The sequence below is a fragment of the Rhinopithecus roxellana genome, chromosome 2, assembly GCF_007565055.1.
Source record: "Rhinopithecus roxellana isolate Shanxi Qingling chromosome 2, ASM756505v1, whole genome shotgun sequence".
NCBI classification, from domain to species: Eukaryota; Metazoa; Chordata; class Mammalia; order Primates; family Cercopithecidae; genus Rhinopithecus; species Rhinopithecus roxellana.
The window spans coordinates 103,833,010-103,977,188 of NC_044550.1; the positions used below are offsets into that span (position 1 = coordinate 103,833,010).

Here is a 144,179-nt window from a genome sequence, read left to right on the forward strand (position 1 = left end):
CATGTACCCATAAGATCTTGTTTGGAACATTGATATAACACTAGAAAAGAATTTTTCAAAATAGCTGCAATGTTCAACTGTGACTGTGAGTCTGTGAAGACCAGGCATTCTGAATCATTGCCCTGTGCTGTGTGGCAGTGCAGTTTTACAGAATGCACTACAATAATTAATTAAATTCTCTAGTGGGAAAATTTTGATGAATAGGTATTTACACTATAAATATTTATATTATTAATATATTGGTGCTATTATTTCACAAAATAAAAAAGCTGTAATACAGACTTTAAAAGCAAATAATAGCCTTACATTTCTAAATAAAGAAAAAATATAAATTTTGTGAAATATGGTTAAGAATAATTGATAAAATAAAAATTGGGGCATAAATTATATTATAGTTTGGGTAGAGGTTGAAAAAAGTGGATGAAAATTTTAATGAGCCCTTTTTGCCTGCACTAAACTTAATCTTATAGGTGAACATTATAATATATAGAGGGTACCTACTACTATCTGATTTACTTTTTACATAATGTATAAATCCTAGCCTATTGTCTTAATGTCTGAACCTAAAATAACACACAAACATACAAGAGAACAAAATAAGGAAGAAATAGATGGAGACAGTGACATTATCAAGATGGTGGAATGGGGGTCCCTACTTTTATATTCCCCTGCAGGAATAAAAACTAGTCAGCCATCCATCAACCAAAGCAACTTTATGAGAGAGTCAGGCACAGTGGCTCATGACAGTATCTCCTCCATTCAGGAGCCTGAGGCAGGAGAACTGCTATGAATCATATTTCTTACGCCAGACACAAAAATTGACTTAAAATAAAGATTTAAACATAATACATAAATCCTTAAGAGAAAATCTTTAAAAAAGCATATGAAAAGCCTCCATGATACCGGCCTTGGCAATGGTTTTTTAAAATATGATATCAAAATTATAGCAATAAAAGCGAACACAAAGTTGTAGTGTATCAAACTATCGTGCATGGCAAAAAATAAGAAAACCTTTAAGATGGGATAAAATATTTGCAAACCATATATGATAAGAGGTTAGTATTCAAAATATAGCAGAAAGTTACACAAATCAGAAACAAAACAATAATAATTATAATACCCAACTAAAAAATAGGCAAAAGACTAAAGATTTTTTTTTCTTAATCGATATGTTTATTAAAAACATAGACTAATGATCCTATGCTTAAAAGTCATTGTGGTTGTGTGTTGATTTCCACAAAACATAACTATTAAGAGACTCTTCACAAATACACTCTGGGCAGAAAAGGTAAACAGAAATGACTGACAAGACAGTGCCATTTCAGACACAGCTCCCTCAATACTTGCTAGAAAATGGAGTTTGACATTATTTACAATTATACCAGTATTGTCAGAGGCAAAATGTCACAGGGATAAGGGTACACCAGATCATGATATCGTTTCATACTTCCCAAATAGTTTTAAATTTTAGCTTTGAACGTCAGTTACCAGAGCCAAACTTGTTCTTAACAAGCAGAATTTTATGTCCATTCAAAGAGTCTCTTACACCTTTCTGGGCCTATTCACTTGCAGAGAGGAGTCGAAACTGTAACCAGGCTCTTCATATCGTGCATTCATATGAGATGTCCAGTCTTCATATGCTGTCCAATTCTTTAAGATAAATGGAGTGACTCGCAGCAGGGCCACGTAGATGAGAAAGTTCCATATGGAGGAGATCACATCCTCGCGCATCTTCCGTTTCATCTCCTCCGGGTCCAGCTTCGGCGCGAGGCCCTCAATCCGGAACATCGCGGCTCTGACTTTGCGGTTTCCAGACGCCGCGCTCTCCTCTTCCCAGTGGCCGCCTCGCGCCCCAAGACTAAAGATTTTTAACAAACATGTTCAAATGGCCAACAGGTGTGTGGAAAGCTGCTAAACGTTACCATTCATCAGTAAATTGCAAATCAAAATCACAATGAGATAGCACTTTACAGCAGTTAGAGTGGCTAATACCAAAAAGAAGAAATATGACAAGTGTTAGCAAGGATGTGACAAAATATGTCTGTACAGTCTTAATAAGTTGTAACCTGGAAGAGTCATTGTGAAAATTAGCAGGAAAATGTGGTATAAATAGACAACCAAATATTATTCACCCATAAACAAGAATGAAATTCTGCTCTTTCAACATGAATGGACCTGGGTACATTATACTAAGCAAAATAAGCCAGGTGACAATCGCTGTGTGTTCTCACTTAAATGGAGAATCTCAAAAGGCTGAACTCATAGAAGCAGAGAGTACAGTGGTAATGACTAGGTCTGGAGGTAGAAAAAATGATAGGGTGTTTAAAGAGTACAAACTTCCAGTTTGTTCATCAACTTAATTGTATTAAACATTTTACAATATCTACCTATCAAATTATTATAATGTACACAATACACAATTATGCAATTTTTATTGGTCAAAAAATTAATACTATGTACACATGCATATAAACACATAAGTGTGTATATACAGTTACATAAAACATATACATATGTATCAATGACATATGTTGTTATGTATATTCTTGTGTGTGTATATATGTATACACTCACATATATCAATGACACAGTCCTAGTAAGCTTCAAACTAAACAAGAGAAAATTATAAAATGATAACTATTTAAAAATCAGGAAACAAATGGGAATTTAATACATGCTCAGCAATGTTCTAAGTTCCTCAAAGGCAAAGTACATGTTTTAAATGTAGAAAGTAGATACATTAAACCGTATTACAGTTTAGGAATCAGTTTAGGAATGGCATACCAAAAACTTAAAATGTTGAAGTAAAATAACATTAGGTTTTATTATATGGGGCAGATGCTTAGTGTTCTGATAAAATTTTTGAGCAGGAATTTCTGTAGAATCACATTTGAAACCTCCATAGGATGTGAAATTGTAAAGCAGAAAACACGACACCTGGATGTGGTGTTTCCGGGATTTCTAAACCAAATCCCAGTATCTCCACTACTCTCACACATTTTAGACAAGACTCAAAACGGAAATTAGAAAACGTTTAACATAGAGTTCCTCAAAAATCACAGACGGCCCCATGTCCTCAAAAGCAATAAAAGAGCGAGCAGCCAGGTCCTCCAGTCCCTTGTAAGCCATGCAAAGGGCTTTGATTTTGTTTGTAACCTGGAAGAATGATCGCCGAAGGGGAAGCCCAGTCCTAGAGAATTGAAGAGCCTGGGGCAGAAGATGTCTGTCTCTGTATAAGAGCAAGAGAAAGAAACCAGGGCTTCTCAGAAACGATTTCCATTGGAGCACAGCTTCGCAAACCACACTTCAAGATCTGGCTTTCTCCTTGACTTTGGACATCTCATCTGTGTCATCTGCTTTATTCACTCCCACCTATTTGGATGTTTGGCTACTATCTCCTGTCTCCTCACACTCGGGGGCTTTTTCTTCTTCTCAAGGTAGGTGATCAGGTTTAGCTTAGAGAACAGCCAAGAACTCTGTATTAGAAAAAGTAATATGACTTCCGCTGTGGTTTTCCAATTGCTACTTAGTACTGTGCTCAGTGGAAAAAACAGAACATTATAAGAGAGTCTAAAAATTTAATACCAAATTCTGTTTCCTCACAGAAACGCTATGATATTTAAAAACCTTTCTAAATTTGTGGGTCCTTAGCTCCACGACCCAGTGCTGCTGAATCAAGACTTGGTGGTGGTTGGCTGGGCGTGGTGGCTCACACCTCTGATCCCAGCACGTTGAGAGGCCAAGACAGGCAAATCACTTAAGCCCGGGAGTCTGAGGCCAGCCTGGGCCACGGGGCTAGACCTATTGGGGGACGGCGCGGGGGCGGGGGGGAGGGAAGGCAACCATATTTTGTGCCTCTAAATTTCTGGAGTTACCACTAATCTAAAATTAAGGATACAGATCAGCTGAAGAAAGAAAAAGGTTTATGTCGAGATGAAGCCTCCTCGTGGGGGTCCGCAGCTGCAGCACCGCCAGGCAGCAGCATCCCACCTCCTCCGACCCCCGCAGCCCCACCAGGAGCCCGGCTCCAACCCGGGCGGGAGGGGACCGACCCCGAAGGCGCAGGTGTGGGTTCCCCGAGGTCCCGGGTGTCCTCTCGCTCCCCGGACGCCCGGGCAATTCAGTTCATTCATCCAGCGCCGCCGCCACCGTCCAAGCCGGGGGAAGGGGCAGCGGGTCCCACAGACGCCGGCCAAGACTTGCGCTCCAGAACCCGTGGGCTGCTTTCCCGGGGGAAGAACATTGTCTTCGCCACGAGGAAATCCATCCCTGTGCACCCGGTTTCCCATTGCCACCGACTTCGTGTAAGCTGCAGTCCCGAGGACACGAGAGACACCCAGGCCTCGCGCCGTGGACACGCTCGGCGCCACGGCTCCCGCCAGACGGACCGGCGCACGCTACAAAGCTCAGAGCCCACCGCAGCAAGAGGACAGGGAGAAGCCAACAAAGGAAGGGCTCTGTGAAACGCACCCCCAAAGCAGCCACCGAATCCAAGAAAAAGCACGTCTCAGGGCTCCGCCTCTTTTCCCGCGTGGGGGGCCCTGCCCCCCGTTCCAGCCCGGCCCAAGCACCCTCCACGCTCCCCTGCCTGCTCAAAGGGACGGTGTCTACCTGAGCAGAGCCTCCCTCTCCAAGGCTCTGTCGCCGTCGCGCTCCGGCTCCCTCACCCGCTCCCTTTCTCTCCTTCCGCCTCCACCTCGCGCTCTGCTGTCACCTTCTGTCTTGCTCACCCCTCCATCTCTCTCTCCGTTCCTATCTCTCCATCCCCGTCTCCCGTGCTCTCTTTCAAGCTGTGTCTGTGTCTTTGTCTGTATGTCCGTGTGTCCGTGTGTCCGTGCGTGTCTTTGTGTGTCCGTGCGTGTGTGCCCGCGCGTGCGCCCGTGTGTGTCGGGGTGTGTCGGGGTGGGTTTGCTCGTGGTGGTGGGTGTGTCTGGGTGTCCCCTCAGCCCCTCTTTCCCGGGATCAGGCTGCCGGGGCTCTAGTGCCAGCGCGGGCAAAGCAGAGCCTTCCCGCCCCGTCGGCCACGGCCGGGTCCTCGTCGGGAGAAGCTGCAACGGTGCGGGCTTTGGGAGAAAAAGGGCCCGCGGCGCTGGGCCGGCTGTTCGGCCCTGGGCAGCCCTGGAGGCTCTGGGTGTGTGGGGCAGGAGGGGGCCTTGCAGGAGGGGCGGCGAGGGAACAAAAACAACGTTTCCGCGGCAAGGCGGAGGACCGGAGGGGATCCCAGGACCGTGGGCCCTGAACCCTGACGCCGCGGAGCACACCCGGTCCTGAGCCGGCCCGACGTGGTGGAAGCTCGGGAGCTGGAGAGCCGGGGAAGGCCTGGAGCGTCTGCGAAAGGGAGGCCGCCCGGAGAGCCCGGAGCCTGGGCCGGGGATGGAGGCGTCCCGGCCTGACGACGGATTCCTGTTTCCTGCAACATGGGGAGTCTCCACTGTGGCCGGTTTGGAAACTGGGAAGGAGAGCACTGACACGGTGCTGCTTGTCCACGCTTCCCTGGAGGTTTCTGGGTCCCCACAGAGCTCGGGAAACAAACAGTCAACATGATCACGCTTTTGGGGGCCAGAGATGCGTGAGCGACAGGCCCCCTTGCAGAGGGCAAAGGAACGTGGGACCCGAAACCACGAAACCACGAAACCAGGCTTCAGTCGGCCTGAGTGCGACTCCTGTGTGGACGGGATTTTCTACCTCGCGCTCTGTTGCAAGCCCAATCTGGGGCTGTGTCATCTGTGAACCATGTGGATGGAAAACGGACAATCACCGGAGTCTCGGCTCATTGCTCCTGGGCAATTCGCTCATTCCTTGGGAGACGGAATTCGTCTGAATTGCTCCAGGATGAAGTGACCCGGGCTGGCCATCCGGAGGGCCGGTGAGTGCCCCGCAGGCCTACGCGGCTGTGAGCCGAGCACTCAGCCCGCACTGAGCATCCATCATTTTCCCGGAGTGCGAGGTCCTGCAGGTCCTGGAGCCAGAAGACGGCTTTTCTCTCTGCCTTCCTCTCTCTGTCTCTTGCTCCCTCCCTCCGTGTTTCCCTCCGTCCCTCGCTCAGTTCCTCCCTTCCTCCCTCCGTCCCTCTATCCCTCCGTCCCGTCTAAGGTCCCTCCGTCCATCCGTTCTTTCCTCCCTCCATCGCTCCCTCCCTGTCTCCGTTCCTCTTCCCATCTCTGCCTGCGTTCCCTCCCGCATAGAAAGGGCAGCACTCCGGTTTGCGCGGGGTCTTGGGTCTGCGTTTAGCTGTCAGGCTCTCCAAGGTGATGCACAGGTAGGCGAGTGACGGTGGCCGGAGGAGGCAGAGGTGGCGAGATGCGGAAAGGAGAGCAGGCCTGGTGGCTGTCCGGGCCAGTGTTTCCTGGGATGGAGGTCTCCGCCCAACCCACTGAAGAACGCAGGGCGGGGGAGATGGGATGAGAGCTCCGCCTGGGCGGGTCCCAAAGCCTAGCCTGCAGCCTGCAAACCCGCGCATGCACGGTAGACAGTCCACCTCCCGGTACCTGGCGGGCTCTGGGATCCCCGGGATGCTCAGGGAAGAATGACAGCCCTGCTCGGAGTAGAGTCTCTCGCCGGACCTGGAACTCAGGGATCCTAGACAGGTCAGCTGGAAGGGAAGAGACGCCTCTCCATACCCAGCCAGAGGTTCACCGCCAAGGAGAGGCCGCCGCCCTGCCCCCACCCCGTCCCAACCCTGCGTCCTAAAGCTTCTCCAGCAGAGCTCGGTGTTCCTCCTGGTTGAGGAGTGGTTCCAGCGGAGCGGGCTCTTCCACGTCCTTCAGCTCCCCCAGTGGCGCCGGATCTAGGAAAGGTTGTGCCTTTTGCTGAAACTCTAGGGCCAGGAGCTCATCTAACAGGCTGGAGGGGAGTGCAGACTAGCGCTGAGGCTCCTGGAGCGGTTGGGAGGGCGCCCGGATGGCTTGCATCTGTGCTTGACACGCGGAGGCCTCCGGGGTCCCGGGCTCCGGAGGTGGAGCTGCCCTGTCTTCGGGTTCCCACGCCGGCCTGTCGACCTGGGGCTCCAGCCCCACCAGCGACTCCGCTGGGACGTGGGTGGCGCAAGCACACCTTGGTGCTGTGACTCAGCTCTAGCGGGCCCAGGCTGTCCCACCGAGCACGCGCCCAGCAGGCTGCTGTGCTGCGGGTCCTGGTCTTCCTGTCATTTGTTGGGGTGCGGAGGCCACCGAGGAGTCGGAGGGTGGGAGAACCCCACTTCCACAGCAGCCAGGGCAGCATACACAAAATCCCCGCGTGCCGGGGCAAGTTGGAAGATTCCTTCTGCCTGCGCAGCGTGGCTGGGCTGGAGCAGGGCGAGGGCCCCTGCTCACTGGCTCACGAAAGCCCCCTGTGGGAGAGCCCCGGGCGCGCAGGGCTTGTGGAAGCCGGAAGCCGCGTTCCCCACGCCCCGGTGTGGGTGAACTCGATAGAGGAGGGAGGGTGACACCTGCTGGGGTGTCAATTAATAACCAGTGGCCTCAAAGAGCTCAAATGAAAGGAAGAATTGCACTTCTCTCACTTTAAGTCCAGAGCTAGAATTGATGAAGCTTAGTGAAGATGTAGAATTTTCATCGCTAGAGAGAAGTCAACGCTTGGCTTCAAAACTTCAAAGGATGGGCCGGGCGCACGGTTCACGCCTGTGATCCCAGCACTTCGGGAGGCCGAGGCGGGCGATCACGAGGTCAGGAGATGGAGACCATCCTGGCTAACACGGTGAAACCCCGTCTCTACTAAAAATATTTAAAAAAATTAGCCGGGCGTGGTGGCGGCGCCTATAGTCCCAGCTACTCTGGACGCTGAGGCAGAAGAATGGCATGAACCCTGGAAGCGGAGTTTGCAGTTGAGCCGAGATCGCGCCACTGCACTCCAGCCTGGGCGACAGTGAAACTAAGAACAAAAAAAAAAAAAAAAAAAAAAAAGGAAAAGAAAAGAAAAAAGGAAAAAAAGATTGCTGCTTATTGACAATTCACCTAGCTATCCAGAAGCTTAGATGGAGATGTACTTGGAAATTAATGTTATTTTCATGGCTGCTAATACAATATCTATCCTTCAGCCTGTGGATCAAGGAGTGGTTTTGACTTTCAGGTCTTATTATTAAATAGTAAATGCATTTTGTAAAGGTATAGCTGTCACAGACAGTGATTTCTTTGATGAATCTGGATAAACTTAATTGAAAACCTTTTGGAAAGGATTCACCGTTAATCCTTTCATGATATTTCAACCTCCTCCCGTGAATCACAAATGTCCTTAATAGCAATCCTTAAATGCCATTAAGGACATTTGTGATTGATGGGAGGAGGTTGAAATATCAACATTAACAGGAGTTTGGAAGAAGTTGATTCCAGCCCTCCTGGATGACTTTGAGGGCTCAGGATGTCAGTGGAGGAAGTCCCTGCAGATGCGGTAGAAATTGCAAGACTAGAATTAGAATTAGAACCTTAAGATGAGATGAAATTGCCGTAAACTCATGATAAAACTTGAACAAATGGGGAGTTGCTTCTTATGGATGAGGAGATGGAATCTACTTCAGGTGGAGATGCTATGAACATTGCTGAAATGACAGCAAAGGATTTAGGATATTCCATAAACCTGGTTGAGAAAGCAGCCGCAGGGTTTGACAGGGTTGACTCCAGTTCTACTGTGGATGAAATGCTGTCAAACAGCATCATATGCTACAGGGAAATCTTTTGTAAAAGGAACAAACTTCATTGTTTTATTTTAAGAAATTGACATGGGCACCCAACCTTCAGCAACTCCCACGCTGGTCAGTCAGCAGCCGTCAATACAGAGGCAAGATCCCCACCAGCAAAAACATTATGACTTGGTATAAGGCTCAGATATTCATTAGCATTTTTTAGCAATTAGGTATTTTAAGTTATGTGCATACTTTTTAGACATAATGCTAGTAATTACCAATTAATAATTAATTATTAGTCATTAGATGACAATATAGTTTAAGCATAACTTTTATAAGCACTGAGAAACAAAATGTTTGTGCAACTAACTTGATTGTAAGATTTGCCTTATTGCAGTGGTCTAGAACCAAACCCACACTATCTCTGAGGGGTGCTTGTAGGTTTTTGGTTGTTCTTTGAGATGGGGTTTTGCTCTGTCGCCCAGGCCAGAGTGCAGTGGCATGATCATAACTCACTGCAGCCTCAAACTGCTGGGTCAAGTGATTTTTCTACCGCAGCCTCTGGAGTAGCTGGGACTACACGCATGCAGCACTATGCCTGGCAGTTTTTTTTAATATTTTTTTTTTTTTTAGAGATGGGGTCTCACTGTGTTGCCCTGCTGGTCTTGAACTCCTGGGCTCAAGCAATCCAGTCACTTCAACCTCCCAAAGTGCAGCCGTTACAGGCTTCAGCCACTGCACCCAGCTTGTCTGCAGTTTTTAAAACAAAAACGGCTGGGTGCGGTGGCTCACGCCTGTAATCCCAGCACTTTGGGAGGCTAAGGCAGATGGATCATGAGGTCAGGAGTTCGAGACCAGCCTGGTCAAGATGGTGAACCCAGTCTCTACTAAAAATACAAAAATTAGCCGGGCACAGTGGTGGGCACCTGTAGATCCAGCTACTCGGGAAGCTGAGGCAGGAGAATCGCTTGAACCCAGGAGGCAAATGTCGCAGTGAGCTGAGATCGTGCCACTGCACTCCAGCCTGGCAACAGACCAAGACTCCATCAGAAAAACAAAAAAACAACAACAAAAAAACACCGTAATTTAAAAGATTAAAAGTTAAGGTAGATTTTTACAAATGTGTATGTCTACCATTATAGTATCATACAGAATGGTTTTACTGCCGTGAAGATTCTCTGTGCTCTGTGTATCCATCTCTTCCTTCCCCTTGGTTCATGGCAACCACTGATGTTTCTACTGTTCCCACAGTTTCACCGTTTCCGGAACGTCATACAATTGGAATCGAACAGTATGTAGACTTTTCGGATTGGCTCCTTCTCTTAGCAACATGCATTTAAGTTTCCTCCTTGTATAGTTTTGTGGCTTGACAGACATCTCCTGTTAGCAGTGATATCCCATCACCATGATACTTTTGTCAAGACTCAGAACGTACAACATGAAGAGGAAATGTGAATGTGCACTGCAAGCTTTGAGCGACAATGAAGGGTCAAGGTAGGTCCTGGTTGTCACAGGTGCGCTCCTGTGAGGCAGGAAGCTGTCCTGGGGAGGCTGTGTGTGGGGAAAGGGGCATATGGGAAGTCTGTACTCTCTGCTCTGTTTAGCTGTGAACCTGCACTTCTCCAAAAAATAAAATTAGTTAAAATTAAAAGCAAAAAATTAGAAAAATTAAAACATTACAATGTGTCATATAGTTTTCAAGTCGCAAGACAGAAAAAGACATAATAAAATAAAGTATAGAAAACAACAAGGATAGGAATAAAACATCAGTGACAGAAGGCAGAAGACAGAAACGTGGAGCCAAACACATTAATTTATTTTAATCACTAGTTATATTCATTTATACTAATTTATATTAAACATATTCAAAGAAAAAGGCAACCAATGTGGACTGACCTCAAGATGACCCAGATGTTGGAATTATTGTGGATTTTTAAAGTAGTTATTATAATTCTTACTAAAATCAAAACCCCAAAAACCCTTATAATAAATGGATAGGAAATCATAGCAGAGAAGAAAAACTACAACAAAGGCTTAAGTGGAAATTCTAGAAGTGAAAGTTTTCCAAGTTAAAAAATAATAATCAGTTGTCTTCAGGAGCAGCTTGGAGGTGGTGAAGAGTCAATGAACCTAAAATACAATTGAAATTATTCAATCTGAAAAATGTGAGCAGTCACAGGTTGGGGTGTGGGAGCTTTTCCTTTGGTTAGTGCTTTTAGGTAATCTTGGTTTTGATATGATTACTAGGCTGACCTGTCAGGGGCTAAGCCAGAGTATCTTGGTTTCAGCAGTGCTTTAAACAAAACTCATGATATCCTTGTGTTCAAGATGGAAGAAGAGTGGACCAGATGACAATATTTAGATGCAGTGATTCTTTTTTTTTTGAGACGGAGTCTCGCTCTGTCGCCCAGGCTGGAGTGCAGTGGCCGGATCTCAGCTCACTGCAAGCTCCGCCTCCCGGGTTTACGCCATTCTCCTGCCTCAGCCTCCCGAGTAGCTGGGACCACAGGCGCCCGCCACCTCGCCCGGCTAGTTTTTTTTTTGTATTTTTTAGTAGAGACGGGGTTTCACCGTGTTAGCCAGGATGGTCTCCATCTCCTGACCTCGTGATCCGCCCATCTCAGCCTCCCAAAGTGCTGGGATTACAGGCTTGAGCCACCGCGCCCGGCCAGATGCAGTGATTCTTAACCTCTGTTGCTCTCCCAGTGGTCTAGCTGGGGTTTGTATAAAGCGGAATGGGAGAAACAGGGATGGAGACCCCACCTACCCTCTCCATTTGTCCCCTTGTCCTCCTTCACTAGTGGATAAAGTCGGCAGGAATAGGCAATGTATTATTTTAAATCTGTATCTTCTGTTGTCAAGATCTGTAATTAGTTCTGCTCGCTGGACTGGGGTCAGGAACCCAGGGAACATGAGGGTGAATGAGGTGACATGGAGTCCAAGAACACACCGTACCTACATGCAGAATGTTTGTGCCAGGAAAACCAGTCAGCAGGCAGATGGTCTCAGATACCAAGTGGGAGGCAAGATTCAGTCTCGTGAAGGCGGTGATCCTCAATGTGTGCTTTGTATCGCTTGCTTCCCAATGACCCAGAGTACTTGTTCACATGCAAATGTGGAGCCCAGTCCTAGATCTGCTAAGCCTGCGTCTCCACGGATGGGTCTCAGCAGTCGACACTGAAGACCTGCTAAGCCTGCGTCTCCACGGATGGGTCTCAGCAGTCGACATTGGAAACGTGCAGGTCCCTTGGAGACGCTTATACAGATAAATTTGAACTGTTGTGTTTCAGGGTTAGGGAGCTGGCAAAAGCAAGAAATAGACCAAGCCCTTGGGTGGGAAGGTTGCACAACTTTGGCACTATTAGGTTCTGGGTGGAACAGGATTTTGCCACATGCTTCGCAGCATCCCTAGCCTCTACCCTCTAACACCGTATCCCAAATGTGAAAACCAAAAATGTCCCCTGGGAGGCAAAATAGTCACCAGTTGGGAGCAGGAACCACCACTTTGCGGGATCATAGTAGTTACTTTGTTCCCAATCCAAGGATCAGAACCCAAGATGAGACAAAGTGCAGCTATCGGAACTGAAGGGCCAAGCTGGAGCTAGACCTACAACAAACGCTCCAAAAGCTCCTTTCTAGGCCTGATCCCGTGCCTCAGCTACCGAGCTTGTACAGATGCCATGTAACTCTAGATTTGGTGACTGATGGAACTGAAAGGCTAGAACCAGATAGGGTCTTTCAGGTTAGGCCAGCACACAACGTGGACTTTTGACAACATCCAGATGCTTGAATCAACCTCAGTCCTGAGGCAGAATTTCCCGTGACATCTGATCCACAGCCTGGATGTGGAGCACTCACTGGGATTAGATGCCACAGGAATATTGTGTTTAGGAACTCTGAAAGAGACAGGCTTCAACAAAGCAGACCTAAGCAACACTTAGCGTCTGAACTTCTTCAGCTTTCATTCCAGCCCACAAGGACAAAAGCATCCCATACATACCCACTGTGGCTGACCCGTCCTCAGTAGGGAGTTTCCCCAGCACTACTCTCCCCTCTGTTCTGAGCCTACTTGCTTTTCTGTAATGTTTCCACTTTCGGTCCCACTCCCTAACAGATGATTTGTCCTCTCCGCCCAGCGCCCTAGTTCTGATACTTGGGCTGTCTGTAATCTGGGTAGTACTTCGGAGGCAGAATCAAAGCCTTGTTGATTGGATTGGGAATTTCTAACTTCCTATTAAAGGCACTGATCAAGCATCTATCGTATAAAGTAAAGTAAGATTATGATCCAGTAAGACAGATTCCACAAGCAATGCAGGAAGAGTTGGTTTCTAGTACACTGCATGCTTCAGGACAGGAAATCCAGAAAAAAATTCTGTGGTACATTGTGTACTGTAGGTTTCATTTCCATGTGAAAAATTGTAGTTAGCTAAAAAGTACATCCATGAAGAATCTTGATTAAGCTTGTTTAATCCTGGTTAAACTAGTTACTAAACAATAATTTCACAACAACTCAAGAACTCTGTCAAAGCATTTCCTCTGAATATTTTATTCAGAAAAAAACACAAAAAGATAAAGCAGAAACAAAAATCCCAGTCATTTGCAGTATCTGTCAGCTTTCAATTTGGCTCTCCTGTTTAAGCAAAGAAAAGTAATAAAATTAATCTGTGTAAAACATGCCATATATATTCAACTGCTACTAAATATAAAAAGCTTTAAAACTGTGTGGTCAATTTTGGTTATTATATTACCACAACACTTATATTAAAATATGTATACTTTTAAATTTGGTTTCTACAAAAAATGAATTCTAATCTTATAATAGTTATTTCCTAACCGTCAATAAACATTGCCTAAGGGCTTTTTCAATCCACAATAGCAATTTTTAATTATTCTGGAATTTAAGGGTGCTCCAAATTTCCATTCAATAGGGTAAGAATGCTGTATTATTAGAAGTGACGGCCAGGCGCGGTGGCTCAAGCCTGTAATCCCAGCACTTTGGGAGGCCGAGACGGGCGGATCACGAGGTCAGGAGATTGAGACCATCCTGGCTAACACGGTGAAACCCTGTCTCTACTAAAAATACAAAAACTAGCCGGGCGAGGTGGCGGGCGCCTGTAGTCCCAGCTACTCGGGAGGCTGAGGCAGGAGAATGGCGTAAACCCGGGAGGCGGAGCTTGCAGTGAGCTGAGATCTGGCCACTGCACTCCAGTCCGGGCGATAGAGCGAGACTCCGCCTCAAAAAAAAAAAAAAAAAAAAAAAAAAAGAAGTGATAAAAGTTACAGGACATAGAGCTTATTCCGTTTTAGAGTCTACATCCTGATTATATTTTATATCCTCTTCTTGGTTTCTTCCAACTAGATACATACTCATTTGCTTGGCTGGAAAAAATTCTTAACATTATGTACCGACTTTAGGTATGAAGTCTACCAGCTAGTTAACAGGAAATATGTAATTAAACATTGCCTTATCAAGAAATGTAAAAAAAGGGTAAGAGTAACTTTGCAACATAGGACTTGAATGAGCGGCTGGTGATTATCAAAATCTGGCACTTAATTGATTTATACTTGGACACTCAGAGCTAAACATCTCTGCCTGTTTTCCTATGTTGTAAATCTAGGACATTACTTATCCACATAGGAAGAGTAATAAATATTAATAGTGTGCTATGATAAACATCCTGCACTCTTCCAAATCTTAGAGTAAAACTGCTTCAATTTCACTTGTGTAGCTTTTAGATTTTTAGCTGATCTATTCTTATTTTAAGGAACCTGAACTACTCTAACAGAATCCACATAATTTTTATATTAGTCAAACTGCTTCTTTCTAACTCTGGTTCCAACAGTTATAAAAAGATAATGATAAATTTATAAAGTAGACACAGTCAAACCTGAATTTCTTAAAGTATATACTTCGAATTGGTTATAATTTCTAGATATTCTTGACAGTCTTTTCCCAAACTTATGTTGTCCTCTCTAAGTAATATTGCCACATTCATCAATTAGAAATTAAAGACAAAAATGTGAAAACTACAGTAATTTAAGAGAACATAGGTTTTCTACACACCATTTCTATTCGCTACTGAAAACAGTGGAAGTAAGTAAATAAATAGCTACCTGTCCAGAAGCGTCTCATGCAAAAATCCATCTTTCCGAGCCTTTTTAAGAATTTTACTGTCTTCTTTACTTATTTTAAGTTTGTGGTCTTGGAAGCTCTGAAATTTCTTTCTGCAAAGAAAATGTCTTCATTGAAAAATACCTCAAACTCTGATTATACATATTTACTATTAAATTTATAAACACTGTTAATTCCTTTTTCACTTATAAAAAACTCTAATTATAGGCCGGGGCAGTGGCTCATGCCTGCAATCCCAGCACTTCGGGAGGCCAAGGCAGGCAGATCACTTGAGGTCAGGAGTTTGATAACAGCCTGTTCAACATGGTGAAATCCTATCTCTACTAAAAATATTAAAATTAGCTGAGCATAGTGGCGTGTGCCTGTAGTCCCAGTGACTCAGGAGGCTGAGGCAGGAGAATCACATGCATCTGGGAGGCGAAGGCTGCAATGAGCCGAGATCACGCCACTGCACTCCAGTCTGGGCGACAGAGCGAGACTCCGTTTTGGGGAAGGGGAAAGAAAAAAAGTCTAATTGTATTTTTTTAATAAGCTGGAGCTTTTCAGCCACAAAGATGACCTCCATGACCCCTCAAAAGGAGGGCCACTCATTGACTGGGAAGAACCACAAGGCCCCACTTCTATCAGGGCATGCCGGCTGGAGTCCCCCGTGTCCTGGCCATAGCACAGCCTTTGACTGGCATCACACCCATTCTGTGAATGAACAGGGAGACGGACTAACCCGCAGGACGTTAGCTTTGAGAGCTGGTATGATGATTTGGAAAACTGAAGCCTTGAGAACAGCATTGAGCTCAGGGCTCTGTCCCAGAGGCTACATTGTGTTGCCTCTTCTTGTCCATCAGTTTTAATTTAATTTTGTCAGGGTCTTGTCCCGTCACCCAGGCTGGAATGCAGTGGTTATCAGAGCTCACTGCAGCCTTGGACTCCTGGGCTCAAACAATCCTCCTGTCTCAGCCTCCCGAGTAGCTTGGCCTACAGGCATGCACCACCATCCCCAACTAATTAGGTAATTTATTTTGAAAGCACTTTGAGAAGCACTTCACTGTCAAATCTGTAGGTCTAAAAGGAAAAGAATACATACACATAATTGATTTCACATTGTTTTACATTTCCCTTGTCCTCTTCTGGAATGTCATCTTTTTTCTTGGTTTCTCTTTCAGCACAGGATCTAATCTAGATATTGGAAAAGAGAATCCAATGGGTTATATGTTTATCTTCCACCTTCCCCACTTTACGTATCACATAAGAACATTCGAGCTGATTTCTTATGCAGAAGAAAAAATTAACTGATCAACTATATTCAGAAAAAGACGGGTTTTGGCTATGTGTTTTTACTTCACATATATAATCTATATGAGTAACTGCTACCACAAGCTTCCTCCGCAGCCCTTGGGTCAGAAACACTACAGACAAAATTATTTCAAAAATATTTTACACATCAGATCCTGCTAGGCAATAAAGCAATCATTAACTAATTTAATTTTGTCCTCCAAGTGAATACACTAGGATCAAATTATCCCTAGTAGACAAGTGTTCATTTTATCAGACTGAAAGTTTAAGATCACTATTTTATGTCGCACAGACTATTACCAAATGTATTAAAACTTTTAACATTACACAACTTGTTTTTAATTAATTGGAACCCACCTCTTTTACTAACTTCTTATATCCTCCAAAGTTTGGATATTTACTATCACATGTCATAAGTTAATTGATCTGCATTCAACAATTAGGATCGCCCACAGAACAGGCAATTGGCAGTGACAAACAACGTGTTTGTGCCAATGACATCTTTGTGACAGTTTTGATTAGAGAGGTCCTAGAAGACCTGAAAACATTCCCTGCTAGGGGCTGTAACACAATGCTACCTCTAGTAAGAGGGATCTGTGTTCTGGTAGATAAGGCAAGGTCATAAAGGTGAATAGCTGACAGAGATTAGGAGAGCCTGCAATTAAATGGTAAAGGAGAAGAGTCCTGAATAATCACTGTTCAGAGCTTCCAGGTACTTGACTAACCAGAGACCCAGAAAACTTTGCATTTCATCTGAAAACTGCTTTAAATAGTGAAACACACAATCTTTGTATAAGTATCTTTGTCTCTTTGTATAAGTGCAAAGCACTGCACATGTATTTGCAATTGTTGCCTTCAATAACACTTGTGATGATATCCAGATGAAAAATAAACATGATACAATAAAATATAAATAAATAAAATTAAAGGTAAGCCACAAACCCATCTGCATTTCTCCAGTGACCTGCTTCCTGAGAAGCAATGCGCTATGAAATATTGAGTGGCTTAGGAGTCAGCTGGGCCTGGGTACACATCCTGTCTTTACCACACCCTGAAATCACTATGTGATTTCCATGAACTGACTGACAAAAACCACGAGGATGTAAGGAGGGTCAGAGGCTGTCTTCCTGTCTGTAAGGCTGAGCTCACATCCACCTCAGAGGAGCATTATGGAGATTCGAGACTACAACGCATGTGCCGGGTACATGCAACGAAAAAATATAACTAACATTTCACTTCTCTAACAATAATACCTACATTTTAGATTGAAATTGATTGAGCTTTAGATTTGAAATTATTTGAAATCAAGACTATTATAAAAAGAAATCAAACATATGACCAGAAATCTAACATGAAGCACGCACAGACATTTGACAGATGCTTTTAAATTACACTGGTAGTAGAGAAAAATGTAACATAAATTTTTATGCCTAATTTTAAGAACGAAGGGCATTTTAGAAAAGGTATTTCCTCCATCTCTTAGAGCCTTCCACTCCGGCCCCTACAAAGCCTCACAGAGCAAATCTGGGACAGACTAGAGGCAACCTGTGATTCCCGACAGAGACAAACAAAGCAAGGTTCAGGATGCTCACTACCGGGAAGGTATGCGAAGGAACAGAAAAACCATGTGTCAAAAAGGAGGGAGTTATTCTTTAGATACATATATGTTTATCATTAAAGATCACTGGCTTTTGCTGAGTCTAAAAAATTAAGCCTTAAATGTTTTCATCAAATTCCAGCTAACTACCTGATTTATCTAGGTTATATTAACAGTATTATTCAGAATTTCACCTTGATATGAAGATGTCTGTGTAACTTTTACAATGATATAAAACAAAGAGTAGGATTAGGGAGGAAACAGGCCAGTGCCTGGTGCAATGGATAACGCATCTGACTACGGATGAGGGAATTTAGCCTGGAATAAGGCACTTTTATTTCCAGCTTAGTGACACACACAAATGGTAAAAATAAAATAAAAATCATGTTTTATGTGATTCATGTTTTTCCTAATGTAGAGAAGACTGGTACTATTAATAAAAATATTATTAAAATGTGAGGGCTAAAGCCCCAGAAGTTCTGCTATGATTTTTTATGTTTCATAGAGTGATTTTCATCACAGAAGCTCAAGCATTATGTAAATACAAATGCATATACCCCTGATCTGGTAATTCTGCTTCTGGAAATTTATCTTCAGGTCCACCCGCACATCTACAAATGGATGCATATTCAATGTTTTGTACTGCAGCACTGTGTATATGAGCAAAAGACTGGAAACAGCCTAAATTTCTATCTATAAGAGACTAAACAAATTAAGGTACATCCCCAAAATGACTATTATGTGGCTGTTAAAAAAGAGAGAGAAAGAAAGGAAAAGCAAGAAAAAGAGAAAACTTTCTACGTTCAAACGAATAGTAGAAAACTCTCCAAGATACAATTTTAAGGAAAAAAAAATCAAAGTCTAGAAGACTATAGAGGAGGCAATCTTTAGTGTAAAACAGTTGAAAATTATAAACATATTCATGTGTTCATAAAGAAATTTTGGAGGCTATAAAAAAACAAAACAAAGGGAAAGAGGAACAGGAGCTGGGACACAGGTGAGTAAGACGTATGGCAGGCAGATGTCTTTATACGCTTTTATTTAAAAATGTTGAACCACATGTACATAGTATCTATTTTAAAAATTAGATTTTAAAATACAAGCAAGAAAACAAGAAAACGAAAGCCTAAAAAGATCATGTAGAACTACTCAAAAAAAGATACTAATCCATGGAGATAACGGCAAGGTAGCTCCTAGATGCACTGATTTCTCTATCACAGTGTATAAACAAGCCACCAATTATGGGATTTATAATAAAAAACGAGTCCATTTGAAACACCACATTATAAAAAACTATTAACTAAATCTTTAAAGTGACGGTAAATGACGATTTAACATTTTAAAGAGATAGTCACATTACATGTGTGAATGCAGTCATCTGTATAAAATGTCATAATTACCTTGATCATTTCTTCTTCTCCTGCTGTCTTACTTTTTGCTTCTATGTCCCCAGCTTCATTGCATCTAATAAAGCAGCTATTTGAAGCCAATAAAGCCATTTTCCCCTAAGTGAAACAAAGTAACAAAAGAGTCATGAGGATACTTCTTGTAGAAGAAACGTTGTGTTTAGACTGAATTAATTTTTCCTCCCTGATTTAAAAATCACAGAAAAGAACTCAGAGAAAACCTGAAAAATATAATACAAGAACATGCAGAAAAGGAAACCAAAATCACCTATTTTACTATTCAAATATTACCACAATAAACATTCCTAGTGTATTTTCCTAGTAGGACTAAATTCTGATTAGATGAAGTAGGATTGCTTCCTTCCTAAAACATCTACGGTGATATAACTGGTTTAGTTCGGTTTGAAAAAATTAAAGACAAGAACATAATTATGAATGCACACTTTATTCAAATATTAGCATTTTTAGTCAAATTTATTTTCCTCACAATTAGAAAACACGAAAAGGCATATACAATGCCTTTGGTGTTTTGAATTTAAGAATCAATGTCTGAGGGACTTTCGTGTGTGAAAATAAATATTCATATGGTTTTTTAGTTGTCTAATGTTTGATGTATTACACTGCTTTCTATTAAACAAAACTTTAAAAACTGATCTTCTTGTGTATCTAAATCTGGGTTATAAATTTGGTTAGCTTGATTCCCTTAACAAATATAATGTTTATTTATAACTTGTATTTGGTTGATTCTTTTGGAAAACTTGGAATACCATAACATTTAGACAAAATATTTACAAATACAATGATTATAAAATATGTATATATTTAATATAAATATGTATATATAAAATGTCTAAAATATGTGATATAACTTATATCACATCCAGTTAAAAAGTGCTGATAACATGGATTTAATTTCTTGGTCAAGGTCACAAGGGTTGGTGGTCTCTCATCTGGATGGCGCCTGCTGAGCCCTGGAACATGCTGCTGTGGTCCAAGGCGATTTAAACCTGTGCCCCAGATTCTTCAGCTGAGTCTTTTTGCAATAGAATTTTAAGACCCTCTTTCATTTAAATTTTTGAAACTTAGTGTCCTTCCTAAAAATAAAATGAAATGAACTTTCCTCAAGTGCTGTATTATTAGAACTATCTAGCTCATCATCCTGGCCTTACGATATATTGCCCTTTTCTAGTGGCGTAACTTTTATTAGACGTATCTCATCGTAAGTAGTAGGATCATCTCAAAGGGGTTGCAACACATTAGTGGGTCATGAAATCAATGTAGTGGTTCCTGAATGGTACTGGGGGAAAAAGAAAAGGGAATACACACAGACACACAGAGGAACGGGTAAAAGAGAGTAAGAAATATCAAGCCGCATAACACATGAACAAGTAAGTATTGTTAAGTGCAACTCTTGCTTCAGTTATACATGTGTGTGTGCTGGGCTGCAATGTAAAAATGCATTTCTCAATGGGTTGGGTCAAAACAGTTTTCAAGTCACTGACTTAAGATTTTATCCCAGGGGATGAGGAAATTAGTCTAAGTGATTACCTCTTTCTGGGGGGATGTCTGTTTAATTTGTCATCTTAGAAAACACTGCTGAGTTCCCATTTTCAGTTCCTGATTGTATACCACCAAAGCGCTACTCAAAGGCTGAGCTTATCTTCTACTTGCTTGTGCCCACTGGTCCTTACCATTTTTGATATAGTTACCTACTTTTTAAAGACTGTTTAGCACTCACATACTTTTGTTCAATGTTTACTTCTCACACAAACAGAGAAAGGAAATTATGTATTCTGTACCAACAAAGAGTTAACAAAACATCCATATACTACAACTGTCTACTTACCAAAATTAAGAATATTATCTTTTTTCTTCTTTTATATTAAAACTATCTTTTCATACACTATTTGAAGCTTATGAACTGAAAGTCCCTTAGAGATAATTTACTTCAATGAACTATTATTTATTTTATGCACAAATTGTCACAACTTGGTCTTAGTTTGCTCCACTGTTCGCTTACAGTCTCTAATGTTTCTGAAAGCATCCATGATTTCTCCTACGAAGAAGATACTTAGGAACTATTCTGTTCTCCTACTCTGAGACCTAAAATTGACTGGTTCTTTAACGGAAATAAGATCCATATCTAGGCACTAGGGTATAGAGAAATAATTGTGGGCAAAAGTACTAATGCTATTTTTGTTGCACTATATTTTGAGATCTCTTTAAGGCTCTATGTTCTTATTGATTGATTCCAATTTAATGTATCATACTATTGCATCCTACTTTTTCTATTTAAATATATTATGATTGTTACAGACTTTCTGTTACACTGACAGGAAGTTTTTATAAACAATAACAGCACTTACATTTTGAAAGACTGGTTCCCATTGTTCTCTTGGTCCAATTGCATCTGAACGCCCAACAACAAGCCCATCTGAATTGATACCAAGATACTTTCCATAGCCAGATTTCAGGGCAATTCTGCACATTAATAAGATAGATAAAAGTTAAAAACTGAGAGGAAATTAATTATAGAACATTAAAACAGGACATGTGTATGTTTGTGGGTGTGTAGATATCTAAACTTTCAGGCTGGACACATTCCAAGTGTTCAAAAGCTGCATGTGGCTGAGTGGTGACTCACTCCTGTAATCTCTGTGCTTTGGGAAGACAATGGGAGAATTGCTTGAGGCAAGAAGTTCAAGATCAGCCTGGACAACACAGTGAGACTCCATCTCTACAAAAAATTTAAAAAATTAGCTGGGCACGCTGGCGTGCACATGTGATACCAGCTACTGGGGAGGCTGACACAGGAGGGTTGCTTGAGTCCAGAAATTTGAGGTTATAGTGAGCTATGATCACACCACTGCACTCTAATCTGGGTGACAGAGTGAGACTCTGTGCCTTAAAAAAAAAAAAAAAAGCTACATGTGACTAGTTGCTGCCATATTGGACAGGGCAGTTTTAAATTTACAGTTTTGTATTTTGTTTTTTAATATAAACATTGTACTTATATATTACATAACAAATATTTTCCAAATTCATCATTCTTCAATTATACTTCTTTAGTTATAAAGTTCAATAATAAATTATTAAAACTTACTTTTTCTGTTATTATAAATAGTTCTATTTACATCTATTCTGTACATAAAACTGATTTATCCTCAGAAAAAATTCCTAGAAATAACTGGATCGAAGAGTATAAACTATAAAGTTCTTATGTCATCAAACTGTTTTCCAGAAAATGCTGTTTCAATTTACATTCTGACTTCAAATTAAAAAAGTATGTTTTGTATCACGGATTTTTTTTTTAAACATTATGACTTTAAAAAAATACTTGAAAACCTGATATGGAAAAAACAGTATCCTGTTAATTTGCATTTTAGTATTTAACTAGAATAACAATTGCTTTTCTTTTCCTTTCCTTTTTAGTGTTTAGATTATCTGGTTATGTCCCTTGTCCATTTTTCCACTGAGATCTGATTGTTTGCAGTTTTTCTACTGGGGTCATCAGGGCTAGGAATTCTGTACAAGATACATATGAAGAGTAAGAGGCCACTATTAAGATTGTTGCAAATATTCTCCTCATTTGTCAGTTAATTTTCTTTACAATCCTTTTTTGTTTATAATTGTAACGCAGTTTAAAACTATTGAATTTTTTCTTTCTCTGCTTTTATTCTTTGTCTTTCCCATACTTACCAGACTTTCAAAGAAAGTATAAAAATAATCACCTTAATGTGATTTTTTAAAATTCTGATTTCTAATCTTTCACCTTACCGAGAATCTCCTGGGATGCCAGAATTGACTTTTACTCCTTTATACGTTAATGATTCTATAACAGGAATCATTATCATATTGATTTAACCAATTACTAAAATATGCAAATTTACTTTCAGTATCTTCTACCCAAAGAATCATTCTATACTTTTGCACAAGGTGAGAATAACAAAGGTTACTTTATAAAATGACTGTAAAAATACTGAGTAAAAATATTCTTCTGGTCATTATGACTCTGTAACACTCTCTGCTGGTTTCAACAATACTCCTTTTTCTAGTCTTCCTGTTTGTCTTTGGACTTCCCCACAGTGAGTTTAACTATCGTAGTAACAGTGAACCAGGTTTTGTACTGTTTGATTTCTTTTTTAATCTATCTTATTTGGTGTGTGAAATTATTAATCTTGACTTTTTACATATTTTTTTTTCCAGCCTAGCATTATATATGACAGGAAATCCACTAGAAGTAGATCACAAAATCTACCTTTCAAAAAAGCTATTTTGTTTTTTATATCAAAATTACTCTGTGGGCTTAAGACAGACACTAACATTTTTAATGAATACAATTAAATTTTTTAAATAACTGGTTACTAATTATATTACAACATAAGCTCACCTGGAATCAGATAGTTTGACAGCCGTCAACTGCTCTGGGGGACTAGGGCCCTCATCAACTATTGGAGAAAAAAACATTTGAAAATAAATTTGACATTTGCTATAAAGATATCATTTTGCTTTAAAAAATGTGGCTATTTTCTTCTGCAATTAAATGTAAGAATATTCAGATATGCTGATGTCACTGTAATACTGTATCTTTGGAATCAAGATCTATTTTACCTTCTTTTAACTACAGCGCTAATTTTACATATTGAGTAGGACAGGCTAACATAATGCTTATTTAATAACTTCTGAGATATCTTCTCATTATGTTTTAAAATACAGTCATAAATAAGCACTTATTTAAAAAACTAAATGCTTTCATTTATTCAAGGGATGGCCTTGTTGACCAAATGATACTGCTTTTTATCTTCTAATTACTTCGTATCTCACTAGTGCTTCCTCTAACGGGCTAAAGAAAATGAGGAAACTTCAAATTGTTACCCACACCCAGGTTAGTTTTGGCAATAGGTCTGAATAAAAAAGAAATTCAAACATTTTGACTCAAGTAGGTTTTCTTTTTTCTTTACACTTACTACTTTAATTACTCATGTTGTTTTGATTTCCAAAGATACTTTTCTGGAACTACACAGAACATTTTCAAATGCTTGTATTAGAAAGAGGGACTTGCTAATGGCTGGTAAACATTAAGGAAGAAAAAAGCGGAAGAGTCAAATGCAATGGAAAATTTGGAAAATTTTGGAAAGATTTCCTTTGGAAAATGTCTGAAACTAGTTAGAGTTTGGCCTAAGCGAATGAATGTCCTAAAACCTACACTTGTGGCAGCCTCTTCCCTTCCAGACACAAACCTTCTTTGTGTGGAGCTCCCAGGGTAAAAAGGCCATTGTCGAGTGCGTGTATATAGGTTCCTTTATCCATTTCAATGGCTATGGTTCCTGAAATTTCACCAAAGTTTGTTACTGTCCACCAGATTCCTAAAAAATAAAATCAATATTTAAACTTTGTATCTTAGTTTTGACACAGAGTTCTTTTTGTGTTATGATAACTTAGTTTTAAAAACTTTTTATTTTGCAGTTGTAAGAAATAATACAAAGATCTCACATATCCCTTACTCACTTTGTCTCAATGATGACACCTTGCATAAGTATCATACACTGTCAGAATCAGGAAATTGACATTGGTATAATCCATGAACCTTATTCAGATTTCACCAGTTTTACATGTACATGTATGTGCACAGATTCATGCGACTACCAGTACAGTCAGGAATAGGTTTTTAAAATACAAAATAGCAACATACAGCCAGGCATGGGGGTGCATGCCTATAATCCCAGCTACTCGGGGAGCTGGGGAAAGAGGATCCCTTGAGCACAGGAGTTCAAGGTTACAGTGAGCTATGATCTCGCCACTGCACTCTAGCTTGAGTGACACAGCAAGGTCCTGTCTCAAAAAAAGACCAAAACAAAACAAAAGGCAACATGTGAAGGTACAAAGTGACACACAGAGAACGGTCTCTCTCATGATAGACCCCAGCCATCTATTCATGCCTGCTTTCCAGAGGCAATGCCCATCATAACATTTCTTAGAAATGTCCCTACAGGAAGACTTTCTAGCATAGTAATCTTTTTTTTTTTTTTTTTTTTGAGACGGAGTCTTGCTCTGTCGCCCAGGCTGGAGTGCAGTGGCACAATCTCGGCTCACTGCGACCTCCGCCTCCCAGGTTCAAACAATTCTCTGCTTCAGCTTCCCGAGTAGCTGGGGCTATAGGTACCCGCCACCACGCCTGGATAATTTTTTTGTATTTTTAGTAGAGACGGGGTTTCCCCATCTCGGCCAGGCTGGTCTTGAACTTCTGACCTTGTGATCCACCTGCCTCGGCCTCCCAAAGTGCTGGGATTACTGTGCCTGGCCAGTAATCTTAACTATGATTTTAGATTGAAAGCAAAATGAGCAGAATCTATGTCTATATATACTAATTTCCAATTTGCCAAGAGAAATGTTAGACCCTAGGAACAATCAGTTAAGCAGTTGTTATAAAAGTTTATATCTTAATGTTAAAAAATATCCTCAAACCCCCTCCTAAATTGTACTTTAGCTAGAGCAGAAATAAGTCAATCATTAACTGGATATGACATATTAAGGAATTCTCGTTCATTTTACATGGTCTGATAATGACATAGTATAATGTATAAAAGAACAAAACAGATGATGAGAGAAAGACATACCATGTTAAGAAATGCACATTTACATACTTATGGGTAAAATGACATATCATCTGTGATTTTACTTAAAATTTCTAGGAAAAAATGTGTGTGTGGGTGTGTGTGTAAATGAAATGAGATTGGCAAAATACTGACAATTAATCCCGGGCCCTGGACACATGGGGGACTCATATTCTTCTATGTATGGATTAGTTTGGATATTTCCATAATAAAAAGGTTTTAAAGATTCAGTTAATTCCACTGCACAAAATTTTCTATTCAACTAAACATTTCATGCTTTTCATAATAAATTTTAAAATACATAAAATTTTAGCTAAAATGAAGTTGGACCAAATACAAAAAGTAACTTAAAATAGACCAAAGACCTAAATGTAAGAGTTGAAGTTAGAAACCTTTTAGAAGAAAATGGGAAAAGCTTCATGACCACGAATTTGGCAATTATTTCTTGCATAGAACATCAAAGGCACAGGAACAAAAGAAAACACAGACAAACTGGACTTCATCCGAATTAAAACCTTTTGTGCATCAAGAACCACTGTCAACAGAGTAAAAGGCAACCCAGAAAATGGAGAAAACATTTGTAAACTGCATATGGTTATAAGGAATTAATAACCAGACTATATAGAGAGCTTCAAAAAGACAAACATCACAATTCAAAACTGGGCAAAGGATGTACACAGACATTGCTCCAAACGTGATGTATAAATGGCCAATGAGCACATGAAAAGATGATCAGCATCACTAGTCACCAGGGAAATGTAAATCGAAACCACAATACAATACCACTTCACACCCATGAGTATCGCTAGTATCAAAAAAACAAAAACAAAAACAAAAACAAAAACCAAGAAAACCAGAAAAACAAATGTTGGGCAGGATGTGGAGAAACGGAAACCCGATGCAATGCTGGTGGGAAGGTAAAACGGTGCATGTATTTAAATGCCACTGAAGTGTATACTTAAAAATAGAAAAACTGGCAAATCCTATATTCTGTATATTTTACCTCCACATACACACAAAACCAATGGAGAAAAAGAAAATCAAAATTAAAATTTCAGCCAAAGATGATTAGAAAGCAGTAAAACTAACAGCAATTTAGATGCCTGAGTTGTCTTATAGCTACAATTGTTTTCAATAAAAGAAATAACGCTTTATTCAGAATCATCATGAACAGTGTTATGATTAGCAAGTCTTTCTTATAAATGTAATAGTTAATGATTTTAAATTCATTTTACTTATTTTGTATGTTCTATGCCATGTTGATCAACTACACTTCATATTAAATAAAATCATTTAAATATAGTATCTCATTAATGTTTTGCAAAAGAAGAAGAAATTTCTGGCAGACAAGCTCCTCAAAATTTTCACACTCTGTTCAAGTAGGGAAATGATATGTAACATTACTTACAATATTGTGAACTGAAAAAGAAATTACTTTGAGCAGATGCCAGTATTTGTTCTCAATGGGATTTCAAAGAATAAGAAACATAGTATCATCAAGAATTACATGTGAGCTATTCTGCCTATTTTCTGCAAGTGGCCTACATTCAACCCTCAGAAGTATGCTTGTACGTTTAATGACTCAAGTAAAAGAACAGAACACTCATCAGTGCCACTCTGGGGGTTTCGGCTGTGAAAGAGCAGTGGACCCTAAGAACAGTGGGCACGGAAGTTGCCTGTCTCTACGTCAGGTTACAGCTCAAGCTCCTGTCTCTACGTCAGGTTACAGCTCAAGCTGTGTCTATGCTGCAGATGCCTAAGCTGAATTTGAGAATCCGCTCTAAAACATGACTTGCTATTTAGACACAGGCTTAAAGTTATTTCCTTTTAAACCTTAGGCAGATGGTCAAATACCCCTGCTGTGTTGTCTCACAATGCGTAACAAAGCTTTTCGCATATTTTCACATAGTTTAGGATGTTTACATGTCTGGCATGCCTGTAATCCCAGCACTTTGAGAGGCGGAGGCAGGGAACCACTTAAGCCCAGGAGTCCAATATCAGCCTAGGCAGCAAAAGGAGACCCCCATCTCTACAAAAAAATTAAGAAATTAGCGATTGTGGTGGTACAAGCCTGTGGTCCCAGCTACTCAGAAGTCTGAGGTGAGAGGACTGCGTGAGCCCGTGAGGTTGAGGGTGCATTGAGCCATGATCATGTCACTGCACTCCAGCCTGAGCAACAAAGCAAGAGCCTGTCTCAAAAAAAAAAAAACCAAAAAAAAGAAAAAACAAACAAACAAAGGCTCGATGCACCAGTGTCATGGCTGATGAGCCACGACCAGGGCACCCTCACTCCAGCATCAAGGCCGTGTGACAGCTCCCCTCACCTTCTGACTAACCCAGGGCCTCTGTGCCAAGGGTCCCCTTAAATCTCTACCTTCATTATGTGCTCGGCACAAAGGAATGATGTATCTTAGATTTGGAAATGGAATTTTCTTCCCCAATCTCACTGTAGTCTAAGTACCCTTCACAGACCTTCTATTAACCCATAGCTTACTTAGCTTTAGTTCCTGGGTAAATAAAATATACGTGTTTTGCAAACTACGATGTTATAAGTCCAGTTGCTTCTTAATCTAGCAGAGCTCAGTGAAACTTTGCTTACAGACACAGACATGCGTGTTTTTATTAATGTCACACCTGGTTTTCTCCATGTGAAAGACAGAATTTCTTTCATCCTATTTACTAATCCCTTCAGATCCTTGTGAGGAACCAACAGAACAACCTTAAAAAATTAACAGGTTTTCTTTCCCTTCACAAATAGGCACATGCTTACTTACATGGTAAGTTTAGAAAATCCACAATGCAAAAGAAGGTGGAAGGACAAAGAGAAAAAGACACAGAAGGACTTCCTCTTCCAGCCAAGATGGACTTGCCCTCCCACCACGACCAACGAGAAGACTGAAACTGGATAGAATATTTGAGAAAACTGTTTTCGGGGATTGGAACACAGGCACAACAGGACTGTGGTATCTGAGAACAGGAAAACACAGGAGGCAAATCTCACACACACTTCTGTTTTCTGCCCAATGGCAGTTTCTTGACCACACGGAGAGGTCGAGACCTCCAAGAACGAGGCAGTGTCACTGAGCTGAGAATCTTGCAGTGCTAACAGGTTGGGAGTTTATGGAATAAGGTACTGGAGAAGAGGGAACTACACAGAGGTGAGGCCTCAAAAGAGTATGCAAAAGCTCTCTGCACGTCTGTGGCCAAGGGCTGGGGGGAGCGCATGCAGAAGGCAGGCTCCACAAGGCCTCTGCAGAGCGGCTGGCACTGCTGAGGGCTGACTGGAGACGCCAGAGATCACACAAATTTGAGACACAGCAGAGTGGAGAGAACTCACCAAGTATACAAAGCACATGTTGTTGAGGCCCATGAGGATGGACCTTTCCTAGAGTAAGAGTCACAGTCTAAGTCTACATGCAAAACCCTAATAAATAAGTACAAACAAACAAAGTCCCAGGCTGGACAGAAGCCAAAGGGTGGTCAAATAATTTAACTAGGCATCAAGACATTTCACAGAAATAAAGGTTAAAATATTACGAAAATGAAAGACTGAATTTATAAGGAAGACTTAATTCTAAATGTGTACACAAGAGCTTCAAAATACTTTAAGCAAAAACTGCTCAAGTAAGCAGATCCAGAACTATAGTTGGAGATTTTAACATAACTTTCAATACATTGTAGGATTAGTAAAAAGTCAGTAAGGACACAGAAGATGTGGCTAGTCACGGGATAACTGACATCTAAAGAACATTGAACCGGCCAGGCACCGTGGCTCACGCCTGTAATCCTACAACTTTTGGAGGCCGAGGCACGCGGATCACCTGAGATCTGGAGTTTGAGACCAGCTTGGCCAATGTGGTGAAACCCCGTCTCTATTAAAAATGTAAAAAGAATTAGCCGGGCCTGGTGGCAGGTGCCTATAATTCCAGCTACTCTGGAGGCTGAGGTAGGAGAATCACTTGAACCTGGGAGGCGGAGGTTGCAGTGGGCTGAGATTGCGCCACGGCACTCCAGACTGCTGGGCAACAGAGTGAGACTCCATCTCCAAAAAAAAAAAACAAAAAAAACCCTGAACCAACATCTGCAGAATACACATTCTTTTCAAGTGCACATGGAAATTTACTAAGAAAGTATGTTCTCCAACCATACTATAAATGAATTAGAAATCAGCAACAATAACATATCTATAATATCTCCATGTAGTAGAAATTAAAAACAATACACTTTTAAATAACTCATGGGTCCATGAAAAGAAAAATCACAAGGAAAAGTAGATAATATTTTGAATGGAATGAAAATGAAAACAAAATGTGTTGACTATAACTAAAACTAAAGTGGAATGAAGAGCTCTAACTCCCTTCTTAAGAAGCTATAAAACAAGAGCAAAGTAAACTGAAAATAAGTTAAACGGAGGAAAAAAAAAGATTGAAAATAAATGAAATAGAAAATGAAAAAAAGACAAAATAAGTAATACAGAAACAAGCTTGTCCAACCTGAGGGCTGCATGTGGCCCAGGCCAGCTCTGAAAGCAGCCCAACACAAATTCATAAACTTTCTTGAAACATTATGAGATTTCTTTGCCTTTTTTTTTTTTTTTTTGGCTCATCAGCTTATTGTTAGTGTGTTTTATGTGTGGTCCAAGACAATTCTTCTTCCTCCATTGTGGCCCAGGGAAGCCAGAAGACTGAATACCCCTGTACTGAAAGATCATTAATGATCTAAAATAAATGATCTTATAAAGATAAACAAATTGATAAACCTACAGCTAGACTGACTGATCCAGGAAAAAATAGCAAAAACATAAATTACCAATATGAAGAGACTGCAATACAGATTAGATTCTACAGACATTAAAAGGGTATTAAAGGACTATTCTGAACAATTTTCTGCCAATAAATCCAACAACTTAGATGAAATGAAATTTTCTTAAAAGACACAAATTACCAAAACTGACACAACAGAAAAATCTGAAAATATCTCTTAAAATTTTTAAATTTTCCCACAAAAAACTAAAACCAAACCAAATAAAACCCTCTAGGTTCAGACCACTTCACTGGTGAGTTCTATCGAACATGTAAAGAAGAAATCATACCCATCTTACATAGGTATTTCCAAAAACAGGGAAGGAGAGAGCACTTCCCATCTCATTTTATGACACCCAATATCACCTTGACACCAAAATCAAATAAAGACATTACAAGAAAAGGAAACAGAAGTCAATATCTCCCATCAACACCAATATAGAAAGTTTAAAAAAAAATCATATCTAGCAAAATCTCGAAGGACAAGGCACGACAACCACGTGGGGTTTACCCCAGGGATGTAAAGTTAGTTTAAAAGTTGAAAACGAACTAGCCGGGCGTGGTGGCGGCGCCTGTAGTCCCAGCTACTGAGGAGGCTGAGGCAGGAGAATGGCGGGAACCCGGGAGGCGGAGCTTGCAGTGAGCTGAGATCCGGCCACTGCACTCCAGCCCGGGCCACAGAGTGCGACTCCGTCTCAAAAAAAAAAAAAAGTTGAAAACGAAACCAATGTAATTCATTGGCAGAAAGAAGAAAGCTGTATAATCATCTCAACAGATACAGAAAGAGGCATTTGACAGCATTAAACACCGTTATGATAAAAACTCCCAAGAATCAAAGTTTAAAAAGAATGTCCTCATTTTGATAAAGGTTTTCTCTGCAGATCCTACAGACATCATACCATATGGTGGACTACTGAAAGCTTTCTGCCTAAGCTTGGGAACAACGCAATTATGCCCAATCTCATGACTTCTGTTCAACACTATGGAAGTCCTGGACAGTATAATAAACCAGTAAAAAGAAAGACAAGACACAAGGATTAGAAAGAAAGAGGTAAAACGATAGTCACAGGAAACATTGCAAATTTCTTAGTTTTCTATATAAACAAACCTCTAGAAGTAATAAGTGAAACAGACTTTTCAGATTACAAAGTCACTACACAAAAATCAATTGTATGTCTACATACTGACAGCAAACAATTGGAAAATCAAACTCAAAAGTTCTATTGACAGTAGTGTAAAATTATAAAATACTTAAGAATAAATTTTTAAACAGGCATGCAAGGCTGCTACATTGAAAATTATGAAATATTGAGGCCCAATATTAAGATGTTGCTTCTACCCCAAATGATCTGGACTCAATACAATTCTCTGAGAAAATCCAACAGGTTTCACTGTAGAAATTAATAGTTAATAAGTACAAAGTTGGAGGACTCACACCACCAGATCTCAAGACTTCATGAAATTATAGCAATAAAGAGAAATATATCAACAGAAAAACAGACAAACGTATCAACAGAACAGAGTCCAGAAATAGAAATAGACCAATACATAGAAAGTTAATTGATTTTTTATGAAGATACCAAAGTGGATTAATGGAAAAAGGAAACAACAGTGGTGCTGGAACAACTGGCTATCAAGATGTTAAAAAAAAAAAAAGTAAATCTTGAAACCGAACTCACCCCATGCCAAAAATTAATTTGAGATGAATGACAGATTTAGTGTTAAAACTAAAACTATCATGCTTCTAAAAGAAAACGCAGAATATTTTCCTGACTTTGGGGTAAGCAAAGATCTCTTAGATCAAAGAGATAAGGCAGTAACCATAAAAGGAAAAAATATAAACTGAGCTTTATAAAAATTAAAAGCTTCTGACCATCCTGGCTAACATGGTGAAACCTAGTCTCTACCAAAAATACAAAAAATTACCCAGGTGTGGTGGCGGGTGGCTGTAGTCCCAGCTACTCCGGAGGCTGAGGCAGGAGAATGGCGTGAACCTGGGAGGTGGAGCTTGCAGTAAACCGAGATTGCACCACTGCACTCCACGCACTCCAGCCTGGGTGACAGAGTGAGACCCCGTCTCAAAAAAAACAAAAAAAAAAAGCTTCTGCTCACCCAAAAACCACCATTAAGAAACCGAAAAGGTAAAACTCAGACTGGGAGAAAAGACTGATAACACCATCAACTCTTGGCAAGGATGTAACTGGAGCACTAATTCATTCTTGGTGGGAGGGTAAAATGGCACAACCACTTTAGAAAATTTTGGGCAGTTTCTTACATAGTTAAACATTCACTTATCCTTTGACACAGCAATTCCACATCTACATATCTATCCTAGACATTTACCCTAATTTTAGAATTGTTGATTTGCCATTTCAAAAGCAATGATTCTTCCAGAACATTGGCTTTATACCATTTCATATTTTTATAAATTTTTTAAGTTACCATAATTTATGAAGATTCAAAATGCAACTTGCCAAGATTTAAAAGATAAAAAAAAAAGTATGGAAAGAACTAAATGGAAAACAGGCTGGTTAAGTGTGTTTGGGTCAGTTTATTTCTAGCATCATTTACAGGCTACCCTGAAGTTGTATTTACAATTTTCATTAATTTCAGAGTTCACAAAATAATGATTTTTTTCCTGTGAAGATACTTCCTTTAAAAGACAACTGATTTCTACAATTAAAATGTATACATGTTCAAAGAAAATAACTTGTAAAATATTATTTGGTTGAAAAACATTTACATTAGGCCTTTAAAATTATGCATCAGAATCTCCAATTATTAAGCAGTCTAATGGTGCCTAAGTCAGAGAGTTATAATTCTCTCCTGTGCTTTGTTCTGATAATGAAGTAAAGGCATCAGCACCACCCACTGTGCTAAAGAATAAATGGAATTTACAACTGTAGGTCATATTTAAGCACTTTAAGACAAATATGAATATGTCATAAATTTCTAACTAGGAAAATATTTTCAATGAGATCCCAAGAAATGTTAACTTTTTTCAGGATAGAGTACTGAAAACTGACTCACCAACAATATCAAGCTGGGTTTCTTCATCTTCTTCTCTTTTTCTCTTCTTATCTTTGCTCTTTTTCTTCTTACTACCGGACATAATTTATATAGATGAGTTTAGGTATATTGATTTGTATGATAAATAAATATAAGCTTGAAACCTGGAAGTCTTCTAAGCTGTTTCATTTATAAATTACTGATGACTTACATTGCTATGCCCTCTTAAATACAGTACTGAGAGGTTGCTTCAGGCTTTATACATATTACGTAAGAGTTCAAAGCAGATTGCAGAGCCACACGGCCAGATTTTAAATCCTGATTCTGTAACTTCTTAGCTCGGTGATTTTTTGAAAAGGTACTGAATCTCTCTGTGAGTCAGTTTCCCCACTTAAAAAATTAGGATAATAACTTTAACTCTTAAGGTTACTGTGAGGATTAAGAGGTAATACGTACCTTCACACATTGCTGGTGCAAATGTAAAATGGTGCAGCATCCGCAGAAAACAGTTTAGGGTTCCTCAAAAAGTTAGTTACCATACGACCCAGCAATTTTACTCCTAAGTATGTATACCCAAGGGAAATGAAAACATACACTCCCAAAAATATTTAAATAAGAATATTCACACTAACTTAGTCACAACAGCCAAAAACTAGAAACAACCCAAATGTTCATCAACTGATGAATGGATGAACAAACTGTGTTACATCCACACAATGGAATACTACACAGCCATAAAAAGGAATAAGTGCTACAACAATGATGAACCTCAAGAATGTTATAAGTGAAAGAAGCCAGATACAAAAGGCCACATGTTGCATGATTTCTTTCTTAGGAAATATTCAGAATAGGCAATTTCACATAGTCAGCAGATTAGAGGTTGCCGAGGACTAGGAGAAGGGGAGGATGGGATGTGACTGCTTTAATGGGCAGGAGGAGGTTTCCTTCTGGGATGACGAAAATGCTGAGCAACTAGACAGTGGTGAACCTCTCGAATATATACTAAAAACCACTGACTGTACAAAAGGGCGAATTTTATAATTATGAATTACATCTCAATAAAAAAAGAAAAAAACAAGGGCGATTTGAAAAAAGTTAATGTGCAAAGTGCCTACAATTTCTTGGTGCACTGGAAGTGCTACATAAGCATTAATTATGATTATTACGATAATCTTAAGACACTTTTGTCTGAATTTTCATCATAAAGTTTTCAGAAAATACCTCTTATCTCCTCCCAGGAAATTCACAGAGTAAAAATCTCACATTCATTCCGGATAAACCTGCCATTTATTCTGGCATCTTCATGAGGCCAGGCTCCTAGACAGGGTTCTCAAGGGCAGTGCCTTCAACTCACTCCTTGATACCTTCTTTCCATTTCGCCTAAAAATGTCAAAACCTCTGTTTATCAGAGACCAGAGAGAAATGCTCAACATTTGTATGTACAGTCAACCTCGGGCAAATTTGCCAGTTAAAAAAGAAGCGGGGATATGAGTGCACAGGTATTTTTCCCTAAAAAGCTAATAAATTACTACTACGACCTCCTCCTCACATTTGGCTCAATTTGTTTACTGTATACATGTTCTCTCATTTAATCCTCACAGCCTTCTAAAAGTATAAACAATCGAAAGTATAAATGTGTAAACGGAGGTTCAAAAATATTTGATCTTTTAATGAGTAAATGGAAGTTCAGACATATTAACCAATTTGCCACAAATTACAAAATTAGTAAACGACAGAGTGCAGGTTCGAGCCCATATCCCTATCAAAGCCCATATACACCTCAACCACTGTGTGATTCATCCTCGTTTCACTCTACATATTAGGTTAGAAAAAACTAATCAAGAACTTGTCTAGGAAGAAAAGAGACAACGGAGAAAATAATCCCTAATAAAGGAAGTTATTATCACGAACTACGAGATCAGACTAATGCAGACCCACCAGGCAGAGGTCTGGAGAGATGCCTCAGGGGACCCAGACTCGTGGGTAGGGGCCACGGGTCACCCGCCGTCTACCCTGTTTCCAAGGCCGTCCGCGCGGGAGGCTGCCCCTCTCTGCACAGGCGCCGGGAACCGCGGCCCGGCCTCCGTCCAGCCCGGAGAGGGGCCAGGGCGAAGCCTGGGAGGCCACAAAGCCGGCCCTCCGCGCCACGGCTTCCACCGGACTCGCGAGGCTGGAGTGCGTCCGAAAAGAACGGAGGAGGCCCCCGCCCGAGTTGCAGGACCCACCTCTTTGCCTTGGTTCCCTTGAGCACGAGCTTGGTAGACTTCACATAGGAGTACTCGGCCATGGCTCCGGGAGACTTCTGCGCGGAGAGGCTGAAGCCGGCTCAGAACGAGTTTGCCACCCGGAGCAGCACCTGGGCGGGGAAGAATAGAAGTGGAGGCGAACTAAACACTGCCTGACAGCGTACGTCTCTCCAGAACCCGCCTCCGTCTTCACCCAAACGGTGAATGGCTGAGAGTTCCACTTCCGGGTTTTTGCCGGGGGGGGGGGGGGGGGGGGGGGATTCTACGGCGGCCGCAGAGGGCCGAAAGGTGTCCGCGCGCAGCTGCTCCCTGGCGCCCTCTCGAGGAGCCCCTGAGGATTCGCGCCTCCCGAAGGGAGGAAAGCCCGCCCGAGGCGCTGCGGGCTGGCGGGCGGGCGGGCTGGCGGCGGTCTCCGCTGGGGCGGGAAGTGGCTTCGGCTGCCCTTGCTGTCCTGCGGCGGGACGGCTGAAAGCGCGTGCCACTCGTGCGCGCGGCACTCGGGGCTGTGCGTAGCGCGACGGTATGTGCAGGAAACAAGCAGGAAATACCCTAAAATAGAATTAAGCGCCACCTTGCGGGCCGCGGACGACGCGAGTGCTGTGGGAATGTGGGCTGAGGTGGAGAGTTATGGTGGCGCGTGTTACAGGCCCAGGGGTCAGGAGAAGCCTAATCGTGGAGGCGGCATCTGAGGAGGGTCTTGAACGCTGGGCAGGCTTTTGCCTGACGGAGATGGACGAAGCGAGTCCTGTCTGATGGAGGAAACAGGGCGAAGGCGTGGAGGGAGTCGTGCAGCGCTGGTGTGAGGAGCAGCGAGCAGGCCAGGCCTGTAAAGCAGAGTGATGGGAACCTGGATGGAGAGGGCAAGTCGGGGTCCTGTGGTCGCTGAAGAATTTGAATGAAATCAGTAAACAGGTGAGAGGGATCAATCGCAAGAGCATGGGATGAAACGAGGCGTCGTCCACGGTGATTCCTTTGCAGCGGTGGGTATTATTAATCGCGTGTGTGACACCAAAACCACCCCACTCAAGCTGTGGCTCTTGCCCTAAAGTAGAAAACAGAGACCAGTTGGGTTCCAAGCATCCACGAAGATCTTATTAAACTCGTGATCCCTGGTGGCACCATCGACTCAGGACTGGCCCATCTCAAACCTGACTCAGAAACAAAACCGTCACTGTGCAGAGATGAGCGTCTTTACCCGTTAGCATAACGTATTTTCCGGTGTTTTCACAATGCTGCGCTTCCTATTCCCCACTCCACGGCAATCCACATGCCGTGATGCCTGGAGGCATTAGGAAAGGAGACACACAGGGGCTCTTCACGTTGGCTTTCCAGGGTTTTGATGAAAATCTCAATTTCCTCATCTCTTACATTGTGGTAATAGTATCATTTAGGGTTGAAGAATTTGATGGTACGAATTATATAGGGTGTTTATTATAACCTACATGGAAAATGCCTAGGAGATGTTAGCTATCCTCATCACCAACATCGTTACTTGATGGTTATAATCAGACAGGAAGGCCGACACCAAGAAAATGGATACATGCTCTGGGGGAATGAATGTGGAGAGATCAGAAGGTCAAGAACAAAGCCATACAACATGTCTACATTAAAGGGTTAGAGAAAAGAGAGTCTATAAAAGAAGAAATGAAACAGAGTTAGAGTAAAATTTTAGAAATCAAAGCTCAGGAGAATTTCCAGAAAGGGTAATATTTAATATCGTAGAAGTTTAGGAGCACAAGATGGAAAAAAGGCCTTTGGGTAACTGACATTGAGGCAGTCTTTGGGGAAGCTCCATTTCTGATAGAGAAGTAGACAGAAAGTCAGCTTGACACAGGGACTAGGTGAAGAAGCCCTGGCTGCTTGCATGGGGAAATAAATAAGGGATGGAATATGCCATGTTTCTGGGTTTCTTTCTTTCTTGCCCAGCCTCCGTATATGCACAGAGTTTGGTGAAAACTTACAAAAAATAAACATGAAACCAATTTCGTGTGTAGACTCAAATACAATGCTTTGTGTTAGAATCTAGATAAATTCGTGCCTCTCTGTTCTATTCTCACCGTCAGTTTTGAAATTAAACATCAGCTTTTCTTCTTCATTAAAATCATTTTCAACCCTTCCCAGGTGTTGGTGGTTTTGGGGAGTTACATAAGCTGTCAGGTCTTGATAAGTAGAGAAGGAGGGAACAGACACTTGCAGCAAAGGCAGAATTTCAGAATTCTCATATTTTTTTCCAGGTAACTTTCCTATGTTTGTGAGGTTATTCAGTCATAAAGATCCAAGTGAACTTTTTTTCAGGCTTTACTAATCATAATAATCACTGTGGACGTTTGTTTAAAATGTGTAGTCCCAGGCCTCTCACCTGGAGATTCTGATTCAGGAGATCATGGATGAGACTCAGAATACATGTGTTTGACATATATCACAAGTGGTTCTTATGGTCAGGCAAATTTGGGAAACTAGCCAGGAATTTATGTTTTTATGACTGGCCACTAGGAAAGGTTCCTAGAGTCTTTGCTTTTTGAAAATAAAATATTTCTTTTTTAAAAGGAAAATTGTATGACTAGATACAACATTTGTACATGTGGCACATGTACTATACTGTGTGCTTTTGTCATATTTACAGTTAAAGATGTGTAAGAACACTCTGAGAAAAAGTATATATTAAATGAAAAGAGGGGTAAGTCAGGGTGGGGGAGAAATGGGAGGCGTGTGCTTATTGTTGCCAAAAGGCAGAAAAGCCAGAATGATAGCCATAGCCATCTAAAGTCACAAATAGCACCTTGTAAGTTGAGGGAGCTTCATAATCATATCTGAAACCTTTGATACACTGAGTTGTAAACAGTGGCTTTGGACAAGATTTGAGGGAGAAACCAACTATGCTTTAAAGTGTTCATTTAAAAGGCTTTAATTAAAGGAAATTCTTTGCATTTACTTGAACTAATTTAACTTCAGGACTTTAACAAATTACTAGCCCTTAACCTCTTAAAAATTGTCTTTCATTTCAAATGAAAGTTTAAGGTGGACTTTATGTTCAATTGGTATACTTGTGCAAAGACTTAACAGCAAGGTACTATACATTTCTAAATGTTTACTTCTTAATTTTGCTGGAAGAAATATACTACTCAATAGATTATATTTAAAGCAAAGTAAAACTATTTTGACAAGTGACACACTATTTTCCCAGTATTTTGGCAGCAAAGATTAGGCTTAACATCACTAATCATCAGAGAAATGCAAATCAAAACCAAAATGACATACCATCTTACACCAGCCAGAATAGCTACTATTAAAAAATCAAAAAACAACAGATCTTGGGAGGCTGTGGAGAAAAGGGAACATTTACACATAATACGTGCGAATGTAAATTAGCTCAGCCACTGTTGAAAGCAGTTTGGAAATTTCTCAAATAATTTAAAATAGAATTACCATTCAAGCCAACAATTCCATTACTGGTGTATAACCCAAAGAAAATCAGTTATTCTACCAAAAAGACATATGCACTTGCATGTTCATCACAGCACTATTCACAATAGCAAACACATGGAGTCAGCCTAGGTGCCCATCAACAGTGGATTGGATCAATAAAATGTGGTACATCTACACTGTATTATTAGCCCATTCTTGCATTGCTATGAAGAAATACCTGAGGCTGGGTAATTTATAAGGAAAAGAGATTTAATCGGCTCACAGCTTTGCAGGCTGTACAGGAAGCACGGTGATGGCATCTGCATGGCGCCTGTGGAGGCCCCAGGGAGCTTTTACTCATGATGGAAGGCAAAGAGGGAGTAGGCACATCACATGGCCAGAGCAGGAACAAGAGAGAATGGGAGGAGGGGTAAGTACCACACACCCTTACACAACCAGATCTTGAAAGAATTCACTATCACAAGGATGGCATCAGGCCATGAGAGATTCACCCGCATGACCCAAACACCTCCAACCAGGCTCCACCTCCAACAATGAGGATTACATTTCACCATGAGATTTATAGGGGCCACCTTCCAAACCATTTCATACACCATGGAATACTATGCAGCCATAAAAATAACAAAATCATGTCCTTTGAAGCAACATGGATGCAGACGAAGGCCATTATCCTAAGTGAATTAACGCAGGACCATAAAACGAAATACCACATGATCTCACTTATAAGTGCGAGCTAAACACTGGGTACTCATGGACATAAAGATGGAAAGAATAGACACTGGGACTACTAGAGGGGAGAAGGAAAAAGGCAAGGTTTGACAAACTAACTATTGGGTACTATGCTCATGTATTAATCTGTTCTCACACGGCTATATAGAACTACCCGAGACTGGGTAATTTATAAAGAAAAGAGGTTTAACTGACTCACAGTTCCACAGGCTGTACAGGAAGCATGGCTGGGAGGCTTCAGAAAACTTACAATCATGGCAGAAGGTGAAGGGGGAAGCAAGGCACGTTCTACCATGGTGACAGAAGAGCAAGTGAGCCAGGGGGATATGCCATATGTTTAAACCATCAGATCTCATGAGAACTCACATACCATCATGAGAACAGCAAGGGGGAAATGTGCCCTCATACGCTAATCACCTCCCACCGGGTCATTCCCCCTACATTGGGAATTACAATTCAACATGAGATTTGGGTGGGGACACAGAGTCAAACCATATCAAATCAGCATCTGGATGATGGGATCATTCATACCCCAAAACTCAGCATTATGAGATATAACAAACTGGCACATGTACTCCTGAATGTAAAACATAAGTTAAAATTATTTTCAAAATAAATTAACAAATGAATAAAAAATGATTAAATTAAAATTAAAAATTTGAATTAAAAAATTTGAGAGTGATTTCCGCTTGACAATTATGTAAGTTATGTAGATGGAAACAGTGAGTTCTGTAGGATTCGGATCAATTGCACTGTCTGTACTAAGTTGATGTCTGGTTGTTTGGATGAAAAGAAAAGAGGAGAAACATATAGATCAAACAGGAAAAAAATGGACAAATTTTTATGATAGCAAAAAGAAGAATGGAGGAAATAGGACTGAGGTTATAGTGATTGATAGATATTAATAGACAACTAAGTCAAAAGCCACTGGTTGCAGAAAATATTGATTAATTTTGTTTTATTCCAGTCAGACAACAAAATTCCATGCCCTGCCTCCAGAGAAAAACCTTTTAGTCCTGTAATTATCTTTATTCCAAGCACCATTCCATTCATTAAGTAGTGTATAGGGTGATTAATATGTGAATTATTCACAGAATTAAGGCAGAAGTTTTGAGTATTTCAGGATGATATTAATAGTATAGTCAATGAACTAAAATAAAATTTGACTAGAGGTGTGATCTTGTTAGATTTGGCAACTCAAAGTTGACAAATTTATTAATAAAATAAACTTTCATTGATGATTAATTTACAATTAGTAGACACACTGTTTCTTCTTCTTTCCCTTTCTCATTCATTCATTCATTTGTTCGTTCATTCATTCCTACAGAGCAGTGACTTTCATTCTAAAATTCCCAGAATCCTGAGGAATTCTTGAATGTCATCATGGGGAGCCAGGTGTGGGGATTCCCAAAAGTTGTATTTAATACTTGAAAAATCTCGAAAAGTTATATATTTACACCAGAGAAAGCTATACAGGTTTTAAATTATATATATATAGTTGAATACTTTTTATTTCTATCCAGAACTAAGTCATGAGAGTTAGTAATGTTGATTATTTCATACTGATCTAATGGGTAACCTTTATATATCATTGACTAATTATTAACAGAATAAGAATTCCCCCCAAATTACAAAATAAATATATTTTGTGGGTTTTTCTTAAGGCTTTTGAAATATAAAATCAGAGGAGAGGATTAAAAGTAATCCTTGATGGTTAAAAAGGCAGGGAGCTACCAACTTAGAAAACTGTATGAAAACAGCAAGATATATACATGGCCCTCAGACCAGCTGCCTGTTTTAATAAAGTTTTATTGGAGCACATCCATGGATCTATGGGGCTTTCCTGCTACAATGGTAGAGTTGAATGGTTGCTGTAGAGACCGTATGGTTTGCAAAGCCTAAAATATTTATCATCTGGTCCTTTACAGCAAAGGTGAACCCAGTTTTAGAACATTCACTTTACAAATTAAGATACAGCGGATGCTGCCTTAACTGACCTCCACTTAACTGATTTGCAGTCAGCACTTTCTGGTACCCCTGTACAACTTATTGACTGATGTCCACTGCAAACTGAAAGCCTTTGAGTTACTTTTAATGCCTGTACATTTCTCCTTCCATTACAGAAATTGTGTATTTTCTAAGAGGAACCTGTGTTCATTCCTAAATATATTTACATCGTTTGTTCTTGTTCTTGTAGTTATGCAATTTAATTAAATATTATGTTGGGAGGCCAAGGTGGGTGGATCACGAGGTCAGGAGATCGAGACCATCCTGGCTAACACGGTGAAACCCCGTCTCTACTAAAAATACAAAAAATTAGCCGGGCGTGGTGGCGGCGCCTGTAGTCCCAGCTACTCGGGAGGCTGAGGCATGAGAATGGCGGGAACCCGGGAGGCGGAGCTTGCAGTGAGCTGAGATCGCGCCACTGCACTCCAGCCTGGGCGACAGAGCGAGACTCTGTCTCAAAAAAAAAAAAAAAAAAAAGTTAAAAAAAGAATTAGTAATAGAATGGTAATGGTTAATACAATTTAGTATGCCTAAAAATCACTTGAAAAGCTTGCTAACAATGCAAATTCTTGTGCCTTATGCCTGAGATTTTGATTCAGTACGTCTAGTATGGGACATAGGAATCTGTATTTTTAGGAATGTTAAAGGAAAATTGCTTAAAATAGGGTAAATTATGACTTACAAATATAAAATGAACACTTGTCTAAGATTTTTGTTTAACTCATTTATTTAATGAGGGAGCCAGTAAGATGTTATAATGAGTTTTATGGAAAATTAAAAGAGTCACACATATCTAGGTACTAAGGAACACTGAAATAAATTTGCTTGATAGGTTCAAAACTGACTTCTTGATGGAAGGTGGAAAAAGGAAAATTAATTATACTTCCACCAAAATCAATCATTTGCATATCTATAGAGAAGAATATTTGCATTACTATCAGTAATCTACAACTAACAGAATTGCAAATAACAAAGAAAACAAAAGTCACAGAGATCCTATAGAAACAGATAACCCAGGTTATTCTAGACAAGGCTGAGATTTCCATTTTCTCCGGAAACAAGTTGCTCAAGCAATTCAAATACAACGAATGTGGTCAGTGGGTAACAGCTGGAGAAATCATTTTCTAACCTATAATCAAGACTGTTGAATTACTTCCTTCACTAGAAAGAATAAAATACTACCACATAAATTTGTATAATGATAATGGCCCACTATGAATGCTTTGGTGTTCTTAATTTTCTTAAGATTTATTAATATTTCTGAAGTAACTACTAAATGCCAAGTAATATATTTTCTAATTTAATCTTTCATTGACTTTTACTTCCACTTCAGTTGAGCTACTCACTTTTATGGCTGTAAACTTAACTTTTCAATAACTTAAAAATTCATTTCTAACGTTATAAACTCTAATGTTCCACTCTGTGACCTGCACTTTCAGACTCTGTCTTCCTTACTGCCAATTCACTTTCTCTTCTATCTCTTCGAGTGCCCCAGTATCTTGATTCTTCCATTTTCTTTTTTCTTTCTTTTTTTTTTCAAGTAGACACATGGTAATTTCACACGTTGATGGGGTATAATGTGGTATTTTGATGCATGACACATTGTTAAAACCTCTCCTCCCTATCTTTCCCAGTCCGGAAACCACTGTTCTACTCTCTATTTCTATTAGATCAGTGTTTTTAGATTTCACATATTAATAAGATCATGTGCTATTTGTCTTTCTGTGGTTAGTTTATTTCACTTACCACAATGTCCTCTATGCTCATTCATGTTGTCACAAGTGACACAATTTTATCCTTTTTTTGTGGCCAAATGTGCACATGATATAGTTTGGATATTTGTCCTCACCCATATCTCATGTTATATTGTAATCCCCACTGTTAGAGATGGGGCCTGGCAGGAGGTGTTTGGGTCATGGAGGTGGATCCCTCATGGCTTAGTGCTCTCCTCATGATAGTGAACGAGCTCTCAAGCTTCCGGAGGCCTCCCCAGAAGCAGATGTTGGCACTATGCTTCCTGTACAGCCCACAGAACCAGGAGCCAATTAAGTCTCTTTTCTTGTAAATCACCCAATCTCAGTTATTTCTTTATAGCAATGCAAGAATGGCCAAATATAGCAAATATGCCACATTTTCTGTATTCATTCATTCATTGATGGACACTTAGGTTGATTCTAGGCTATTGTGAATAGTGCTGTAATAAACACGAGAGTGCAGAAATCTCTTTGATGTACTGATTTAATTTTCTTTGAATATATACCCAGTAGTGGGATTGCTGGATTACGTGGTCTATTTTTACTGTTTTTAAAAGTTATATTGTTTTCCATAACAATTGCTCTAATTTACATTTCCACCAACAGTGTATGAACATTCCCCTTTTTTCACATCCTTGCCAGCATTTGTTATTTTTTGACTTTTTCATAAAAGGCATTCTAAGCGGGGTGAGATGATATCTCACTGTGGGTTTGACTGGCATTTCTCTGATTATTAGTGATGATGAGCATTTTTTCATATACCTGTTGGTGATTTTTATGTCTTATTTGGAGAAATGTCTATTCAGCTCTCTTGACTATTTTCTAATCCAATTATTTGTATTTTTGCTATTGAGTTGTTTGAGTTTTCTATAAATTTGGGATATTAACCCCTTATCAAGTGAATAGTTTGCAGATACTTTCTCCCATTTTGTAGGTTGTCTCTTCACTTTGGTGATTGTTTCCTGTGCAGTGCAGAAGTTTTTATTTGGTGTAATCCCATTTGTTTATTTTTGCTTTTTCTGTGCATGTCTTTTGATGTCTTTTCTAAAAAGTCCTTGTCCAGACAAATGACATATAACATTTCACCTATGTTTTCTTCTACTAGTTTCATAGTTTGGGGTCTTATATTTAAATGTTTAATTTATTTTGAGTTGATTTTTGTATATGATGAGAGATAGGGGTCTAGTTTCATTCTTTTGTATGTGGCTATTCACTTTTCCCAGCACCATTTATTGAAAAGACTGTCTTTTCCCCATTGTATGTTTGCATGTTTGTCAAAAATAAGTTGCCTGTAAATGTGTGGATTTATGCCTGGGCTCTCTATTTCTGTTCCACTGGTCTATATGCCTGTTTTTATGTCAATACCATGCTGTTTTAGTCAGGATAGCTTTGTAATATATTTTGAAATCAGATTGTGTAATACCTCTAGCATTGCTCTTTTTGCTTAAGATTTATTTGGCTCTTTGGGGTCTTTTGTAGTTTCACATGGATTTTAAGATCTTGTTTAATATCTGTGAAGAATGAAATTGGACAATTGATAGAGCTTATATTGGATCTATAGATTGATTTGAGTAGTATGGTCATTTCAACAATATTAATTCTTTTAGTCCATGAACATGGGATAGTCCCATGAACATGGGAAAAAATTCTATTTATTTTAATTTTTTTCAATTGCTTTTATCAATGTTTAATAGTTTTCACCTTTCTGTGGCTTAATTTATATGTAGGTATTTTGTTTTTTTAATAACTATTTTAAATGGGATTACTTTCTCGATTCCTTTTTCAGATAGTCTGCTATTGGTATATAGAAATGTTACTGATTTTTTATGTTGATTTTGTATCCTGAAACTTTATTGTATTCATTTACTATTTCTGATTCTCAGTGGTGTATTTAGGGTTTTTTACATATATGATCATTTCATCTGCAAAGAGGGACAATTTGACTTTTTTTTTTTTCCAATTTGGATCCCTTTTATTTCTTTCTCTTACCTAATTGTTCTGACTAGGACTTCCAGTACTATGTCAAATAGAAGTGATTAAAGTGAACATCCTTGTCATGTTCCAGATCCTAGAGGCAAAGCTTTCTTTTCACCGTTCAGTATAATGTTGCCTATGGGTTATTACATATGGTCTTTATTTTATTATGTTCTTTTATAACTAATTTGTTGAAAAAATTGATCATAAAAGGATGTCAAATTTTGTCAAATGCTTTTCCTGCATCTATTGAAATGATTATGTTTTTTATCCTTCATAGTTTTACGTGTATTAGACCATCCTTACCTCCTTGGGTAAATACTACTTGATTATGGTGACTAATCTTTTTAATGTGCTTTTGAATTACCAATGCTCACACTGCTGGTTTTGAATTTTTGCATCTATGTTTATCAATGATATTGGCCTATAGTTTTCTTTTATTAGCTGTTCTTGTCTCATTTTGAAGTCAGGTAATGCTATATTCATAGAATGAGTTTGGAAGAGTTCCCTCTTTTTCATTTTTTTGAAATACTTTGTAAATAATTTGTGCATGTTTTTAAAATGTTTTGTAGAATTTGTCAGTGAAAACCATCAGGTCGTGAACTTTTCTTTCTTCTTCTATTTTTTTTGAGACAGAGTCTCACTCTTTTACTGAGGCTGGCATACATTGGTGCAGTCATAGCTGACTGCAGCCTCAAACTCCTGGTCTTAAGTGATCCTCCTGCACCAGCTTCCTGAGTACAAGTGCACACCACTACATCTGGGGAATTTTTATTTTTATTTTTAGAGATGGAGTCTCGTTATGTTGCCCAGGCTAACCCTGAACTCCTGGCCTCTAGTGATTCTCCTGCCTTGGGCTCCTAAAATGTGAGATTGCAGTTGTGAGCTACTGTGTGAAGTCTTTCAGATTTTCCTTGACTGAGAGACTAAATCGCACCTTCAATCTCACTGTCATTGGTGTGTTCACATTTTCTATTCTTCTTTCTTCAATTTTGATAGGTTATATGTGCCCAGAGCATATATATTTCTTCTTAGTTTTTCAATTTATTGGTGTATAATTGTTTGTAGTACTTGCTCATGATTCCTTGTATTTCTGTAGTGTCCATCATAGTATCTCCTTTTTCATCTCTGATTTTATGTGAATTTTCTCTTTTTTCTTAGTCTGACAAAACATTTGTCAATTTTATCTTTTCAAAAAATATTCCTTCGTTTAATTAATCATTTGTATTTTTGTCTTCATTTTGTATATTTGTGCTCTGATCTTTATATTCTTTTGCTAATTTGGGGCTTAGTTTGTTCTTGATTTTATAGTTCCTTGAAATACATTGTTAGGTGGTTTATTAATTATCTTTCTTCTTTATTGGTGTAGAAATGTATTGCTATAAACCTCCCTCTAAGGACTGTTTTGCTGTATTTCATAAGTTTTCATATGTTCTGATTTCATTTTTATTTGTCTTAAGACATTAAAAAAATTTTTTTTTCATTGACCCATTGATTGTTTAGGGATATGTTGTTTAATTTGTATGTATTTGCACAATTTCTGAAGTTTCTTTTGTTATTTATTTCTAGCTTTATTCCATATAGTCAGAAAAAACATGTGATATGATTTGATATTTTGATTAGCTAAGACTTGTTTTGTGGTTTAACATATCTATCATGGACAATATTCCATGTGCAGGTGAAAAGACTATAAATTATGCAATTGTTGGATGAAATGTTATGTAAATAACTATTAAGTTCTTTTGATCTAGACTGCAGTTTAAATATTTCTTTGTTGAGATTCTCTCTCAATCATCTGCTCATTGCTGAAAATGGGATGTCGAGGTTTCTTACTATTGTTGTACTTTTTTTTGTCTCTCCTTTTAGATCTATTAATGTTTGCTTTATATATTTAGGTTCTCCAATGTTGAGTGCATTATATATTTACAATTATAGTATTCTTTTGTTGTACTGACCCCTTTATTATTACATAATGGCCTTGTTTGTCTGTGTGTACAGTTTTTTTACTTTAAGTCTATTTTGTTTGATATAAATATATCTACTCCTGCATTCTTTTGGTTTCCATTGTCATAAAATATATTTTTTCCATCTGATCACTTTCAATTTATGTGTGTATTTACAGGTGACAGGAGTCTCTTATAGAAAGAATATAGTTAGGTCTTATTTTTAATCCATTTATGCATTCTATGTCTTCTTACTGGATAATTTAATCTATTTACATTCAAGGTAATTATTGATAGATAAGGACTTGTACTGCCATATACTGTTTTCTTGCTGTCTTTTAGAAATTTTGTGCCTTTTTGTTCCTTTATTGTCTTCGTTTGTAGTTAAGTGATTTTCTCTGTGTGTTTTTGTTTCTTGTTCTTTAATTTTTAGTGCATCTATTAAAAATTTTTGCCTTTTGGTTATTATGAGGCATACAAAGAACATTTATGGTTTCAATAGGTAATTTTGAATGGATATCAACTTAATTTTGATAATAAGAAATGGGAAAAAGAAATCACTCTGCTCTTTAACTCAATCACTCCCCCACATTTTGCATTTTTGATGTCTTAATTTGCATCTTTTTTATCACGTATCCCTTAACAAATTATTGTAGTTGTTACTATTTTTGTTTTGTATTTTAACCTTCCTACTAAAAATATGTAAGTGGTTTACATTCAATTATTACTATATTAAAGCATCCTGAATTTGTCTGGATATTTATTTTTACCTGTGGATTTATACCTTCCAATTTTTTGTATTACACATTAGTGCCCTTTTCTTTCAGTTTGAAGACTGTTCTTTAGCATTTCTTTTAAGGCAGGTATGGTTACAATGAATTCCTTCATCTTTTTTTTTTTTTTTTTTTTTTTGTCTTAGAATGTTTGAATCTCTCTTTCATTTCTAAATGAGAGCTGTGCTGGATACTGTATTCATGGTCGACAGTTTTTTCTTCAGCACTTGATTCTACTATCCTACTCTCTCCTGGCCCACATTCTTTCTGCTGAGAAGTCTGCTGCCAGGTACATTGGAATTCTCTTATGTGTTATATGCTTCCCTTTTCTCAGTGCTTTCAGGGCCTACTCTTTGTTTTTGACCTTTGAAAGTTTAATTATAATATGTCCTGTGGTTGTGTTATTCAGTTTAAACCAGATTAGTGAGCTTTGGCCATCCTAAACATCTTAATCTTTCTCCAAGTTTAAAAAGTTTTCTGTTATTTCTCTGAATAAGCTTCTAACTCTTTTTCATTCTTAGTTCCACTTTAACACTGTAGATTTGTTTTTTTGATGGTGTCCCACAGATCTCATAAGATTTCTTTGTTTCTTCTCATTTTTTATCTTGTCTACTCTGACAGTATATTTTCAAAGAGCCTGTCTTTGAGCTCACTGTTTTTTGTTTCGACTTGATCAGTTCTGCTCTTGGTGTCCTCTAGTGCATTTTCAATTTGTTTACTGAACTTTCCACCTCTAGGATTTCCATTTGATTTTTTCCCTTTAAATTCTTTGTTGAATTTTTCATAAATTTCCCTATTATTTCTCTGTACTGTGTTGAAGTTCAGAGATGTTTTTTAAAAACAGCTATTTGAAATTTTTTGTCTTGCCACAGCATTCATTTGCACATCTTTAGGTTCAGTTGCTGACACCTTGTTTTCTCCATTTGGTGAGGCAGGTTTCCTAAGCTATTCTTATTTTTTGTAGATGTATATCTGTCTACACATTGATGAATTAAATATTTATTTCAGTCTTCTCAGTCTGGGTTTGTTTTTGACTGTTTCTCCATAGGTTTGTTTAGAAATTCTGTATGGATTTCCATTATATTCCATTTTATCATTAGGAGGTCCCCAAAGCAAAGGTTAGACATAAGTCTTGTAATGGAGCTTCACCACTGATTCAGTGTAACTGGATGGGCCCATGGGTGAGCCACAGAAAGGCTCCTGGCTGTGGGGGAGAGCAAGTCAGGCCATCAAATCTGGACAGTGTATGTATCATGTTTCCCACAGCGTTGTGCCCATAAACAACCTCTCTGGTGTAATGTTTCCTCTGGTAGGAATGGCTAGCCACTGCTAAGTTTCACATAATGGGTGTTGCTAACCCAACCCCTCTCTATGTCCCTAGCATGCCTCAGGTGGATCAACTCTGTTGACACTCATGGTGCTGCTTGTGGGCTGCTGCAGGAGTGAGTCTACTGTGAAGGGACTCAGTATGGTGGAAAAAAATATTCAACTTCTGCACACTTTATTCAGTGTAAAAACTGTGAGTTCAGGAGGACTTCCTGCATATAATACCATAATGTCTTGGGGGGAGGAGTATCACAGTCACAGAGTACTGGTTCCCTTACTGTCCAAGGATGGTTTTACTCATCTTTGCAGTGCAAAGGGGCTTCATAGACTCACTCATGTATTCAGGGTTCATTAGCTCTTGTAAAGGTAATTTCATATGTGGATAGTTGTTCATACAGATGTGTTCATAGGGGTATGATAACTGGAGAGATCTACACTACCTTGCTCTGCCCCAATCCTTCCCCTTTCCAACAAGTTTGCCACCTCCCAGTTTTCTTTTTTTCTTAACCAAGCTAAGTTTAGCCTTTTAATCCTTCACTCTCCTCCACTTCTAATGCCATTGCTTCTTTGTATGCTTATTGTATCTTCCAAGCTATATGACTTTCAGCTGGTTACTTACAGTATATAAGTTTTAATATCCTGTAAGAGGGGGATAATAAGAGCATCCATTTGATAGGGATGTTAAAAATATTAAATGGCACTGTCCATGTTAAATAACTTTCTGAGATATGTTGAGATGTTTCTGTACTTCCTTGCTCTGGCCTTCTTGTTGAACCAGGGGAATCTATTGCCATGGAAAGCAATAAAACTGTGATAGTAGAAATTAAAAGTGAGTAGGAACTTATTTAAAAATCATCATTCTGCTTTTCAATGCAAAAACAAGAACTAGAAACTTTCAATAAGGCAATAGTCTGAAGAAATAACTTACGGAAGAGAACATGGGTTTTCATCGTAAAGGGTTCTTTTGTATGTTCAAGGTTGAGATTGGCTGCCTTGAAAATCCTACTAAAATTTCAATGTAAGTTTTAGAGAGGGAGGAAAGAGTCAAAGAAAGAATTGCACTGGAAAAAGTTAAACAAGTAAGGAAGATATTATTCAAGCTATTGCAACAGGGGAGAGAGACCAGAACCTATTCTGAACTCAACTCCCCTGATACAAAGGGCAGTGGTAGTTTTGAAAGTGAGGGTAAGGGGGCGATCATAGGCCACCTGTTTTTGCTAACTGTCTTTTCTCAAAGGAAAAATAAACTTCCTTTTATCTTTATGATATAAGGTAATTTTACAACTTGGAGCAAGATTAGGCTCTCACTCTCTCATGGAGACTGGGAAACAAGGTGTTATCTTTCTGGAGGATTACATTGGAAAGTGATGGCTCCCAGATCCTTGAAAAGGGAAATTTTCTGCTTACAAGTTACACATGCCACTTCTACGTACATTTCACTGGCCAAACAGGTCACATGTCTAAATCTGACCCTTCCTTCAATAGGACAGAAATGTATAATCTTCTAGGAGATAGGGCCACTGCAGCAGGAAGACCAGATAATGGGAGAATGGTAATATAATCTACCACACTGACCACAGTGAAAACATCAGTAATCCCCAGATTAAACCCAGTCTTCTAGGACACTTAGGTTGATTCTAGGCTATTGTGAATAGTGGAATAATAAAAAATAAAGAGACTAGCCCCTTTATTTTTTGCAGAGAAGCTAGACAATTCACAGTAACTTATGGCCTAGAAAATTTTATTTCTTGATCAACACAACTCTTTATAGATGCTCGTGGTCCAAAAATGCAGATTCCTAATCATCCCCACGAATAAGGGGGCCAACTACAAGGCAACCTGGGAGGGAGTTTAGGATTGCTCCGAGGCAGTGAAAGCCATTGAAATTCACACATGAGGGGGTAGAAGAGGGAATCCACATGTTTTGATCCCTCCAGATTCTGGGTGTAACTTGGTCCTCGTTAAATCGCTATTTCTGGCATCAGAGAGAACTGGATTTGAACCCCAGTTCCATAACTCATTACGATTTGACGGTGAATGTGTTTTTAACTCGTCTGAGCCTCAGTTTGCTCATCTATAAAAGATGTGATTGTTACGAGGCTTCTATAAGGTACATGTGTAAAAATTATGACAAAATGCTTGTAATTGAATAGAGAGGGTTGTTAGGAGACTTCTATCAGGTAAGTATGTAAAAACCTGGACACAATGCCTATAATTTTGTAAGTGTTCACTATATGGAGAAGGAGGATTATTTTTCTCTCATTTAATTTGAAGAGCAACTTTATAAAATTGGTGATACTCATACGTTTAAGACAATCACATCAAGGATCAGAGAGACTAAATAAATCAGCATAGTCACAAAGCAGTTCACAATACATTTACTGGGTAATTTCTAGTTAAAAGTAGCAATGATGATCACATTGAAAATCTTGTATTACATGGTAATTTTCTCTTATATAAGCTTCTTGGAATTTAGTAAGATAAGTTGCAAGTCAAAAAGCAGACTCGTAGAATATTTTATTCAAGAAATTGGAGTGGGGGCCAAAGTATTGCATGAGTTTTGCTGGGAACAATGTGTAGGCTGAGAATCTAAGCAAACTTCAGCTGGTGGTTTTCAGTTGGTGGGCAGTGGCGGAAGGAGGAGGAGCTCCGTCTGTGCTCTCTCCTCCCCAAGTCACAGCCCTCAGGCTTGTTGTGTCCACGCCCTTCTAAGTTAAACCAGACAGGTTGACAGGTTTATTTAGCAGGCAAGTCAGCTCAGGGTAGGCGGGTGAGGTGGGGTGCGCGCGGGCTGCTAGTGCAGTGCCGCCCTGTAGCCCAGGGGTGCCCGTGCCCATGGGGCTATTCCATATAATACACACACACACACACACACACACACACACACACACACACACACACACGTCTCTTGGTTTGTCAAAACCATGGATTCTAAGTTGCTCTATCAACGTGATCATTAGAAAAACGTGATGTACTTAGTGTGTAAATTTTAGACAATTTCTTCTGTTAATCTTGTTAATACTCAATTATTTTCTAAAACACCTGGCCCAAATCTCCACAAGTTTTAATCGAATTATATTATAATTTGGATTTTCTGGTCTGCCTATCTTCCAAATAATAAACTCCTTAAAATTAATTTCCTATTGCTGCCATAACAAATTACCACAACTTTGTGGCTTACATCAAAGACTTACGATCCTATAGTTCTGTAGGGCAAACCTCTGATCGTGGTCTTACTGGGCTTAAGTCAAGTTGTTGTCAGGGCTGTATTGCTTTCTGGAGGCTCTAGAGAGAATCCATTTCCTTGCCTTTTCCAACTTTTGGATGCAGTACCCATTCCTTAGATCATAGGACCATCCCTCCATCTTCAAAGCCAGTGATGTGGGATATCTGTGACCACTGTTCTGTAGTCATGTCACCTTCTGACCGCAGCTAGGAAAGAGTCTCTGATTTTATAGACACATGCAATTAGATTGGCCCCCAAGAAAATCAAGGATAATCCCCCTAAATCAAGGGTTAATCACATCTCCAAAGTCCCTTTTGCCCCAAGTAAAGTAACATGGTCACAGATTCCAGGGACTCGAACATCTTTATGGGGTCGTTATTTTGACTATCACAAAGGCAAAGTCTTGGACTTACTCAAATCGGGTTTTCTTTGCTTGATTTCAGAGCGTAGAACACACTAGACTCTAAATAAATGTGAACGAGTGATACACATTTAAATTTACAGATTGCTGCAACACTGCAATTCTGTCCTCCCACTGGTGGTGGAATCCTATGTACTTTTTCACTATCTCCATTTTGCATTCAGACTGAACATGGCTATGTTATTCCTTTCACCTGGGTGATTTGAAACCATCTCTCTATTTCTGTTTGTAGAGATCTAATCTATCAGGTCCTTCTCAAATGTCGCTTCATATAGTTTTTCCTAATCCCCAGTTTTCTTAGTCAATTTATGCTCTTACAACAAAATAACACAGCCTATGCAATTTATGAAAACCAGACATTTATTCCTCACAGTTCTGGAGACTAGGAAGTCCAAGATCAAGGCGCTGGCAGGTCTGATGTCTGGTAAGGGCTGTTCTCTCCTTTCAAGATGGTGTCTTGGTGCTGCATCCTCCAAAGTCAAGGAACACTGTGTTCTCACATGGTGGAAGGCGGGAGGGCAAGAGGGATGAAGCTGTTTCATGAGGGCTCCTAAACCCGCTCCTGAGGTAGGAGTCCTGATGGCCTCATCATTTCCTGTAGGTCCCACCTCAACACTGTCACATTGCCAATGCTGAATCTTGGAGGAGGCACCGTGAAATCACAGCACCAATCAAATGCGATCCTTCTCTCCTCAGAAACCCCCTCATATGTTTAGACCTCCCATGCACTTTTACACATTTTGTCTCACGGTTTCTTCCTGTACTAATAAGGTGCTATAAATGGATAGCTATAGTTTTGGGTTTCATTTCAACAAAACACCCTTACTAGTTTTTTGAACCCCAAGCAACATATGAGGGCAGGCCCCACCTTCCATTACAAAAGCTGAAAGGGAGTGCATGATCCTTTTTCCAGTTTCTTGGCCACTCAAATGTGGGCATATATCTAGGCCCAGCCAACTAAGGTCTCTTTATTAGAACTTGGAACCTGATGAAATGATGCAAAAGACCTGAAAGAATCAGAGCTGATTCTGAGCAACTGAGCAGAGACCCAGGTCCAGGAATGTGGCAGCAGGTGCCTAGGTTCAGCAGAGCCCAGCTCCATGGTGACGAGTGTCAAACAGCAACATCCTAGTGGTGACGTCCCAAGATCTGCTGCTGTAGGATGATCTTGGCTGTGCCGAGTTTCCCTCAGTTCTTACCTTGCTTCTCCAGCATCTTCAATGATTGTGTGAACTATTCAATATCCTTTCATTGAATTCCTATTTTACTTAAGTTGTCTAAATAAATAAATTATTTATTATTTTCAGTGAAAAATATAAACCAATTATCTCCTCACATTAAAACACATTCCACTTAGGCATCTCCTGTGATCTCACTGGAGAAAAGTGTGGATGTTATTTTTAATTTGACTCAGAATGACAGGATTAGCTGGCACTAGTAACAATGGAGACAGGTAACTAACTTTTTGTGAAACTTCTTCCTGGGGTGAAACAAAATCTTCTGTGGAAACTGTTTCCAATCATCTCTGGAAATTTATTAAGTGACCTAGTATATAATGATAATTTACCATGATATTTGATAAAATAGTTTTGTGTAGTCAGAATAATTTCTTTTTTCTTTACCTTTGAAAATAATGCATCGATAGTTAATTCTCTCCTAAATTGTCTGTTTTTATTCCCATAAAAGGTATTTATTGAATGTCTCTTTACTTTTAATATAACTAGGCATTGTGTGAACAAAGCAAAATAAATATGTTCTTGTTTTCGGAATTACTACAGCTTTGAAAATGGACTTATCTACCTCAAACCAATGGGACATATTCCCCTGTTAGGGTTCCCAGGTAAGTGGTGATTCCTTTTCTATCTTTTTAGATATGTAGCTTCTGCTGTGGGCCACTAGGCGGAGTGCTTCAGAGCAGTGTTTGTGTGAGTACAAAGCTAACTTCTCTGCTTTTGCTTGATGCTTCTGTAGCTTCCTTCACTACTGTAGATGATAAGTAGCCATTTTCTCCTGCTTCTTTCTTTTTTCCCCTCACTCTTTGGAGTGAACTTGAAACATTTAGGAAGTTTGTTGATCAATATATATCTTGTTTATGAAAATTCTGCTAAGATAATATGGTAGGATGCCTTTGCTTATAAATAATAGAATTCAAACTCAAACTGGTCTAAGCCAAAAAAAAATTAATTTGTGGACTTGTATAATGGAAAAATCCAGGGTGTAGCTTCAGAATGGCTGAGCGTAGGGACTCAGGACTTGGCTCTTCTCAGCTGCCTTGCTTTTTTCTTCCCCATTGACTTTATTATCAGACAAGCTTTCCCTTGTGCTGCAATGTGGCCATCATGAATCCTCAGTTTACATTTCCTTAGTTCCACAGCCCCAGAATAAAGCAAAAACAGAAACATTTCTAACAGTTTCAGTAAGAGACTAGAGACTGACTTTGGGTGTGAGGCTTGGAGTTCATGTCCATCCGTAGTCTGATCTGTGCCAGGATTTGAAGTATATTCATTGGCCAGGCCTGTGTCATGAGCTCATCCAGGGTTTCCACAGTCCACACAGTGCCTTTGCAAGTATTAGAAAATGGCTCCCCTTTCTCCAGTTAGATGCAGCCCTGTATCAGGGCACGTGGCTTAGAGAAGAGCACGCAGGCTGCATTTCAGCCCCCCTTCCTCCCTTAGCTGGGTTTCTTCCTTGAGTGAACAACACACTTGTTAGTAGCTGTCTTGTGCTTATTCCTGAAACTGGGGGTGAAATCAGCTCCCCACCCCAAAACTGAAGGACAGAAGGTGGTTTTGTCTGGGGTATCAGATAATGGCTAATAACAAAGGGAGGGCACAGTGGGTGCTGTGTGGGCAAAGGAAACAAAAAATAATCCTAACCTGTCTAGACTTCATCTCAGAAACCATATGCAGCCTTCTTCATTTGAAATATTTAACACTTCAGGAGTGCCAAGGAGGCTATAAGGAGCATATCTCTTAAGAATGACCTAAGTTAGGACATTCTGGAATGTATGCTTTATGGATTTACCTTATAAATATATAACATTGACTAATACACATAGAAAATGTATTGCAGAGTAACATAGATGATAGAAATTGAAATACATGACATTCTACCACAGTCTATCATTATTTTCTAACTTATCAAAAGACTCAGAGGATTTTTTTTCCTATTGATAACTCTAACCAGAGCCCTATTTACTCATGTCTTGAAAAACAGAGTATTTGCAAATATGTCTGAGGAGGGAAGACAGAGAAAATGATTCCAAAAAAAGCTGATAACATTAAGATAGCTTTTTACAGAAGATGTTAATTCGCAACCACAAATGAAAAATTTAGAGGCCGGGCGCGGTGGCTCAAGCCTGTAATCCCAGCATTTTGGGAGGCCGAGACGGGCGGATCATGAGGTCAGGAGATTGAGACCACCCTGGCTAACACGGTGAAACCCCGTCTCTACTAAAAATACAAAAAACTAGCCGGGCAAAGTGGCGGGTGCCTGTAGTCCCAGCTACTTGGGAGGCTGAGGCAGGAGAATGGTGTGAACCCGGGAGGCGGAGCTTGCAGTGAGCCGAGATCTGGCCACTGCACTCCAGCCTGGGGTACAGAGCGAGACTCCGTCTCAAAAAAAAAAAAAAAAAAAGAACAATTTATAGGAGATACACAAAATGTGAAGAAAAATAAATGAAACCAAACCACAAAAGGAGACAGCAAGAGAGGAAAAAAAAAAAAAAAAAAAAAAAAAAAACTGCAAAACATCTGGAAAACAATTAACAAAATGCAACAGTCACTCCTTACCTATCAACAGTGACTTTACATGTGAAGGGAATAAACTGTCTTAAAAGACACAGAGTGGCACAATGCATAAAAGATACTCATCAGTACGTTTTTATAAGGGAGTCATTTTGGATATAAAGATACATAGGGGCTCAAAGTGAAGGGGTGGGAAAAGATACTCTGTGCACATGGTAACCACAAAGATCAAGGGTGTCTACACTTAGATCGGAAAGAACAGACTTGAAATCAAAAACTGTCACTGGAGACTAAGAAGGTCATTATATAATAAAAGTTCAACAGGAAGATTGTAAATATATATCCAGCCAACATTAGAACACCTAAATATATAAAGTTCATATCAACAAAGCTAAGGGGAGAAATCAGTAACAATAAAATAATAGCAGCCAACTTCAGTACTCCAAATTCAATAATGGATAGAACATCTAGGCAGGAAAAAAAAGAGGAAACAGCTGACTTGAACAACAAGGTAGATTAAACACTGACATATACAGAACTTTCCATCCAACTGCAGCAGAATATACATTCTTCTCAAGTGCACACAGAACATTCTCTGAGACAGATGAAATCTTAGGTCATAAGGCATCCTACAAATTTAAGAAGTTTGATATAATGCCAAGTATCCTCTCAGACCACAATGGAATAAAATTAGAAATTAATAACAAAGAAAACAGAAACATTTACAAAAATGCAGAAACTAAACAGTGCACCCTTGAACAACCATTGAGTAAAAGAAGAAATCAAAAGGGAATTTAAAAAATATCTCAAGACAAACAAAAATGAAAATAGAAGTTAACAAAACTTATGGGATACAGTAAAAGAAGTGCTAAGAGGGAAATGTTGTAGTGATAATTATCTACTTTGAAAAATAAGAAAGAGCTCAATCAAACAACCTAACTTTACAATTAGAATAATGAAGATAAGCAATTGGAAAAAGAAGAACAACTAAACCCAAAGTTAGCATAATGAAGTAAATAATAACGATTAGAATATAAATAAAATAACTATAAAATAAAAAACAGTAGAAAAATCAACAAAACTACAGTTGAATTTTTGGAAATATAAACAAAATTAACAAACCCTTAGCTACACTAAGAACAAAAGAGAGACTCAAGTAAATATAATCAGAAATGAAAATGGAGACATTATAACAAATGTACAGGAATACAAATGATTATAAAAGACAATTAAGCAATTATATGCCAACAAATTGGATAACCTAGAAGAAATGGATAAATTCTTAGAAAGATACAATCTACCAAGATGGAACAAAAAAGAAATAGAACAGACCAAAAGCAAGAAAAGAGATTTAATCAGTAATCAAAAATTTCCCAACAAAGAAAAGCCCAGGTGCAGATGCTTTCATGGGCAACTTCTGCCAATCATTCAAGGAAGGACTAACACCAAAACTTCTTAAACTCTTTAGAAAAAGTAGAAGAGAGAATACTCTCAAACTCATGTCATGAGTCCGATGGTACCAAGATTTAAAAGCTAGACAAAGACAACACAAGAAAAAATAATTACAGACCAGTATCCTTAATGAATATAGATGTCAACATTCTCAATAAAATACTAACTAGCAAACTGAATTCAAAAGCACATTGAAAAGGTCATCCACTACGACCAATTGGAATTTATCTATGGGATACAAGGATGGCTCAATGTGTAAAAATTGATAATGTGATATAATAGAATGAAAGACAAAATTTCATTAGCAGAATGAAAGACAAAAACGACATTCCAATAGATGCAGAAAACACATTTGACAAAATTCAATACACTTTCATGATAAAACTCTCAACAAAATAGGTATAGAAGAAACTTACCTCAACATAATAAAGGCTGTATATGAAAAACCTATATCTAATATTATAATCAATGGGGAAAAACTGAAAGCTTTTTCTTTAGTATCTGGAACAAAACAAGAATGCCTACTCTCACCACTCCTATTCAACATAGTACTGGAAATGCTACCCAGAGCAATCAGACAAGAGAAATAAAGGCATCAACATTGAAAGGAAGGATGTAGTTATCTCTGTTAACAGAAGACATGATTATTATACATTGAAAACTCTAAAGACTCCACAGAAAACAGTTAGAGATAATACAGTCAGTCTTTTATACCTGTGGGGATTTGTTTCAGGGCCCCTCAGATAACAAAATCTGTGGTGATCAACTTCCTCACATAAAATCGTGTACAGTTGGCCTATGTCTCCATGGGTTCACATCTGTGGATTCAAACCACCACAGATGGAAAATATGTACAATTTTGGTTCACAGTTGGTTGAGTTCATGGTTGCAGAACCCATGGATATGAAGGACTGACTATATAATAAATTTACTAAAGTTGTAGGATACATACTCGACATACAAAAATCATTGCTATTTCTAAACACTAACAATGAATCATCTGAAAGGGAAATTTAAAAAACTATCACATGAACTACTTCGGAAATAACCAAAGAAGTGAAAGACTTACATACTACAAATTACGCAAGATTGATGATGGAAATTTAAACCTAAGTAAATTGAAAGACAACCCATGGATTGAAAGAATTAGCACTGTATTATTAAAATGTCCATATTACTCAAAGCAGTCTACACATTTAATGTAATCCATCTCAAAATCCCAATGGTGTCTCTCACAGAAATAGAAAAAATAATCCTAAAATTCATATAGAATCCCAAAAAAAAAAAAAAAAAAAACCCTGAATAGCCAAAGCAATTTTGAGCAAGAACAAAGCTGCAGGTATCGCACTTCCTGACTTCAATTTGCATTACAAAGATGTAGAAAGAAAAACACTGTGGTACTGGCATAAAAACAGGCACATAAACCAGTGGAACAAAATAGAAAACCTAGACATAACCCACACATTTGCAGCAATTGATCACCCTGGAGGGTGACAAGGAGACACAATGGAGAAAGGATATGCTCTTGAACGAATGGTGTTAGGAAAGCTGGATGTCCACATGCAAAAGAATGAAACTGGATCCCTAGCTCACACCATACATAAAAATTAACTCAAAATGGATTAAACATTTAAATGTAATACCTGAAACCATAAAACTCCTAGAAGAAGACAGGAAAAAAATTCTTGACATTGGTCTTAGCAATAATTTGTTTAGATACGATGCCAAAAGGCCAGGCAACAAAGGCAAAATAGATGAATGAATTACATCAAACTGAAAAGCTTCTGCACAGCAAAGAAAACAACTAGTGGAATGATAAGGCAACCTATGAAATGGGGAAATATTTGCAAACGATATCTCTTATAAGCAGTTAATGTTCAAAAAATAAGAAGGACAATACACATCAATATTAAAAATACAAATAACCTAATTTCATTTTAAGGCAAAGAACCTAAATAAATACATCTCAAAAGAAGAAATTCAGATGGCTAACAGGTATATGAAAATGTGCTCAACATCTCTAAACTTCAGAGAAATGCGAGTCAAAACCACAATGAGATATCATTTCACACCTGTTAAAATGGCTATTATCAAAAAGACAAAAGATACGTGTTGGTGAGAATGTGGAGAAAAGGAAACCCTTGTACACTATTGATGGGAATGCAAATTAGTAAAACACGGAAAACAGTATTGAGATTCCTCCAAAGACAATTGAAAATAGCACTGGCCTGGTGTGGTGGCTCATACCTATAATCCCAGCATTTGGGGAAGCCAAGGCAGGAGGCCAGGAGCTCCAGACCAGCCTGGGCAACATAGCAAGACCCCATCTCTGAAAAAAATTTAAAATTAGTCAGACGTGGTATTGTACACCTATAATTCCAGCTACTCGGGAGGCTGAGGTAGGAGGATTGCTTGAGCCCAGGAGTTCAAGGCTGCAGTGAGCTATCATCTTGCCATTGGACTTTACCCTGGATGAAGAATGAGACCTGTTTCAAAAATAAAAAAAAGAACTACCACATAATCCAACAATTTCACTTCTGGATATACATCCAGTGAAACTGACATAAGAATCTTAGAGAGGTACCTGTACTCCCCTGTTCATTGCAGCATTACACACAATGACCAAAACATGAAAATAACCTAAATATCCTTTGGCAGAGGAACAGATGAATGGGTAAAGAAAATGTGGCATGTATATATGCAATGAAATATTATTCAACCTTAAAAAAAGAAGGAAATCCTGCTATTTGTGAAAACGTGGATGGAGCTGGAGGATATTGCGCCAAGCAAAATTGCAAGACCCAGAGACAAATACTTCGTGATCTCACTTACATGTGGAACCTACAACAGTCAAATTCATAAAAACAGAGGATAGGACAGTGGTTGCCGGGGGCTCAGGGAGGGGAAATGGGGTGATGTTGATTAAATTGTACAAAGTTCAAGTTATAATAATTTCTGGAGATATAATGTACAACATGGAACAATGTTCTGCTAAAGGACTAGATCATAAATTAATCACTGTCAACACACACACGATGGCAAATGTGGAGAGATAATAAATATGCCGATTTGCTTGATTGTGGCGATCACTATAGAGATACCAAAACTTTAAGTTATCTTAAATTTATACAACTTTTATATGTCATGTTATCATCGTAAAGCTGTTAAGAAAGGTTTAGTAAATCATGTCTACAACCTGGGAACTTTCTCATAACTGGGAGGGCCAGAGTAGGAAAATGGAATTTTACAGCAAGGACAGGGTGAGGGACACGGGAAATGATTGATGAAGTATTTAAGAAATGACCTGGGTGGAAGCTACAGCAAAGAATCTGAGCTTTAGAGCATCAGTCCTCAAACTTCTTGGTTTCAGGACCACTTTACATTTTTAAAATTTATGAAGGACCCCAAACAGTTTTTATTTATTTGGATTATATCTATCTATATTTATCATATTAAATATTAAAACTGAGAAGTTAAAAAATAATAAAATAATATACTTATATGTTTACAAAAATCACATTTTTATTTAAAATTATCATTTTTAAGCAGTAAAGTTGGTGAGAATGGTGACATTGTTTTATATTTTTATGTATGTCTTTAATGTCTGGTTGAATAGAAGAAAACTTGGTTCTCCTTTCTGCTTCTCCATTTAATTTCTTGTGACGTCCCATGTCAGGTAGCCTCTGGGAAACTCCAGTTATACTTGTGAGAGAATGAAAGTGGAAAAGGTAAACAAAACCTGTGTATTTTTATGAAAGACTTTTGACCTTGCAGAGCCCCTGGAAGGGCAGGGACTTCTCAGGGTTCTCTGGCTCATATGTTCACAGGGTAGAGGGTAAGTCCACAAGAGAAAGCAGTGGTTGGCTGTGGGTCTTGCTGAGTGGTGGTAGAGAAGAGGTTGGAAGTATATAGAAAGTATGGTCATTGCTGTCATTTATTTTCCCTTTCCTTTGGCCTCTTGTTGCTGGGATTTCCTCTTTAGATTATTGTATCATAAACTAGAAATGGCATTAATGAACATTCTTGATACTGCCTAATGAAAGTTTTTGTTTTGTCTTTCTGAGTCTTGATACAGTTCAAGAAGTCTTCTCATTTATTTTTCCCACCCAAATTTGGAATTTAGGAAGAGTCTATATAGCTATATTTAGTTGAGTTATCTCCCTGAAGACATTTTGGGATCATTTGTAAATCTCTATAAGCAATGCTCTGATGTCCCTTTATTTTGTTTAGAGACCGGGTCTTGCCATGTTGTCTGGATGGAGTGGCTCAGTCATAGCTCACAATACACAATACGATCAAACTCCTGGGCTCAAAGCGATCCTCCCACTCAGCCTCCGCAGTAGCTAGGTCTACGGGTGTGTGTCAGCACACCTAGCTTTTTATTACTACTATTACTATTATTATTATTGTAGAGATGTGGGTTTCATTATGCTGCCCAGGCTCAGCTCCTGGCCTCAAGTGATCCTCCTGCCTTCCACCTTCTGAAGAGCTGAGATTACAGGTGTAAGCCACTATGCTGGTCCTGATGTTTAAATACAAACATGATGCTATATTCCTTGTAGAAAGTAAACATATTTTTTTTGAGATAGGGTCTTGCTGTGTCACCCAGGCTGGAATGCAGTGGTATGATCACACTCACTACAGCCTTGACCTCCTGGGCTTAAGTGATCCTCCCACCTCAGCCTTCCAAGTAGCTGAGACCTGAGGTATGAGCCACCAAGCCCAGCAAATTTTGCAAATTTTTGGTAAAGATGGGCTTGTCACTGTGTTGCCCAGGCTGGTCTTGAACTCTCCGGCTCAAGTTACCCTCCGCCCAGGTCTCCCAAGGTGCTGGGATTTTAGGCCTGAGCCACTGAACCGGGCCCTAAAAATTCGTTCACTTTCTTTGTTTGTACACAAGGTGGTGCTGTTTCCCTTCTAATAACATGAGACAGCTAACTCAAGAACACATTTTCTAAAAAATATCACCACAGTTCCTTTTCCATAACTATTGTTTTCAAGGTGTTATCAGGTTTATCTTATAGAATGTGTAAAATTTTTCTTGTAGAAACATAATCTTTTAGCAATAAGTTAGTTAAAAAATTTGGCATTGTCCGAATGAAGATTTCCTTTTCCCTATAATTTTATTTATTATATTTTTAGTGATATCAATTGCTTTATAAAAACTCATTACATTATATACCCAATGACTGTGAAATCGTCTGCTTTGAAGCACAGTGAAATCATCAATCAGCAAACTGGGTCTAACACGTTTCCTTCCATTTTAAGAAAGCTATTTACACTCCAATTTGCAAGTTGGACTTTTAAAAAATTAAAACATTTATAAAATATACTAACTATGATTGTTTAAAAAAGTAATGGTTTTTTTATGGTAAGGAGATAAATTGAAGCTCTGAGTTGGAAAGTGCAGAAAACAAATCAGCATTCTTTATAAATAGATTTTACTGCTGGTTTAGAAATTACCTTATGTGCTTTTTAGATGATGGAAAAATGAAATCAGCTGCAGTTAGCACTGTGCATGCATCGTACTTGCTGTGTCACTTTCCGAAAGATTATGGAATAGTGGCAGGTCAGGATTCTCAAAATGATAAGTTCTAAGAAGAGGCTAAATGAAAAAGAATTTTAAAAGCAAGCCTAGTTGTTTAATATATACATGGACGAGTTACGAGAAAATCCTGGACTGGGAACTAGCAGATCTATGTTCTTACTTACTAAGTCATTGGCTGCTACAGCAGGCGAAGCAGACATAACTGCCAAGACTGCCTGGGAGTTGGGTTGATTGGCAATTGGCACAGGGAGAGAGGACAGTTGCCAGAGTAATGACCAAATATTCAGGGTTTCGTGTTCAGTGAAGCAGGGCGTGCATTTGTGTCCCAAGGGCAAAACTGATGCTAGAATCTGGGCCTCCTGGCTGAATCTTAGTCCACAGTCTGATGAATAGGATGAAGTAGTCTCAGAAATCCAAGCCAGCTAGAACCCATGAGGTGTGCTCTGCAGATATTGGCTGGCGAGCTGCATTTAGATGTTTCATTCCACTGAGCAAACATTCCTTGATTCGTTAGGTTAGCATCCCATAGGAGCAGAGACAAGAAGCTATAGTCCCAGAGCTTATATTTCGAGGGAGGAGGCAGGAAATAGCATCTCAGGATGGTAGGCGATTACAGCTAAACCGAATTCTGAAAATAAAAGGAAACCTATGTGTTTGTCTGCTCAGGCTGCTGTTACAAACCACTGTAGACTGAGTGGCTTAAACAGTGCATACTTGTTTCTCACAGTTCTGGGAAATCAAAGATTAAAATTTGTGCCAGCAGAGCCAGTGTCTGGTGAAGGCCCCTCTTGCTGGTTTGCAGGTGTTCTTGTATCTTCACACGGCTGAGAGAAGAGGCTCTAGTCTCCATCTCTTCTTATTAGGATGTTAACCCCGTCGTGGGAACTCCATCCTCATCGAAACCAAATTACCTCCCCAAGGTCCTCCTTCTAATGCCATTCGACTGTTAGAGTTTCAACATGTGCATTTGTTGATGCAAACATGCAGCCCACAGCATCTTATCTAATCAAATCAGTTGCCCCTTGAATAAAATTCTAGCTCCAATAACATGACTTAAAATTATGACTTGATTGTTGCCAAAACTGTCTATTTGGATTTGCTAAAAACCAAGCATACTTGAATATTTCCTCTAAAGATTTTCTCATTCCTACCCTATTATGTATATTTACAGAGTTCTTAAATAATTACATACACAAGGCTTCTATTAGCTCTGACTAAAGCTTCTGTTAGCTTTGACTATTGCATGCAGCTTTATAGCACTGTAGGTAAAAGCACGTGCTTTGAAATCACACAATAAAATTTATTAAATGCTAATGCTAAGTACTTTATATTTGTTATTTAATTTTATCATTTTAATCACCTTCATTATTACCTCCATTAAACCCTATTTGTTGGCTACTTACATTATTCTGATTTTGCACAACTAAATTTGAGAGGCTTTCCCAATGTCACGTAAGTTAGTAAGTGGCAGAGCTGGGGTTTGAATTAAAGTCTACCTGATTCCAAGACCTATTTACCATTGTTCTACAATATGCGCTTTCTAGGTCCCTGAGAATGCTATCAGCCGTTCTTTTGAAATCTGCCTTCTTTCTGGATATTAGCTTTATTAATATGTGATTAGGGCACCACATATCAGGCAACAAATTCCTTGAAATTTTTAGAAAAAAGTCTGATCATTGCTCTCTTATTTGTGGAACCCCTCTGTTTCCCCAAATGGCTTGGTAAGACATGCCTGAAGACCAATCCTGTGTCAGTAGACTTCATATCTACTCTTTTCTACCAATCACACCACTACAGACAAATAAGAAAAATAAAACAAAGCTCAGACACACTCCCCTGGCACGGAGGCCACTCTCTGGCTGGCTGCTTTTCTCTACCCTGGCGCCTGCTGGGTGTTTGGCTCTCTCTTAGATCAAACCAAGACATGGGTTTGGGATTAAAGAGAAGTAGGTGAAAGGGGTCTCTGGCCTGTTTTGGCATTAGACCATGTAAGTAATAGAGTTCTTCTGGCTTAAGCTCGGCTCCGTAGAGCTTTCTCTGTGTTTGGGGAAAATCTCCAGATAGCTGTGAAGTGGTATTTTACTGTGCTTTGTTTTCTGTACATATATCTCTTTCTTAGGTGTGTTGTGGGGAGATTCATTCCCTGGACAAATACCATCTTAATCACCTTCATTATTACCAACTTTATTTTCTTTGCAGAATTAAAATTGAAATGGACATTCAGGAAACAAGTCTGGTGAGAAAATTACGTTACGAGGTAAATCTTTCAGCATCTGCCTTAGGGACATTGATTATTTTCCCCCTTGTTTTTTACCAAGCTCCAGGCTTGCAAAAGAGTTGTGATGTGGTCTGAGCAAACTTACTGATGGGCTAGTGGTAACTTAAACCATGGCCTGTAGGACTGCTGGGAACCATTGCCTGTCACCGGCCAGAAATCCACTGTTTGCAGGTGTGCACTGGGAAGGCTATTCATGCTTACTGATACATGCTTTGTTCTTGGTACTATGTTAAGTACTGGACACATGCAACCATGTGGAATATCGTTACACTCAGCCCTCACAATAGTCTGATGTATATGTTATTAGTCCCAAATTAGAGAGGAGTAAACAAGACTAGAGAGGAAGAGAAGCTGGAACGATGCAGGCGGCACTGGGACTGGAGTCAGTTCCGTCTCACCCTGGACCACCATTTCTATGCTGTGTCTCCACTAGAGGATCCTTTCTTAGTTTCTTCTAAGTCATTAGTCATCAGTAATTTATCTCCAAACTGGAGGTTTCACAGGAGGAGATGCCACTGGAAGCTTCATGGCTTAAAATGGAGATGGAATGGGGGACATGGTGGGAAGCATGGGGGAGGGGCTTACTGACAAACTTCAAGTACTTTGTGGGGCTCTGAAAGTCTGTCTTCAAATTCTTTGTCCTGCTATCACTTTCATATTAGCCCAGATGTCATATGGGTATATCTTTTGGGTTAAATTAAGGAAAATCTCCATGATAAGTAAAAAACAAACAAAAAAGCCCCTAAAGAATAGAAAGAGATACTATGAAAAATCAACTCAGATTTCTCAGAGTTTTGCTAACTCAAAGAAGCCTTGGTCCAGTTGGAAGAAGACAGAATTAATTTGGACAATCTCTAGCAAACCCTTTAGTGTTCAATGCCCTCTAGACCATGAGTATAAAGAAGTTCACTCAAAAGGCTCACCAAATTAGTTAGTGTGTGTAGTTCAAAGGGAAACAGACACACAGGACGGTGAGGTTTTGACAGGGTCAAAAGGCAAATCTGGGTCCAGTGAGCCCAGGCAGGTCCTGAAGGGGCAGGGCAGGAGGAGGATGGTGCTGGGAGGCTACGGAACTGGCTACCTCTGTGCTGGCTGAAGATCACAAAAATCAACGCAGCTTTCTCCAAATGCTGCCCGTGCCTGATGGAATTAAACAGAGCTCTGAGAAAGACAGCACCGGGGCTGAGGATGGGTCCTGAGCTGCCTACACTCATCAATATCTTGGCCAGTGGCTATGCACTCAGGGGCAATTTGATCCACACCAGAAAACTCGCTTTTGAAGTGGTTTGGGAAGCTCCGAAAGGGACGTGCTTCATGCTATTGGCATTGCTGCCAAAAAGAAAAGATTCTGCTTTTCATCAGCTGTTGTTTTTTGCTCTGCGTATTTCTCTAGCATCGATTGCTGGTGGCTCTGGTTATGCTAACAAGTAGATAGTGTAACTGCAGCAGCAGAACAGAAAAGACTCTCCTGGATTCTCAGTTCCAGGCTGGCCTGGGAACAGGCTTAGGGATGTTTGGATGCTTGAATGCAGGCAAGCTGGAGATCTGTGGCAATTCTTTTGACATGAGGCTGCACATTCTTTATAGCTTCCCCAGACACAGGAATTGGCAGGGCTTGAAAAAGAATCACTGGCAGGAAGTTCATTTTCTTTATTGCTACCTCCCCAGCCATAAAACTAAAAGCTTTTTACCTAAATCATGTTAGCCATCTCGTGGGAGTAGGAGATCATTTCCTGCAGTCTTTCCTGATTGGAGTCTAGTCTAGGATGGTTTGAATGGTCCGTTTGAATTTGAAGAGCTTTCTAATTGATGTTTCTCATCCCCTCTCCAACCAGGCTTCTTATTTGGTGTCATCTGCCTTTCCCTCTTCCTCCCTACCAAACCTCAGAGTCTGGAAACAAAAATCTTTGTATTGTAAACTTCATCATGCTAATTTCATCACTTCAAACAAACCTTCCCTTGTTTGAGTTTCCTCCAACTGTGTGACTGAGGGCTGTTTAATTCCTTCAAATACACAGGAAAATGGAAACCTCTTCTGGTGTTTAGTGTTCATGTAATAAAACATTTTCAGATGCTAATCACGTGCTTTGTGCTTTGTTAATGAAAATCTAAGGATATTCTTATTTGAAAGGTTTAAAAATATAATAACTGTCATTATATCTAATTCTGTCTACATTTTTGGTGTGAAATGAGAAGTCAGGAGCCCTGCCATCTACAAGGTGCATGGTTCTACCAGCCATTTCTGTGTGACTTCAAGCAAATCACTTCTTTTCTGCCTTTTCTTTCTTTCATGTAAAATGTGGATAACTGTCTGTCTCACTGAATTCACAGGGTGACTGTATCATGTACAACCAAATTTATTAAAAAGTGTAAAGTTCTATAATTAGGTAGAATGTTACCTGTCATATATAAGCTTTTTAAATCCTGGGGCAGTGGAGGAAGTATTACTCTTACTGTAAAAGGACATCCCTCTAATACTCTCCCTTCTTTTCCTGACTTTTCATGGATTCTGTTAATTGCTCTTCCCTTTGTCATCTGCATCTTCAATCTCTCTCCTTCTTGATGCCTTCTGTCAGCATTTAAATATAAATTTTTCATTTAAAAAATCTTCTGTCTTGGAGAAACCTTACCTTTGACTCTGTGTGTCTTTCTAGCTATTAAGCCATCTCCTCCTTTCTTGGCAAATTTTCCTCAAGGATTTTCCACACTTACTGTCTCCTCTTGCTCATTTTCCTTTCACTCTTTATTCAGGTCAGTTTGGCTTTCACTTTCACCAAGCCTATTAGACTGCCTGCGCTAAGGTCACTGTATAAGACTGCTAGGGGCTTCCCTCACAAGCTGCCATAGGTTGAGTGGTTTATCTTCTCACAGCTCTGAAGACTGGAAATCCAGGATGGAATGTCAGCAGGTTTGCCTTCTTCTGAGAACTGCTGCCTTGCAGATGGCTCCCTTCCTGCTGTGTCCTCAGGCTGTGCTGCCTTTGTCTCAATCTCTTTTTAGATGGACACCTGCCATATTGGTTTAGCCACCCATATGGCTTTATTTGACCTCACTTACCTTTTTGAAGGCCTTCTGTAAATCAGTCCCCTCTGAGGCAGTGGGGATCAGTTCTTCAACACAGGAATCTGGGGGTACACAATTTAGTGCCCCCAGAATTGGTGATTCATAAACTTCACGAATACTCTCCCTCCCTCCCCCCTTTCTTTTCTTTTTTTTCTCTCTCTCTTTCTTTCTTTTTCTTCCTTCCTCCCTCCCTCCCTGCTCTTTCTTTCTTTCTCTCTTTCTTTCTCCCTCCCTCCTTCCTTCCTTCCTCCTTTCCTTTCCTTTCTTTCCTTTCCTTTCTTTCTTCCTTCCCTCTCTTTTTCTCTTCCTTCCTTCCCTCTCTTTCTCTCTTCCTTCCTTCCCTCTCTTTCTCTCTTCCTTCCTTCTATTTATTTACTTTTGTTTATATAAAATTTATGGGATACAGGTGCAATTTTGTTCCATGCAGAGTAGTCAGTTCAAAGCTATTAGGGTATCCATCACCCAAATAACATATATTGTACATATTATGTAATATATAAGTCCAGTGGGGTTTCAGGAACATTCAGTAGAGTAGACTTCTGACCTCTTCCTCTAGCTTGAACTATTTTCTTATCAAGCTCCAAACTCTTTGCCCACACTTTAAATGTTGAAGTTCCTAAATCCTGGGTCCTCTTCTGTTCTTATTCCATACTAAGTTTGTCCAACCTGTGGCCTGTGGGCCACATGTGGCCCAGGACAGCTTTGAATGCAGCCCAACACAAATTTGTAAACATTCTTCAAGCATTATGAGAATTTTTTAATGATTTTTTTTTTTTTAGCTCATCAGCTATTGTTAATGTTAGTATATTTTATGTGTGGCCCAAGACAATTCTTCTTCCAATGCAACCCAGGGAAGCCAAAAGATTGGACACCCCTGCCTACACAGACTCTAGACAAGGTTTTATTACTTCCTATGGCTTTAGATACCATTTATATGCATATGACTCCTACAGACCTCTCCTCCCAAGCTCCAAAACATTATGTGCACCTGCCATCTTGAAATCTCCACTGGAATTTTCACAGGCATTCCTAAAATCAGAACTCGCAACTCTTGAGTTCTGCCCCCAAATGTATGTTGCTTCCTCAATCATTTCCCTTTTGTTAGTTTATTTCTTCTTCAGCCTTACCATTCTTCATAAAAATTGTCTCCATTTACCCATTTGCTTCTTCCAGAAAGCATCATCATCCTTGATGCTGTCTTCTTCCTGCCACCCCCTACCATCACAACTTGCAACCAAGTCCTGTTATTTCCCCTTCAAAGTATGTGCTAAAATAATCTGCTTCTGTCATCCCCATCTTTCACCTGGTCTGCAAACATATACTCCTCTTTCCAACGTTTTGCCTCTCCAATACCTTCTCTATGGCACACTCAGAGAGGTTCTTCAAAAATTTCAATTAGATCATGTCTCTCTTTCGTTTAAAAATCTTTAATGATTTTCTACCCATGAGGTAATTCTGCTAGACCACAAGCTCTAAAGATGCAAGGACTAGATTTGCCTTATTTCTGTTTATGCAAAGCCTGGCCTTGCATTTAGTAGGAAATTAACACATTGACCTAGATCTTATCCACCTTCTCAGCCTCACCTCTCATGGCAGCACTTATACACCTCAGTCCAGTTACTCTTTTCTCAGATCCCTGAGCTGGCCTGGTCCAGGGCTGCCTGGGCCGTGATGCGTTCACTCCTGCTTTGTTGACTCGTATCTGCTTATATTCTTGCTATTGTAACTGGTGTCCAAGGCAGTCACATAAGCATCCCTGGGAGCTTGCTAGAACTCAGGCAACACCCTAGATCCAATGAATCAGAATCTGCATGTTGACAAGGTCCCCAGGTGATTCATTTGCACATTGAAGTTTACAGTGCTTTGCTCTAGATCCCAGCCTGAGTGTTAGTTCTTTAAAGAGACCTTTTCCAACCTGCCAAATCGTATTAGATCACGTGATGGATTCACACACGCGGTCTGTGATACAGACGGGAAAAGGAGTTGTGGCCTATTGATCAGATGCTGTTCACTTTAGAGTTTTACCTAAGGGTGATTCTATCAAAAGTTCTGGATTTTGTAGAGAAGCATACAAAGTATGTGAATAGTTCGATTTGAGCAAATTGAAAATTGCCAGTTTTGTTTGCTTTAACCAATATGTTTTCATTCCCTCTGAAAATCCCTTGTTACAGGTGCTTAGTTTCAGTTTGCCACATTATGATGCCATGGGAATAATGCACAGCAGTGATCCTCAGTTGGTTTAGGTTTTCAGTACATCATTGATCCATGGTTGTGGTAGAGTGTCCAGCTAGAACACTAGAACACCTATTCTTTCAATTATTTTCATTACTTTCAATGGCAAAACCACAATTACTTTTGCACTAACCTAATAGCTTTGCTACAAGTCAATTGTTCAGTGGTGTGTGTGTGTGTGTGTGTTTTTTTTTTTTTTTTTTTGCAAACACTTTAGATGCTGCATAGTGGATGGATTAGTTTGTGGTTCCTGGGATCTTCTGTGTATTCTGTCAAAGCTCAATAATCACATTACTGCAGACCTTCAAAATTTTACAAAGGACTGCATAGTGAGTATTCAGCTGATAAAGTAAACCACAGCTTATTACCGTGAGATGAAAGAAAGCACACCAATTAAAAGTAAACACTGTTTAAACTTATCTCAATGCATTTCTAAAGTGTCATATATTTGTAAACTAAAATTTTCATCATTGCCATATGGCCTGGCCATATGAAGTTCGGACAAGGTGAAGGGTCCCTAAAATCCTGCCACCTAGTCAGGGACTCAGTTGTCAATAATTTCTTTATCTGTGATACAAGCAAGGGTGGGAAAGAGAAATGGACAGATGTGGAGTGGAAGCTTCTCCGAGGCCCTAAAGGAGACCTCTGGGCTCCAAACACCAGACGCCAGGAGCAAGGAGGGCAGTCGATGCCTCCCCACTCTTTCTCCAGCCCCTGCTCCTCTGTTTCACCCCTTCACCCACTGCAGCTTCCCCAGGTCCTGGGTCCCGGGCCATCATCTCTTCCCATCATCTCCCTTCTATCCCCTTTAATAAAGGAGCATCAGTTAAGTGAACATGCTGATTTGCATTCACTTACATTGATTCAGAAACTGTGTTTAGTTCCACACAAGGAAAGCAATGTGGATCTTTTTCACTGGGAAAAAGGTCGCTATGTACCATCTTAATCGTGTTTTCCTGGGATATAACCTATACATGACGCCTATTTAAGCCTTCGTTGCATCTGTGCACATGGTTTGCTTTCCTCTCGTGTGAAATAGAGTGTTGGACCACACGGGTTTGGGCCACAGCCCAGGAAGACACAATCCTGAGCATCATAATCCCAAATGTTGAAGTCCCAAAAGATCTAAATCTCTACAGTCTAAAATCCTGAAAATTACAATTCTCAAGAAACAAAATTCTGAAAATACAATTCTGGAAAAAAGTTATTAACACATTCTTTAAAAAACATTTATTAGGCGGGCAGATCACCTGAGGTTAGGAGTTCAAGACCAGCCTGGCCAACATGGCGAAACCCCATCTCTACTAAAAATACAAAAATTAGCTGAGCATGGTGGCGGGTGCCTGTCATCCCAGCTACTCAGGAGGCTGTGGCAGGAGAGCTGCTTGAACCCAGGAGGTGGAGGTTACAGTGAGATGAGATCACACCACCCTGGGTGACAGAGTGAGACTGTCTAAACAAACAAACAAACAAACAAACAAAAAAGCATTTATTTATATTTTTCAGATAGGATTTATTTGAGAAACATATACAAACACAACAGAACACTTCCTAGGCCACTTTACACAATCAATAGGCAATAATAACATACCTATATTTGCAAGCATAAACACTCAGGTATACTAACGAGAGTCTTAAAGGTACAATGGTAATGAGCAGATGAGTTGTACTCATCCAGAGATGGGTCAAAAAGCAAAATGTATAAAAGCATGGTTGGTAACTGAGTGCACTCAGCTTTATACCTGAGGTCATCTGAAATGCTGTAACAGACAACCTACGTCTTTTGACCAGATTCATCAAAAGCTGGGAAGGGTCACCATCCAATATGCAGTCAAAGAGCTGAGATCCTGAGAAATGTTCTCGTTCCCAGACACCAATGTGCAAAAAGGGTAACTCCTCATTTACTGAGGAAGCCTTAATGCTTTTATGTACATGTACAATGCTTACACACAAAGTCCGTGTTGTGGTAATGCACTCCTGTGGAGTCAAATGTGCAAAAAAAAAAAAAAAAAAAAAAAAAAAAAAAAAGAAAAAAGAAAAGAAAAAAAAACCATAAAACAAATTAGAACTCCCTAGAAGTCTTTGCAAAATTTATACCTCCAGTATTGGAAATGATATGAAGATGAAATACATAGCATTGCAAGTTGTAAAAAATAATGCCGACAATTTAAAATAGTGGAAAAAATGGAAAAAGAAACAACTAAAAAGAAAATTGACATATAAAGAGTATATTACAAGGATAGATTATGGGAAATTGCAGAGTTCATAATTGCTGGCTGACTTTCATGATCATTAACTATATTTTGAAGTCTTACATCACAATGAATAGTTGCCTTTTTTGTTTTTAGGATTTGACTCTCCTCATAAAATAAGTTCACATTCATTTTCTATGTGGCACTGCTGTTTTTGAAATTCTTCTATAATTTGATACACAATGACATGAGCATTTCCTATTACATTTTCCAATCTTCTATGCCATTCTTCTCTATTGTTTTGAGTATGTGGAAATCCATTTTGCAGGCCCTCGTATACAGGCCACACATTTGGCAGAAACAATACTCTTGATTGAACAGCAACACTGTTGCCTAGATCATTTCTTATCCTACCTTGAACATCATTATTTTCACATCAGTCCATAATTTTTCTGGTTTCCTCAGGCAATTGTGGTTTTAATTTATCAAAAGCTCCTGGAATTTTATCAGGTGGAAGGAATGCCAATACAGACAAATGACACATTTTTAAACTAAAATTTTCATCATTGCCATATGGCCTGGCCAATCCACTCACCTGAATTTTCTGGCAAATGAACTGGGTTGAATGGAAGATACAAACTTTACTGGTAACAACTTGCAATTCACCTTTAGAAGCCTTGATCACACCTAATTAAAAACTTGTCATTAGAATTTGGGGACCCAATTGAAATCTATTTTCTTCTGCAAAGCCCATCAAATCTTCAAGTAAGCTTTTATAAAGTATGTCACTTATCCAGTTATTAAACCATAAACACACAGATTAAATTATAGAATTTTGTAATCCGGGGGGGCATAAACTGTAGAAGGTTGATTAAAAAAAACCCACTGGGGGCAGTTTTGAAAGTGCTGTCCATCAGCCAAAGTGAAACACGCACCGTTTTGTTATGTTAGACTTAGTGGTGAATAAATATGTTTATCTTTTTGATGTCAAATCCCTAATCAAGACTAGTTCATGATTTCATATGTCTTGTAGCACTGGAGAAAGCTCTGTGCCAGGAAGTGTCTGGCTCAGAAGGCCACTGTTAAACTCTTTTTATTATTTGACGAAAGGCATTTTGTGAAGGCAAGCAAGTGACTACATGTAGAGGGGCTTTGTACATGATCACATAATTCGGCAGACAAGATTTTGTGCATTTTTTACTTTCATGTTCACTTCTTCTATGATATTCAAGACATTCAAAACATTGACAGCAGATCTTCCCCATGCTCAGACCCACACACTGATGTCTTCTGAGGAAACCCTCACAAACGTACCCAAAATAATGCTTCCCCAGCTTTCCAGGGATTCCTTAATACAGTCAAGTTGACACCTGAAATTAAGTCCACAAGTCCACCCCTTGTAGATTTGACACCTATATGGACTCCCTCAAACCATACATAATTTCCAAATAAAGAGAAAACATAGCAACAGTTATATCTAACACGATGCAACTAATGTGGTACAACTATCCTGTGACTGTGATTTTCTGGATTTTACATGTTAAGAATTTAGACTTTAGGACTGGGCACAGTGGCTCATGCCTGTAATCCCAGCACTTTGGGAGGCCAAGGCTGGAGGATCACTTGAGCCCAGGAGTTTGAAACCAGCTGGGGCAATAAAGTGAGACCCTGTGATATGGTCTGGCTGTGTCCCCAACCAGATCTCATCTTGAATTGTAGTTTCCATAATAATCACATACCATGATGGGGACCCAGTGGGAGGTAATTAATCATGGAGGCAGTTACCCTCATGCTGTTCTCATGATAGTGAGTGAGTTCTCAAAAGATCTGGTGATTTAAGAACCAGCTTTCCCCCCTTTTCTTGCACTTCTCCTTCCTGCTGCCTTGTGAAGAAGGTGACTTGCTTCCCCTTCACATTCTGCCATGATTGTAAGTTTCTTGAGACCTCGCCAGCCATGATGAACTGTGAGTCAATTAAACCTCTTTCCTTTATAAATTACCCAAGCTTGGGTATGTCTTTATTAGCTGCATGAGAAGGGACTGAGACAGTAAACTGGTACTGAGGTAGTGGGGTGTTGCTATAAGGATACCCAAAAATGTGGAGGTGACTTTGGAACTGGGTAACAGGCTGAGGTTGAACAGCTTGGGGGTTCAGAAGAAGACAAAAGAAATGTGGGAAGGTTTGGAACTTCCTAGAGACTTGCTGAATGGTTTTGATGAAAATGCTGATAGTGACATGGACAATGAAGTCCAGGTTGAGGTGGTCTCAGATGGAGATTAGGAACTTGTTGGGAACTGGAGTAAAGGTGACTCTTGCTATGCAAAAAGACTGATGGCATTTTGCCCCTGTCCTAGAAATCTGTGGAACTTTGAACTTGAGAGAGGTGGTTTAGGGTATCTGGTGGAAGAAGTTCCTAAGTAGCAAAGCATTCAAGAGGAAGCAAAGCATAAAAGTTTTAAAAATTTTGCAGCTTGATGATGAGATAGAAAAGAAAAACCCATTTTCTGGAGAGAAATTCAAGCTGGCTGCAGAAATTTGCATAAGTAACAAGGAGCTGAATGTTAATCACCAAGACAATGGGAAAATGTCTTCAGGGCATGTCAGAGACCTTCACGGCAGCCCAAACCATCACAGGCCAGGATGCCTAGGAGGAAAAAATGGTTTCATGGGCCAGGTGCAGGACCTTGCTGCTCTATGCAGTCTCAGGACTTGGTGCCCTGTGTCCCAATCATGGCTAAAAGGGTCAATGTACAGCTCAGGCCATGGCTTCAGAGGGTACAAGCCCCAAGCCTTGGCAGCTTACATGAGGTGTTGGGCCTATGGGTGCACAGAAGTCAAGAACTGAGATTTGGGAATCTATGCCTAGATTTCAGAGGATGCATGGAAATGCCTGGGTGTTCAGGCAGAAATTTGTGACAGGGACAGAGCCCTCATGGGGAACCTCTGCTAGGGCAGTGAGTGCAGAAGGGAAATGTGGGGTCAGAGCCCCCACAGAGTCCCCACTGGGGCTCTGCCGAGTGAAGCTGAGAGAAGAGGGCCACCATCCTCCAGACTCCAGAATGGTAGATCCACTGACAGCTTGCACCATATGCCTGGGAAAGCCACAGACAGCACTAGCCTGTGAAAGCAGTCAAGAGGGGCCTGTACCCTGCAAAGCAACAGGCGTGGAGCTGCCCAAGGCCTTGAGAACCCACCTCTTGCTTCAGCATGACCTGGATATGAGACATGAAGTCAAAGGAGATCATTTCAGAGCCTCAAGATTTGACTGACCCATTGAATTTTGGACTTGCATGGGGCCTGCCATCTCTTCATTTTGGCCAGTTTCTCCCATTTGGAACAGGTGTATTTACCCAACGCCTGTATCGTCATTGTATCTATGAAGTAACTAACTTGCTTTTTAGTTTACAAGTTCATAGGCAGAAGGGCCTTGCCTTGTCTAAGATAAGACTTTGAACTTGGACATTTGGGTTAATGCTGGAATGTGCTAAGACTTTGGGGGACTGATCATGTTTTAAAATGTAAGGACATGAGATTTGGGAGGGGCTGGGGGCAGAATGATATGGTTTGGCTGTGTCCCCACCCAAATCTCACCTTGAATTGTAGTTTCCATAATCCCTACATGTGGTGGGAGGAACCCAGTGGGAGGTAATTGAGTCATGGGGGCAATGACCCCCATGCTGTTCTCATGACAGTGAGCGAGATCTGATGGTTTTATAAGAGACGTTTCCCCCTTTGCTCAGCACCTCCTGCTGCCTTGTGAAGAAGGTGCCTTCTTTTTCTCATTCACCATGATTGCAAGTTTTCTGAAGCCTTCCCAGCCATGCTGAACTGTGAGTCAATTAAACCTCTTTCTTTTATAAATTACCCAGCCTCGTGTAAGTCTTTGTTAGGAGCATGAGAATGGACTAATTCTCCCTGTCTCTATTTAGAAAAGAATTTAGACTTTAGGAATTTTGATCTTTCAGGATTTCAAGATTCAGGGTTATGGTGTTTGGGATTGGGTCTCCTGGGATTATGATCCTCACCTGGATTAAACTGCCTCATAGCTCTCTTCAAACTATGATCCTATTCTCCCACTGCCTCCTGAGTTCAGCCTCTTTCTTCAACTTGGCTAAGCCTGCTTCTCCTTTCCTATCCATCTGTTTTCTTCCCTCTGATTAATCCAAAGTAAAATTTGACTTTTTTTCATTCCAACAACTCCAGCTTCTATCACATATCTCCTTTCGTGAAGGTGGCCCCTGATAATGTTTTTGTTGACAACAGTATAATACAGACAAGATTGCATACAGTTAAAATATGTATTTTATTTATTTGGTGGCAGCATTCTGATAAGGAATTAAAACCATTTCTTTTAAAATCATAATTTAATTACCAGGCAGAGCAGACAAAGAGAAATAAGTTCCAGAATCTCGCATCTGTCAAAAGTAAATGCTGATTTTTATTGAGGACTTCCTTATTTCTGCCACTAGTTGACTCTCAAACTGCTTGTCCCCAGTAGAATCTAGTGTGGAATTGGCAAATGAGGTGTCATACATGCAGCGCTCTACTGGAGCTGATAATTAGTACCCAGGAATTTTGTGAAGTGTTTGTCAAACCATCAGTAGAAATATTTACACAATGGAAATCAGCAAATTCTACAAATCTGGGCTTCCCCTCCACCCAACCAATAGGTTTACTAGCATACCACTTTTATTCGTCTTGTAAACATTCAAAATTTCTATAAATATTCATAGACTCTCCTATACTCTGTGTGTCAGAATAACCCAAAGTCCTTACAATAGCTAGTGAGGCTGAGTGTGAGTTGACCCACCCAGTCCCTCTCTCCAACCTGTCTCCTGTTAGCTTTCTGACTCCCAGTGTTCTCTACCTCATGCACCTGGGCTAGGCGTGCACTCTGCTGTTTGCTGGCCTTTTCTTCCTGGACTGCTCTTCCCCATATATCTGCAGAGCTGGTGCCCTCGCCTCCTTGGAATCTTTGTTCAAATGTCATCTTCTCAGTGAGACCTTCTGTATAAGTTTCCTGTGACTGCTGGAATAAATTAGCACACATCTAGTAGCCTAAAAGAACACACACTCTCTCTAGGGGAGGGAGATCACTTTCTTACCTTCTCCAGCTTGGAGAGGATGCCTGTGTCCCTTGGTTCCTGGCCCCCTTCCAGCCAGCAACTGCATCATTCTGACTCCAGCTGTCATGCCTCTTGCCTCTGACTCTCCTGCCTCCCTCTTTTGCTTTTAAGTACTCTTGTGATGACATTGGGCCAACGTGAGTAATCCAGAATAATCTCCTCATCTCACAATCTGTAACTTAATCACATCAACAAGTCCCTTTTGCCATATAGGGATATGGACATGTAGAAAGGCCATTCTTCTGCCTCCTACCCCCTCCTTGAGCATTTTAACTATCTTCACATCTACCCACTCCCAGCATTGCTTGGCTCCCTTCCATGCTTAATTTTTCTCTGTGCCGCTTATTACCTTCTGGCATATTATACATTTTACATATTTATTTTACTAATGATCTGTCTTTTCTCACTGGAATGTTATTTGCATGAGGATATTTTTGTTTTATATCATTGCCGTATTTTCATTATGTAGAACAGTGCCTTGCTCTTAGTAAGGATTCAAAAAATATATATGTTTTGGCTGAATAAATTAGGTTGAGAATTTTGGAGGGAAATCCCGGCATGATACAGAAGACGGTTCCCAGTGATGGAAAAGGGCCATGTGGTGGGGCCTCTACAGGAAGCCGGAATGCTCCAGAGGTCCCCCAAGGCAGAGCTGCTTTGCTCACATTGAACCCTTTGCCCAAGCTCTGATTTCTAATGTTTTCCTTCATATTTGTTTTTGCTCTGCCTCTTTTTAAATTAATTTTTTTTATAGAGATGAGGTTTTACTATATTTCTCAGGCTGGTATCAAACTCATGAGCTCAAGCAACCTTCCCACCTCAGCCTCCCAAAATGTTGTTATGACAGGTACAAGTCACCACACCCGGCCTGCTTTTGCTCTTTCTTTGAAACATACTCAAAATGTTTATATTGGTTTCTAACTATAAATAGTAAACTCCTGAAGCAAAGTAACCACTTTGTTCTTCATTCTTTCTTTCACTCTTCTACTCTGCACAGTGCCAGATATTGGACACGTAGGTGCCAAATATTTGCTTTTCTGATTTCTTACATTTTATTTCTTAAAAATCAGCCTAACCACGTTGTAGAGAGGGATGATTTCCTTCCTTCGTTTTGAAAATTTGTGCATGCCCAAGGCTTACATTGTGCAGTTCAATGCCGCTACAGTTTTTTTTTTCTATTTTTGCCAGACTTTCAAAACTCTTAAAACTTGCTTGCCCTCAGCACAGCGAGGAACACACTTTAGCTTTAAAAAAAACCTTAACATGGAAGAATGCACTGGCATTGTTTTCAATGTAACATAGGCTAGACTTTACCTGTGTTCCACATGCTGAGAACTGTCCCACCAGGCTGACGCGTTCACCTCTTCAGCTTGGATCCTGTTGTGGATTTATTTACAAACATCAATCGCTTTCAAACCATTCTTTTTTTTTTTTTTTGAGACGGAAGCTTGCTCTGCGGCCCAGGCTGGAGCGAGCGGCGCCATCTTGGCTCCCTGCAAGCTCCGCCCCCCGGTTCCCGCCATTTTCCTGCCTCCGCCTCCCGAGCAGCTGCGACCCCAGGCGCCGCCATGGCGCCCGGCTCATTTTAAAAAATTTTTAGTAGAGACGGGGTTTCACCGTGTTAGCCAGGACGGTCTCGATCTCCTGACCTCGCCATCCGCCCGCCGCGGCCTCCCACAGTGCTGGGGTTCCAGGCGGGAGCCGCCGCGCCCGGCCGTCCTGTCTGCTGTGTGTTTTGTGTGTTTTGCTGCCGACTATAGGAGACAATGTGGAGAAAAAAGAGACGAGAGGAGGAAGGTAATGAGAGACCTTGTCAGGGTTGTGACCTTCTTGGTGTTTTTGAAGAATTGTTGCCTTTCTACTATGAAGCCAGGCAGCATTTTGTTACTGACCCGAAAACCACGTCCTCTCAGGCGAAGCGCCCACTCGCCGTCTGTGTTTTGTTGCACTGTTTCTTGGTTGGTTGCTTGGCTGGCTTTTTGGAAGGGAAATGTGGAAAGGGGAACGACACAGAAGGGCCGACCCACCCACATTCTCTTATTATCATCACAGACAAGAAGGAACGAGCAGAGCTAACAGTGGAGTGAAGAAAGGAGTATGATAAGCGCCAGCAAAGAGCTGAGGGCTGTTGCTCTCTAAAATTATTATTTGATTATTTTAAAAGTATGGAAGTTTTCTAGTCACTGAAGAAAGGAGCGGAAACTGCACTTATTTTTGTATAGAGTTATTTAACTACCTCCTAAACACATATGTGAAAATTTTTTTTGCTGGTGCAAAGTATTTTAGTAAGAATTCATATATTGAGATTATGATTAGCGAACTCAATTTATACATTTGCTATCTTGCTCAAGCCTGACATGGCCACAAAACCCAAGTTTACTCCAAAATATGTAGCTTCAGAATAACAAATACCGGAAAGTTTGCTGTGGAAACTATTTTGTACTTTTGTACAAAAAAACTAAAGAACAAATTACCTAAAGAACAATTTGCTAAACATGAGAAATCACTCACTTTGAATATGTACAGGTAAGATAGGAACAGTGACCAGACCAGAAAATCATAGTTTATATTGAAGATAATATTCAATTGACTCAGAATGAATAACCAGCATTCTTGATAAAATCTCAGCATTTCCAGAGTGCCAAGTGTACTGATTTTTTAAAATATATTTTAGAAGGAACTTAGATCTGGTGTTTTTAATGAAAGCCAGCATCTCTGATGTTGCAACATGTATGTGAAATGGATGTTACGTCTATCCTGCCCTTTAACCCCACCATTAACAAAGTGGCTGAAAATAACAGTAAAAAAAAAATCAGTCTAAGGGAGAAAAGGACTTACGCTCTCAATTCTCTCTCTCTCTCTCTCTTTCTCTCTCTCTCTCTCTCTCTCTGTGTGTGTGTGTGTATGTGTGTGTATTAAGGGGGATGACAGGAGGCAGTCTTAACTCTTGAAAGAAACTTTCTTGTGCACAACGTGCAGGTTTGTTACGTATGTATACATGTGCCATGTTGGTGTGCTGCGCCCGTTAACTCGGCATTTACATTAGGTATATCTCCCTAGAACTTGAAGTATAATAAAAAATATTTATAAAATAAAAAAAAAGAAACCTTTATATAGGAAGCTTACTTCGGTTTAGGTTCAATGATAAGAAAGTTTAATTTTATAATCCATAAGACCAGATACCTTCAGAAATGATTTTTCCCTGTGGGATTTCCATGACTGGTATTCCACCCAGTGTGAAATGACAGGTCTGGATGTCTGTGTCTACACCCATCAAAGCCTCAGAGCTTCATGCACTGCTATAACTTTTCTGTTAACTCCGGGTAAATTAGGAGGCTGGTACAAGGAATAATTTTAACTTCAGATTTTACAGTTTGTTTCTGTTAAGGGCAGAAGGATCTACTTTTCAATGATCTGTATTTTTAGATGTTGACTTTTTCTGATGCTATTTTTTGATTATGGAGAAAATAGAATTCTTATTAGAAATCTCAGCTCCGAATTGAGAATAGATGTTTTGATACTTGTACTGCTGTGGCCAAAAACTTGGAATCATGAATTAAAGAGACCCTGGTGTTTATCTACAGATTAAGACACACAAATAAACATCAGTGTAACATCCTCACTAGCATTCTGGGAGTTACATTTATTTATTCCAGAGCAAAATTAATATATGATAAGAAGTGGAATATTTTCTGTTGATCTCTAGGGTATTATGACAAGAACCTTCCTTAGAAAAGTAATAGTGTATTAGGAGGACACTGGATGCTACCACATTATTTGCCTTCAAGGCCTTCAGGGCATTGCAAACAACTGGAATCAATCTAATAACTTTATCAAGCACAAGCCAACAGTGAAATGAAAGTCATTTATCTGAAACAGCAGGCGAAAGCTTCACTGGTACCCTCGGAAGGTGGCTCACTAACCCTGCCGAAGCTTTGCTCCATCTGATCAGGGCATAATGTTTCACTGGCCCAATAATCAAGGCCTTTAGAGTTTCACAGCGTTTTCCCTCCAATAACTAATACGGGGAGCACTGCTGACATTCTGCCCACGGTTGCCAAGGCTGAAATCAAATTTGCTTTGAATAATACTATAAAAGCCTTGAAATGAATCTTTGCCATAGGAACCAATGTTCAATTGTGGGCTCTATACAAAGCCGCTCAAGTTGGGGGGGGGCAAACTTTTTGAGTTGGTTTTAGGTAACAGGAACAGACGTCTTTATTGGATTTATCTGGAAAAAAGTAAGGAAAATCCCAACATTATCTGTTCTGGTCAACAAGTGTAAGGCTCAGTCCCATTTTACTTCTCTCCTTCCCCTTTAGATCCTTTTTCCTTATTCTCGACTCCATGTATGGAGAAAAAGTTCAAGTGCATCTACAGCAGTAATGCTGGGAACTTGTCACTTATTCCCATGATGCTGCTACTGCTTATAAAGCACTTTGAGGATTCTTCTATTCAGAGTTAGTGATAAGCCTCAAGAGGAAGTCAGCCTTGCTGGTGTACAGCTGCGTTTTGGGCTCATGTGTAGAAGAGCTAACATGGATTTCAGAGTCTCCCAGGTGTTTGGAATCCAGGCTCTGCTCTCAGGACCTGCGAGGTCTTAGATAAGTTGCTCAATCTCTTTGAGCCTCAGTTTTCTGAGTACAATGGCGCATACCTTACAGGACTGTGGTGTGGGTGAATTGCGACGATGTGTATGGATCCAGCTCAGGGTCTTCTTTCCTTCCTTCTCTCCTCCCTGCCTCTGAATTTCCGTCACACTGTACTTCTGAGGTCTGACTCCTGAAAGGCTAGACACAGCAAAGCTGGATGCTTGCTAGAAAACTGAGGGGCTAGAATTGAGTGTTAGGGAACCAGGGAATGACATCTGTCATCCATCCGGTTAGGGCTAGGAGGAAAGTGAGGCAGGGCAGCAGAGTGGGAAGTGGTGCGGATGAAGGCCACTTTTGGGCAGTCACCAGAGCCTCTGCTCAAGGCACTTTAGTTCTGAGTTATTTGGAGCCCAAAGTAGGGGCAGATATAAGAGAAGGACGGCAGTTATCTCCTGGTCAGGAGTTTAACAGTTTCTACCTCCTTTCAAACCTCGTTTCATCCCTTCCGGCCCAGTCAAATTCTCAGGCATCTCTGAGCAGGCCTGTGCATCATCATCTCTCCTCTGCGAGGGTGTCTTCTTCGGGCATGTGAGAAGGTCTTAGTGCACCTGTGGTATTTAGGGACTTGATCCTCTTTCCTCTTTATTGTCAAAGTTGTGGCTTGCCGAGGTCGGGACAGAGTCTGGTTATGACATGTTAGCAATAGTCACCTCTCATTTTTGAATAAATACGCTTTTATGCAGTTTGATCTCCCATTCATGTCATTTATTAATTTGTTCATTCATTAACATATTCATTTGTGGAACATTTGGCCTAGTAAATAGAAGAAACCCTTCCTTGGCATTAGGGGAGAGAGAACAAAAGGCACAGAGATACACGCTCAGCTTTGACAGTTTCTAACATCAAATAAGATCGAACTTGGAAAACCAAAGACTTACCGCTGAGATATTTTCATAATCTAAAAAGTCAGTTTCAAAAGAACTTCCAAAATGTTTTTAAAAATGACTATCCTTTAGAATAATTATGTAGCATTCCAAGGTTTTAGTGTTCAATCAGCTTATATTACCACCTGCTGGGTGCCTGAGGCAGGAAATTGTAATGAGAGCCACAAACATGAATTGAAAAACTGCTGCCTGTAGGTCCTCAGTTCCTGTCAAAGCATAGAGCCCTCTATAGATAGAGCCCCCTGTATAAGGTGCCCTGCGTTCTGGGCGAGAGGATACACTCGGTCACCAGGTATATCTGGTGGCCAGAACAGGAATGGTGTCACCGAGGAGGTGCTATGTGAGTTAGTTGTGAAAAATGAGTATGGGTTTACGAGGCAGATCTGAGAGGCAGTTTGCCGAAGTTACAACTCCTACCCAGCCATGTTTGAATTTTCTGTTTCATCTGCTCGTTGGAGATCATTTGTTGGTACACTTACATCTTCTATGCCAGGCTGAAAAGAGAGGAGTGATTGTGTGTGTGTGTGTGTGTGTGCGTGTGTAGTATTTTTCACAGAGTTTCTTTGTGTTTCCAAGCTTACTTTAGAGCTGAAGCTTGTCAGAGTTCTCATAACAAATGCGTGATTGAACTAAATTACAACCCGCCGCCTCTGGCGTTGCAGCCTTACGGCACCTCAGTGCTTTCATGGGGTGTGCTGTACCTTCATGATTTATTTAAAGACCAAATCACAATGAATAACAATGAATAGGCTTAAACCTATAGTAGGGGTAGGAAATAGTTCAAACTTTTGGACTTACATGAACGAATGCAATCTTCAAAAACTACTGTTTTCTAATCTGCGTGAATGTACTGAACTCATTGCTGCCTTCCTTTAAATGTGATGTATCAAAAGTGCCTTGCAAACTGTTAAATTCCAATGTCGATATTGTTACAGATATACTTTATTAAATACTGGATAATGATTTTATAAAGTACAGGGTTTTTAACTGTGAAATTGTTCTAAAATATGTAGAAAAATTTGGAATAATCTTCCCATGTTGAACACAACGATTGTTTTTAAAATTCTCTTGATTGATATGTTTATATGTTGTGGATTCTCAATTGAGTGAATTAGTGTCTTTGCAGTATAGTAAGATTTTGGTATAGTTTTTAATCTATCAGGGAAAAGGCTAGATAATTAAGTAGGATCTCATTTGTCTCATAGCCCATTATTTGAAGGATGATTTAAGACCATAGGAAATACTGAGTCACTTTTTCTAAAAAGACAACTGATTTTCCTATGCTTTTAAGTTCAAATTTATCTTGTCTCCTTTTGACTAATTGAAACAACAGGTTATCAAAAACCTTAACAGAAAATATTCTTATTATTTATTGAATCAGAAGAGAAACAGGAAATACTGTGCTTTCGTGGGCCTGTCTCCTACACCCCAGCATCATACAAATTGTTGTTGCTTCTATAATGTTCAGCTTCAAATTATTTTGCTTTATCAGTCAAAATGAATTACCTGAATTTTCTCCTCCTGTTCAAAATGGAACCGCATTCATCCACCTACCCCCAGCCCTAGGACTGTTTCTTTTATTCCAGTAGTTTCTGATATCCTTGACTTCACAGTAGAAAGCTGTGAGTCTCCCAAACCCCTTCACTCAGGTCCCGTGGAGCCTGCCTTCTACAGTCTCTTCAGTCTGCTTTCTTTGCATGTTCATGGCCACCCTGTTGTTTAGACCCTTATCCCTGACTGTAAGAGATCCCTCAGGTCTTCCTGCCTGTGGCCATGCCTAATTTATACCCTTTCTAAAATGCAATGTGATCATGTCGCTGCCTTGCTTAGAAGCCCTGCACTGGCTTCCAACACGTGCAGAATCAGGTGCTTGCTGTTTAACATGGTCTACCCAGTCCTCCAGATTCTGGCTTCCAGTTATTTTCTCAGCCTCAAAAAAGCACCTCACTCTCCAAACGTATCAAATAGCTTGTGCCCTCCTGCCTCCTGTTCACACCTCCATTCCCTCTCCTCTACCTGGATGCCCCTCCAGCTGTCAGCTCCCACGGATTGACTGGTGCTTGAGTGTTTTATTGCACTTTGGACCTCCCGCCTCTCACTCCTGGCTTCTGTCTGTCTACCTGTCCTGACCTGCCACTTGTGTAGCCTCTGGCCTATCTGCCTAATTCTGGTTGACAGTATTATTTGTTAGCTTCATATCTACTTGTTCTCTCAATTATTTCTCAGCCTCCCCACACCATTCTCCTTGCCCTGTATTTATAAGCTGCTGTTGGCTTGAGGGTGACTGTGCCTTTCTAATAAAACTATTTTATAGACTGATAGTTACAGTGGTATAGTAGAAAAGAAATGAATCTACCTTTGAGTGTATTGCAACACATCTAGTGATCCATAAATATTTTCTTCTTATTATTATCATTATTGTTATTTTTGAATAGACGATCAGGGAAGGCAGAGTCTAGGCCACCAATCTGAACTTAGCTTTCATCTTTATTAAGATATTTGGGATGTCTGCAAGTATTCTGAATTTTAAATGGCATTTGGTGATTCGATAAAATTTTGTTTTACTCTGAACTGAGCAGAGTTTCAGCAGCTGGCTACTGTGTCATCATTTCTGTAAATTCAAAATGTAAAAGGAACATTTACCTTTTAACAAGGGAGTATCCTGGGTCTCAGTTCTCAACTGTTTTTCTAGGTGCGCTCATGCCTCTGTGATCTCAGGAAGCCTGATGGCATTAAATTCCACGTACGTGTGCACGGTCGATGAGCGCATATTTCCAGCTCCTACCTCTCCTCTAAAATTTAGGCTCATATCTAATTAACTGCTAATGATCACCACTTGGAAGATTAACAGACAACTCAACTATCACACGTCCATAAGGAAATTCTTGATCCTCCACCTTCAACCCCTGGGCCCAACACTCCTCAGTCTTCTCCGTCTCAGTAAATAGCACCTCCAGCGTACCAGCTGTTAGGCCAGGAAACTTGCCCTGACCCCCCTTTGTCTCTGACACCTCATATCAGCATGCACTGTTGGACTGTGTTCAGAATCTGAGCTCCCCTTGCCACAACCATTGTGTGCACCTTGCTTCACTTTACATCATTGCTTTCAAGGATTATCAAAATAGCCTCCTGACTTCTCTCCCACTTACTCTTTCTTGCTCCCTGCACTTTGTTCTTCACTGAGCAACCAGAGTAAGTCTTTATTTATTTATTTATTTTGAGACAGAGTCTCCTCTGTCACCCAGGCTGGAGTGCAGTGGCGCGATCTGGGCTCACTGCAACCTCTATCTCCTGCGTTCACGCAATTCTCCTGCCTCAGCCTCCTGAGTAGCTGGGACTACAGGCATGCACCATCAAGCCCAGCTAATTTTTGTATTTTTAATAGAGATGGGGTTTCGCCATGTTGGCCAGGCTGGTCACAAACTCCTGACCTCAGGTGATCCAGAGTAAGTGTTTTAAAGCGTAAGGCAAATAATGTTTTCCATCTGCTTAAAACCTTCCATGGCAGGCGGAGCTTGCAGTGAGCCGAGGTGGCGCCACTGCTCTCCAGTCTGGGCAACAGAGCGAGACTCCGTCTCAAAAAAAAAAAAAAAAACTTCCATGGCTAGGAAGGTCTTAAACCATCTTGTCCCCTGACAGTTCTCTGATCTCTATTCCCATCAGGCTCCCCTCTATTATTGCAATCTTCAGAGAAACCAGGCAGATGTGCTTCTGCCCCAGGGCCTCTGCATGTGTGGTCCCCTTTGCCTGGAATGCTTTCTCTTCAGGTAGCAGCATGGCTTACCTCTCTTATCCAGGCCTTTGCTTCATTATTACCCTGTCATAAGAAGGCTCTTTTCTGACCATTTAACTTCAAATGGCACCTTCTCACTCTCTATTTTCTTATTCTACTTTGTTCTTCTTTAAAGCACTTCTTACCATCTGACCTATCATGTATACACACTTCCAGATTTCTTCACTGGTTGCTGCCACTCCCACTCTGTCCTGTGCAAGCTCCATGAGAGCAGAGACTGTTTTGTTCATTGGTGCATCTCTATCTCTTAAGATAGTTCTTGGCATAAGTAGGCATGCAGGTTAGTATTGCACGCATGAGTGAGGACCATAACGGTCCCAAATTCTTCTGGAAAGTTTTTCCTCAATCTTGAGGCTAGTTTACTATCATCAGATTTCTTGACCATTAATGACTCACTATATCTCTGTCCTATTTATAGGCACAGCTTGGAAATATTGCGAGTTCAGTTCCAGACTACCGAAATAAAGCAAACATTGCAATAAAGTGAGTCACACAAATGTTTTGGTTTTGCAATGCATGAAAGTCATGTTAATACTATATTGTGGTCTATTAAGAGTACAATTTCAATATGTCTATAAACGCCAATGTACATGCCTTAATTTAAAATAATTTATCGATAAAAATGCTACTGATCATCTGAGCCTTCAGCAAGTTGTAATCTTTTTGGTGATGGGGGTCCTGTCTCTCTGTTGATTGCTGCCAACAGATCAGGGTGGTGGGTACTGAAGGTTGGGGTGGCTGTGGCAATTCCTTTTTCTTTTTTTTCTGAGATGGAGTCTCAGTCTATTGCGCAGGCTGGAGTACAGTGGCAGGATCTTGGCTCACTGCAACCTCTGCCTCTGGGGTTCAAGTGATTTCTCTTGCCTCAGCCTCCCAAGTAGCTGGGATTATAGGCCCCAACACCATGCCTGGCTAATTTTTATATTTTTAGTAGAGACGGGGTTTCACCATGTCGGCCAGGCTGGTCTCAAACTCCCGACCTCAGGTGATCCACCGGCTTCAGCCTCCCAAATTTCTGGGATTATAGGCATAAGCCACCGCGCCTGGCCAGCAATTTCTTAAAATAAGACAGCAGTGAGGTTTGCCACATCAATTGACTCTTCCTATCATGAAAAATTTCTCTGGCATGTGATGCTGTTTGATAGCATTTTACCCACAGTAAAACTTCTTTCAAAATAGAGTCAATCCTCTCAAAGCCTCCTGCTTCTTTATCAACTAAGTTTATTGAATATTCCAAATCCTTTATTGTCGTTTCAACAATGTTCATAGTATCTTCACTAGGAGGAGATTTCATCCCCCCAAAATACAACAAAGCAACAACAACAACAAAGAGAAAACCCACTTTTTTTATCATCCATAAAAAGCAAGTCCTCATTTCATCAAGTTTGATCATGAGATGCAGCAATTCAGTCACATCTTCAGGCTCCCCTTCTAATTCTAGTTCTTTTGCTCTTTCTACCACATCTGCAGCTATTTCTTCCACTGAAGTCTTGAACTGCTTAAAGTTATTCATGACGATTTTAATCAACCTCTTCCAAACTCTTGTTAATGTTGATATTTTGACCCCTCCCATGAATCATGAATGTTGTCAATGGCATCTAGAATGGTGAGTCCCTTCCATAAGGTTTTTAGTTTACTTTGCCCAAATCCATCAGAGGAATCATGATGACAGTGACAATCCTATGAAATGTATTTCTTAACTAATAAGACTTGGAAGTTGAAATGACTCCTTCACCCCTGAGCTTCAGAATGACCTTGTATTAGTAAGCATGGACACAAAGTTGATTTCCTTGTATGTCTCCATCAGAGCTCTTAGGTGTCAAGGAGTACTAACATTTTGAAAGAAATCTTTTTCTCTGAGCAGTAGGTATCAACAGTGAGCTTAAAATATTGAGTAAACCATAGTATAAATAGATGTGCTGTCATTCAGGCTTTGTTGTTCCATTTGTAGGGCACAGGCAGAGTAGGTTTAGCATAAGCTTTAAGGGCCCTGGAAGTTTCGGAATCGTAAGGGCAAATTGGCTTTTAACTTAAAGTCGCCAGATGCATTAACCCGTCATGAGACTTAGCCTGTCCTTTGAAGCTTTGAAGCCAGGCACTGACTTCTTCTCTCTAACCGTGAAAGTCCTAGATAACATGCATTTCCAGCAGAAGGCTGATTCATCTACACTGAAAATCGATTGTGTAGTGTGGCTACCTTTATCAATGATCTGAGCTAGATCTTCTGAGTGACTTGCTGCAGCTTCTCCATCACACTTCCCGCTTCACCTTGCACTCTTACGCTAGGAAGAGGGCTTCTTTCCTGAAACCTCATGAACCAACCTCTGCTAGTTTCAAACGTTTCTTCTGCAGCTTCCACACTTCTCTCAGCCTTTATAGAACTGAAGAGAGTCAAGGTCTTCCTCTGAATTAGGATTTGGCGTAAAGGATTATTCTGGCTGGTTGGGCCTTCTATCTGGACCATTAAATTCTCCATACCAACAACAACGCTGTTTCACTTTCTTACCACAGTGTGCTCACTGGATTAACGTCCTTCAAGAACTAGGCCTTTGCGTTCACAATTTGGCTCCCTGTTTTGTCCAAGAGGCCTAGCTTTCAGCCCGTCTCATCTTTTGACATGCCTTCCTCACTAAGCTTCATCATTTCTAGCGTTAGATTTTAAGTGAGAAATGCATGAGACTCTTCCTTTTACAGGAACAGGTACGGGCCACCGTAGGATTATTAATTGGCTTGTAGGATTATTAATTGGCTTGTAGGATTATTAATTGGCCTAATTTTCATATTGTTGAGTCTCGGAAAATAGGGAGGCCCAAGGAGAGGAAGAGAGATGGGGAAACAGCCGGTTGGGGAGGCAGTCAGAGTCCATACAACATGTGTCAGTTAAGCATGCCATCGTACATGGATGCAGCTCATGGTGCCCAGAACACAGCAGTAACGTCAAAGGTCACTGACCATGGAGCACCATAACAAATACAGTGATAAATTTTGAAGTATTGCCGGAATTACCTAAATGTGACACAGACACAAAGTGAGCCCATGCCATTTGAAGAAAGGCACCGAAGCTTCCAGTTAGCTGAACACGTGGAGGTGAAATGTGGCTCAGTTTTGTGAGTTGAATTAGACAAGTCCTTGATCTTTCCTATTTGTTAAAGTCAGAATTTAGGGTACTTTCTTTTATGAATTAGCATTAACTTCAACAAAAGAGCTTAATGAGATTCACCTGGCATGACTGGTAAGGTAATTATGTTTCAGAATTCACTGAAAAAGAGTTTCTTTTGTTTGTTATGCTTTCAAGGAGTAGAAAACCCGCAGTTGAAAATCAATACCGAAAGGGTCCAAGTGTGCTGGGGCGTGGTCAAGGTCCTTTGAAACAGACTGGTGAGGAAGAACTTTGTGTCCAAGTTCGGCCTGTGTCAGCAGCTGAGCCTCCGAATGAGACACATACTACAGAAAGAACACACGGGCTGTGGCCATTCAGCAACTGAGCACCCATCCCAGGCACTGCCACTGCAAGGATGAGAAAGATACACACAGCCCCTACTCTGCAGACGTGTTGTGTCCCAGGCACTGCCACTGCATTAAGGATGAGGAAGACACACACACAGCCCCTACTCTGCAGACGTGTTGTGCTGGGGTTAGCAGAAAGTGGAAATGCAGGATTTTCTCATTTCAATACAGGATGATCAAAGCTCGTACGCAGGATGTTGGGGGTGCTGTCGGAGCACATTGGGGGAGCACCTAAACTCGTGATGAATACACGAACTAACTGATGATGAATACAGCTTATATTTGGAACTGTTAGCAGGAATGATATAAAAAAGTTGGGTAAATGAAAATAGTGTACTATTTAGGTTAGTTAGCACAGAGTAGTAATGTAGATGAATTAGTTAGCATAAAAAATAATTTTTAAAGCCAAAGAAGAAAGAGACATGAGAAGATTTTCGTCTCACTGTTGAAAAGACACATTGCACACTATATAATTCTCATAAGAAACATAAGAACATGTGTAAATGCAACTCATATGAAACTGTAGAAAGAATAATATTGCACATTATTCACTTATTACTCTTTTTTTTTTTTTTTTTTTTTTTTTTTTTAATGAGACAGAGTCTCCCTCTGTCGCCCAGGCTGGAGTGCAATGGCGTGATCTTGGCTCACTGAAACCTCCGCCTCCTGAGTTCAAGTGATTCTCCTGCCTCAGCCTCCCGAGTAGCTGGGACTACAGGCGCCTGGCACCATGCCCAGCTAATTTTGGTAATTTTAGTAGAGACCGGGTTTTGCCATGTTGGCCAGGCTGGTTTCAAACTCCTGACCTCAAGTGATCCACCTGCCTTGGCCTCCCAGAGTGCTGGGATTATGGGTGTGAGCCACTGCGCCCGGACTCATTTATTACTCTTGATTGCACAATTATAGGTACTTAGTAGACATTTAGTTTACTTAGTTATTAGAATTCAAGGAGATTCTGAGGGGTATAATTAGTTGAAATTGCAATTAAGCAATTACTATATCAGAAAACCACTTTCATTTAACTTACTTCTAATGACCGAGACAGAGGAGCTGTACCAGGGCTGTATCCCACGTGAGGTCCCCATCAGAGAATCTGGGGCGGGACCATCCAGCCGCTTCCCTTACAGGGAAATATGTTTCTCTTTCTGGTGAACTTCCCGACAGGCCCTTTAGGCTGGTGCTTTTGGTAAATCCAAGGAATGGAGTCTGTTTTGGAATCCCGAAATACTCAAAGATGGCTTTGTCTCCCAGGAAGGGCATCAGCTGAGATAACTCCATGGCGTTTGAGAAGAAGCAGAAGCAGGCAGGTTACTCTCTGCCCCCCAGAAGCAGATCATAAGACCTCCTTTCAGTGGAACAGTCCTCATACCCAGAAGAAAGAAACATCCTCATCTCTGAAGACACAGGGAGACAGAGAAGAATCTGAACACACAGGCCTTGCTAAGTTCCCCCAGTTCATCTCCATGACAGCATACCCACTGTGTCCAGTTGTAGCCATCCATGGCATCCACTGCTCATCAAACCTAACTAAGCACAAGATACACAAGGTTTCCTTTTTCTTTGGGTCATTTTCTTATGAAGACTCCTGTGCTCCATAAAACTTTTTAAATAAACGTGTATGCTTTTCTCTCGTTGATCAGTACTTTGTTACGGGAGCATCGGCCGCAGGCCTAGTGATGGGTGAAGAAAAGAAACCTTTCTTCCCCTACAAAGGAATAAAAAAGAATATTTGGGTATATATATTCTCAACCCAACGAGAGAATCCGTTCCATGGGCCTTATTTCCTCCCTATGTTTTATTATTCATGGACAGACCCTCTACTCTTGATCCATTTGATCAAAAAATCTGTGAAGACTGCGTCCTGGACTGTGGCCCTGGAATGGAGTGTCTTGCAGCTGCGTGTGAAACTGGATACTTGTGGACTAGAGCTGCCGAGGGAGGAGCAGGATTAATGACCCCCTCAGAAGCCATCCAGTGAGCTCTTAGGATGAGCTGATAAAGAATTTGGGAGGACTTTAGCTCTAGACTTTCCGTGACGATTTCCTCCTTCACAGCAGAGTTCAGGTCTCTTGCCCTTTGCCGTGGGAAAGCCGTGCTCTCCCGTTTCTCCTGTGAGGCTGTCTTCCTCATGGCTCAGTGGCAGTTCTGCAGCACAGTCAAAAATCAGGGCCATTCCCAGCGTTTTATATGTTGTGCTGAGAATGAAGCCGTACACTCTGGGCAAGTAGGAATTCACTCTTAGGCACACGGGGCCTTTGAATTGCTAAAAGGCTCTCTTCTGGGCAACACTCATTATGGATTGTGATCAAGTTACAGAATGTTCATGTTGCTTTGCTTTCTTAATCAGCCGTGTTTGTGACTTCCGATATCTTTGATCAAGATTGCAAATTGACTTTAATTTTTGTGCTTATATACTAAGGAATGGTCTCTTTATTATTTCAAGTGAGCCATTTGTAGAATTAATTTAATCACCCATTCAGATCTACAGACTACAAAAATGAACATTATATAGATATAGACACTGCGTTCATATAAAAAATTTCCAAATAGATACATCTGGGCTGCAATTGTCACGAAAGGAAGGCTCACTTTTAGTGAGCTCACTTTTAGAGGAAGCAAGATAATATATATTATAGGTTAAGAAAGATAAAATAACGGGAAAAAGAGAATGGAAGTAAACTGCAATTCTTACTTTCTTGTTTCTTTGTCACTGGGTTTTGCAGAATCCAGCCCCGTGAGAACGTGTTCCCCATTATTAGTCCCTAGTAGGCTTTGTAATTGGGAAAAAACCTCAAAACTTCCTCCGCCCTTTGCTATGTTTTGGTTGTATAATCTTATTCTTGGATTTAGTCAAGATAAATTTAAAGCTTACAAATTCAAATCAAGGTTGTAAAATAAAATATTTCTTCTATCAAATTTGCCTCATAGTCTCCATCCCTCTTCAGATGCCAAAAATAACTCAGATGGTGGATATAGGATTTGTTCTTTAAATAAGAAAACAAGCCTTGTTTTCTTACAAATGAGTAGAGGCTGCTGAAACATAGGGCCCTTGCCTCACACTTCCATCTTGTGTTCCTGAGAGCACTGTGGTGCTGAGATATTATCTATCCTTCTCCCTGATTTTTCTAAAGATCCCTTGGCCTCCATGTGCTGGAGAGTGAGAGAGGATTTAAAGTCTTTCTGAGAGTGACTCCTCACGTTACTGTGGTTTTCTGTTACTTACTTTCCCAGCATCTGTGACCCAGTTTTCTCTTCTTTCTTTCTTTTCTCTAGGGTAGTGAACACAAGGTAACTCCTCTTAAGAACAGGCAGTGCAGCATCAGGCGCGTATCAGATGGCAAGGGTTCCCATTATTCATCCTCTGATTTCCCCTTGGCTTTTCTAAGAAAAGTGCAGCTTTATGTTTACTAGGACTAGAGAAATTCAGCTTTGCAGAAAGAACATAACATCTCAGTTGCTGTAGTCTTTGTTGTTAGTTATCACTTGTAACCAGGAGCTCGAATTTTCTTTCCTGGACCTGTCTGTTGTAGAGTGCAGCAGCAGGGTCTTCTCTGGTGCTTCAGGAGATGGGATGCAGCCCTTCTCTCTGGGTTCTTTTGACCCAAGAAGACTTGCAAAATGTGAAATGTAGGCTCCACGAGCAAAGGTGAAATGTGAAATGTAGGCTCCACGAGCAAAGGTGAAATGTGAAATGTAGGCTCCACGAGCAAAGGTGTTTTTGCCTCTTTTGTTGGCTATTCTGTACTGACGATGTGGGGAGTAGTGCTTGGCACACAGTAGACCCTCAGGAAATATTTATGGAATGAATGAATAAATCCCCCATGATATAGGGTTATCGGATGCTTGACCTCCAATGACCTTCACCTGGGGAGACACTGTTGCCAGTGAGTGTCCTGGTTGCCTCTCTATTCCAGCTCTTTGTCCTGGGCAGAGCTTGCTGCACCTTCCAGTTCCAGTAATCAAGGAAGTGGAGTCCCTGCAATTCTTCAAGGAACCTTGAGAACTCAGGAGGTCCTGGGGTGGCTGCATCAATCCTGCAGACCAATGCCAATCAGCAGAGGGGCCATTCCCAGGGCCACATGGCTGGCTGAGTTGGGCCTTGGCCAGGTAAGACACACAGCATGCATGCCTACCTGATTTAATTCTGAGTGCCATAGACCTGGCAAGTCATAAAATAGCAACCAATAATTATAAGTTAGAGGGCTCATTTCCTCCCAGAAATCTCAGTGCATGTGAAGATAGGCTTGGAATGTGTAAAGAAAAGCTAAGGAAGCAGATTTCTGATAAGAGCAGCGTGTGACTTGTACAGCAGTTCTGAATTACAGCCCGAAGGATGGAATGCTGACAGTTCCTTCTTTCTTACCTGTGATTGCTAGAATTTTATTTAGCAGATCGTTTTTGAGCAGATCTCAAAATGAGAAAATTCTTTGAAGAATTATGTGTAGTGTGAAGTATATTGTCTCCCTTGTTGCCTGTGGAGATTCCACTGGTGACAGGGCAGATTTCCCACTGCAGGGTCGATGGAGATGCTGCTGCTGTCTTTGGACATAATAGTTTATGACAAAGAGACCAAAATAATTCCTTTTTAGCCATGTGGTTGTCTGTAAATTTGCCTAGTTGGTCATCCAAAGCGATGACATTTAAGATATAGTTGATACATGGTTTATCTTAAAGAAACGTTTTAAAATTAATTCTTCAGACCTATGTAATATTTTATCTTTTCTGTTTAATAATATCCAAATGTGCTTTTGTGATGCACAGGACACGTGCGTTTCTTCATAGATCAGTCAGATAGCTTTGAAAGTATAATATATTACAAGCATGTAGCAAAGACCCTCAAAACACAATTATTGAAGCAGTATAAAAAGGTGAATTTGCTTCAGTTTTGGATTTTTAATAGACTTCATTGTTGTAGTGAAGACAGAAATATGCCATGGAAGTCTCTGGTTAAGAGCCAAGACTTTTTCTCGTGTATCCTTTCAGATCCCGTCATCTCTATCTGATCTTTAGGGTAGACTATGTACGTTCAGAGTGTTGAGTAAAATTATTAGAAAATATAATACCTGTAACATTATTCTTTATGCCCTTTAAGTAAATATGCTGGCACATTAATTCACAATTTAAAACGCTGACTTTGTAAGACATTTGCATGTATCTCCAATGAAGATATTGTTGGACTTGCATTCTTTATGCATGATTTGTGACAAAATTATGAGACCTTTACATTTGTGGAAATAAAACACATAAAGTTATTTCAAAATTCACATCAAGTCCATCACTGTGTTCTGTCAATCTTATCTCTAAATATTTCTCAGGTTTCTTCATTTACTTTCATTTCTACTCCCACAACCAGAGTCCAGATCACCATCATTCCTCACTCTCCAGACTCCTGGAATATAGTCCCATTCTCCATGCCTCCAAGTAATTAATGACACAGAAAAAGCACATTATGTAAAAAAAGTAGGAGTCCAGATTGAACATGCACATGGATTGTAATGAAAATACACTAAAATGTTAACAGTGAAAGAATCAGCAGTTATATTTATTTTGCTCTTTTATACTTTTTAATGTTTTCTACATGTTCTACAATAAGCATGAATTATTTAAAAAATTTTATTAAGGTGCATTCTCATTTAAAGAAATTCAAGGCTGTACATGGTGGCTCATGCCTGTAATCCCAGCACTTTAGGAGGCCAAGGCAGGCGGATCACGGGGTCAGCAGATCAAGACCAGCCTGGCCAACATGATGAAACCCTGTCTACTAAAAATACAAAAATTAGCCGGGCGCGGTGGCACATGCCTGTAATCCCAGCTACTCGGGAGACTGAGGCAGGAGAATGGCGTGAACCCTAGAGGTGGAGCTTGCAATGAGCCAAGATCACGCCACTGCACTCCAGCCTGGGCGGCAGAGCGAGACTCGGTCTCAAAAAAAAAACCAAAGTGGAAGTGAAAACAGATACCATCTAAAATCTACTACTTAGAAATTCTCCTTATGAAATTAGGTGAACGTCATGTCAAACATCTTACTGTTTCTCTCCGTGTATCTTCTCACAGACACGTGCATACGCTTACACACACAGAGAGGGTGAAGAACGGCTGCTTAGCGAGTTCGAGACAGGCAAAAAGTAAAATTTTATATGTATAAGATCAAACTATGCATCATCTTAAAAAGATTAAAATGTATTATGTTAACAATTTGTACCCTAAAAAATTAAGCCTTATTTAAAATGCAAGGTGTCAGCTATTGAAATGAAAACATCAGGCTTCCTCAGCTTTTTACGTCGTGGACTTAGCCACACACTGCGCCCAGCTCTGTTCCAGTTCTTTCCTCTTGCCTTTGGCTTCTACTGCTCCATCGTAGGCTTGACTTCTAGAAGAAACACAGCTAACCTGCCAGGGCTTCAGACCTGATCTGCCTTTCTTAGGGAGAGAGAGATGGAAGGAAAGAGATGGCTTCTTCTTTGCAGAAACACGAATGTTTATGTTCATTCTCCCACCAGTGAGCAGGTAGGTGCCTGCATGGGGAGCCCATTCTCAAGGGTAGCCCATTCTTACTAAAACGTTGAACTCCTTACGTAAAACATTTTGAATAAAAACAGTTGATCAAAGGAATAAAAAACGTTTTTGAGTAAAAACAATTGATCAAAAAGAACAAAATGTGCAGCTTTTCAAATTCTATAGACCAGGTGAATTTAGTAGAGAATGAACAAAGTAGTTTACAATATAAAGATTTCTGAATTCAGTGGTGTGTGTGTTCACTGCCCCAAAGACATGAAAACAGAAAACATTGAGAACCAGTTAATGGGACAATCAGCAGAGAGTCGCTCTGTTTCCTTTTCACCTGCTGCTTGGTCTTCATAAGACTGTCTCAGTTCCACCATCCCGGTCTGAAAGCCACTTTGTTGCACATGGCAGTGTGTTGAGGTCAGCAAGAGCCAGTCTTTACAGATCTTTGCAAATTACTACCAAGTGTGACTGGGTATGGCCCTTAAGCACTGCACCCCAATTCCCCAGTCTGCAATATGGAAATAATAAAATCTAACTCTGAGACATAATTTAAATTATGAAAAGGTACATTACAGTAGGTTATAAACAGAGGTTCATTCTCTTTCCTGCCTTTTATCATCTAATCTAGTTTCTTGGGAGGAGAGAGGGAGCTTGTGTGTTTCAAATGTCACTTATAAATAATATGCTACTGAATTAAAGACTGGGTCTAAAATTTTGTTTTTAAATTGATGATTTTGATCCACATATTTTGTATGATTTCTTTTAGAGTTGGATTTATTGTCATCATCTAGTTTTGTGCTTTACGTTTTCCTCCTGTTACTATGTTGTCCTTTTCTTTCCTTTTTTCTTTCCCTTTCCCTCTTTCTTTCTCTCCTCCCTCTCTCCTTCCTTCCCTCTTTCTCTCCTTCCTTCCTTCTTTCCCCTTCTTCTTTCCCTCCCTCCCCCTCCCCTCTCTTTCTTTTCTTTTCCTTCCTTCCTTCCTTCCTTCTTCCCTCCCTCCCTCCCTCCCTTCCTCCCTTCCTTCCTTCTTCCTTCCTTCCTTCCTTCCTTCCTCCCTTCCTTCCTTCCTTCCTTCTTCCCTCCCTTCCTTCCTTCCTTCCTTCCTCCTCCTTCCTCCTCCTTCCTTCCTTCCTTCCTTCCTTCCTTCCTTCCTCCTTCCTCCTTCCTTCCTCCCTTCCTTCCTCTTCCTTCCTTCTTCCCTTCCCTTCCTTCCTTCCTTCCTCCTTCCTTCCTTCTTCCTCCTTTCCTTCCTTCCTTCCTTCCTCCCTCCCTCCCTCCTCCTCCCTCCTCCTCCTTCCTTCCTTCCTTCCTTCCTTCCTTCCTTCCTTTCTTTCTCTTTCTTTCTCTTTTTTGACTAAATTTTGATTTTAAAATTATTTTTACCCTCTCTACTCGTTTGGAAGCCACAAATCCTTTTTCTAATCATTCTATGGTTGCTCTTAATAAAATCCAAAATGAATCTGTTCTCCTCCCTAGCAATGTTGTATCTTAATTCTCATCAGTTGCCTCCTGCTTCACATTGTATTTTTGTGCATTATTTAGATTCTGCCTCCACATATTTACACTGTTTTTACTATTTCATTTATACCAGTTTCCTTGTTTATTATTCATTTTTTTCATCCCAGATCCTTTTTATGGAATCATTTTACTTGTATCTGAAGTTTTTCCTTTGGTAATTCCTTTGGCAAGAGTCTGATTATATTAAACACAGATTCTGCTTGCCTAAAATGCATTTATTGTGTCCTAATTATGACGCAATAGTTTGCTGAGCAAACATCTTGAGAGAGATGCTGTCTTCTGTCAGAATTTTAGGCTAGGGCTTTGTTCCGGATCCACTGATACTGTTGGGAAAAATTGTTTTTCATATAACTGCTATTTCATGGAAGGTAAAGTTTTTACTCTGGCTGTTTTTAAGATCTTTATTTTTTTTAAAATTTTGGTGGCCTGGAGTTGAAGTTTGTGCCTAGATGTGGGTTTCTTTTCATCTGATCTGCTTAGGAATGTTTGGTTTCTCTTCTCCATCTTCACCTCCTTTTTTTTAATTTTTAATTTTTAATTTTTAATTTTTAATTTTATAGAGATGGGGTTTTGCTATGTTGCCTGGGCTGGTCTTGAACTCCTGGGCTCAAGCAATCCACATACCTTGGCCTCCCAAAGTGCTGGAATTACAGGTGTGAGCCACCATGCCCAGCCAATCCTCACCTTCTGGCCACTCTTCAGAACCTGTTGTGTCTTTGAGGGCTGCTCTTCATGTATCTTAACCTTCTTTCATATTTTGCATTTCATTATCTCCATTATGCCTCTGAGCTTTCTTCTAGTAATTTCTCTATCAGTCATTATTTTCTTAGCTACATTAATTTTTTGTTTATCTTACCTATGGAATTTTTAATTTGAGTGATTACATTTTCTGTTTGAGAGGTTCTTTTTGATTCTTTTTCAAATAGCCTGATTTTTTTGGTATAGCATTTTGTTTCTAGTTCGTAATTTCAATTTCTTTTTTGAATAATTTAAAAAATACTTATTTTATAGTTTGTATCCAATATTTTTATACTTGAAAGTCCTTGGTGGTTTATTTCTGCTGTTGGTTGTTTCTGCTAACTCTTGTATTTTGCTTTTTTAAAAATATATTTTGGATTAAGCTCACATTTAAATGTCTGGGCTTTATGTGCAAGAACCTGTCAAGGTTTAGGTTGAGGGTGCACCTTCTGCAGAGAATTTGTGTTTTTGTTTCGTGAGCATTCCAAAGCATAACAGAGTCCAGGTTCTATAAAACAGCTTCTTGGTTTGAACTTTCCTGGAATTACCAGGTAGTATGATTTTAAACCCAACTACAGAGTGTGTCAACTCTGTAGTTATTGTCATGAAAATCATCTATTTTTGTCACTCTGAGTCCAAACTAAGAATGGCATTTTTTGGTCATCTTTTGTCATCTTTTTAAACATCTGGAATTACAGGTGTGAGCCACCACGCCCAGTCATTATATATCTTTCTATATAATCTATATAAAGTATATAAACATTTACATCAATTTTATGGGCGCTGGCTTTATTCGTAGACCTTACTTGTAACTTCCTCTTCGGGCTGAGATCATGCCTCTCCTCCAGCCCCCTGTACCATGCGAAATGCACGCCTTCAGGCCCAGAGGCTGCTGCCTGATCACTCCACAGTCGCAGTGATAGTTCACCATTCGGAATTCAAGTCTTCTTTTTATTTTTTGGCCTGTGAATATTTTTATGCCCTTTAAAGTTAATTATGTTACTATTATTTCTTGCCTAGCTAAATGTTTTAAAGATTTAGAAATATTTATTTATATAATATTTATTTCTATATATTGTATATGGCGAAAACTTTTCAGAAAACTCTTACCAAGATGGAATCCAAAATACAAAACAGTCTCTCAGTCCGTCTCACCCTCTTCTTTAGCCTCTTTCCAATCCATTTTCCGGCAAGCAGCCAAAGTGATGTTAAGTGAAAATAGGATCATATTGTTACTGGAAGGAGGGCCTCGAATGTTGTCAGTTGTCCAGGTTCTTTGGTGTTTTGAACAAGGAATTGGACAAAACCCACAAAGCAACCAAGGAATGAGACACAGGAACAAAGCAGTGATTTCTTTGACACAAAGACACAAAGAACAAAGCTGAACTCACTGAAGCAAGACAGCCCTCCACAGGGTGGGCAGGGGCCCGTTTTCTGGGTTTGCAGTACCCTGCTGAGGCTCCTGTCAGTTGCCTCTTGTCTGGATGAAGGGTTTGGACCCTGGCTGATTAAGGGCTGAGGTGAGCTGGTGGCCTCTGCAGCTGGAGGGGTGGCCCGTGCTTGGCCAGTCAAGGCCCTCTCCCTTTCCATCTGAGGCGTGTTGGAAGCAGGAGGACTGCAGGGAGATTTGATCCTCTGTTGCTCGGTGTGGAACGTGTGGAGAGATGGGATTTCCCCTTTCGGTTTAGCTTTAGGAAGTTCATGTTCACTGGCCTTAGGTTCCCTGCCCCCAGACCCAGGTGTCCTCCTTTTGATCCAGCTTTGAGAAATCAGCACCAATTGGCCTCAGATCCCTTGAACCCACACCCTGGTGCTTTTCCTTGATTCAGCATAAATCGGCCTTAAGTTCCCTCCTCCAGACCCTGTTTTCCTGCCTCAATTTCACTCCCTTGGTAAAAATTCTTCAATAGCTTTCTCTTAGTGATGAAATTGCATCCCTCAAAAAGACTTGTTTAAATCCTAACCCTGGGTACCTTGACTATGACGTTGTTTGGAAATAGGATTTTTGCAGATATCATCAAGGTAACGAGCTCATACTGGCTTAGGATGAGCCCTAGCCCACAGTAGTATCCAAAAGACGGAAATGTGTACACAGAGACGGAGACACTCCAGGAGAAGCCATGAGACCGTGAAGGCAGAGGTTGGACTGACAATGCCACAAGCCCGGGGACGCCAGGGACTGATGGCAACTGTCAGAAGCTGGGAGGAAGGCAGGAGACGGCTCCTCTCTCTGAGTCCCCAAGTAGGAGTCAACCATGCTGTCATCTTGCTTCCAGACTTCTGCCTTCCAGAACTGAGACAGAATAAATTCCTGTTGTTTGAAGCCACCCAGTTTGTGAGTTTTGTTATGGTTGCCCACTAGTAAATGAATGAACTAGTGAAGAAAAGTAGTACAGCAGACCAGAGGAAACGGAAACACAAGTGCTTTCGTAGGGAGGCCTGGAAGCGAGCTGATTGACATTGCAGAACAAATACACTTCCCCTTATAATTAGTATAAAGTAAAAGCTCATTAGCATTGCCTAGTTTCATCTTTCCGCTCTTTGCTTTTGAGCTTCAGGTTGCTGTCATTGCTTTCACTGGCCTTTTTTCAATTTCTTGAACAAGCTAAGCTCTTGCCTGACCCAGGGATGTTGTATGTGCTGATCCCTCTGCCTAAGAGACTCACCTGAGTTTTGCTTGAGTAACTACTACTTATCAGATCTGACTTCCTTGAAGATCTGTTTCATAACAGCTTCCCTCGTCCGTCTCTAAATTATGCCCCTTATTTTTATTTCTGCACTTTGCCTTCATTGCATTTATCACAGATTATGACTAGAATATGCATGTTGTTCGTAAGATGATTTTGAAATGTCTGTCTTCTCTGCCAGACTATACCCCCATCAGGTAGTGATGTGCCTGTTTTGCTCTGCTCTGTTTCCTGGTGAACAGCACAGAGGTGGGTATGGAATAAATATTTTTGAAGAAAGGAAAACACATTTTTTAGACTTGTAATTAGAAGGATGGATACAAAAAGAGAAATACCTATTTTCAAGTTGTTTTTATATTAAGGCCAGAGTGTTAGACACGTTGTTCCAGTCATTCTTATTGAAGCAGCTGTTCTGACAGGTTAATAATAAATGCCACAGTATTGAAAAAGCAACTACCCTTCCTTGAAGCAGAGTCACACCTTGAAATACACTTGAAATGTCGTATGTTAGTACAATCAGTATTATTTCACCAGTTACAGCAAGTACTGCTTAAATACTTAATGACTAGGTTGATTCAGTGTTCAAACTCAATACTCTGCTTATACCAAGTGAGCAGAAACATTCACTAAATGTATTCTAAAGCATGTGCTTTCTTTAAAACATTAGCATAAACTTGTCATTTTGTGCTTAATTACAGGCAATATTTAGGGTCATTTGGGATCTTCTAGGTAACAATGTACAAAATTTCTTCTAGCATGTGGTTCTTCAGGCCTCATCACAGAATTCTCTACCTGCCTTGGTTTGGCAGAGGGCTAGCTTACTGACCCTCAGAGCAGACTGGAAATTCATCTTTTAGACCATGTTTATTTCCTGACTGCTTTCTCTGTACTTGTGCCCTGAGACAGGTAAATTATGAAGAGTGCAATTCTATAAATCCAAACATGTTACAAATAATTGTGGCTCCAGAGCCTAAAGAGTTATGAGAGAATACAATGGAAGAAACAGCTACTACGTTTGCCACTCCATTAAAAAAAGAACCCATTCTCGATAGCCTCATTTAGTAGGTCAACTTTGCAACAGTGTTGAAGAAAGTAAGAAAACACATAGGCGACCACACATGGAAATGCCACTTTGCTAAAATGACATTTTGATCTATTCCTTACGGAATACTGTGGATGGTCCTTAAATCTGTTAGAGACTTACGGTCTAATAATGTTACACGCTCTCAAAATTCTGGAAATGTTTTTACGGTTGTAACTTGCATTCAGCAAAATTGATAATTGTGATTTGGAGTGACACCAGCAAGATGGCAGAATAAGAGGACCCAGGCTTCGCTACCATCTCCTGCCCCCTGCCACACACAGAAAGTTCAGCTAGCAACCACCTGCAGACAAGAATACCTTGGTGAAAACCCTAACATGTGGGAATAAGCCAGAGTCAGCTGTGTGGTCCAGAGTGGAATAAACACTACGTTAAAGGGTAAGAAAAACAATCCCATGTTGACCATGTCACTCCTCCTCCTCCTAAGTCAGCACAGCACCTCACGGATAGAATTCCCCAGAAACTACTGTTCCCACAGAGCAAAAAGAGAATCAGAGGCAGACATGGAGCTGCCTTAGCATTCTGAGATGCTCCCCACTCTGGTCTCACCTCGGGGAATAGAGGGGAATGGCGTGGCTGGACCACCCTGGGTCTGATTCTCACCTCAGGGGGAATAGAGGGAAATGGCGTAGCTGGACCACCTTGGGTCTGATTCTCACCTCAGGGGGAATAGAGGGAAGTGGCATGGCTGGACCACCCTGGGTCTGATTCTCACCTCAGGGGGAATAGAGGGAAATGGCGTAGCTAGACCACCTTGGGTCTGATTCTAACCTCAGGGGTAATAGAGGGAAGTGGCATGGCTGGACCACCCTGGGTCTGATTCTCACCTCAGGGGGAATAGAGGGAAATGGCATGACTGGACCACCCTGGGTCTGATTCTCACCTCAGGGGGAATAGAGGGAAATGGCATGGCTGGACCACCCTGGGTCTGATTCTCACCTCAGGGGGAATAGAGGGAAGTGGTGTGGCTGGACCACCTTGGGTCTGATAGAAGCAAAGCGAGGAGGCAGAGTCCACAGTGACAAGCAGACAGATCCTGGTTGTAGCTCTGTGCACCTGCCAGCAGTAACACCAAATCAATAGTACCAGCTAACCCCATACCCACCTGCAGATCTGAGCTGGTCACTCTCAGAAGTGGTGGGAAGTTCTGCCTGGCTTGAATCCTCAGATGACCAACCTCAGACCCTGCCCTGAGAACATGTCCAGGGAGCGAGATAACCACTGCAGCAAGTTTTGGCAAAGACCCAGGGCTAGTGTTGCCGTACTCAGGAGTGTATCACTGTTACCACTATCATTTGGGACAGGGCCTCACCATGTCACCTCGGCTGACGTCAGTGGCCTGGTCACAGCTCCCTGTAGCTTTGACTTCCTGGGCTCAAGTGATCCTCCTGCCTCGGCCTCCCAAGCAGCTGGGACTACAGGTGCACACCACCACACCTAGCTAATTTTTAAACATGTTGTAGCCATGGGGTCCCACTATGTTGTCCAGGCTGGTCTTGAACTCCTGGGCTCAAGCAATCTTGCTGTCTCAGCTTCCCAAAGTACTGGGATTATAGGGGCGAGCCACCATACCTGGCCCCACCGAGGAGTGTTTAAATAGTACTTTGCATGGCCTCAAAGCCCACACCCATACCCCACCCAACGAAGGGGACAACCACCACAGCAAACTTCAGCAAAGAGCTGGGGCTTGACCTCGCACACCCAGGAGTTTAATGCACAGCCTAGTCTCAAAGCCCACCCCAAGACCTCACCTAAGCAGGTAGGCAAACCTCAACTGCATTTCTACCAAGCACAGTAGGTGGTCCCATCATCCTAGTCAGTGACTCCACCTAACCGCAGAGTGCTTCCTGCAACCCTGTTTAACTGCTGACTTTAAATTGAGGGACCATCTGGTCAGAGAATACTACACTTAATGGATCAGTCTAGTCAGAGGCAAGTTGCAGTGCCCATCCAGCAGTCCATCCTGATCGCAGAGTTCAGCTTAGTGGTCTTGCTTGGGAAGCAGGTCCCAGCCAGCTGCTCCACTCAAACTCACAGAAAAGGCAGCATGCCATCAATGAAATAGCCCCCAAAGAAGCTCCGCATATTCAGGGTTGTTATGAGTGGACCCACTCAGAACCACAGGCTACACTAAACTGTGAGGACTATTCCTGTCAAAGAACACCTGCCAAAGCTGGGGAAGGTGGCTGTCACCTCAAATATGCAGACACGAATGTAAGGATAGAAAGATAACATCCTCACAAGGATAACAAAGACTCAGGAAATTATGACACCTCCAGAAAGAAAAATCAACTAAAATAGATTCAACAGTGAACCCCAAGGAAAGGACAATTTATAAAATGACAAAGGGTTTAGAAAAATCCTCTTAAAGAAGATCATGAACTACAATAATATAGGGATAGAAAATTAAATGAAATTTGGAAAACAATACATGAACAAAATGGGAACTTCAATGCAATAGAAATAATTCTTAAAAACCAATAGAAATTCAAGACTTGAAGAACGCAATGACTGAACTGAAAAGATGCAATTGAAAGCTCCCACAGCAGGCTTGATCAAGCTAGAAGAAGAATCAGTGAACTGGAAGACAGAACATTTGATATTATCCAATCAGAGTGGCAAAAATTAAAAAAAGTAAGAATGAAGAAAGTCTGCAGAAATATGCGCCACCCTCAACAGACTGAATATATACATAATATAAATTCCAGAAAGAGAAGAAAGATAAAAAAGGGTAAGAAAGCATATTTAAAGAAATAACAGCTGAGAATTTTCATAATATGAGGGTATATCCCAATACCCAGGTATATGAAGCACAGAGGTCTCCAGTCAAATTCAACTCAAAGAGGAGTTACCAAGACACATAATAATTAAACTATCACAAATAAAAGACAAAGAAAAAATTCTGAGAGCGGCAAGACAGAGAAAGCAACACAGCACATAGAGTAGTTTCAATAGACTCTCACCAGATTTCTCAATGGAAACCCTGAAGGCCAGGAAAGAATGGGATGATAGATTCAAAATGTTGAAGGAAAAATAAAAATAGCCAACCAAGAATATTTTACTCAGAAAATCTGTCTTTCTGAAACAAGGGAGAAATAAAAATTTTCCCAGACAAACCAAAGCCAAAGGAGATCATCATCACTGGGCCTGCCTTACAGGAATTGCTAAAGGGAATTTCTTAAGCTGAAATAAAAGGCCAATAATTATTAACAGAAAATGTACAAATGCACAAAACTCAATGGCATAATAAAGAGTCATATGTGGAATACCCTAGGACTATAATGTTGATGTGTAAAGCAATTTTATTCCTAGTATGGGGTTAAAAGACAAAATTATTAGTAATAACTTAGCTAAAATACATTTTCAAGAGGTAGATACTGTAAAATAATGTAAATTCTTACATCAAAAACATAAAATATCTGGGAGATAAAGGTGGAGGGTTGTGTGACTTTGACTATGTACAACTGTTACAGGCTAACAGTTATATGAACTGTCTAAATAGACTGCTATACGTGTAAGTTGTAAGATGTTCTGCGTAAGCTTCATACTAATCACAGAGCAAAAATGAACAGTAGGCCCACAAGATAAAAATAGAAAGAATTCAAAGTATGCCACTGAAGAAAATCATCAAACCACAAAAGAAAACAGAAAGAAAGGAAGATGGAAACAAAGTATCTACAAAACAATCAGAAACCAATTCACAAAATAGAAGTAGTAAGTCCTTCACATTCGTAATTACCTTGACATTCGTGTAACATAATTATGAATGGTAAGGACTTACCACTTCCATTTTAATGTAAATGTATCACATTTAATGTAAATGTATCAAATGCTCCAATAAAAAGACAGAGTGACTGAATGGATTGAAACAAGACCTGGTTATATGCTACCTACAAGATACTCACCTCAGTTTTAAAAACACATATCAACTAAAAGTGAAGAGATGTAAAAAGATATTCCATGCTTGTGAACTAGAGGAATTAATATTGCTAAAATGTACTTACTACCCAAAGCAATATGCAGATTCAATACAATCCCTGTCAAAATTTCAATGCCATTTTCACAGAAATAAAAAAAAAAAACTACAAGTTCACATGGAATTGCAAAAAACCTTGAATAGCCAAGGCAATCATGAGTAAAAAGAACAAAGCTGTAGGCATCACACTACCTCATTTCAAACTATACTGCTACAGCAGCTTAGTACTGCCATAAAAATAAACACATCAAAAAACAAAAAAAGAAAAATAGACACGTCAATGAATGAATCAGACAGCCAAGGAAGAAGCCAACCCAACACATGTATGATCAGTTGATTTCCAATAAGGTGGCCATAGATAATTATTAAATAAATGAGTCTGGCTGCATTCATAGACCAAATAAAACAGATGATTGTCAGAATTTGGCCAGTGGCTTGAGTTTGCTGACCCCTGATCTAGGCATTGAGCATTAAAGACCGTCAACATAAAACAGATAGGGAGAGTCAACCAGATAGTACGTGATTCCTGATGGGAGAACACACTACAAGGTATATTCTTGTCAAATAAACCTCTGGATTCAGTTAACAATTTGTAACAGAATCAGAGTTCGGAAGGCAATCAGCCAAGTCTAAAACCACAAGCACCTCTCCAGGTTCTGCAAAGGATCAATTATAAAACTAAATAAATACAAAGGATCAAAACTGAAAAGTGTACCAAGAATACACAATATAAAATGAATAATATCTTTAATAAATTTTTTTGGGAAAATTTGATATCTATATATAGAAGAATTAAATTGAACTCTTTTCTCATATCATGTGAAAAAATTAACTCAAAATGGGTCAGAGACTTAAGCATAAGATCTGAAACTGTAAAACTACTAGAAGAAAACAGGGAGAAAACTACCTGACATTCATTTATAGTTTAGCTATAGAAGTTTATGATTCTATATGTCAAAACCCCCAGAAAATCTTAGACATCACCTGGCACTTTAAAGATCAGACTTCCCTAGGAAGGGAGTCAGGACCCTTTAGGACACGTATAAACCCAATACAACAATAGACCTCATATGCCTGGAGGCTTAACTGACCCAGGTTGCTGCAAATGACCAAGCTTCTTTCTCTTATACGGCTGAATGGTATTTCACTGTGTGTGTACAGACCATGTTTTATTTATCCAATCATCATAATTAAAAACAATTATGTTTTTAATTTTACTCTACAACCACAGACAACAAAAGCAAAAAGATGAATGGGATTTCATGAAATACAAAAGCTTCTGTATAACAAAGGAAACAACAGAAACAACCTACAAATTAGGAGAAAATATTTGCGAACCATACATCTGATAAGAAGCTAATATCCAAAATGCATAAGGAATTCAAACAACTCTGTAGAAAGAAAACAAATAAGACTAATTAAAAAAAGTGGGCATAGGACCTGAATAAACATTTTTCAGGAGAAGATATGCAAATAGCCTACAAATATATGTAAAAAGGAAAAACTCTATCACTAATCGTTAGGGAAATGCAAATTAAAACCACAATGAGACAGCACCTCACACCTCTCAACATGACTATTAAAAAAAAAGAGAAGAGATTTAAAAATTTTGGTGAGAATGTGGAGAAAAGAGAACTCTTGTACTATGTTGGTGGGAATGTAAATTAGTACAACTTTTATGGACAACTGTACGGAGGTTTCTCAAAAAACTAAAAATAGAATTACCATATGACCTGGCAATCCTGCTTCTGTGTATTGACACAAAAACCATATCTACACCAAAGAGACGTCTGCACTCCCGTGTTTATTGCAGCTCTATTCACAATAGCCAAGTTATGGTATCAACTTAAGCGACCCTCAGCAGATGATTGGATAAATAAAACATGATCTATACACACACACAGTGAAATACCATTCAGCCGTATCAGAGAAAGAAGCTTGGTCATTTGCAACAACCTGGGCCAGTTAAGCCTCCAGGCATATGGGGTCTATTGTTGTGGGTTTATACGTGTCCTAAGGGGTCCTGAATCCCTTCCTAGGGAAGTCTGATCTTTAAAGGTCTAGGTGATGTCTAAGATTTTCTGGGGGTTTTGACATATAGAATCATAAACTTCTATAGCTAAAGGAATCTTTTCTTATATTTCATTTATTCTTTTTCCCCTAGTTTACAGATTAGATCTAAAGAGGTTCCTTGACTTGCCTGAAGCAATGCCTCTGGTTAATGATGAACCAGTATTGGAACCCAAGTCTCCAAATTACCAGTCAGGTCAGTGCTTTTGCACTGAGCTCTGCCACATCTGAAAGATGCCTTGTTCCTGGTGTTCAGTAAAGAATGGTCTATAGATTAGACAAAAACGGACACATTTGTAGACAAAAATAAAAACACCAACAAACAAAAACATTTTGCTGCCTAGAGACAGGGAGACCCTGTAAGTGCTGTTTGGTTCAGGATACTTTGGGCTTGTCCTAGACATGAAGCAACTCACCCCTTGACAGGAGCAAGACCTTGCGAGACACCCGTCTGTAAAGCGTAAGGCTGCCAGAATCATCGCTTCTGTTGTCAGTTGAGTTCCTCTGGTCTAGACAGTCATCTTATAAATTCCTTCACCAGATTTTAAAAGGCAACAAAAGGACCAGTAGATAGAATGAATGAACCTAGATGTAGAACGAAAACTATATATGCATACATTTTTTTCATACAGGAAACAAACATTAATAATCAACAAACTAAATGTACATTATGGTTATGGTAAAATGTTAATATTCAACGAACTAAATGTATTTGTGTGTGTGGTATTCACTCCGAATCTTCCTTACTTCGTAAGTCATGAAAATCAAAGCCAGAACTGGGGGAAAAGAGAGGTCTCTGAGGTACGTCATTTCTTCGTCATCTAGATTGCATGTTGCAGGATAACCTTTCTGTTTGTCCTGCGCTGAGCTGTGTAGGATTGGTTACCCACGTAGATCCTAGTGTTCAGTACTAATTGTGCAGAACTTTTAGAACTTTCTGAAGGGTTTCACATTCTAAATTTAAGTAAAGACAGCTTGGGGTATATAATTTATATACAATAAAAGGCCTACATTTTAAAGATCAAGTTCAGTATGGTTTGACAAACGTGTGTGCTGGTGTGCCCAGGATGTGGAACATTTGTGTGACTCTGGGAGTTCCCTCTTGCCCCTTGTCAGTCAGTCTTCCCCAGTAATTTTTCAGCCCCAGGAAATCACCAACTGCTTTGTGTCACTATAGATTGGTTTTGCTGGTTTTCAAGCTTCATATAAATGGAATCGTACAATATGTATTCATTTGTGTCTGAATTCTTTTCTCAGCATAAAAGATGGCATATTTTATCAAACATTTCTAAGGAAGGTGATTGCATTCAATGCATCCTGAAAATACAGGTTGGCCATTGTATCTTGTCAATAACCAACCTCTTCTGCTGGGTCTCTTCTCCAGGCAACCTCTGCCGTAGTGTCTGCTGCAGCTACAGGGGTTGTTGATCGGGACTAGACCTTCAGAGGTGAACGTCAATTATGAAGAAAAACTAGATTCCCTACCAGAAACTATTCTAGCCCTTCCCATATGTGATGATTAAACACCCCACGGCTGAAACTGTCGCGACGTTTAATGTGCCACCATTTTGCTGTGACTGGTGGGCACTCAGACCCTTTTTACCTTAGACGCGTTGGGCCTGTGAGGACGGTGTGAGGACGGCCTTCCTCAAGGGGAGGCCCTGGTAAAAACTGCAAAGCAGAAGAAACCTGTCCTTGGTGCCTTTCCCATTACTCTGCTAGTTCCCTGCTTTTTCCTGGTCACTCCCATCAGTCCCTCAGAGATCAGCAGTCTCCTGTTGTTATTCCCATGAAGGCCTGTCTTCCATCCCTTTCTCTGCGGACAAAACCTTCCTTTTCAGGGTCTTATTTCACCACTGCTCCCAGCGACTTCCCACTCTAGACAAGATTGTTGATTGAGTCACCCTAAGTTACAGGCTGCAGCGTGTGTCCAGCACCGTGTCAGGCACAAAGGGCGAGGAAAACAAGGCCCTTGTTCTCGGCGAGTCCCCAGGGTGCTGGGGGAGATGCACACAACAACTCTCATCGACAATGGTCTTTTCCCCTTAAGGGCTCCTCTCACGGATTCGAAGAGAGACTTGTGGGCCACTGCCTTGAGTTTCTCATGGGTTTTTTCTCTTCCCCTTAAGGGCCCCTCTCACGGATTTGAAGACAGATTTGTGGGCCGCTGCCTTGAGTTTCTCATTTGGCCACCACTTCTCCAAGTCCTGTGCTTTCCCTGCATGACTGCGGACCCCCATTCACTTTGCCAGTAGGTGTGGTCTGGAACTAAGGATATAAACCCTCTTGTAGCCATGGTGATGGCACTGCATGCAAGTGGGGTGGGGGGAATGTGTGACTGTAGGGCAGGTGTCAGTTCTCCTAATGAACCCCAGGGTCCTGTCTCTGGCTCACCATCATTGACAGTTATGTACAGAAACCAGCGGAATTGCAGCGCACTTGGGTAAACTTAAAAATCATCTCCCAATTATTATTTATCTTATTGTTGGAGACGAAGTGCCCAAGAATTAAATGGGAGGCGGGTGGGTGTGTCACCTTATAGCCCAAGAATCATGAGTCAGGAGAGCCTGTTTATACAAATAGCTTGCTAAGAGGATTTTTAAAGACCATAGAACACCACATTTCTGCACTAGTTTTACTAAAAGTGCAAAAATTAGACTTTTAAATAATTTGATTACAGAGGCAGGTTTTTAAAAAAAATGTAGTTTTTGAGAATTATAAGAGGTATATTAAAAATTTTGAAGTTTGTCTGTTTTTTTTTAACCTGAAAATTAATATAATGCTATTCTTGTCAACTGAAATAGGGGACAGCTGAGGGACACGGCACGGAGAATAGGAGAGAGCTGAGGGACGCAGCACAGAACCATAGTTCCAGTGATCCGAAATTACCGGATACGGTTTTAAGCTCATGGAATAGGAAGAAATTTGGAACTTGAGAATGTATAAGGATATATTAACCTTTTCTCAGGGGTTATGTAGCAGATGAGACCAGTTCTACAAAAATTACTGGCTTTAGTGCAGCGTATTCAAATACAAACTCCACAAATGGGACCTGAATGAGTAGATTGGCCAGGAAATTGTGGTTGAAATGAATGCTGCTGGAAATGATGAGTTTGGAAAATGAATGTGTTTTTATTAAGATGTGAAGCGAAGAAAAAGGGAAGAAGTCATATGACTCATGAAGGTTTTGTGATCTGGTACTAAGCAATGTGAACTGGTTCTGGCGATTCGGCCTGTGTAGACACTGTCCCGTCGTCCGGAGATTCGGCCTCTGTGTAGACACCATCCCGTCGTCCGGAGATTCGGCCTCTGTGTAGACACCATCCCGTCATCCGGAGATTCAGCCTCTGGGTAGATACTGTCCTATGATCATTTACAACCAAGGATCTGGGACTGAATACAGGACACTATTTGTATTGATCACATAGTCTTATTTCATCAGAATTTAGATCTTTAAAATAAATGGAAGGCATTTGATCACATTTGTATAGAAAATTGCTGAGATTTGATTGCAAGTGATAAGATAGAAAGAGGCTGAAAATAAACTGGTAAAAAAGATTAAACAACTATAATTGCCAGTGAAAGTAAAACTGGTTTATGTAGCTTTGGACTCAGGCTCTATTTTCTTGTGGTTTGACAGGCAATCGAAACACAAAATTAAACAGCAAAGGATATGCCTTTAAAAATAAATGAATCTAAAGAGCCATATTTTTTTTAATCTCAGAAGGAATCCAAACTTACTGCAAATCTACTTTGTTGTCCCAACATTCCTTTCATGTCGTAAAAGTTTTTGTTTGCAGGAGGTTATGAATTTCTTACAAGATTTCGTCACTGAAGAGCAGCTTCAGTGATATGCAAAGTGATTTCTGTTCCTGATCTTCCATCACAAAGCAAATTATGGTCACTTGCAGAACCTACTTTGGGATTTTTTTGGGGGTAGGGGGTATTACAGTTAATTTAATTAATTAATGAATTTATTTTGAGATGGAGTCTTGCTCTGTCGCCTGGGCTAGAGTGCAGTGGTGCGATCTTGGCTCACCGCAACCTCCGCTTCCCAGGTTCAAGTGATTCTCCTGCCTCAGCCTCCTGAGTAGCTGGGATTACAGGCGCCTGCCACCATCCAATCCCGGCTCACTGCAACCTCTGCCTCCCCAGTTCAAGCAATTCTCCCACCTGAGCCTCCTGAGTAGCAGGCACGTCACCACGCCCGGCTGATTTTTGTGTTTTTAGTAGAGACAGGGTTTTGCCATGTTGGCCAGGCTGGTCTTGAGCTCCTGACCTCAGGTAATTCACCAACCTTGGCCTCCCAAACTGCTGGGATTACAGGCGTGAGCCACCGCAGTGGGCAGTTTTATTTGTATTTTTGGGAAGTGCTGCCTGTGTTTTCCTGCCAGTCTCACTCTCACAGAGGCAAACAAAAGATGGGTTTCCAGGATTTTGTTTTTCTCAGTGATCGCCCAGAAGCGTCCCTGGATCTTAGGGCAATGATGTGTTTTTGTGCTAAACCTGGGAGGCAGGATTGGTGGTGCGAGTGTGGGCCGTGCTCTCACTCACAAGTGCTCTGTGCTTAGCAGGGCCCTGTACCTGATTTAATGGTTTGTGGCTACGGTCTTGAAATACTTGACGATGTTTGAACATTTTTATTTTTATTTTGTACTGGGCCTCACAAAGTAGGTCATGGGTCTTGCTGATAGTAACATAGGAAGTGACATTGACTGTGTTCTTAGCAGGAACTGTTTTCAGCTCCTTACCTGTATCAGTTCATCTAATATTTGTAACAATCCTCTGAGTCAGGTGTTATGGCTCTCAGCTGCAGATGAGCACAGAGAGGAGAAACTGCAGAACTCGTAAGCTGTGGGGCAGATTCCAACCCAAATCACCTGCTTCCGGAGCTGGTGCTAACCGCTGACTGTGCTGCCTCCGCCCTGTTTGCATTCTGAACTTCTCATGGCTTGTGTGTGCTGGAACGGGCGCCACCTACAGCAAACTGCACACGGTTTGTTTGCTGAGAATGCATTCAACAAACGCAAATATATGACCTGAAGAAGTCAAGCAGAATTCCTCAATCTCATCTAAAATTAACCAGCTGTTACCTTGGGCAGGTTTCAGAAGCAGTGGAGGGAAGAAGGGAAATGAGCGAGGAAAAGAGGTTTAAAAGATGTGAAGGTCAGCATGAGCAGCAGAGTGAGATCCTGTCTCAAAAAACAATACTAAAGGTGGGGGCATAGCTGCATCTGGCAGGGCCCCCGGTGGTCAGCTTGGGAGGAGTGAGTTAGGGTAGGAGGGGTCAGGCTGGAGCACAAGGGAACACAGGACTGAGTAGAGCCCACGCTGCCAGCTTAGCCGTTTGGTTACCGTGGATGCTGGAGATAAGTCATGCAGTTTTAAATTGTCTCAGGGACCAAGTGAGAAGAACATTTTTCTGATTTGCAGGTGACTGCACATGTGAGTGCTGGTGGGTGAGTGGCTGGAGGTGGCTGATGGAGCCCAAATGTTGAAAAAATGCAGTGAGACACCTTCCGGCAGGGGCGGCTGGGCCTGGGATTTACAAGCCGTTGCCAGGCTGCCAGGGAGACTTTGTTTCCACCCTTTAGAACACACCACCCAGTAGGCGACACAGAGTAGGCACCTCATAGTATGTGAGCAGTGAGCACGTGAATCTCACAGTTGCCCACTCTGCTAGTATTTAAGGTGGGTTCCGTGTTCAACAATTCTTGTTCTGACTGACTGATTAGATCTATCAAGAAAATTTGGGCCATGTGCGGTGGCTCCTGTCTGTAATCTCAGCACTTTGGGAGGCCGAGGTGGGCGGATCAGTTGAGGCCAGGAGTTTGAGACCAGCCTGGCCGACATGGTGAAACCCTGACTCTACTAAAAATAGAAAAATCAGCCTGGCGTGGTGACGTGCCTGTGACTCGGGAGGCTCAGGTGGGAGGATCGCTTGAACTGGGGAGGCAGAGGTCGCAGTGAGCCGAGACTGCACCACTGCACTCCAGCCTGGGAAAAAGAACGAGACTCCATCTGGAAAAAAAAAAAAAAAAAAAAGAAGTTACAATTTGTTGTGCTTCTTACCACCATTGTTGATCCACAGAGTAAACAGGGTCCTTGAGCACGTGAGTTTTGTTTGATGTTACATCGCAGTGCCCAGCACACTGACTCTGCTTGGATGTTGTTAGGGTGGGATAAGAAGAAAGCCAATCTTTAGGTCCCGAGTTTCATGTTTCCCACTGTAGGCTAAACGTGACGCCTGAATCTCAATATCGCGACGTGGTGTGTTCATTCCTACTAGACTCCGAGGAAGGCTTCTTGCTTCGAGCTGCTGTCGTGCTAAACAGCGGTGTGATACTGCAACATCCTGAGAAATATATATTTGACCTTCATCCCAGGTTCTTTGCACAGTTCCCACAGCCCTTGTAATTTCCTAGGAGATGGGGTGAGAGGACCATCTTTTCTATTCATAATAAGCCACTTACAACTGCGTCTGAGTTTATGGTAATGACCCTGATGGGTCTGTAGATTGCTTCGGAATGGGGCTGGTCGCCAGGAGAACCAACCCTGTGATTAGAGGGTTGGGTGGACACATTAGCTTTGAAGGAGAATTGATTTTTGAGGAGGATATAAAGTACCTACTTTGTAGTCAATGACCTCCTTGGAAGAATGTTTTTTCTTTTTCTGTTTAATATTGCCCAATGTGGAACTCAAAGAAGCAGTAGCTATGTGATTATAGTTAGATATATTAGACGTCTGTGCCATCCCTGCAATAAAGTACATCCCAGCATTCCCAAGGCTGTGTTTTAACAAGGCAGTCCCAGATGCTCCAGGCGTTTGCCTTCTTTCTGGAGATTTTACCTTTTGTTTTCCTTTTTTCTTTTCACATAAGACCTGTATTTCTGATCAGAGAGGTTAAGGACTGTTGCTTACCACTGTTTTAAAGCGCGACCTTGCTAGGCCACCTCTGCTTATTTTCAGAGCCAAATTTGGGGATATTCTGTCCTACTTAAGATGGGTCTCTGCCCACCTCTGGTCAGAAGTGTTCTTTTTAATTTCTGCATTGATCTAAAAGGCATGATACACTAAATATAAAGAAGTATAGGCAAATACTAGGCATTTAAAAATCTCAGTTGCACCATACCAAAAAATACCTGTGTGTGGTTTAACGTGTTTACACACCTTGAAAATCTAAAATTCAGACATTTTATATGTGGAGTTCCTGCTCCTTGTGAGCAAGGATCTTGATTGTGATATTTAATGCCCTGCACCACTGCCTAGCGGTGGGCCTGGCAGATCCTTCCCATCTTAGCATTCTCGACCTTAAATTTTGAAGATAATCAAAATTATTGATAATTTTTAAGGGACACGTGTTATTATCCACCTCCTAACCTGTGCACTTGAAGGGGTGATAGATTAGTCCCTAGACATTCTGAGCAGTGCTGCTGGATACATTGACAGAGGGCGAGAGGGCAGAATTCACAGGACAAGAATTGCTATCACCCTTAGTTTTCCCTGTTTCCCTATTGAATATGGGGCTAGCGAGAGGACTAGGAAGGGAGCACCTGGAGGGGAATGTGGAGGATGGAAGGACGGGTACCACTGAGGTGCAGGTGTAATATGTCTACCATCTAGTCATCTCCTTCTCTGCAGAAACACCAGGGGAAAGGATGGTTTCTGAAAGAACATCTTAGGAATGCCGTGAAAACCAAGGGTGTGCATCTGTCCCTGTGTGGGTGTTCTCTGCTAATGAGTTTGGAAATGAGAATACCTTTGAAATAAACAGACCACTGCAACCATCCAAGGGGTTCCTTTTGCCCGCTGCCAAGATATAGCCCGTTTATCAAGACCAGGGGATTGCAACTGAGAAAGTGTTTAATACACGTAGAGTCAGCTAAAAGGGAGACTCGAGCTTTCTTATGACTCAAATCAACTTCCCTGAAAATTCAGAGGCTAGGATTTTTGAAAGCTGATTTGGTGGGGTGGGGGCTAGGGAATGGGCGTGCTGATTGGTTGGGCTGGAGATGAAATGACAGGGAGTCGAAGCTGCCCTCTTGTGCTGAGCTGGTTCCTGGGTGGGGGCCAAAAACCAGATGAGCCAGTTTACCCTTCCATGTGGTGCCAGCTGGTCCATCAAAATTCGGGGTCTGAAAATACCTTGAACACCAATCTTAGGTATACAATAGTAATGTTATCCATAGGAACAATTGGAGAGGTTAGCGATTTTGTGGCCCCTGGCTGCATGATTCCTGAGCCATAATTTCTAATCTTGTGGCTAATTTGTTGATTTTCCAAAGGTCGCCTGGTCTCCAGGCAAGAAGGGGGTTGTTTCAGGGAAGGGCTGTTGTCATCTGTGTTTCAAAGTTAAACTGTTACCTAAATTCCTCCCATAGTTAGCGTGGCTTCCACTCAAGGATGAGCAAGGGCAGCTTGGAGGCTAGAAGCAAGTTGGACTCGATTAGGTCAGATTTGTTTTGCTGTCATCATGTTTCTGTGTCAGAGTTTTCTCATGGTCAAAATTTTTGCAAAAGCGTTTTCACTACTAAGTCCTAGGAAAACATTTTCTCTTTCTGTAAGAAACCTCAGGAGGTTATGTACTTATCTATTTGCTCTTCCAGGTATAATTCTAGGTGTCTGCTAAAAGGTTAAAAGTGATCAGGTGGAAAATATTCATGTGGGCTTAGGGCACAGGGGCAAAGCGCCCACCACCTCCAGCAGTTTTCACAGTGCCGGCATCTGCCAGCACTGTAGGCAGCCAAGAATATTATGAGTAATTCTTCACTTCCTCAAGTATGTTAGAATGTGAAAATCTTCAGGAGAAACTCCAGATTTTGGGTGGGTTTGAAACTGCATTACAAGTTGGTTCTGCAAAATCCATGTTGCCCGTAAGCTACAGCCTTTGAAACGAAACACATTTCACAAATTGGGCTTTGCCAGCGTTTCTTTCAGGGAAGCAGCTGTCCTGTTTCCTCTAAGAAGGTAATACGCCTGAAAATGCCGTGGAAGCTTCCAGGGTCAATGATTAGACGGGTTTTGCCCACACAGGCTGAACGGACCCTCTGAGCAACTGGACGGCCCCTCAGTCGGTTGCAGCAGCTCCTCCTCCTCCGTGGAGAGGGGGTTTGGCTGAGTCTCTCCTTCTCCTCCATGGAAAGGGGGTTTGGCCTCCATGGCGAGGGGGTTCCGCCTCCATAGAAAGAGGGTTCGGCCTCCGTGGAGAGGGGGTTCGGCCTCCGTGGAGAGGGGTTTGGCTGAGTCTGCTGTTCTGTCATGTGGTGGGTTGGGTGTGGGGAGCATTGACTTCTAAGAGCAGAGCGAGGCTGCGAGGACCCACTTTCGAATGTCTAGGCCTGTTACACTGAAGCACTGGGTCTGACCCCGCAGAGCACACCCTGGAGTGGGATCATCCAGGGACTGTTCCACTTACAGACTGGACAGACTCACTGCTTCTGCGCGTTGGAGTTGGGAAGGAATTCCATCCAGAGAGATTCTAAAGAGTCAGCACGACGCCAGAGGAGGAGAGAAATGGCTGAGAATGGAGCCTGACTTTCCCTGGAGTCCTGACTTTTTTCAGAATAAATGTTTCTCTAGAGCCTGATATTCTGCAAGTTTCGAGGGGCTGCTGGCCCTTCTCCCTTGAGCCCCAGCTGACTGAGCTCCTAGATAAGGTAGGGAGGAACATTTTATGTGACGATTACTGCCAGGGAGCTTTATCTGTTGCGAACGGACGTGGTGAAACAATTTGCACAATATGGTAAGAATAATAGCTTTTGATTCGCAAGGGCCCCCCTGAAGCCAGGTGAGTTCCAGTGCTTTAGAAAGAGGACGATGCTGCTAGTGCTTTTACTTACCACATGAGATGGGTATCGTCGCTTTCGTTTTAAGTATGAAAAAGTGGAGGCTTAGGGAGGTTAAATGCCTGGTCTAGGATCAAACAGCTAGGAAGAGGCAGAGCCATGGTTCCACAGGCCAGTCTCACTCCAAAGCTTGTGCCTATAACCACTGCCCTCCAAGATGAAAATAAAAATGGGACAGAACTGCATAATATTTGTACAGTGTAGTGGTTTCAATCTCAGCTAAATGCTCAATATTCTAATTCTCCCCTCCCTCTTTCTTGCCATGGCCCATTGGGAATTACTGGTATTACACATGTAAACCTATAAAGGGCCTTCATGTACATTTTCTCATTTACAAATTGTGATTTTTCCAGCTGCTCTATCCCTGACAGCTGTTTTATTTTCTTTAATGATGGAGCAAGTTCTAAAATACCATGTAAATCATCAGTGAGTAAAATTAGAGTAAGTTACCAGGTAAAACCCAAAACATCAATTAAGCTGAATTTCAGGTAAACAGCACATACTTTTAAAAGTTGTGAGTATTTACTAAATAGTGCATGGGACATACACTAAAATATTTTTAATCATTTTTTGAAATTAAAATTAAATGAGGTAGTCTATATTTTTATTTGCTGTGTTGGGTAACCCTGCATTAAATTAAAGAGGTGTATGTCCAAAGAATGAAACTTGGATTTGGCGTTTCATGATAGTCCACAGAAGTCAAGGGAAAACTCCTGGGAAATGGGTAGCAGAGAAACATCGGGACAGTAAATACTTGAATCGACTTGCCTTGTATAATTAGTCTTTTTATAAAATCTTGCTCACGTCAAACGGTGTTTTCAGTCGTCATTGATATTTTGTGTAGAATGAACGATTAGAACCATCTGAAGGATGATTTTGTCTTTACAAATAGTTCAGCTGAAGCTCCTCCAAGGTAGGACTCAACGCAAACCTTGTTTTAGTATTTCCATGTTTACTTTTTATCTGAATGTACTGCAGGTCCTTTGAGGGATTCTGGAAAAAAGTCCTTCCATCAGCAGGAACTTGAAATTTTCCCTTGTGATGAGCGTTTCTGCTCTGGAAAGCGGGTGTAAGGACTCCTAAGGCTGTCCCTTTAATTCTCGGTTCTGAGTGGCTGACTGGACACAGTAAGTTCCCTACTTACTTCCCTAATAGCTCTGACTCGGTTTCACAAAAGCTGCCTCTTTCCTTGTGTAACGAAACCATGAAGTCTTGAAGAATGCCTGATTTCCTGGGCAAAGGAGCTTCTTGAGTAATAATATTTAGTGGGAATTGAGGTGGTGGGAGTGCTGGCGGCAGTGGTGATGTGGTGGTGGTGTGTTTGTTACCGGAAGTTGCAATGTGCTTGTTGTGGTGTGTGTACTAGTGTCAGTGGTGATGTTGTAATGTTGGTATGTGTAGTAGTGGCAATGGTGATGTGGTGGTCGTGGTGGTGGTGGTGTGTGTAGTAGCAGCAGTGGTGTGCTGGTGGTGGTGTATGTGCTAGTGTCAGAGGTAATGTGGTGGTGGTTTTTGTTACTGTAAGTTATGATGTGCTGGTGGTTGTGTGTGTGCTAGTGTCAGTGGTAATGGAGTGGTGATGTGTGTACTAGCGGCAGTGATGATGTGGCGGTGGTGTGTTTCCTAGCGGCAGTGGTGATGTGATGGTCATGGTGATGTGTGTACTATCAGCCGTGGTGATGTGGTGTTGATGGTGGTGTGTGTGCTCGCAGCAGTGGTGATGTGGTGGTGGTGTGTGTATTAGCAGCAGTGGTGATGTGATGGTCATGGTGATGTGCGTACTATTCGCCATGGTGATGTGGTGTTGATGGTGGGGTGTGTACTAGCCTCAGTGGTGATGTGGTGGCTGTGATGTGATGGCGTGTGTGCGTCTGCATGGAGGATGGAGGGAATAAGGTGTTTATTTCCTTCGTAGAGTAATTTTGGCCAAAAAACTACTTTGCTCTGGATATTTACTACAGGAGTATTTTAGAAATATATCTGTTCGTTGAGTACTGCATATTTTAAGCAACAAATCAGCCCGTAAACTGCATTGCCACAGAATTTATTAAGAAAGAGGTGCACATGGTATGTAGAGAAACATTAATGGGACTTTGTGAAATGAAATAAATGAAAAAATCTTCATTTTCGGACAGTATTTATGGTTTTTAAGGCCTGATTGCCGGTGCTTTGAGTTGCCTTTGCTCTGATTGATGATGTGTCCTGGATTTGGTTACTTTTCCCCACAGGCAATTTCAGATGTTTTTCGCCGGGTGAATACGGATTGATAATATACAGGAGAGTAAAAACACACAGGAGAATTTTAATACACAATGAAAAGAATTCATTTGTAAGTGATCTGAGAGCCCAGTCCTCTCACCCACTCTTTCATTTAACAGCTCCCAGTCTATTAAGACTTTGCTTTACTCAACGATTTCATGTTAATCTTCTTTTGTTTTATAGCCCTTTATTTTCCTGCTGGAATCAATATCCCATCAACGTCACCAACCGCCTACTCTGTGATCTATGAGATGGTGCTAGTACAGGACTGAACTTACACCAGAGCAATTTGCTTTAAATGTTACCAACTCTTTATCTGAAACATTTCTTCCAGCTTATTCTCATAATTTTACTACTTCTTGCAAAGCTGCTTCTCTGCTTCTAGAGAGTGGAGAGTGACAAGCGAAATGTAAAATGCCTGTATAGAGCATATAGAGGTTGGGCTTGGAAGCACAAAAGTTAAATCCGTGAAATGATGTCGGTCAACAGGAGAAGTGTTGGCTGTTTTCACACTGTGTGGCTGCTTATGACACAAACTTGATGAATTCATTTCCACCTTGCTAGCGAAACCAAATTGTTTCAGTGAGACCATATTTCAGAACAGTTTGGATCCTGCTGGTATATTCAGATTGCCTGAAAATCAAGCAAAATCAATCAGTTTTGGTGCCCTGTATCATATGGTGATCTTGGACCCCTTTGCTTCCCTAGGGTTACCCTCATTCGGCTGGGTGGACGTTGTCCTTCACATCATTTGTATGAATCCAGCTTGCACATCACAGGGGACTCTGAGTTCTTTGCAGATATTAATTTAGAACTTAAAAGTACATTATCCCCCTTTAAAAATACATTATCCAAATTGTGATACCAGCGTTTTAAATACAATAAATGATTAGGTTGCTTCACTTAATCTTGTCACTGAATATAATTGCAGTCACTGAGAGGTGGACATTGAATTCTTTCTTGATGCCTGTTAAGACATTTTATCTCATTAAAGGATGTTACTGGTAATTAGGACACCTTGTGCTTTTCAATAGTTACATTTATTTTAAAAGACACTGTTTTCTTCTTAACTGGAATAATTTCCTCTCAACGTGGGAGGAGGTCTGATTCCCAGTGTCCACATGAGGCAAATATGCAGGCAGCCCCCTGTGTCCACAGGCTCCCCGTCTGCAGGTGGCTGAAGCCAGATGGAAAATAGTACAGTTGACCCTCCGTATCTGTGAGTTTCTATCCAAGGATGAGAAACCCATGCATAGGGAGGGCTGACTCTCTTTTAATTTGTTTCAGGATGTCTTTTTCCATTCTGTTTTGAGTATATAATGAAACAGTAAAAAGGCAAATTTAGTATCTGTGCAAACTCATTTTCTTGCTGAAATTGCTTAGACTTGGTCCTTTAAGGGAATGTTCAGAGAGCTAATTTTAGAGGTCAGAATCTAAGAAGACTTTTGGTTTTAGCTTTCTTCATTATGAAACGGGAATAATAATTCCTGTCCTCATGTCTTCTCAGGGCTGCATGAAAAAATATGAAAACACTTTAAAAATGAAATTAATACAAAAATTCAAACTTATTTTAAAGAGTGTGAAGCATGTGAGGATTACATAAGACAAGGGACATGACAAGATATAGAGTCCAGTTCCAATGTTGAAAATTATTATAGGACTGTGTTAATTACACTTCTACTGACACCTTCTAACTTCAACCATGTCTTTTTTTCCCATGTAACTCTTCCTAGCATTTGGTCTATCTATAAGAATATTCCTTTTGTAATTGTTTCTCTACCTACCACCCTGTTAGCTCTAGAACTTTTAAATAATATATTACAGCTTGTTGTATCTGTTGGTCAGCAGCAGATAGTGCTTAAACAGGTAGTTGACTTCCAATTACTCTCTGAGCATCCGAACACTCTAGGTGTCCGGCATGGCCACCCTGGGGGATAGTCCCCCTTTCTGGAAGAGAAGGTTGGTTCATAAGAGGGTTTCATCTTTCCCCAGAGCATCGCGCAGAGTGGATTAGGCCACCTGCAGACTCTCTGCCAAAGCTCATTCATTTCTGACCTTGAACCCAGTGAAGTCCTCATAGACGTCCTGAGGATGACTGCCAACTAGAAACGAGTCTATTTGGTGAAGGTTTTGTCTCTCACTAATAAAACAGGGAAGAAGCCAGCGCTGTTTATTAGGTAGCAGTTACTCAAAGGCAGTGTCACGCATTTATAGGAAAACTCGTAAATCTAAGGAAAAGTGATTTGCCCACAGTGGGAATAGATTAAGCAGAGATTAGAAACATTATTTCCTCCTTTTCTGCCTTACCTTTTGTATTTTATAAGAGGTTAAAAACGGCTCTAAAGTATTACTCCTGAGTGTTTTATTTTTACTGGCAAAGAGAAGTTTTAACCACATGTGAAATTCCACCACTTACTAATGACGTCTGCCTTTGAAGCATAAGTCTTTCATTGAAGGCATGAATTATATTATGGATGTGATGTTGTGCTACACAAATGTGAATTTTTGACGTGCTAATTTATAATGACTGGCAAATGAGAAGACCATAGGGGAAAGATAAGACTGGCATCCGAACAGCTAAAATGCAGAAGGATGATTGATTTAAAGATCGGCTTTAAGGAAAGAATTATTTTTAAAATGTGTATGTAAATGTGAGTAGGTAGACCTTGATTCCTTTTTAGATTGCCAGAACAAGGAGGTTGAGGATCGGGTGACTTGGGAGAGTTCGGACTTGTCCTAATTTGACTGTGAACCTAGCAAAAACAGCAAAACCAAACCCAAAAACGGAATGTCTGAGGGAATGGGTGTCAGCAAGGCCACTGGATGTCAGCCGTGCAGTGTGAGGCAGGAATCTAGACCCAACATGGCGGTATCACCCGGCACAGCAGACCCTTTGTGAGGACTTCCTGCCCTTCACTTCCTGCTAAGACTCTCAGCGCGCGAAAAAAGCCCACCCGCGCCAAAAAGCCCCCGCTCTGCGCAAGCTCCTGGACATGTCACTCCTCAGAAATCAAAACCTAACTCAGGAAAACCAAAACCTACAAACCCCGCCTACCTCGCCCTGTAACAGGCCCCCGATACCCGCCCCAAGCGCGACTTCCTCGGCCCTCCTCCTAGAGGACCGGTGAGCCTCGCCCGCGAGCCCAGTAAAGGCTACCTCTGTTGTCGTCTGCCTGGTGTCTTCTTGCTCGGCTCCCCATGGCGTCACATGCAGTGTGGTGGCTGGTGCCCTGAGACGGCCCACAACGTTCTACCTCTCCGCATGTGCTTCCTGCCCTTTCTGTCAAAAGCCAGAGCAGATTTCCCGTCCCTAGAATCCCAGCAGGCCTTGCGACTGCTTTAGGACAGAACGTGACGGAGATGTCATTTGGAACTCCTAGGCCCCAGCCTTAAGTGACAGCCACTTCATTTCTCTTGGAATGCTTGCTCTTGAGATCCTCAGTCTTGGGACCCTGTCTCCATGCTGTAGGAAGTCCACCACACAGGGAGAGGCCATGTAGAAGGGGGTGGAAATGCCCCCTTAGATGCCCTGGATGAGCTCACAGCTGATGGCCAGCACCAGTGACAATCACATGAGTGAACCATTTTGCGTATTTCAGCCCAGTTGAACCCCAGACAACCACAGTCCCGGATGCTATCACATGGAGCAGAACCCACAGAACTGGAGAAGGTGCTGGAGGATTGCTTCTGCCGGAAGAGAACCTTTTCTCATTCCCTGAAGGCCCTTGTAGACTGGGCGTGGCTCTCGGAGTTCACGTGAATCAGGTCACAAGTTACGCCACCAGATAAGGATTCTGTGTATCTCAAGTTTACCAGCCCACAGTGAGCTTGCGCCTTCCTGTTTTTCTTTATAAGAGATTTTTGTGTTTTCAGTGGGTGATTGGGGGTGTGCTGTGCTGTTGACAGCTCAGGGAGACAGGGCGCCAGGGAGGTTCAAACGGGGAAAGTCGGAAGGTAGAAGTTGCTCAGATCGAGGCTTCTCCTCAGTTCCGCAGGAAGCGATGTTGCTTGTGGAAGTGACAGTGGGTGAGATTTCGTCACAGAGATCTGAAGGAACCTCGATCTTCGTTTAAGCAGGAACTACCATGGGTTCATGTTCTATTCCACATGGCAAGGAAATGCAAGCTTTGTCCAAAAGTTACTTACAAACTTGTGCTTTGTGTGGCTTTTACATTTTACGTGTTTGTGTTATGTTTTAGCTTTTTGACATGCTTTATTTTAGCTCTTTTTCTTTTAAGCCAGTTTATTGTCAGCTGTCTTACAGGCAATAACCACATGATAACTCTGAAGAAACTGGGAGTAGACTTTACCTGGTGCAATTTCAGGTTGCAAGAAATATCTCCCCAAAATAATCACCACCTACCTACCTTTTGGACCTGGAAATTCTGTTGAAAGAATTTCATTGCATTTCTGTAAAGTGTTTATCCCTGCTAGAACACAAGATTTAGAATAGTAAGATATTTTCTTTATTTAAACATGAAATTCACTACATCTTCAACTTCACTTTTGAAAATACATAAAGATACCAGGCATCTGAAGAGAGAAAATAAAAGGTTCACCAAAATTCTGAAAAAAAGTTTTAAGTTCCCGAAACAAAACTCTACAACTTCATAGAATCGAAAAGAGGAGTTTATTATAACTTGCCTGCCAATCCACAGATAACAGTAATTCCCACGGGCTAAAAAAAAATCGTGTATTGTGTTTACACTAACAACTTGATTCCCTGTAGAAATACATTTTGTTCTGTTTTGACAGTCTAGAAATATCTGTGAATTGAAAACACATGATTTTGAAAAAATATGATGTGAAAATATGTTTTATAATCTCACTCTGTGCATAATTTTAGCTAAAGAAAATATTCCTTTTTATTTTTAACTGACAAAAATTTTGCATTTTTCAGTTTTAATTAGCTTTTTTCCTGATCAAATCAGTGATCATGCTTTTATATGTAAATCTGTAGTTTATTTTTCAAATGTTTAATTTGCTCCTTACCTTTATTTTTTTCATGTTAAAGATTATGTGAAAGCATCATAAAATTTATTTTATTTATTCATAGACCAGTCTAATATTTTCAGAAATTGCAGGTTGTAATTAAACCACCAAATTATATAGTATATGAAAGGGAAAGAGAGAAATTAAAAACAACAACAACAACAACTTTGATTTGGAAATAGTTTCACATTTACAGAAAAATTACTAAAATAAGAATAGTACATAGGACACCTGATTACCCAGATTAATCTACTTGTAGCATTAATTTCCTTTTTCTCTCTTATTTGCTTTTTTTCTCTCTCTCTTTTTACTTTTGCCCTAATTTTATGTATGTTTTATGCGTGTTTTAATCTTTTTCTTGGTATTTTTGTCCTGTATCATTTCAGAGTAAATTGCATTTGTCATGGCCCTAAAACTGCAGTGTGTATTTTTGAAGAATAAGGATATCCTCTTTAGAACAGTTAATATTGCTACAGTGATTCTATCCAACTGCCATCGGCGTTCCATTTTTTGTCAGCTGACCCCATAATGTCCTTCCCAGGCTTTTCTCTTCCTCTAGTACATGGTCCAGTCTAGGAAGAGATTGTCGTGCATTTTTCTAGCCTCCTGGAACATTTCAGAAGCCTACTTTTGCCTTTTATGACGTGGACATTTTGAAGAATACAGTCCGTTTTAGAAAGAGAGATGGTTTCTCATTTTGAGTTTGTCTGACGGCTCTGCATGGTTAGGTTCAGGTTCCTTATTCCGGGTCAGAAGTGATGTGTGTTTTTCTCTAGGGGCATGCGATGTCCATCTGTCCCTCAATCTTCATGGTAACGTTAATCACCGTAATCTCTGAGAGACGATGCAAATCATACGAGAATTTACCCCTAGATTTGGCATCTGTGGGTGCCTGAACTGATGTTTACCATAGTGGCTGCAAAATGATGGTTGTTTCTCCACATTTCCCAATCAACACGTAGCACTATAAGCAAGATCCCTCTCTTCCCTGCACTGATTTGTTACCTATTGATTATTGGCTTGGACTCATTAACAAGATCTTATAAAAGGTCTATAATTTGTTACTGTCCTTAATTATTTTGGTGTTCAAATTATCCCATATTAGGCCTACAGGAGCACCTTCCAGCTGCCTCCTGAGTCTGTGTGACGTGCCCCTGTTTTGGAGTCTACCTCAAGCCAAAAAGTGAGGGGCTAGAGGGGTGGGAATGAGTTTTCTAAATTTCCTTCACTTTCTTAGCATATCTGTGATCAGCCTGGATCACAGAGTTGGATTGTGAGCCATGGAATGAGGGAACCAGAGTCTGACCTTAGGGAAGTCCTTTCCCTGCTGCAGAGGAGGTGGAGAGCCCTTCCCTCAGGGCAGGGCATCGCAGCCGGGTAAGGGAGAGAGGCAGGTAGACACGGCCAGGATTCGCAGCAGGTAAGTGAGAGAGAGGCAGGTAGACACGGCCAGGCATCACAGCAGGTAAGGGGGAGAGAGGCAGGTAGACGCTGCCAGGTATTGCAGCAGGTAAGGGTGAGAGAGGTAGGTAGATGCAGCCAGGCATTGCAGCAGCAGGTAGACATTGCCAGGTATCGCAGCAGGTAAGGGGGAGAGAGGCAGGTAGACGAGCGAATGAGCATCGTGGCTTCCGTTCCCAGCTGAAATCTCACAGAAGAGTCGAGGCTGAGGGGACAGCCCATGGCAGGAGGCCTGTTCTCCTGTTCACTGTTTTGAACTTTGGTGGGAAGGAGCTGCGATCACAGAGGGAACGTGCTATCGCGGGGCAGAGGGAGCCTGGTTAGCCTGCTGGGGCCCTGAGGGCACAGGGGAGGTCCACAGTCACCATCTCTGCTGGGAGCTGAGGCCCTTCTTGCAGGGGCCACGATGGTCAATGGGTGTGACCCTGCTGCAAAGGTCACAGACAAACAGCCCTCCACGAGACAGACATGGCCATGGAAGAGATTTGGGGTGGGGTGGCAGGGAAAGGGCCCACATCCTCACAAGGCACTGTCCCTGAAAATAAAGACAACCTCACCAGGCACACCTTAGCAGAATCTACCAGGCACCAGGAAACATGGCCAGCTGGTGGCTCTATAGCAGAAATTAGCGAAGACTCAAAGGACCCAAGCAGACCCAAAGCCTCTTCCTTCCATCGCATATGCCTGTTGCCTGGGCCACTGCTGTGGGTATCTGAAAGTCAGAATATTTACCCCAAGAGACACAGTCAGTTGCTACGAGACTGTTTGAACTGTAGGAGAATGAGACGCCATTAAATGGAAAGCTGAAAGGGTTTCACTCCAACTCCCTCCGGGAGTCAGCCCCATGAGGCTGGCTGGGAGAGTCAATCCATCATAGAAAACAAGAGGCCACTTTTTCTTTGCCTGAGTAAAAGTGTGTATGAGTTTTGATTCCATTAAATACTCTTTGGCTGAGAGACCCTTCAGAATTCTGGCAGGCAGTCTCTCACGGGACAGTCTCCCACTGTGGAACTCTGATGGCTGCTCCTGCTGGTTTTGCAAACCTGCAAGTCAGACAGTCATGCTCCTTGCCCACGTTGTGTTACGAGGCTCCATGGAGAGTCCCACGTATGCATTTTTCAGTTTTCCTAGGTGAGCTGTCTGGAGTATTCAGTTTTGTGTGAAATAGACTCAGTCCCAAACGATTTGAGCCCGGGAGAATTAACTGGAATTGGTTCAGGGAGATAAAACCTATCTCCCCAGGAGTTGATGATTTTGAAAGGGTATTTTTTATCCTGGGCCAGATAGCCATGAATCATCAAATAGGTATACAGCGTGGTGTCCTTATTTCTGACCATCGAATCCAGATGGAGGCTCTGACTAGTGGTTCCGGGTATCTGGTCAGTCTCACAGGGTTAATAATAATGACTAACATTTGGACGGAGTGTTAAGGTTTCACAGCACCTACTTGTGCATTTATCACATTAGATGGTGGTGCTGGGTGTGAATGACGTGTGCCTTCACCTGCCGACGCAAACACCGTGCCAGCAGGGTTTTGTCTCTTTCTAAGAATGTCTTCACAAGGCTGAGTTAGCTACTCAAAGCTACTTTAGAATAAGACAGAAAATGAATAAATAGAGAGACATTTGGCCTTTCTTGTCTAGAAGATTCAATTCCCTGTTTATGGTCATAGAAGATAAACTGTGGCTGGTATTGGGAGGTGTTGTTCCTCTAACCTGACTGTCTAAGCCTGTTCTTTGCTTTGCTATGAAAATGAAGGGAAATATTATTGTCGCAATTAAAGATACAAATATACACAAGCACTGAAGAGGCTAAATTACATATCTGAAGTCTCACTTTGAAGAATGAGTGATTAAAACTCTGGGTCCAGCTCACTTTTCCAGAGTAAACAATTTTTTGAAAGCCTTATAATTCACAGACACATCGGAAAAAGCTGAATCTTCCGTGCTGGTCTGTATTCCAATAGGTGGCTAAAACTGGTCAGAATTGGAAGGATTCCCACTAATCAAATCTATTTTTAGAAGTGCATTAGCATGTGGCTTTGCAAACTCACATTCATTCTTACGAAAGGCACTGAGTGCTGCCATAAAAATACTGTCATGATTTCCTGCCTCCTCATGAGACCCAGGGCTAAGCCAAAGGGTTGCCATGTACCCTAAACCTCCTCATAGCTGCTGCCTCTGAAACTCGACTCTGTAATTTGGTAAGTGTTTTAAAAAATACAACTAAATGGCTACCACATGGTGGAAAATTAGCAATCTGGGACTGGAACTTCTATATGGTATTAAATCCACATATGGAAAAAATTAAATATTATCCTCAATACCCTCCATGTGTTCAGTCGTATTAAATGAAATGCTTATAAAGCGTGACATTATTTAACTTTTACAAGGTTTGTCACATCTAGTAAAACTTATGACTGTTCTTTTGAAAAACTTCATGCAGGTGCCTTCTGAGCGCACATCAGTCTGGATGTCCTATAATATACATGTGATTTGTTACTGGATGTAGCACCAGGCAATCAGCAGTAGAATTCCAACCAGGATAACTTAATATATCACAGAATGCAGTCACCGGTAGTAGGCAGTGCTGTGGCAGGTCGGTCCACAATAATCTGTTTCTATAGAAAGGATTTTATAAAACATGCAGGGTGTGAGATGTACCATAAATTGTTTTGACAAAACCAACTCTAATATAAATGGCTCCAAGTATCTTGTATTTCTGAAATTTAAATGACACGGCCACGTGACCTTTGCAATCTGCCTCTGGGAATGCAACAGGGCTGCTGAAAAAATACCCTATTCCTATTGATGCTGCTGACAATTGTTATTGTCACTTGGGGGGAAGTTTGCCACCTTAACTTGGTTTACTCTGACCCAGGGAGATATTTCCTGAGCCTGAAGTCTAGTTTCTCAGTTTGCAAGGGACGGACTCTGGTGCTAGATGCTTTAGAACTGAGATGGTCCTTCGAACTTCAAAGTCATCCCTCTCTCTCTGGTTCAGCAGTGTGGTTTGCACCCCACTGGTGTCCAAACCGCCTGGAAGGTTCTTTAACACAGGAGATCTGGTCTCCATCCTAGACCTACTGCGTCTGTATGTACACGAAACTCTGCAGGCAATTCGTGTTCGGTCTTAGGTGGAGACTCTCTGACAGTCTGAAGTCCATTGGCTGGAGGAAAAAAAACAAGGCTGAGAAGGTGATCACGTGTCCCGACTATATACGGCTAGACTGTGCAGAACATAAGGATGCGTTGTTATCCAGTGACCACAGGGGTTTTTAGTTGTACATGTTACCCACATAGAATTCAGTCCCTTGTTCCTGGGATAAAATGAGTTGCTAAGGTGGATTGAATAACCTACCATAATGGGAGGTCCATGCTAGAAGGTGTCACCTCAACATGTTCATTCCTTCTTTTTGAGACAGAGTTTCACTCTTGTTGCCCAGGCTGGAGTGCAAAGGCACAATCTCGGTTCACTGCGACCTCCAACTCCCTGGTCCCAGTGATTCTCCTGACTCAGCCTCCCGAGTAGCTGGGATTACAGGCATGCGCCACCACACGCAGCGAATTTTTGTATTTTTAGTAGAGATGGGGTTTCACCATGTTGGCCAGGCTGGTCTTGAACTGCTGACCTCAGGTGATCCACCTGCTTCAGCCTCCCAAAGTGCTGGGATTACAGGTGTGAGCCACCACACCCGGCCACCATGTTCATTCTTGAATCTCCGCCTGGGAGACAGTGAGAAGGAGACCTGACTTTGCCGAGACTTGACACCCAGAGGTCTCAAACTCACCATAGAATTTGCGCAGTGTCCTTTTACATTCCAGTCTTGGAGAGTTTTGTTTAACCATGGGTCAAAAGAGTTTGTCCTGTTATATTTGTAATAGATCAAACTCTTAGGCAGTTGAAAAGGTGTACTTGGTTTCATACGGAACACACCAAATTTGCCAAGCCCAGTTCTTCCATGTAAATAACAGGACTGAAGTCTGCTTTGTCGTCACATACTGTGAGGCAGTGTGTGATGGAAAAATGTTTCAGGTTCTGTTGAAACAATCTTACTTCACAAGAAATACCTGGGATAAGTCTCACCTTGAGACAAGCTAGAAAGAGTCAGTGACTACGTCTAAAGAAAAACAAGGCGTTTCCGAGAAGAGTCTTGAGTTTCTCAGGCAGACCGACTCCTCTCACGGTACGTTGCTGCGTTCTCCGTGGTGATGTCATTCTGGCTCACGTTACAGTATCTTTGGTTCTCTGGGTCTAGATTTTTCCATACAGCAGCAAACTGCTTCAGGCAACTCATAGGTGATCAAAGGCTCAACAAGCTGCTAAATGGAATGTAACTACCTGTAAATGTCAATGTTTTTTCAAATAAGTGTTTTTTTCCCTTAGTTCCGAATTCTGCACTGTACACAAATGTCACTTGGGAGCTGGCATAATAGTGTCTGATGAGAGAATCCCTGCAGCTACTTAATTCGATATTTTCACAACAATTCTCCACAAAGCAGTGGCAAAAGTCCTTGGACAGCGTAATGTCACCCCACAAGAGCATCTCTTTTTGCTGTTGCTCGTAGTATTTCTTCCTTTTGGGACCTCTCATGATGAGTGACCATTAACTGTTCATGTTTCACTGTCTTAGACATTCCTACAGGATCACTAGATCTGGGATCCTACAGGATCCCTAGAACAGTGAGACAATCTTTTTTTTTTCCCTAACAGCATCTCAGGCTGAGTTTTTTACTATAAAAACATTGTCAGTTTTTGCCACTACTGACAAAATATGAGTCCTTACCCACCATCAGCCAAGAATCAGTAGTTTTCAAAAAGATTAATAAAATGCATGATCCCTTTGATTATTTATATTTCTGGTTGAGAGTACAGATGGGTAGCTCTTGGCGTTTGGAATCAACTATATTTCCTATTAAAATATGCTGTTCCAGCTGACAGGACTGTCGACTGTCCAGTTTTGAATGTTACAGTTGGCCCTTGACTTGCTTTAGTCAGTGAAGGAGAGATTACAGATGCTTGGTCCAGTTGGATTAGGCTGTGGCTTCTTTCTCTGCATCATGAATGTTGGCAGGATTGGACTTTGGCATGACTTCCTGGGGCAGTATGAGTGTTGGGCACAAGGGAGCTGTTGTATTAAACAAAGCTGTGCCCCATAGCAGGGCCGCCTTCTGCCTGGCTTAGAGCCTCACCAACAGTCTCCCTGCCATCTGGCTCCAGTGAGGGCTGAAAACCTCAGTTCACAGCCCAAGTGAAATCTGCATGGGCCAATGACAGTTAGAGACACTTGAATGAAAGGAAAGTCAGAAACCACAGACTTGCTTCTTCACTAGTAATTGGAGAATACTAATTAGGAAAATAATAAAATAGGGCAAAAGTTATCTTGATTGACAAGATTCGGATTATTCGTTGATTAATCAACAGTCACGTGATATGTAAAATGTAGGTGCTAGTGTGCGTATGTATATATATGTGTAAATACAGGCATACATATTTACGCATGTAAATGCCTATTATACACATTTATTATTTGAACTTTAAAAGTGTACACAGATATTGGTTTGCTTTTTAATTAATATATAACATTTGTACGTATTTATGGGGCACCTGGGACATTTTGCTACATGCATGGAATGTGCGATGGTCAAGTCTGGGTGTTTAGAGCATCCACCACTTTGAATGTTTATCATTTCTATGTGTTGGGAACATCTCAAGTCCTCTTTTCTAGCTCTTTAGAAACATACAATAGAGTTGCTAATTTTTCATGGGGATCCAAGACCTTTTCTGTCATGGTGGGTTGACTGATTATAATCCTAATTGTCTTACTTCCAGAAAGCACAACTCTCATGCATTATCCGTTTCTTTCAAATGGAGTGAGAATTTAAAGATACTGGCAGAGCATCCTGAAGGCAGAAACCTTATGGAGTTTTATGTCATTTTATAACTATTTTTAATAGGAACTCACCCCTTCTGAGCTATTTCAAAATAATCACTTCAGTTTTTTAATGAATAGAAAACAATAAATTTCTTTGTGCACTCTCACTCCAGTTTCAGTAATAGTTCTTTACTTTGGATGATTACAATGGCAACTGGCATAAATGGACTTGGTAAACTGACGCAGGGTACATGGTACAGTGGACGGACTCGTGGTACCCAAACAGCACCTGGGAGGGGAGAAGGGAGCAGGTGTCCTAGGGTGCTTGGGATCCAGAAGCAGCATTGTTCAGCATGCTTTGCAGAGGAAGTGGGAGCTTGGCTAACTAGGGGAGATGGCTTCAGAGAAAGTCAGCTAAAAAGTTTCTACTGTACTCAGCAGGAGGAAGCTGATGTCCACCAACTGTTTCTGTGGTAGGGGCCCACACTTAGAAAAGCAGCGGGCTGGGAAGGGTCAGTGTGGATCTCTGTGCTGGGAGTTCCGTGACTCATACCCATTAAGGGCCTCTCTTAGGGATACCTAAAAACAATTCTTACTCCAAACAGTAGGCTCTGAATGTGCACAAGCTGCTGCAACTTCTGTGACAGACATGAGCCTGGCTGGGTGGGAGAGGCCAGGATGTGGAATGGGTCGGGGCCAGCATTCTGGGACCTTGCTCATCCCTCCCAGTCTTACTGGGAGAGTAGGCTCCAGTTTGCCTTTGCTTTTCTATATATATTGCTACACACACACACACACACACACACACACACACACACACACACACTAAGACTTGACAGCCACATTAAAAAAAGATATTAGTTGAAGAACAGAGCTGGAGTCCAACATCTGGTTTTGTGCCCGATTTTATAGCTGAGCTGACTGAAGTACCACGAGCTCATGAGCTGTGTAGGGTCAGCGCGTCAGGCAATAGCTCAGTGGCTATATGATCCCCCAACCCTTGTAACTTTCAACCCTATATTTAACTATTAAGCCACATGGCCTGCTATAGAATATGCCACAAAACACCCCAGATGTGTGTTGAGAGAGATCCTTCCGTGACCCAGCTAACATCACATCCCCTCAGGACTCTCTGACGATTGTATGTTCCTGGTGACCTCTCCTGCAGTGTAAGCACATTAACCCAAATGTTATGAGGATTTCCCCACATGACAGTCTTATACGATTTTCTTATGAGGTCACTTCCTAGGAAGGCAGGGATTTAAAAGCTGCCACAACAGGCCATGAAGTGAGCAACATGTGGCTTTGCTTTCAGTCTGTCATTTTAAGCAATGAAGAATTCGCATGGATGAGGTTTCTGATATAGCCGATAGAGCATTTTTTGTTTGTTTATAGGCTTTGGATTCACCTTGAAAACATCCTCTCTGAACATCAGAAGTCCACTTGGTCCCCGCACGGTATATTAACTTCTAACATTTCTGACTTCCAGTCATGGAGATTTCAAAACCAATTGCATACAGCAGCAAAGCTTTTCACTTTTAATGGAACATTTAGGAGAAGGGCAGCTTTTCCTATTTTCTGTGTTATCTTCAGCCCGTTAACTGTTATCAGCCCTGGAGAGCAACCATCCGTTCTCCTTAAAAACATGAACCACATACTAAGTTGTTTCTTGCCTCTTAAAGATTCAGGTCACTCAGGTACATCATACTGAGACAGGTCACTCACGTACATCATATGGAGACAGGACACTCAGGTACATCATACTGAGACAGGACACTCAGGAACATCATTCTGAGACAGGACACTCAGGAACATCATATGGAGACAGGACACTCAGGTACATCATACTGAGACAGGACACTCAGGAACATCATTCTGAGACAGGACACTCAGGAACATCATATGGAGACAGGACACTCAGGTACATCATACTAAGACAGGACATGTTGATTGTTGGTGTGTATTTCTCCCAAGCCACCACTCACACCAGTGTTTGATTTCCATGGAAGTTGGCTAATGGCTTTTAGCTTGAGCCTCAACAGTGTGACTCCATACAAGGCAATTTTTTCAGAAATATCATGGAACTTTAGGGACATTATATTATTAAATTTATAAAACCTAATATGTTATTTTTTTCAATAAAGTTTATGAGTTTACTGAGTCTTTCTTTTCCAAAATAGTTAATGAGCTTTTGAGTCACATTTTTTAATGAAAGGATTGACTTTCCCACGGCGTCCAACTCTGTAGATAATCATCCAAAACAGATTTGACTGTATTTGTTTAGCAAAAGGCTGCCTAAACCAAACTCTGCTCTGAATTTTTTGTTTTTCCACACTTATGTGCTAAATCTGTGTCATTTGGTAGTTTGTCTCTCCAGAACCACTACTGGTCTTGCGTAATAATCAGCAGAGGCAGCAGCCTGATGGGTCCACAGAGACAAATGAGGCAGCAGGAGGAGTGCAGTGGCCAGGCAGACGAGGGACCTCAGGACCAGCAGCTCAGCCGCATCCTTGCCTTTTCCCAAGGACGCACTGAGCAAGTCAGGATGGCGAAGAAAGTCTCCATCTCCAAACTGAACACAGGATTTGTTGAGGCTCCTCCTGGAGCTGAAGTGTGTTTGGGGTGATATCTACAAACTTCCATCACTGCTTCACGAGTGGCCTTTGGAAAATCACCATTTTTGTTCTGTCTTGTTCTGTGGGTTATATTCTGAAAAAATAGGACAAATGCTAAAATAGTGATGTCAAATTTAAGTTTTTCATAGAAATAGCATAGTAGGGAACTATACTCATTTTTATAAGGAACACATTGTATCATTACTCTTTCCCTTCCTGTGTACTTTCCTGAAGAAATATTGAGTGTTGATTATGTACCAAAGAATAGAATATGATGGGAAACAATACAAGTATCTTATTACATGTCATATAGTATAAATCTTTAAATTGTGAATATAAATTAAACAGAGCCACTCGGTGTCATGGCTCATGCCTGTAATTCCAGCACTTTGGGACGCCAAGGCAGGTGGATCACTTGAGCCCGGGAATTCAGGACTAGCCTGGGCACCATGGCAAAACCCTATCTCTACGAAATGTACCAAAATTAGCCAGGCGTGGTGGCTCATGGCTGCAGTCCCAGCTACTTGGGAGGCTGAGGAAGGAGGATCACTTGAACCCTGGAGATTGAGGCTGCAGTGAGTTGTGATTGTGCCACTGCACTCCAGCCTGGGCAACAGAGTGAGACCCTGTCTCAAAAAACAAATAAATAAATAAATAAAAGAGAGCAACTCAGCAATAACTATATATTTAATTATTATAAGTATTATGTTTAATAATTATATTTAAATATTACATTATGTAACACATCAAAGTGTATCATACGAAGTTTTTCATTTCCGTCAGTCTCTCTTATTTTAATAGTAATGATAAAACACTGGCCTTATAACTTAGTCCTCAGAATGTGTTTACTGAATTAAGTGGCAGCCGTGGAATTCAGAAGAACTTACTGGAAGAGCTTTAAAAGGGCGATAACACTTATGATTTTCCTATTACAAAAGTATTTGCTCATCGTAGAAAATTGGAAAATTCTGGAAAACACGAGGAATAAAAGAACAATCATGCCTAATTCTATCATTCAGAGATAGCAATTGCTACTAATATTTTGGCATATTTTCTCTAGCCTGTGTGTGTGTTTCTGTATGTATGTGTGTGTGTACACAAAGAAAAAGTAGAGGAAATGTCATTTTTTATACAAATATAATATAAAACAAAAATGAGATCACACAGTGTACATTGCTTTTAGACATATTCTTAAAATTTATTATATCGTGAGCATTTGCTTTTGTTAATGAACTTTTATAAAACATGATTTTTAATGGCTGCTGATTATTTCATTACATAAATGTGCATAACTTAACTAATCCCTTATTTTTGGTCATTGAGGTTATTTTAAAATTTTAGGCTGGGTGCAGTTGCTCATGCCTGTAATCCCGGCACTTTAGGAGGCCGAGGTGGGTGGATCACCTGAGGTCAGGAGTTTGAAACCAGCCTGGCCAACATGGTGAAACCCCAGTTCTACTAAAAATACAAAAATTAGCTGGGTGTGGTGGTGGGCGCCTGTAGTCCCAGCTACGTGGGAGGCTGAGGTGGGAGAATCGCCTGAACCCGGGAGGTGGAGGCAGAGGTTGCGGTGAATCAGGATGGTGCCATTGCTCTCCAGTCTGGGCAACAAGAGTGAAACTCCATCTGAAAACAGAACAAAACGCTTTAACCGCATAAATAACTCCCAGTTGAGTATCGTTACATATAAGCTTTGTGTATGTTTTTGACCATTTCTAGAATAAGTTCCAGTCTGGGCAACAAGAGTGAAACTCCATCTGAAAACAGAGCAAAACGCTTTAACCGCATAAATAACTCCCAGTTGAGTATCGTTACATATAAGCTTTGTGTATGTTTTTGACCATTTCTAGAATAAGTTCCAGTCTGGGCAACAAGAGTGAAACTCCATCTGAAAACAGAACAAAACGCTTTAACCGCATAAATAACTCCCAGTTGAGTATCGTTACATATAAGCTTTGTGTATGTTTTTGACCATTTCTAGAATAAGTTCCAGTCTGGGCAACAAGAGTGAAACTCCATCTGAAAACAGAACAAAACGCTTTAACCGCATAAATAACTCCCAGTTGAGTATCGTTACATATAAGCTTTGTGTATGTTTTTGACCATTTCTAGAATAAGTTCCAGTCTGGGCAACAAGAGTGAAACTCCATCTGAAAACAGAACAAAACGCTTTAACCGCATAAATAACTCCCAGTTGAGTATCGTTACATATAAACTTTGTGTATGCTTTTGACCATTTCTAGAATAAGTTCCTAGACGAATTACCAGAGGTACCAAGCCAAAAAGGGATGAGCGTTTTTCAAGCCTCCTAATTTCCCTCCAATATTAAGTGCACGTGGGAATAATTGCTATATCTTTTTCAACTTTGGATATCAAACTTTAAAATTATTGTTTTTGGGGAAGATTTAGGCAGATACTGTCTTCAGGTTATAGAAATGTCAACAGAAGTGGCCTAAGGGAAGTTATACAGTATAAAATTTGACATCTGAATCTTGGAAACATTTTCAGTTAAATTTATATGTGTTATTTACTTCATTAGTTGCAGTGTCTAGGTACACAAACTGATCAAACAAGCAATGTCACTGAGTCACAGAGACTGACTCGAAACCCTCAAAGGTGGCCCAATCTCCTACCAAAAGATTAAGCCCGTCCTGCAACATTTCTTACTAAGGGTTATTTAGTTTCTGTTTAAACACTCCCAAGACCTAGGCCTTCCTCACTTTACCAGGTGCCCTTTAAAGCTGGTTTTCACTTATGTAGAATAGGCTCGTGTGGGCTTACCCACCTCTGAGTCCTTGAATGGGATCCAGACCGACTTCACAACAAATGTACCACGTTGTGGGTTTATATTTCCCATAAGTTGTGAATGGTGCATATTATCTTCATTCCATATTCTCAAACTTGCAATCAACTAGGGACAATCCTAAAAGAACCTAGGAAATATTGGCACTGGACGTAGGTCAGTTTCAAGCAAGTTAACTGTGGTGTCACACACGACTATGTGAACTTCTAACCGTGCCTTTACCTCTGACCATGATGAATTTGCTACTGAAGAGAATGTCTTCTTGGATCATATTCATTCCCTGCCGTATGATCCTGCAGCATGGATAGGGAAATCGGGCCACGTTCCCAGGCATCTAGAATTATTGGAAGGTTACCGTGCCTTTGTAGGGTCACCAAATGTGATGGCTTCTTGTTTGTGAGTTGGGGCTGCCAGAATAATAGTACTTTGTGGTCATAAATTCTTGTACAAACATTATCTTCTTTGAATTTCTAAATAATCCTGTGAAGTAAATATAGTCATTATACTTTTCTTGGTATTATTAGTTATAAATACATATTCTCAGTTTTAAGGATGAAGAGGTCAAATTTCTGAAAAAGTCACACATCTAATTAATTTTAACTGATAGGTAGTGCTTGAAAATCAATAACAGAACTTCCAATTCCACATTCTGTGCTGTTTTTACCACTTAATTTAATATAATACCTTACCTGGCCCATTGTTTCTGACTTAATGCTTACTGATTTTACATGATACTATGAAGTAAACTCTTAAGAGTCCTATACGAGTTTTAGGATATCTCTAATGCAGGACTAGGTTAAAACAACCCTGTGGATGTTGACCAGATACAGCCCTTCAGAAAAAAAGTCTGCATTTGTGTACTGTGTCCACACAGCCAAAAGATTTCTTTTAATATTTGTGCAAATTTCATCAGCAGGAGAAAATAAGGGCCAAAACCTTTCTTGTTGGATTCAATTGCTTGTCCCCCCTTGTCAAAGAGGACACCTAAAACCCGAGAAGCCAGTAACTGGCAAATGGGAAGTGTATGCTGAAACGGGGCACCTTTGCTGTTGATGAAAAAAGAATGGGCCAAGTTGGAGAGGCCAAAGATGACCCCATTTGTATCTAATTTGTATTTTTTTGATATCCATCTGCTGCACAATTACAAACGTTGGTATCTAGACTGTGGAAGAAAGAGACAATATAGGATGTCTGAGCCCAGCAGGACCTTTTAGCTCTTTGAGTGAGAGCTCCAGAGTGAAGATAAAGGTCATGTTGCAAGTGAAGTATTGAGACTTTCATTAGTCCATGAATCACAATTGTATTTCAGCCTCACTCTTCATGCTGACACCCTAGGGTGTAGTAAAACAGAGTTCTAATCAAAACAGCATAATGAAATATAATCTACAAAGGAAAAGGTTTATAGGTTAGCTTTCAAAACAGACAGGTGTTTTGGCATTTTAAGAATAAAATTCTCTAACTGACAAGTTTCTTTTGTAGTTGAATAGGATCTGTAAGATGTGTTTTTTTTCACAGAACTTCAGCAGCCCACAGTAAGACCCTTCAAGGTCACATAAACAGAATGAAAATGGGGCCCAGAACATCATCCATGCTAGAAGCCGTGGAGGGCAGAGGGGATAGTAACACTGTTTTCTGTGTGGCTGAACTAATTCTACTCAATCAATTGGTTTGTTCAAATAGTCAGTGTGAATAAACAAATATTTATTTAGCAGTTATTTAGTCGGCCCTCAGCAAATATTTATTGAGGGCCGACTCTATGTCAAGAACATTATTAGATCTTGTAACCCTACCTAGTCTTCCACTGGCACACACGGAAGAGAACGATGAGGAAGTGAAAGAGAAGTTGTAAACTGAAGAATGAAGCCATCTGATATGACATCACGCTATTTGCACAGTGCCATGTTTTCCCCGGCTCATTGTCTTGAGAAAACTCTTCAGCTACCCTTTCCTTATGGAGATTTAAGACTCTAATTCAAGACATTAAGGAATTAGGGATTCAAATCCCATATTTCTCCATCTTTATGTTATCATTAGCTTTTGAAAATGAAGAATGATTTGCCATTTTAGTCATTGTGTCAGTGAAAACTATGGATTTTGTGTTTTTAAAAAAATTCTGTGACACCCTCATTTTTAATATATACAGCTTTTATGCATTAAAAATGCATGAAATGTAGACAAATTTTAATGCTGACCATAGCATATGTTTACTTACGCCAATTAATGTTATGTTCCAAAGTTTGAGTCTAAACCTTTGTCACGTCCTAAGTCTAAGGTTTTTCCTGAATCATTTTCCAGTATCTTCTGTGATGGCAATATTGCAGTGACATCTGCATCTTACAACCCATGCTCCTGCTCAGGCCTCCTCAGCACCAGGACAGTGACTGGCTGCCATGCCTTGGATGCACGTTGGAAAAGCCTGTGTCTATTCTTGTTGTTTTATGGCTTCCTTGTTTGACTTATGGCTCTCATAAACTGCTTAATGCTGTTGATAGATAGTATTTTTGAGCCTGTGTTATGGTTCTTCATGGGTTCACCTCCCCTTGCTCTAAACATTTTGTCATCTATTCCAACATATTTAGCTATGCTCATACATGTACAGGCAATCACATTTCTTTGAACATAGATTTAAAAATTACTCTTTATTTCAGAATTGTTAAAATATGAAGACATATAATCTCGGAATCAAGGAAAAGATGGCAACTGAAAACCAAGTATTCATGTTGCTTCCCAGGAAGATGACGGGCTGAACAAAGGAGCTGGGAAGTCAGGTTTGTACCTGCACGGTGTAGGGTCATCACTTAGCTCCATGTGCCTCCTCTGAGGGCACGGGTGTATATGTTTGTGGTTGATTGCTTTGATATATTCCATTTCGGTTTTAAAACACCCTGAGGCAACAGTGACCAAACTACTTTTATCCATTCACAAACATACGAAAACCAAATGTGGATCTAGGAAAAGAGATTGTTAAATAAATTAATTTTTGCTACTACTACTCGTATTTTTTAAAAAAATAGCGCTGAAACCAAACCAAAACACAATTATTTTTCTTAGCATAAAAATTCAATACTCATACTCAGAAGTTTAAAAAAAATACAATACTTATGAAGTAAATGAATATTTAATTTTTTACAATTAAAAACATGCACCAAATATGCCAAGAGAAAAAGAAAGACAATCAAAAGGTCTTCTCTCTAACACTCAGTAAAAATAGTTTACACAGAGAATCAGTGTAGGTGGCTCTCCAGAAAAGGCTGATTGATTATCAGTTACTAGAAATAATTTATACATTAACACAATGTTTATAGTTTTTTTTTTTTTGAGACGGAGTCTCGCTCTGTCTCCCAGGCTGGAGTGAGTGGCGCGATCTCGGCTCACTGCAAGCTCCGCCTCCCGGGTTCCCGCCATTCTCCCGCCTCAGCCTCCCGAGGAGCTGGGACCACAGGCGCCGCCACCTCGCCCGGCTAAATTTTTGTATTTTTAGTAGAGACGGGGTTTCACCGTGTTCGCCGGGATGGTCTCGATCTCCTGACCTCGTGATCCGCCCGCCTCGGCCTCCCACAGGGCTGGGATGACAGGCGTGAGCCACCGCGCCCGGCCCTGTTTATAGTTTTTATTCTAAAAGTTATAAGCACAAGGCAAAGAATGATTTTTCCTCATCCTTTTGAGAACAAATTACTGATCGAATACCCCATTGCCTCTGACTATTCTCTGCTGTATTTCCTAGAAACAAGAATATTCCTACATGTGCTCAATATCATCATCAAAATCAGATAATTAATATTGATATGTTTCTACTATTTAATTTGCAGAGACAATTCAGGTTTGCTAACTGTCCTAACAATATTATTCTTCATAGCAAGCGTGTCAAGTTCAGAATCCCCTGTTGCCCTGAGATGTTGGTGTGGTCTGGCTCTGTGTCCCCACCCGAGTCTCATCTCAACCCCCACATAATCCCCACAAGTCA

General features: G+C 40.7%; 1 protein-coding gene, 2 long non-coding RNA genes and 1 pseudogene across 4 annotated transcripts in view; 2 read left to right on the forward strand and 2 right to left on the reverse strand.

Annotated features, from left to right (window-relative positions):
• Positions 1-1,150: 1,150 nt before the first annotated feature.
• Positions 1,151-1,864, reverse strand: LOC115893471 (annotated as a pseudogene). The gene has a single exon (XR_004053462.1). The product of XR_004053462.1 is annotated as a mitochondrial import receptor subunit TOM5 homolog pseudogene (transcript).
• An 11,271-nt stretch (positions 1,865-13,135) lies between these two features.
• On the reverse strand, positions 13,136-35,944 carry FRG1 (FSHD region gene 1). Its single transcript, XM_030920337.1, has 9 exons — positions 35,694-35,944; positions 33,490-33,560; positions 24,284-24,409; positions 23,434-23,491; positions 21,410-21,524; positions 19,038-19,142; positions 15,832-15,923; positions 14,732-14,842; positions 13,136-13,247 (listed from the first exon to the last, which is right to left on the reverse strand). The coding sequence occupies exons 1-9, from the start codon at positions 35,753-35,755 to the stop codon at positions 13,211-13,213; spliced, it is 777 nt and encodes a 258-aa protein (XP_030776197.1). The 5' UTR covers positions 35,756-35,944; the 3' UTR covers positions 13,136-13,210.
• A 965-nt stretch (positions 35,945-36,909) lies between these two features.
• Positions 36,910-97,019, forward strand: LOC104653923. The gene is made up of 3 exons (XR_746744.2): positions 36,910-37,088; positions 39,413-39,549; positions 95,682-97,019. It is a non-coding gene; the product is annotated as an uncharacterized LOC104653923 (long non-coding RNA).
• A 45,840-nt stretch (positions 97,020-142,859) lies between these two features.
• LOC115895398 overlaps positions 142,860-144,179 on the forward strand; it is a 5,589-nt gene continuing 4,269 nt past the window's right edge. Inside the window, exon 1 of the long non-coding RNA XR_004055598.1 lies at positions 142,860-142,983. This is a non-coding gene — a long non-coding RNA (uncharacterized LOC115895398). The remainder of the gene's footprint in view (positions 142,984-144,179) is intronic.

Bases quoted from the DNA above. Each gene is read 5' to 3' on its own strand.
- FRG1 (XM_030920337.1), bottom strand. From the start codon at position 35,755: ATGGCCGAGTACTCCTATGTGAAGTCTACCAAGCTCGTGCTCAAGGGA. The intron at 21,525-23,433 runs GTGAGCTTATGT...ATTAATGTGCAG, and splicing joins GTCAAACTATCTGATTCCAG to AATTGCCCTGAAATCTGGCT. The intron at 15,924-19,037 runs GTAATTATGACA...TCCAATATCTAG, and splicing joins GAGAAGAAGAAATGATCAAG to ATTAGATCCTGTGCTGAAAG.